The sequence below is a fragment of the Panicum virgatum genome, chromosome 7N (assembly GCF_016808335.1).
Source record: "Panicum virgatum strain AP13 chromosome 7N, P.virgatum_v5, whole genome shotgun sequence".
NCBI classification, from domain to species: domain Eukaryota; kingdom Viridiplantae; phylum Streptophyta; class Magnoliopsida; order Poales; family Poaceae; genus Panicum; species Panicum virgatum.
The window spans coordinates 37,707,574-37,846,963 of record NC_053151.1 but is presented as its reverse complement, the minus strand read 5'-3'; the positions used below and the strand labels follow the sequence as shown (position 1 = coordinate 37,846,963).

Below are 139,390 nucleotides of genomic sequence, written 5' to 3'. Positions count from 1 at the left end.
TCAGTGCTGAATTGAGTTATATCATTAAGGATTGATTCTATGACTTCAGTAATTGTTCTTATGGTTAAATCTCGATCTCAGGCCACCCCGGAAGATCATCAAGGCTACTGCTTCAAAAATTAAGAAGGCAATGACTTCCAAGAGACAAAGAGACAGTGATGACTCAGATGCAGGGGTTTCATGAGAGCTTACACTCAGATATAGTAGCCCTTGACTCACGTTTTGAGGATTTGCCCTCTTCTGAGCAGTTTGAGCAGCTTGAGCAGAGACAGGAGCAGCTAGAGCAGCGCTTTGATGCCTTCAGCACAGCCTTCACAGGGTTTACTGATCATTTCTACTCAGTGTTTCCGGCTCCAGTGCCGCCTCCAGAGTTCTACCCGCACCAGCCGTTCTACCCACCGCCACCTCCTCCACCAGCCGTTTGACATTATTGGGAATTGATGCCAAAGGGGGAGAAGGAGTTTTGGAGTGCTTGGATCTAGGGGGAGCTCATGGACTTCTAATGGAGATCATTCGTTTTTTGGCTTCCGCTGCCCACTCATGATTACTTGTGTTGAACTATTGCCCCTCCTGTTTATTTGTGTCTTCCATGAAATCTATTTGAGACTTGTGTTTGGATTTGAACCTTGGTTTGTAATTTGTGATGAACTATGCTAGTTTATGCTACTCTTATCTATTTATGTTCATCTTGTGGTTGTGAGGTTGTGCTAATCATGTTAAAGTTCATATCATATATATCTTGCATCCTGTATGCCTCGATTTCCACTTGTAGGGAAAACTCCGTCAAAAGTTTCAAATATATATATGTGTACTTGGTATTCATGCAAATTTATATGCACATATCAAGGGGGAGTTCTCTCTACTCATCGAACTTGGTGAATTTATTCATACCATATTCTGAAATTTTCAAGAAAATGAGTAAGTTCTTCTAAAGTTCAATTCCAAATCCATCTTATGCCTAGTGTATAAAGTTGACTTGAAAACTTTTATCACTCCAAAATTTAGTGTTGTCATCAATTACCAAAAAGGGGGAGATTGAAAGCATCTAGGCCCCTAATTCGAGTTTTGGTAATTAATGACAACGGTTTGTGGATTAACGAATTCATTTGAGATAATGAGTATAGGTTGATCTACGAGTGAAAGAGATTTGGTTGTGAACGTATGGAGTTTTGGAGATGATAAGCAAAGCTCGGACTCAAGACAAAGGTATAAAATAGGGCTTTTGCGTTTTACCGGTCACAAGGCGTTTAGTGGATGAAAAGTGACCGGATTTGTTGGATAGATAGCCGTACTATCAAGAGGGGTTGTGTACTCATGCTTGACGGGTCTTTAGTGCCATTTTGCTCAAAATGTCTAGTTGCATGCATGAGGGCTAACGGCGTTTTGAAAAGATTTGAAATAGACTAAGTTCGAGTGCTGACTGAGTAACGGCGGACAGTCCGCGCCTGAGGGGCGGACAGTCCGCTTCCGTTCCAGAGAGCTTGCAGAGGCTCTGGTGGGCTGGCGGACAGTCCGGCCCAAAGGGGCGGACAGTCCGCGACCATTCCAGAGAGCTTGCAGAGGCTCTGGTGGGCTGGCGGACAGTCCGGCCCAGGTGGGCGGACGGTCCGCCACTGTTTTTCAAATTTGTACCAGAAAGGGTGTCTGCCTGGTGTGAGCTTCAAAGTTGAACTGCGGACAGTCCGCCCATGGGGCGCGGACGGTCCGCCGGCTAATCTCAGGTTTGTACCAGAGAGGTTGTTTCTCTGGTTTGGGCTGAAAAGTTAAACTGCGGACGGTCCGCTCGTGATGCGAGGACGGTCCGCAGGCTAATCTCAAAATGTTCCAGAGACGATGTTAGTCTCTGGTAGTGTGGAACTCTTAACTGCGGACGGTCCGCCACTGGGGTGCGGACGGTCCGCCAGGGTTTAACGGCTAGTTCTGACACGCATTAAATGCACTCTGACTCACTGGTTTATAACGGCGGACAGTCCGGTTTTTGAACCGCGGACGGTCCGCGACTTCGCAAAAAAGAGTGTAACGGCTAGTTTTTGGAGGGATGTCTATATATACCCAATGCCCGGCCATTGGGTGACTCTCTTGGCTATTTGGATAGCATTCTTGACACATTAGAGCTAAAGCATCCCTCTCTCACACACACTTGCTTAGAGATTGCATTTTTGAGAGTGTGAGAGCTTCCTAGTGCATTGCATCAAGAGTTTGAGCTTTGTGGCATTAGGGATACTTCAAGCAAGCGTCATCAACTTGTTACTCTTGGGAGTTGCCGCTCCCTAGATGGCTTGGAGAAGTGGATTTCGTGGAGCACCTCCAAGGAGATTGTTGAGGAGCCCCGATTTCGGTTGTGAGAGGTTTTGTGCTCACCTCACCGGAGTGGTGAAGAGCAACTCTAGTGGAATCGAGGTGTGGAGCGGTTCCTTGATTCAAGCCGGCTCAAGATTAAGAGGTTCTTGATAGAGGAGCGGTTGATTCTTGGAATCCACCTCAACGTGGATTAGGGGTGACCGGCAAGTCATCGACACCACGGGATAATTTCTTGTGTCAAGCGTGGTTACTCCTCTTGCTCTCTTTAATACTTGCTTTTACTTTGAGCAATTTACTTTACTAGAGCTTGATTTGTGTCTTGTCACCTTAGGTTGCAAACCCATCTAGAGATAGTAATAGCATGATATAGGGCTTTCCTTTGTTGCTAACTAAATTTCTCTAGTGTTATTGGTTTTAGATTTCAAACCGCCTATTCACCCCCCTCTAGTCGGTGTTCTAGATCCTACAGCCTGCTTCAGCGCCGCGAACGCCTCCACTGCTTCCTCGGTCCAGGTGAAGGCCTCCTTGCACAGGAGGCGAGTCAGGGGGCGGCGATGGTCCCGAAGTTCCGGATGAACTTGCGGTAGTATCCGCCGAGTCCCAGAAAGCCGCGGATGCCCTGAGCCGAGCGGGGCTCAGGCCAGGACGCCACAGCCTCCACCTTGGCGCTGTCCATGGCAACGCCCCCGGCCGAGATGACGTGACCGAGGTAGACGACCGTGCTGGACCCGAAGGAGCACTTGGAGTGCTTGAGGTGGAGGTCGTGGGCGCGGAGGGTGTCGAAGACGAGGCGGACGTGCTGCAAGTGCTCGGACCACGAAGAGCTGTAGATCAAGATATCATCAAAGAAGACGAGCACGAACCGTCGAAGGAACGACTGCAGGACGTCGTTCATGAGCACCTGGAACGTAGACGGCGCATTGGAGAGACCAAACGGCATGATGAGGAACTCGAAGTGGCCGTGGTGGGTGTGGAACGCCGTCTTCTCCATGTCGGCCAAGTGCATGCGCACCTGGTGATAGCCGGAACGCAAGTCCAGCTTGGTGAAGAACTTGGCGCAATGCAGCTCGTCGACCACCAGGATCGGGAACTTGTCCTTGGAGGTCTTGTCGTTGAGCGCGCGGTAGTCGATCCAGAAGTGCCAAATGCCGTCCGCCTTCATGACCAGCAGCACTGGCGCCGAGAACGGCGAGGTGCTGGGCCGAATGATGCCCTGGGACAACATCGTGGCGCACTGGCGCTCGTCCTTCTGCAGCTGGGGGTAGCGGTACGGGCGGACCGCCACTGGAGCCGTGCCCGGCAGGAGGTGGATCCCGTGGTCGTACGGGCGGGACGGGGGCAGCCCTCACGGCTCGGCGAAGATGTTGTCGTACTACTGGAGGAGGACATCGAGGAGGGGGCGCTCGGGGTCGGCGGCCAAGGCCCGCAGGCTCGGCTTGAAGATGTCGTCGCGGGGAGATCCAATCCCCCGCCAGAATACGCAGCTGCCGTGCCGCGTGAACGCCATGCAGAGGTCCTCGAAGTCCCACAGGATGGGGCCCAAGGTGCGCAGGTAGTCGACGCCGAGGATGACGTCGAAGCCGCCCAGGTCAATGCCGAGGCAGCTGATGGTGAACTCCTCCTTGCCGATGTGCAAGGCGACATTGCGGGCAACCACCCCGCAAGGCACGCGGTCGCCATTGGCAACCGTCACGTGGGTCTTGGTCGTCGATGTCGCCAGGCCCATGCGGTGCATCAGGTCCACGTGGACGAAGTTGTGCGTCGAGCCGCTGTCGAGGAGGGCCGTGAGGCGGTGACCGTGGATGTAGACGAGCAGCAGCATCGTATCCTCCATGCGGATGCCGGCGATGGCGTGCAAGGAGATCACCGGGGCGGCCTCCTCGGCTGGCAGGGCGTCGGCGGCGGCGGCCGCCGCGCTGTCCTCGCCGTCGGACGTGTAGTCGCTCACCTCCAAGAAGAAGAGGCGCTGGCACTGGTGTCCGCGGACGTAGGGCTCGTCGCAGTTGTAGCAGAGGCCTTGGCGGCGGCGCTCCACCATCTCCGAGGGGGAGAGACGGCGGAACTGCCGAGGCGGTGGCGTCGGTAGGGCTGGAGCTGTTGCTGCCGGAGCGAGCAGTGCTGGAGGGGCCGCGCGTGGCGCAGCTGGCGGTGGTGGGGGCAGACGCTGAGGTAGGCGCCCGGCACGCTGCGGCGGAACGGTCGACGTGGCAGCCGTACGACGCTCGAAGGACCGCGCCAAGTGCATGGCAGTCTGAATATCCTGGGGTGCCCGGAGATCGACGTCGACACGGATGTGATCCGGAAGGCCACCCACGAACAGGTCGGCCTTCTGGAGTGGACAGAGCTCCGGCGTATGGCACACTAGGGCGTTGAAACGCTCCTGGTACTCCTGGACGGTGCCGTGCCAAGGGAGTCGTGCAAGCTCCGAGAGGCGGTTGGTGCGGACGGCTGGACCGAAGCGCTGATTGGCGAGTTCCTTGAAGCGCTCCCACGACGGCATGCCCTCGTCCTGCTCGAGGGCATAGTACCAGGTCTGCGCCACTACGACCATGTGGTACGAAGCGAGCCAGACCCGATCCGAGGCCAGTGTACGCTGTCCTCAGAAGAACTGCTCGCAGCGGTGGAGCCAGTTCAGGGGATTGTCGACGCCGTCGTAGGATGGGAAGTCGATCTTGCTGAAGCGAGGAACACCCAGGCGCTCGTTGAAGCCTCCGGCCCCTGGCGCGGACGGCACACCGAACGCGGGGACGTCGAACGTAGATGGGATCCGCGACGGCGAGTGGGGGAACGGGATACTGGTGATGGGCAGGGAGGGCGCCGTCGTCGGAGGCGCCGTCGACAAGGTCGGGGCCGTTGACGAGGCGCTCGCCAGCGTAGTCGACCCATAGCCCGGCACTCCATAGGGCATGGAGGCGCTAGGGTTTGGTTGCGCGGACCAGCGCGCCTCCGCGGTGGCGATGCGCTCCTCCATGCGCGTCTCCAGGCCCTGGAGCAGCTTTGTCATCGCGGCGGTGAGGTCATCCACCGTAATCGGCGGCGGTGATGATGATGGGGGCTCTTCCCGTCACCTGGCATTGCTGATACCAGGTTGATAGGAACTGAGTTCCTACCGCGACCGCGAAGGTTGCAGGGGTGCTTGGATGGGGGGCGAGGCCTTGGGGGTTGCCGGCGGATGGGCGCCATGGCGACCAGGGTCGCCAAGGGGAGCGGCGGCGACATGGAAGGGGACGCGCGCGTGAGAGGGAGATCGCGAGGGAGAGAGAGACGCGAGAGTAGGGGCGGCCCCGTGAGGCCAACTGGAATCAATTCCCAGCCTGATCGGTTTTCATCTAGAGGAGAGTATTTAACTTACAAATTGTCCCATACTTTAGAAAAGCGAATAAAACCCTAAGGAAATAAATCGTGGCTCTCCTAGCCACTTGAGCGGCGCCCCCGGCGTTGGTACGTGATCCACGCCGGGACCGTCAGCTGCTGCGCCGGCTGGGCCTGGGCCGGCTGCTCCTGGCCCGTAACACCAGCTTCCTCGCTTCTAATGCCGATGCCGAACATAACCCCGGGAGCCAGCTGCTGGTAGAAAGCGAAGTCTTCGCCCGCCATGATCTTCTCCCCAGGCCTCACCTTGTCCAGGCCAAGCAGGCGCCTGCCGACGTCCTCCACGTGGCAATGCAGCTTCTCGTCGTTCACGACAGCAGGGTACATCGGGTAGCCGTCAATCTCCATCTCGACAGCTCCCCTGCATCTATGCACCACAGCCTGCCCTTCTACCACCTGAAAAGGGGCGGATTTCCAGTTCCTTCTGTATATGTGAATCCCACTATGCAGAATTGTTTATCAGAAGCACCTGGTATTCTGAGAATTAGGTACACGGTGGCGCTTATTTTTGAGAGGGAAACACTAATGCAGCTTTAATTTGTCAAGACAAGCAACATTGCCATGTACCACTCAGATAAAGAAACATGACTTGCCACGTTCATGCATGTGTATGGGCCAGTTACAAGTCTATAATATTAATACCATTCATCATATATGTAGATTGAAAGCAATTATCCAAGGAAAATGCATCAGTGCAGTCAGTGCTCTGGAGGTCCTAGTGCATTCAGAAGACAGCTATATTACGATAAAATAATTCTAATAAATTAAGTCGTGCATGATGCATGATCTTACTAACCTCTTCAACTCTTTTCTGCAGACGGTAGAGGCCTTCAGTAGTGTGCTCCTCAAAGTGCCTCCAAACTCAACAATTCCAGGGGTGGCATCAAGGGCATTTCCAGATTTGACATAAGTAACCGACACCACCTGAGCAGAATAAATATACATATACCTTTCAGGTTTATGTTACAAGAAGATTTTGGCCAATTGCATTCTTGACATACAAATATCGATATTCCCTTCAGGTTGATCACACTGTTAAACCTACTATGGGGTCCACTAGTAATAAGGAAAAAAACATCCTCTCAACTAGAGTGAGTTCAAGTGTAAACATGAGTAGCATGACCGTAATTGAGGTTTTTTTTAATGTAATTCTGTATAGTCAACAAAAAGAGGTTCCATATTCCCTTAAGGTACTCTGCATGAAATCAGCAATATTGGTGCACCGCGAGTGCCCAAAATCCACATTCGAACAAATGCAGGATCAAGTGATCAGTACTAAGTGGTCCATGTTCAGTTCTAGGTTAGGTGGTACTTGCTGAGAATGATCCTTATGTCTGAAATGCAGTGTTAAGTGCTAGGTGGTAGTTGCTGAGAACGATCCATTGATACTTATGTCTTAAAAAGGGTGAACTAACAACTAGCAAGTCAATGTTATTACAATTAGTCTGCATTATATGATTCTCCATCTTTAGCAATAGGGAGCACTATTAGTCTTCTCTAAAGGTATTACCATTAGCCTCCAGTTGAAAGGACACCCACCCGGGTTCGAACCCGAGCGCTCGCAGGTCATGTGAGTACCTGCCTAGAGGGTTCGATATTCCCCTCTCTTAAGACAAAACCAGGGCCAGGCCGACATCTTCACCCTAGATTTTTCAAGGTGTAACCAAGCACCAGTTTATTTATTTATTTTTTGAGGAAGTAACCAACACCCAGTTTAACTGTGTAAGAAGAAATATTGTTCTGTCCATTCTGATCTAGGTTTATTTGTAACACCTCTCTATAGTGCTCTAAAAAATCAGATAGCAAAATAGCATTACCAAGAAAAGTATCATACTTGGCTGTGAAGTGGATCATCTTCTCTGGAAATGAGCTGCTGTAGGGACAGGATGGTGAATGATGCAGCAACGATAGGGTCCACATTTAAGTGTGGGGTATCAGCCATCCCAGTTTTACCTTCTATTTTGGCTTGAAAGAAACACACAGCGGCTTGCGTAGGTCCTGGATGAGCTGCTATTACCCCAGTTGGTATCCGATAATCGACATGCATGGCAAAAATGGCTTCGACCCCATCAAGAGTGCCTTCTTTTATTATATGAGATGCACCAGCACCGCCTTCTTCAGCAGGCTGAAAAAGGAGTCTCACTGTTCCCTTCACCACAAATGAATATCTATTAATTAATCCATGCAAGTGTACATTATGCAAACCACATAACTTAAGGGAATTTGAAATATATGTAGTCAAACAAAGTTTTTTTTTAATCTAGTTTCTTGTTATTGGAAATTTTCTGGTCTTAATACCGCGCGCTATGTAGCATTAACCTCAGTTTATGCGATATTCTGTCAGAAATATCCTATCCACTAGATTATATTTAGGACAAAATCAAATTAAAAATATATTTGCCTCCATTTATTTAGAGGTAAAGAAACTCAATACTAGGATATGGAACCAAATTCTAGTAGCTGTTCCTACAGTCAGTGATAACATTGCAACTGAAATAAGGATGTCCATTGAAAATCAGGAATTTATCTGAGAAATAAAATTCAATGCGGGCCAAAAAAATCTGAACTAGAGAGCATATGTTATACAATGACTGCAGTGCTAGTGGATCAGGTAGTTTTATTTTCTGCCTCTACTCTAAGGTACTTAGTATAAACAAAACTTAAATTCATGAATGATTGAATTCGAGCAGGACTATAAAATTGTACTTTACCTTGAGCTGATCCTTACGCTGACTGAGCAACTTTGCTGCCCCCAGGAGCATCGCGGTGTGCACATCATGCCCGCAGGCGTGCTTCACCCCGTCCACTTTGCTCTTGTGCTCCCACTCCACTAATTCCTGTCGTCCGCAACCAACAGAATGAAATCAATCCAACCAAGCATCTGCCGTAGTCGTAAAAGCCATCTTACTGCTGTTCGCACCATCTACTGCTGTTCAATGTCCACACCCGAAGCCCCAGGTGGCCAGGACCCATGAGCGGCATCAGAGAGGGGAGAGAGGGTACAGGACAAAGGACCTGGAGCGGGAGCGCGTCCATGTCGGCGCGGAGCGCGACGAAAGGGGGCGCGCCCGAGCCAACATCAGCGACGACGCCCGTCCCTGCGACGGCGCGGTTGCGGATCCCGAGGCGCTCGAGCTCCTCGCGGACGAGGGCGCTGGTGCGGTGCTCCCGGAACGCGAGCTCCGGGTGCGCGTGGATGCGGCGGCGCGCGCCCACCATCCACTCCCGCTCCCCCCACGCGCGCCGCAGCAGCTCCTCCCCGTACTCCGCCGCCGAGGCGTGAGAGAGAAACAGGAAGACGAGCAGCAGGAGAGGACCCGCCATGGTTTCGCACCGGCACCGCTCTCGCGGCCGGCCGGGGACTCCGGGCAGGTGAGAGAACTTGGACTTTGCTAAGCTCGCCGGTGAAAACGGACGCTGACAGACCAATGGATGGACCGTCGGGGTTGTTTTTTCTTAGTCTTGACACCGATCGCTATGCGAATCAGCTCCTTTTTTCACCCGACTTCAGAAAAACATGACGACGAACAAAACTTCTCAGCAATCAATTCTGTAGTGGACAACAGGATCATTGTGCAAAACCAATTGCAATGACATATCAAGTTGAGCCAGCAGCTGTCACTCCATTCAGAAGTACTACTACTGAATAAACAGTACAGGTACAACGGAACTGAGAGCAATGAGGAAAGATGACCAGGCCCTTTATTGGTCAAATCTTACTAAAAATCTAGTCTCACTATGAAAACGATTCAGCTGAAATGGCATCTCACTTTCTTCAGCCCAATCCCCAACCGTCCGCACTGTGGGATAATGTTGCCTACTGTCTGTCTGATTGGCTGCATCTCTGTGAAGAACGGAATGACCCACAAACATTGTCGAAAACCTTTGTTCCTGGCAGCAAGCAATGATTGGCAGGCGCTTGTAAACCCATTCCTGAAAATCACTAGAGTGAATTAGCAGGAGAAGCGATCCTCGGCGAAGCAATAAATGATATCCAGATGAAAAAACAACAGGAAAATATTACTAGCGCAAGGATCACTTCCCAGATTCCAGTAGCAGCAGATGAGCATAGAGCCTCAGCCAAAAAATTAGTAACACTTCAACAGATGAGCTCCCGAAGGGGAAATTAGGTTTATTCAGTGCTTAGCATTCAAAAGAATTATATCTAGTGTATGGAATGTCGATACACATGGATAGTGAAATTTAAAATCAAGAATGCTTAGTATCAAGTCGAATGAGTATTAGTTAAAACACAGCCCAATACTTGTGTGCTTGTACTCCCAATGTTTACTATGATCTTCAAGAATTTCCCTGTCAACACTCTAGATTACTGGCCTGCCAAGGAGCACCAAATAAAATACCTACTGAGGCCACTAACTCTGTGTCTCGTTATTCCAGACAAACCCCAGCCACTTTCAAAACTACTGCACATGAACTTCTGATTTTAGTTCTTTGCTGTACGAAAACTTTGGACAAAGTTGTCTAAAGTTTGTTGACATACTAATTATCCTCCTCAAGAAGGCAGAAATGCAAGCAGCCTAGCAGAGTAGCAGTTCTTAGATTTCACAGTTCAGTTTCCATTAGTGCTTCTATATTTTTAGTAGCATCACAAAACACGCTTTTTAATCAACCATCATTTTCTTTCCACAACCTACCTAGAGCTGCATCTAGAATTAGCCGTTGGCCAAATCTGAAATTCTGAATACATTTGGTTGATTTCTTGTTATAGTGCATTTCAATCTCATCATCGTATTTGAAACCAACTTGACATTGATGATTTCTGGATAAAAATACCCAGAATGGCAATTCTCACTCACAATTTTACCATCAAATCTTTAATTCAGACAATAAAGTACTGCGACGAAACACGAAAGTAACTCACCTCCTACGCACCAAGCATGGAACTGTAGCAGTAGATTCATGGCCCCGCGCCGCCGCCCCTCGACGTCCAGCACCGGAGCGGCGGCAGCCTCTGAGGCCTCGCAACCGCCGCTCTTGCGGCGTCCTAGGGGCCACGACGGCGGCACGGGCCGCTTCCGCCTCTTGCTCCCTTGCAGGACGCAGTCCCGGAGCCCCTCCTCCACTTCCCCGACCATGTGCTCCCCCTCCCCGTCTTCCTCCGGCTCCTGGCCGCCCTCCGCCATGGGCTGATCGTCGCAGGACAACGCGGCGGCCGCGTCGAGTCTGGAGAGGAAGGAGCCGATGGTGGCGTGGGCGTCGCGGAGGGCGGCCACCACGACGGCGGCGTGGGAGGACGGAGAGGGCGTGGAGAGCGCGGTAGCGGCAGCCGCTGCGCGGTGGATGGCGGCGGCGAGGTCTGTGAGCTGCGGGACCTGTTGTGGCGGGAGATCAAGCTCCATGGCGACCCTTGGAGACGGAACTGAGAAGCTACGATGGCGGCGGAGACGAGGGGCGGTAAGAATCCGCGCCGTTTTCTGCGGTGCCGGCAGCTGTAACGGCTGGAAGGTTCCAGAAGTATCAGTACGTGTATCCAAGCTGGAAGTTTGCAAATGCTACCTTGAAAATGGCATAATTTAGTTTTTTAAACACTCTCTTCCCTTTCTTTATTTTTTTGCGAAATGATACCTCTTGTACTGTACTACTTCTAAACATTTTTCTTTCATATTTATAAAGGGAAAAATATTGACTCTGTTCAGTTTTAGACGTGGAAAATAAGTGGCAACATGCACAGAATGCTATTTATTTATTTATTTATTTATTTATTTATATTAACGAATCTGATGCCTTAGGGCAAGCTCCTTCCCAAGCATGCTCAGCGTCTCCCTAATCTGAAACACCAAACCAATGGACAATTCAGCCTCACTTCTGGCGAACAAAAATGAATGAAACGAGAAAAAAATATTTATACATCAATGGAAATGTATTTATGGCCTATCTGGATGTGTTAAATTAAGTGCTAAACTTTAGCACCTATTAGCACTCGTATCTCTTCTAAAATATTTAAGTATCTCTTCTAAAATATTTAAGTCTTGGCAAATGTTTAGCTCAGCCTATTGGCACTCTTGTTTAGATGGGCTAGTGCTAAAGTTTAGCATTTAGAGTATTAGTATTTGTATCCAAACACCCCCTAAAACTTAGCTATCAAGCTGCCAGGCAGGGAACGTAAGAAAAATGGCAGATTCAGTAACTACATTAGCTTCAACAAAAATTTGTTTCACGATGACATAACACTGCACCTGTTAAATTTACATGGACATGGTATTCAACTTGGTGAAACTAGAAAATTACCCAATGATAGTGTTGAAGAACTGGCGAGTAGTGATCCAGAACTTTGTATGTCTTGCTGAGAAGTCCCAGAAGTAGATCCACCTCATCGCCAAGAAGATCCACCTAAGGTTTGTGGCAGGCAAATTTAAGTATCTTTGGCCATGGAGCAATCGGCAGCAAGATGTTTTCTTATAATTTCTAACCTCTGCTTCTGCTGTTTGGAGGTCGCAACATCTCCTGGTGAAAGCCGTCCGGTAAATGAGTTCACTTTTTTTAAGAGAACTCACTTGTTCAACCAGATTCGCCAATTGTTTATCCAAGTCTCTCAATCTGGACAAGGATCAGATATCATTCTCCGATTGCCCCATGCCATGAAAATAAGGGAATGGAGACTCACAAACCTTAGAACAGCTGTTTCTAATTTTCCACAGGTAACAGCTTCAAAATCCATGGACATTGCCTGAAATTTTGTTGATCGAATGAGCATTTCCTTGATTGTGCTTTCAGGGGTCATGCTGAAACCTATATCTATCTCCCCTGTTTGTGCCTTCCTTTGGTATTCCAATCCGTCCTTAACATTGTTCTTAACTGAATAAGAGACATCATCTCTGACTGTTGACATTTCAGCCTGCTGATCACCCCCTTTTGAATTTCGCCTGTCGTGGTTTGCACCGAAACTTAAAATCTCTTGCTTCACAGGTACTCCATGTTGATCGGAATCTGGGCCTTCATCTTCAGTGGTTACATTGTTTTGCATCATCTCTTCTTTGATGTGTCTCTCACTATGAACCATTTCAGTTGCGCTCTTCGAAGCATTTAAAGTCTTGGCAAGAAAAACCGCATGCACTTCATCTTTGATTAAGGTCTTGATAAAATGATCAGCAGAATCAACAGCCAGTTCCTTCAGCAAGTCTGTGACTAGTATGCTATATATTTCATTCTGCAGTTCACTTCTCATGTCCACCTCGTCTCTTACTTCAGTTACCTTCTGCACATCAGCAAGAACATCCAGTTTCTTCAGCGAGTCTTTGAATATAGAGCCATATATCTCGCACTGCAGTTTACTTGCGATGTCCATTTCATCCTTCTCTTCTTTTAGTTTCTGTAAATCATATGCCTGAACAGCCAATTTCCTCACCAAGTCTCTGAATACTGCTGTATATAACACACATTGTAGATCAGATCCGACATCTGAATCAATCTTTACTCCTGTTAGCCTTTCAGCTTCCTCACGGTGGATACAATGCTCTCCTAATTGATAGCACTGTCTGCTATCTGACTTTCTGCTACCATATGCCCTCCTGACTGCAGCTGCCTAGTTTCATCCTCTGAAGATTGGAATTCTTCCAGGCTATTCTCAGTAGCGTCACTGTCATGATGCAACGTAGGTGGACGAGATCCTTCACCTGGAGAAGACGTGCGATCGGATCCCACGTTGATCTCCCTGACAAAACCCTCCACAACGGCGCTGTACATCTCCCTCTCTGCATCCATGAGCCACTGCTGCTCATCCATGGCCGCCCCCAGCGCGGAGACCGACCTCTCCATGGCGTCGAACGATGACGCGACGCTGTCTCTGACGACGCCGGCGTCCAGGACCATTTCCTGAAACTCCATGAGCAGCTGCGCCATGCCGTAGAATCCCGAGAGCCCCTTGACCCCTTCGCCCTCGTGGCCGGCCTCCTGCAGCCTCGCCATGGGCGACGCCTCGCCGCTCACCTTCTCCATGAGCGCTGCCAGCGTGGAGCTCGCGTCCTCCAGCCTGGCCCTCATCCTCGACATCTTCCGGATCACCGACACCCTAAGCTCGCCGAACGCACGGCCGCACTCCTCCTCAGCGCCCTGGCGCCCGGCCGCGGGCGGCGTCTCGCGGCCGCGCGCCGGGGCGAGTTCCGCGCGCTTCCGGCGCATGTAGTCTCGGTCCGCCTCGGCGACGGCGAGCTCGGCCTCGTCGAGGCGCGCCTGGATCTGGTCCCGCGTCTCGAGGAGGTCGTCGAGCAGCTGCTCCTGGCCGTCGTCGTCCTCCATCTCGCCGCGCACGAAGCGGAGGCACCACTCGAGCTGCATGATGGCGAGCTCGGCGAAGCGGAGCTTGTGGAAGAGGCGGTCCAGGTCGCCGTCCTTCCAGAGGCTCTTCCTGTAGGCGTCCTCCATGGCGGCGTTCACTAGCCCCACCATGATGGAGTCCACCGCCTTCACCGACACCCGCAGCCGGGAGTCGAGGCCGCTGAAGAAGGCGTCCATCGCGCGCCACTGACGCAGAGCCCGGACCGCCTAGTCCAGCGACGAAGCTGCGTGCTCGGCGATGGATGGCGAGACTCTTGCGCGCGCGCTCGGGAACGCTCGGAATTCTGCGGGCACGACACGACGCCGCCATGTTGTGTTCGTGGCTTCGTGGAGAGGACGCGCGCATGCTGCTGGTCTTCCGAGACCGAGATGTTTGCTTCGCGAGCGGACATGTGTTCGCGGTGGCCTGGCCGCGCGGAACGGAGCACCAGCAAACGGCGCGAGACGCGCTCCGCACGCAGCTTCTCACCTTCTCCGATCGAGGAACGGAGCCGCCATTGTTGGCTCCCCGCGCGCTGCGAGACGACATCTGAGGATGATGACCGAGTCCCGGCCCGTGCGAGTCTCGCACGATCTGGACCGCAAGTGGCCGATCCGACGGCTGTCGGAGACCCAGGGGTGGACGGTATCTCAAATACCGTCCACCCCTGGTCGGCATTTGGAGCGCGGCGCGCCGGCGCGGTGTGGTGACCAAGTCTGCGGCGTGCACGTTGGAGTGTGTGGCTACAAGCTTCATAAAATGGACCGGACCGTGAGTCCGTACACGCTGCTTCACCAGGAATTCGGACGCCGTCCCGTGGTCCGCCTAGATGTGGACGCGGCCGCTCGCGCCATCGCGGCGGAGGTCCGGCCGCCCCCGGATGCACGTCCACCGCGCTGCTGCCTCCACCAATCGTCCGGACACAAGCGTGCGAGAAGGAAGAGCCGCATGGGCATGGCGGAGCTTTAGCGGGCAGCCAGAAAACGCCGCCCAGACCTCGGAGGCGCGGGGCAGCCGACCTCAAGACGCCGCCGCTCTCGCCGTCTCGGTGCAGCGGCGTTGCGTCGAGATCGTTGCTTGGGAAGACCGACGCCGTCTCTTCGCCATCGGCTGCGGCGGCATGACCTCAACCCGTTCCGTCAGACGACAGGCTCAAGCCCGAGTACCACCGCTGCGCCGCCATCGAGGTCGTCGTCGATTGGCGGACATTTGCCATCGAGCCTGAGCACCGCCGCCGCGCCGTTCTTCTGGCGGGTCTCCACCGTCCTCGACGTGGAGGATTAGTTCTTGCAGTGCAGGCAGCCGGAGTGCTGACCACCGGCAGGTGGTGGAACGGTGAGCACAAAAGAAAGATCCAAGATGGATGCCATGTCCGCGGTCGATCGTCGGACTTCCGTGCCAGCGGCACCGCGTCCCCACCGACGAAATCCTCTTCTGTATGCAAGGCTTCTACAAGAAGTTCAAGCACGAGTTACGTATTCATATCCTGTCTCTCCTTTTCGGCAGAAGCTACTCTCCAATGTGCTCTATAGGGATAATAAAATCCCTAAACTCTGAATTCACCAATAAATTTCTAATGAAAATGGAGTGTATTGGCTGGAATGCATAGCCAATTTGAACTCTGAACTAGAACGGACATGCAAAGCAGTGAAACACTCAAGCCTGTCACGTTCTGTATCCATCGGCGATTAGGGCCCTGCATTGCAAAATTGGAGCAGGAGGCAGCTGGGCGGCGGCGAGGCGGCGATGTGGTTCGAGCCGGCGACCGCGCGCATCTGGGGTCTACCGAGTGCCCAAGCCGGCCGGCCGGTCATCCCCTGCCCGGGCCCATGGACGCTTTGCCCAGAGGTAATCGGGAGAGGTCTCTCGCGCCGTCGACCGGTAGGCACACGCCGTCGACCGGTGGACACTCGCCACCGAGCAACGCCGCCGCGCCGTCCGGCCTGCGCTATCCAGCTCCGTTGCGCTGCCAGACGACTGAGGACGACGACCCAAATCCTTGCGTACGCGTATCTCGCCCGATCTGGAGCGAACGTGCACGATCCAACGGCTGGTAGGGTCCCAGAGGTGGACGGTATCTCAACTACTGTCCGCCCCCGGTCGCCGTTTCGGTTACCGTCCACCCCTGGTCATGGCCGCGAGCCCGCGACGCCACTTTCGCTGCACGCCGTGGCTCGCCGCCGCGCCGGCCTGCCAGTCTGGGACGACTTCCCATGTCCTGATGTACTGTCGCGCTTCGCACCGACCGCAAGTGACGAGAGCCTCCGGGGTTGCCGGGGGGCGTACTCACCACGAGCTTCCTGCTCGCCGGGCGCGAAACGTCCTGGCATCGTCGACACCGCTGACGGCTGACCCGGCTCTTCTGGAGGGTCGGCCTCGACGTGGAGGATTAGTTCGTGCGCGCATCCAGCCACGGGCCGGGATACAAAGGCGTCGTCTCCGTTCAGCTTCGACGAGCTGCGTTGCATACGCTGGGGCCACGTTCGCCTTCGTCTTCGCCACGCTCTCGCCTCCATGGCCAGCGCGTCCGCACGGGCTACTCTGCAAGGTACACACGACCGACCCCGATGCTATCGTTTCCGCTTGTCTGCTACCTCGTGAGCCAGTTGGCACGTTGACGGTGGATGCGCTTCAGGTGTTCGCTGCTTTTTCTGCGAGGGACCAATGCTCAGGAATGTGCATGAGCATGGCTGCCATCTGCCAGCCCCGATCCCCAGGGCCCAGGCAAAAGCATCTGCCTATTCCCGCGAGGAAGCTGCGTGCTCGGTAACGGATGGCGAGACGAGAACTCTTGCACGCGTGCCCAGAAACGGTTGGAATTCTGCGGACACGACGTCGCCATGTTGTGTTCGTGGAGAGAACGCGCGCGTGCTGCTGGCCTTCCAGAGATGTTTGCTTCGCTCGCGGACATGTGTTCTCTGTGGCCTGGCCGCGCAGAACGGAGCACCAGCAAACGGCGTGAGACGCGCTCCACTGCGCCAAATATTAGCCGCCATGGATGCGGGCACGCAGCTTCTTTTACCTCCGATCGAAGAAGGGTCAACGGAGCATCCGTGGCTCCTCCTGGCTGACCTCAGCTCTGGGCTTCTGGCACAAACCATTCGTTGGGTTCGCTTGGCCTGTTAGCCAACCAGCCAACAGTATTGTTCTCTCATACTAAATCAGCACCAGCCACCAGCTACCAGCCAGTCAGCAGTACTGTTCTCTCATAACAAATCAGCCTGACACAGTGTTGAGCGGTACCCGTGATCTGCCAAGTGGAGCGATGCAACCTCAGCTTCGGGTCGAGCAGCAACTGGCTGGTCGGGCGATGGAGCGTCTCGGCGCCGGCAAACGGGACACCGATGTAATAATTCAGCGACAACGTAGTTTATTATTCGATTCCAGGTAGCTAGAACATCTTTTACACGGTAATAAAGCACGCGACATGGAATGGTACACGATGCACACGCGGACGCGACAGAATAACGGCAAACAACGGGGCGGAGCGACCGATTCAAGCTAGCTGGTCCTTGCCGCCGGGCCGGATGGCGCATGCAGTGCAATGAAGTAAACAAGAAATGGACCGGGCCAGCCGGTCAACAAGCAAACGGGCCTGGGCTGGCCCGTCGAAGCTATAGCTATGCATGCATGCAAGACAAGCAAGCTGCGCGGGCCGGGCCGCCTACTCTAGCAGAGCCACTTGCAGTAGCACTTGCGCTCGATGCCGTGCCACCTGCACACGCCCCACGGGAAGCCCTCCGTCCTGCACACGCCCTCGCAGTTCCGGTAGCTCATGTAGGCGCCCACGAACCTGTGGCTCTGCGACAGGCAGTGCCGCGCCTCCGCCACCCGCGCCGGCCCCGTCTCTGCGCGAGAAAACGTCACGTGCCGTGCCATCACCGGGAAATAAACAGGTAAGTCCGTGCATGCTTATGCTTGGCTTGGCTACGCTGATGATTTCACTTAATTACCCGAGGCGACGAGGAGCAGCAGGACGACGAAGATGTGCGGACGCGACCACGCGGCGTGAGGAGGTAGTCGTCGAAGCCATCTCTTGGTCTTGGATCTCGATCAACTGCGTCCGACCACAAGGGGGTGGCTCGTCTGCGCGTGTGTAGGCGGTGATGGCTAGCTACTAAGTACTGTTCGAACTAGAGGCGTTGGCACTGAGGCGACGGAGACGGAATGGGGTTTATATAGGGGGTTTAGACGTTTAATTAGGGCGCCTGTTTAAACAAATCCAGACTCGGCAATTTGTTTGAGCTTTGCTCGTCGTGTCCCGACAGTAACGTCTCGGTGCAAGTAAAGTACTCTATACTCCTAGTTTTTTTTGGAAAACGTAGAAAGAAAGAATTATTGTTATTGTTTTTGAAAGAAAAAATATAGAAAGAATCTGTATTGTGCACCATTCTTGAGGATAGGCGTGTGGATGTGTTTGGAATGTAGTGCGCATCGAGGCAGGCAGGGCAGCAGACAGGGGGCGTGCACGTACGTGCGTGGATGGTGGCGCTGGGTAGGCTACGGTTTTCAGGATGAGGTGCGTGCAGAGCACGGTGCCGGGGTGGCTAGCTACGCTGATGCGTTCCTGTTTTTGCACCCCCCCCCCCGCATCGCTTCAGCGCTCTTCAGGATCGAGCTGCTGCCGACGGCCGACCTGACATGGTGTTGTGTGTGGAGCGAGATCGACGCCAGCTCGGGATGTAGCACAGCGCTGCAGGGTCCGCAGCGGCTAGCTTAATCAAACTGCGCGCCCGTGCACAGTACAATACGACAACTAGTCGGTGCATGCTGACTGGCTGGCTAGCTGCTGATCGAGCTATGGAGCTTTATCTCGGCGCCGGTAAACGGGACGTGGATGGTGTGGTGCTCTGTAGTCGTAGACGTCGGAGCTGCAGTCATCGGGGAGAAAAGAAAAACATGCACGGAGAGCGTGGGTCGGACCTCGGGATTCCATGGCGGCGTGAACCAGGTGGAATATGCTGCCTCGCGTGGGCTGCTGGAGGAGATCGATCACGTGCCACACCGCCTGCTTTATTTGTCACAGCCAGGTGGGCGCCCAGCTAGTGCTTCATCCTCCTCTTGCATGCTGATGCTGGCGCGGCTCTGCTGCCGCCACAGGTTAGGTTACGGATTCGGCTTGTCACCAGCGGGGCTGCCCTGTAGTCAGGATTTGGCTTAGTGCGGAACACGTTATTGCTGATGATCACCAGCAGTGCCGGAGCGTGATCCAAGAATGAGGGGGCCCACCCTTTGTTAATTAACCTACTACAGTAATGAATAGTGTTAAAATCACTGTTTAACTAATGCAAAGTTTGCATACAAGAGGGACCAGAGCCCAGTTTCGCCTTCATGAGGCTCCGCCCCTGATCACCAGTGATGGCGGCAGATTGTGGGTGAATGGCGACCTAGCGGCCGGGTTGCCGCAGGTCTCGGATGGCGATGACGGAGGACAATCCCGTGGCCAGCCAAGTTGGTGGGAGTGTTACGTTATATATGTTCCTGGTAGAGCTGGTTTAGCGTATTATATATTAGTACTGTACTGTTATGCGATGGTAGCTGATATAGAGACGTAGATGGAGGATGTGAAGGGAGTGATCCATGTACGACCATGCGGATCGAGGTCACACACGTCAGATAAGAAGATGAACAGCAACACGTAAGCAATCGAATACATTCAAACAACTTTTGTCGCTTATATTCGTGACAACGCGGAAGCTTTATTATATATGTTCAAACATGTTAATTAAACAACTCACTCAAACAAATTATGTAATTTGTTTTTAGTATTTTTAAACATGACGTGAAAATTAGCTACATCTTAGAACAAGTTTCCTAGAAAACGAATCTTAGAATAACCTGCAAATTCCTTCTAATACATTTTTTTGGAAAGTTTCTTCTACACAAATTCTAATACGCCATCCGTTCCAAATTATAAGTCATTCCAAGAATTTTGGAGAGTCAAAATTTTTCAAATTTGACCAAATTTATATTACAAAATAATAACATTTATTATGAAACCAATTAAGTATCATTAGATTCTTTGTTAGCTATATTTTCATAGTGTACCTATTTGATGTCATAAATCTTTGTGTTTCTTTCTATAATTTTGGTCAAACTTTGAGATAGTTTGACTCTCCAAGATTCTTGGAATGACTTATAATTTGAAACGGATGGAGTATAAAACTGCTGTAGATAACAATTACGAAAGGGGATGGGGATGAAGCATATATAGTAGGTGAACGTGGAGCCAAACCAAGCGGGGGCCAAATAAGTTCACTTCTATAGATTTCTGCTTGTTAACATCAGCAAACAAGCACAAAATAAGTTGACTTGCAGTGAAGCAGCGCGTGGAGGAAGAAGGGGCTGATGCCCAGTTTCGCCTCCGGCCTCCACTATGGTCCGCCCATCGGCCCATGGTAGGTTTGTTTTTTATGTGTGTGTTGTATATGCATGTAAGTCATAGGTGCTGAGTAAGGCACTGCTGGTATCATGTTGTTTTTTCCTCCTTAAGAGAACTTATTTCTTTCTTATCCTAAATGAAAGCCAGATGTTCACAAGTCATGTGAATAAATATCTTTTGAAAGGATGAACCAGTCGAACATCTCTCTTTTATCAACTTTTATGGTAACTCCTCCATAATTATATAACATTTAAAACAAACTATTTAAATAAAATCAAAATAATTTGCTTGTTATAAACATCATGTAGTTAAGAATGAAAGAAGTGCTAAATTACATAGTACACCACTCTACGTCTACCAGAAACTGATATTTTAGATTAAGGATAATTCCGACCAAAGCATCCACAAGTTGAATGCTCGGCCAACATCAACCGGAAACTGATGGTAAACAAATCCATCAGCGGGGTAGATCGAGATACTTCCTCCACAGAACCAAGATGCATTCAAGGATATTAACATGTAATGATCATACAGCTCCTTTGACACCACAAAGCCAAAGTTTTTTTATTACTATTCCAGCAGTTGAAGCTGCTAGCCAAGCACTCTCGGTTTAGCTTTTTCGAATAACTTACTACAAATGAGAAACACTAAGTCGGTACACCATAAGAGCACGGGAAACTAATTAAAGACGCAAGGGTGATTACGACGACTGAGTGGACGCTACAGCAAATCAAATGCACCAGCATGCATGGCTGCGGCGCGGGGTGCGTGCTAATAACTCCGGGACGCTACTGGATCGGACCCTGCTCGCCTCGCCTCGCCGGCTAGCAGGACTTGGTGCAGAAGCACTTGCGCAGGATGCCGCCGTGGTGCCTGCACTCGCCGGAGGGGAAGCCCTCCGTCTGGCACACGTGCTGGCAGTTGCTCTTCCTCATGCAGGCGCCCACGAACTTGTGGCTCTGCGACACGCAGTGCCGCGCCTCCGCCACCCGCGCCGGCCCCATCTCTGCACACCACTCGTCCGTCCGTCTCGTGCCATCAGAAAAAAAAAAATGCAAACTAACAATGGGCGCGGGCGCGTGAGGAAGACGAGACGAGCGAGGAGAAAGCATGCGTGCGCGCACCTGAGGCGACGAGGAGCAGCAGGAAGAAGAAGAGCACGGGCGCGGCCGCGCGGCGGGAGGCCATCGACGCCACCATTTCGCTGCCTGCTGCTCTACTACTCTCAGACCGGGTCACGGGCTCGGAACGGCGTTGTTACAAGTGGACTGGTGTCTGGTGACTCGCAGTTTGCGCGGTGCCGAACGGGACGGCAGCGGGGTTTATATAGGGGGGCATTCAGAACGCCGGGCGGCCCGCTCACAATCCAGGTCCGTTTAATTTCGTGCCCTTGAGAAAGGATTCAAATCCGCCGATTTTGTTTTAAATTCGTCCAGGACCGGAGCAGCAGCAGCAGCGCATGGAATTCTGATCCGGTAGGGTTTTTCTAATGCAACATGGACGGTGCGAGGTTTGGGCTTTGGATCCCAGTATCCCACCGGCCGTCGTCACACCTGCACCCCGACGCCCGGTGCGAAAAAAGAATCCTGTCGTGCACCCTTCTTGAGGCGTTGCTGCAGGGGTATGTCTTCGGAACGTAGCGTGAGATCGACTATCGAGCGCGGCCGGCGGTGACGCATGCGTTGATCGATGCTGGGCAGGGTGCAGTGCACCGACCTGGCAGCGGGATGGCCGACGGCGCACGTGATCAGCCGCGTGTGGGCGCGACGAGCCACCGGGCAGCGGGCCAGCAACGCTAGCTACCAATGGGGCCGTGGGTGTAATGCCGCTTGGCCGCCGGTGATCACCGACGGCACGAGTGCAAATAAACAATCGCAGGAAGATCAAACTCGATGGCATGTTTCAGTTTTCTGAACTGAACTCCAACTCAACTCTGTTTCAGTTTTCTGAATAACATGTTCGACAGTTCAATTTACAGTGCGTTTTTATACTCGCCAAACCATTTACTCACCTCAGGATCTGCCAGGGGTATGCAGGTCTCCTTGGTTGACGGCGGAGCCCTCGGCGAGATACCGTTCTGCAAGCGCCGTGTGCAGTGCAGCCCCGACGGGCATGACATCCTCGTCGACGAAGAAATGCGGGTTGTGAGCCGGGTGGACGGAGCCAGTTGAAAGGAACCGAGTTCCTACTGCGGCCGCGAAGGTTGTAGGGGTGCGTGGATGGAGGGCGAGGCCTTGGGGGTCGCCGACAGATGGGCGCCGTGGCGACCAGCAAGGGGAGCGGCGGCGCGCGTGGAAGGGGGCGCGCACGTGAGAGGGAGATCGCGAGGGAGAGAGAGACGCGAGAGTAGGGGCGGCCCCGTGAGGCCAACTGGAATCAATTCCTAGCTTGATCTGTTTTCATCTAGAGGAGAGTATTTAACTTACAAATTGTCCCACACTTTAGGAAAGCGAATAAAACCCTAAGGAAATAAATCGTGGCTCTCCTAGCCACTTGGGCGGCGCCCCCGGCGTTGGTACGTGATCCACGCCGGGGCTGTCGGCTGCTGCGCCGGCTGGGCCTGTGCCGGCTACTCCTGGCCCGTAACATCTCTCCGCTCCTCGGGAAACAGCTCATCCTCGAGCTGGAAGTCGGGGTAGCGCTCGACGAAGGACTCCCGTTGCTCCCAGGTCGCATCATCGGCAGGGAGCCCCTGCCACTCCACGAGGACCTCCCAGGTGCCCTGCTGAAAGCGTGCCCGCCGCACCCGAGCAGGAGTCAAGACCACCCGACCATCATGAATGGTCGGCAATGGCGGAGTGGACGCAGGGGGATCGCCCTGCTGAAAGCGTGCCCGCCGCACCCGAGCAGGAGTCAAGACCACCCGGCCATCATGAATGGTCGGCAATGGCGGAGTGGACGCAGGGGGATCGCCGTAGAAGGGCTTCAGCAACCCCACATGGAAGACATCATGGAGGTGAGACCCCTCCGGGAGCTGTAGACGATAGGCCACCTGGCCAATGCGCTCAATCATCTGGAACGGCCCAGCGTAGCGGGGGCCGAGCTTACCCTTGGGACGGCGCTCCAGCGAGAGGGTCGGCTAGTGCAGCAGGCGAAGCCAGACCCAGGCACCCACCGCGAACTCCAGCTCGCGGTGATGAGCGTCGTAGTAGTGCTTGGCATGCTAACAAGCCTGGAGAAGACGCTCGTGGACGTCGGCGAGGAAGGAGTCGCGGTCGCGGAGTAGCGTGTCAGCCGCGTCCGTCTGGGCCGCACCGGCGGTGTGCGGCAGGAGCGCTGGCGGGGGCGCCCGTAGACCACCTTGAACGGCGTCGCCCAAAGCGTCGTGTGGTACGAGGTGTTGTAGCAGTACTCGGCCCACGCGAGCCAGTCCGCCCAGGCTCGTGGGCGGTGGCCTGTGACGCACCGCACGTACATATCCAGCACCTTGTTGACGATCTCCGACTGGCCGTCCGTCTGGGGATGGAACGCCGTGCTGAAGCAGAGCTGGACGCCGGTCATCTTGAACAGGTCCCGCCACATGTGGCTCGTGAAGACAGGGTCCCTGTCGCTGACGATGGATGTCAGGAACCCGTGGAGTCGAACGATGCCGTCGAAGAAGGCGCGGGCGACCGACGACGCCGTGTACGGGTGGCTTAGGGCGATGAAGTGCGCATACTTCGAGAAGCGATCCACCACGGTGAGGATGACCAACTTCCCGCCGACCTTGGGCAGCCCCTCGACGAAGTCCATCGAGATGTCCACCCACACCTGGGAAGGGACCTCGAGGGGCTGGAGCAGCCCGGCTGGCCGCTGCGTCGGCGTTTTGTTGCGCTGGCACGTCGGGCAGGCGCGGACAAACTCCTACACCAGCCGCCAGTCGTGGGGGACGTAGAAGTCGGCGCGGAGACGCTGTAGGGTCTTCTGGACGCCCTCATGGCCTGCTGAATGGACCAATGAGAGCACCCGTTGGCGAAGGTCGTCTTGGGCAGGCATGAAGATGCGCTTGCCGTGGAGGAGGAGCCCGGCGTCCCAGCGCCAAGGAGCCGTGAGGCCCTCGCCCTAGTGCTGTGCGGCCTCGCTGTCGGTGGAGGTAGCCGTCCGAATGTCGTCGATGAAGCTGAAGGACGGCCCTGAGATGGCGTGGAGTGCCGCTGCGTCGTCCGTACTGGACTCGCTGTCGCGGCGGGAGAGGGCGTCGGCCGCGGAGTTGAGGTGCCCCGGGCGGTACTCCACGGTGAAGTCGAAGCCGAACAGCTTGCTAAGCCACTGGTGCTGCGGGATTGTGGACAACCGCTGGTCAAGGAGGTACTTCAGGCTGTAGTGATCGGTGCGGACCAGGAAGCGGCGCCCCCACAGGTAGGGCTGCCAGTGCCGCACCGCCTGAACCAAGCTGATGAGCTCCCGCTCGTAGGCCGCTAGCTTGACGTGGCGGGCGGTGAACGGCCTGCTGAAGAAAGCTAGGGGTCCGGACCCCTGGTGGAGAACGGCGCCGAAGCCGGTGCCGGAGGCGTCACAGTCAACCACAAACTGCCGCTCGAAGTCCAGCATCTGCAAAACCGGCCCGGTGGAGAGCGCCTGCTTTAGCGCCGCGAACGTCTCCGCTGCTTCCTCGGTCCAGGCGAAGGCCTCCTTGCGCAGGAGGCGAGTCAGGGGGGCGGCGATGGTCCCGAAGTTCCGGATGAACTTGCGGTAGTATCCGGCGAGTCCCAGAAAGCCGCGGACGCCCCGAGCCAAGCGGGGCTCAGGCCAGGACGCCACAGCCTCCATCTTGGCGCTGTCCATGGCAACGCCCCTGGCCGATATGACGTGGCCGAGGTAGGCGACCGAGCTGGACCCGAAGGAGCACTTGGAGTGCTTGAGGTGGAGGTCGTGGGCGCGGAGCGCGTCGAAGAAGAGGCGGACGTGCTGCAAGTTCTCGGACCACGAAGAGCTGTAGATCAGGATATCATCAAAGAAGATGAGCACGAACCGCCGAAGGAACGATTGCAGGATGTCATTCATGAGCACCTGGAACGTAGCCGGCGCATTGGAGAGACCAAACGACATGACGAGGATCTTGAAGTGGCCGTGGTGGGTGCGGAACGCCGTCTTCTCCACGTCGGCCAAGTGCATGCGCACCTGGTGATAGCCGGAACGCAAGTCTAGCTTGGTGAAAAACTTGGCGCCATGCAGCTCGTCGAGGAGCTCGTCGACCACCGGGATCGGGAACTTGTCCTTGGAGGTCTTGTCGTTGAGCGCGCGGTAGTCGATGCAGAAGTGCCAAGTGTCGTCCGCCTTCATGACCAGCAGCACAGGAGCCGAGAACGGCGAGGTGCTGGGCCGAATGATGCCCTGGGACAACATCATGGCGCACTGGCACTCGAGCTCGTCCTTCTGCAGCTGGGGGTAGCGGTACGGGCGGACCGCCACTGGAGCCGTGCCCGGCAGAAGGTGGATCCTGTGGTCGTACGGGCGGGACGGGGGCAGCCCTCACGGCTCGGCGAAGACGTTGTCGTACTGCTGGAGGAGGACATCGAGGAGGGGGCACTCGGGGTCAGCGGCCAAGGCCCATAGGCTCGGCTCGAAGATGTCGTCGCGGGGAGATCCAATCCCCCGCTAGAAGACGAGGCTGCCGTGCCGCGTGAATGCCATGCAGAGGTCCTCGAAGTCCCACAGGATGGGTCCCAAGGTGCGCAGGTAGTCGGCGCCGAGGATGACGTCAAAGCCGCCCAGGTCAATGCCGAGGCAGCTGATGGTGAACTCCTCCTTGCCGATGTGCAAGGCGACATTGCGGGCCACCACCCCGCAAGGCACGCGGTCGCCATTGGCAACCGTCACGTGGGTCTTGGTCGTCGATGTCGCCAGGCCCATGCGGTGCATTAGGTCCACATGGACGAAGTTGTGCGTCGAGCTGCTGTCGAGGAGGGCCGTGAGGCGGTGACCGTGGATGTAGACGGGCAGCAGCATCGTATCCTCCGTGCGGATGCCGGCGATGGCGTGCAAGGAGATCACCGGGGCGGCCTCCTCGGATTGCAGGGCGTCGTCGTCGTCGGCCGCCGCGCTGTCCTCGCCGTCGGACATGTAGTCGCTCACCTCCAGGAAGAAGAGGCGCTGGCACTGGTGTCCGCGGACGTAGGGCTCGTCGCAATTGTAGCAGAGGCCCTGGCGGCGGCGCTCCACCATCTCCGCGGGGGAGAGACGGCGGAACTGCCGAGGCGGTGGCGTCGTTAGGGCTGGCGCCGAGGCTGCCGGAGCGGGCAGCGCTGGAGGGGCCGCGCGTGGCGCAGCTGGCGGTGGTGGGGGCAGACGCTGAGGTAGGCGTCCGGCACGCTGCGGTGGAACGGTCGCCATGGCAGCCGTACGACGCTCGAAGGACCGCGCCAAGTGCATGGCGGTCTGAAGATCCTGGGGCGCCCGGAGCTCGACGTCGACATGGATGTGATCCGAGAGGCCACCCACGAACAGGTCGGCCTTCTGGAGTGGAGAGAGCTCCGGCGTATGGCACACTAGGGTGTTGAAACGCTCCTGGTACTCCTGGACGGTGCCGTGCCAAGGGAGTCGTGCAAGCTCCGAGAGGCGGTTGGTGCGGACGGCTGGACCGAAGCGCTGATTGGCGAGTTCCTTGAAGCGCTCCCACGACGGCATGCCCTCGTCCTGCTCGAGGGCATAGTACCAGGTCTGCGCCACTCCGGTCATGTGGTACGAAGCGAGCCAGACCCGATCCGAGGCTAGTGTACACTGTCCTCAGAAACTGCTCGCAGCGTGTAACACCCCAAGTGTTAATCACCTATATTTAAGTTTAATCAGGGGATTAGCATGGCGATTAGCGTTGCGTTTTAACACACGCGATGACGAAATTTTGTTTAAGGATGTTTTTAACGAGAGCTCATATCATATTTCGTTTAAGTAATAGTAGAAATCCGTAACTAGGAATGGTAATAAATTTATAGCAAAAGTTTTCAAATGGAATCCCTTAGAAATAAAATCAAATTGTATTCTTGTGTAAACATCTAAACACATGAAATGAGGTGCTTCAGGATGCTTAAAAGTTTTTGATTCGGTTTTCAATTAATAAAACTTTGAATTTGCAAAAGTTGGAACCAATATTACCAAACTGGGTTTGGTTCAACCTGGACCGGTCCGACCGGTATAATCGGCCGGTCAGATCGGTAGCACGCCGGGCAGCACGCATCACGGCGTCCGCGCGTCGGGCGTCGACACCGGCGAGCGCGCTAGTCATCCATGGCGTCGCCCGTCCTCGTCCTTATCCCGAGTCGGCCGCGTGATATTTTCCCCCCTCTCTCTCACGCTCAGCTTGCCCCTTCATCTTCTTCCTCGAGCAGAGCTCGAACGAGCTCGTGCGGCTCCCGTCCACCGGCCAAATCCCCGGCCTCTGCCCCACCATCTTCAAATCGCCGCCAACCGAAGCTCCCTCACCTCCCTCGCTCCCTCCTCAACCCCTCCAACACGAGCTCCGGCCACCGTATAGCCGGGAAACGAAGGTTCTCCGGCCGCCGGCCATCCATGGCCATCAAGCTATTTATTTATTTATATTAACGAATCTGATGCCTTAGGGCAAGCTCCTTCCCAAGCATGCTCAGCGTCTCCCTGATCTGAAACACCAAACCAATGGACAATTCAGCCTCACTTCTGGCGAACAAAAATGAATGAAACGAGAAAAAATATTTATACATCAATGGAAATGTATTTATGGCCTATCTGGATGTGTTAAATTAAGTGCTAAACTTTAGCACGTATTAGCACTCGTATCTCTTCTAAAATATTTAAGTATCTCTTCTAAAATATTTAAGTCTTGGCAAATGTTTAGCTCAGCCTATTGGCACTCTTGTTTAGATGGGCTAGTGCTAAAGTTTAGCATTTGGAGTATTAGTATTTGTATCCAAACACCCCCTAAAACTTAGCTATCAAGCTGCCAGGCAGGGAACGTAAGAAAAATGGCAGATTCAGTAACTACATTAGCTTCAACAAAAATTTGTTTCACGATGACATAACACTGCACCTGTTAAATTTACATGGACATGGTATTCAACTCGGTGAAACTAGAAAATTACCCAATGATAGTGTTGAAGAACTGGCGAGTAGTGATCCAGAACTTTGTATGTCTTGCTGAGAAGTCCCAGAAGTAGATCCACCTCATCGCCAAGAAGATCCACCTAAGGTTTGTGGCAGGCAAATTTAAGTATCTTTGGCCATGGAGCAATCGGCAGCAAGATGTTTTCTTATAATTTCTAACCTCTGCTTCTGCTGTTTGGAGGTCGCAACATCTCCTGGTGAAAGCCGTCCGGTAAATGAGTTCACTTTTTTTAAGAGAACTCACTTGTTCAACCAGATTCGCCAATTGTTTATCCAAGTCTCTCAATCTGGACAAGGATCAGATATCATTCTCCGATTGCCCCATGCCATGAAAATAAGGGAATGGAGACTCACAAACCTTAGAACAGCTGTTTCTAATTTTCCACAGGTAACAGCTTCAAAATCCATGGACATTGCCTGAAATTTTGTTGATCGAATGAGCATTTCCTTGATTGTGCTTTCAGGGGTCATGCTGAAACCTATATCTATCTCCCCTGTTTGTGCCTTCCTTTGGTATTCCAATCCGTCCTTAACATTGTTCTTAACTGAATAAGAGACATCATCTCTGACTGTTGACATTTCAGCCTGCTGATCACCCCCTTTTGAATTTCGCCTGTCGTGGTTTGCACCGAAACTTAAAATCTCTTGCTTCACAGGTACTCCATGTTGATCGGAATCTGGGCCTTCATCTTCAGTGGTTACATTGTTTTGCATCATCTCTTCTTTGATGTGTCTCTCACTATGAACCATTTCAGTTGCGCTCTTCCAAGCATTTAAAGTCTTGGCAAGAAAAACCGCATGCACTTCATCTTTGATTAAGGTCTTGATAAAATGATCAGCAGAATCAACAGCCAGTTCCTTCAGCAAGTCTGTGACTAGTATGCTATATATTTCATTCTGCAGTTCACTTCTCATGTCCACCTCGTCTCTTACTTCAGTTACCTTCTGCACATCAGCAAGAACATCCAGTTTCTTCAGCGAGTCTTTGAATATAGAGCCATATATCTCGCACTGCAGTTTACTTGCGATGTCCATTTCATCCTTCTCTTCTTTTAGTTTCTGTAAATCATATGCCTGAACAGCCAATTTCCTCACCAAGTCTCTGAATACTGCTGTATATAACACACATTGTAGATCAGATCCGACATCTGAATCAATCTTTACTCCTGTTAGCCTTTCAGCTTCCTCACGGTGGATACAATGCTCTCCTAATTGATAGCACTGTCTGCTATCTGACTTTCTGCTACCATATGCCCTCCTGACTGCAGCTGCCTAGTTTCATCCTCTGAAGATTGGAATTCTTCCAGGCTATTCTCAGTAGCGTCACTGTCATGATGCAACGTAGGTGGACGAGATCCTTCACCTGGAGAAGACGTGCGATCGGATCCCACGTTGATCTCCCTGACAAAACCCTCCACAACGGCGCTGTACATCTCCCTCTCTGCATCCATGAGCCACTGCTGCTCATCCATGGCCGCCCCCAGCGCGGAGACCGACCTCTCCATGGCGTCGAACGAAGACGCGACGCTGTCTCTGACGACGCCGGCGTCCAGGACCATTTCCTGAAACTCCATGAGCAGCTGCGCCATGCCGTAGAATCCCGAGAGCCCCTTGACCCCTTCGCCCTCGTGGCCGGCCTCCTGCAGCCTCGCCATGGGCGACGCCTCGCCGCTCACCTTCTCCATGAGCGCTGCCAGCGTGGAGCTCGCGTCCTCCAGCCTGGCCCTCATCCTCGACATCTTCCGGATCACCGACACCCTAAGCTCGCCGAACGCACGGCCGCACTCCTCCTCAGCGCCCTGGCGCCCGGCCGCGGGCGGCGTCTCGCGGCCGCGCGCCGGGGCGAGTTCCGCGCGCTTCCGGCGCATGTAGTCTCGGTCCGCCTCGGCGACGGCGAGCTCGGCCTCGTCGAGGCGCGCCTGGATCTGGTCCCGCGTCTCGAGGAGGTCGTCGAGCAGCTGCTCCTGGCCGTCGTCGTCCTCCATCTCGCCGCACACGAAGCGGAGGCACCACTCGAGCTGCATGATGGCGAGCTCGGCGAAGCGGAGCTTGTGGAAGAGGCGGTCCAGGTCGCCGTCCTTCCAGAGGCTCTTCCTGTAGGCGTCCTCCATGGCGGCGTTCACTAGCCCCACCATGATGGAGTCCACCGCCTTCACCGACACCCGCAGCCGGGAGTCGAGGCCGCTGAAGAAGGCGTCCATCGCGCGCCACTGACGCAGAGCCCGGACCGCCTAGTCCAGCGACGAAGCTGCGTGCTCGGCGATGGATGGCGAGACTCTTGCGCGCGCGCTCGGGAACGCTCGGAATTCTGCGGGCACGACACGACGCCGCCATGTTGTGTTCGTGGCTTCGTGGAGAGGACGCGCGCATGCTGCTGGTCTTCCGAGACCGAGATGTTTGCTTCGCGAGCGGACATGTGTTCGCGGTGGCCTGGCCGCGCGGAACGGAGCACCAGCAAACGGCGCGAGACGCGCTCCGCACGCAGCTTCTCACCTTCTCCGATCGAGGAACGGAGCCGCCATTGTTGGCTCCCCGCGCGCTGCGAGACGACATCTGAGGATGATGACCGAGTCCCGGCCCGTGCGAGTCTCGCACGATCTGGACCGCAAGTGGCCGATCTGACGGCTGTCGGAGACCCAGGGGTGGACGGTATCTCAAATACCGTCCACCCCTGGTCGGCATTTGGAGCGCGGCGCGCCGGCGCGGCGTGGTGACCAAGTCTGCGGCGTGCACGTTGGAGTGTGTGGCTACAAGCTTCATAAAATGGACCGGACCGTGAGTCCGTACACGCTGCTTCACCAGGAATTCGGACGCCGTCCCGTGGTCCGCCTAGATGTGGACGCGGCCGCTCGCGCCATCGCGGCGGAGGTCCGGCCGCCCCCGGATGCACGTCCACCGCGCTGCTGCCTCCACCAATCGTCCGGACACAAGCGTGCGAGAAGAAAGAGCCGCATGGGCATGGCGGAGCTTTAGCGGGCAGCCAGAAAACGCCGCCCAGACCTCGGAGGCGCGGGGCAGCCGACCTCAAGACGCCGCCGCTCTCGCCGTCTCGGTGCAGCGGCGTTGCGTCGAGATCGTTGCTTGGGAAGACCGACGCCGTCTCTTCGCCATCGGCTGCGGCGGCATGACCTCAACCCGTTCCGTCAGACGACAGGCTCAAGCCCGAGTACCACCGCTGCGCCGCCATCGAGGTCGTCGTCGATTGGCGGACATTTGCCATCGAGCCTGAGCACCGCCGCCGCGCCGTTCTTCTGGCGGGTCTCCACCGTCCTCGACGTGGAGGATTAGTTCTTGCAGTGCAGGCAGCCGGAGTGCTGACCACCGGCAGGTGGTGGAACGGTGAGCACAAAAGAAAGATCCAAGATGGATGCCATGTCCGCGGTCGATCGTCGGACTTCCGTGCCAGCGGCACCGCGTCCCCACCGACGAAATCCTCTTCTGTATGCAAGGCTTCTACAAGAAGTTCAAGCACGAGTTACGTATTCATATCCTGTCTCTCCTTTTCGGCAGAAGCTACTCTCCAATGTGCTCTATAGGGATAATAAAATCCCTAAACTCTGAATTCACCAATAAATTTCTAATGAAAATGGAGTGTATTGGCTGGAATGCATAGCCAATTTGAACTCTGAACTAGAACGGACATGCAAAGCAGTGAAACACTCAAGCCTGTCACGCTCTGTATCCATCGGCGATTAGGGCCCTGCATTGCAAAATTGGAGCAGGAGGCAGCTGGGTGGCGGCGAGGCGGCGATGTGGTTTGAGCCGGCGACCGCGCGCATCTGGGGTCTGCCGAGTGCCCAAGCCGGCCGGCCAGTCATCCCCTGCCCGGGCCCATGGACGCTTTGCCCAGAGGTAATTGGGAGAGGTCTCTCGCACCGTCGACCGGTGGGCACACGCCGTCGACCGGTGGACACTCGCCACCGAGCAACGCCGCCGCGCCATCCGGCCTGCGCTATCCAGCTCCATTGCGCTGCCAGACGACTGAGGACGACGACCCAAATCCCTGCGTATGCTTATCTCGCCCGATCTGGAGCGAACGTGCACGATCCAACGGCTGGCAGGGACCCAGAGGTGGACGGTATCTCAACTACCGTCCACCCCCGGTCGCCGTTTCGGTTACCGTCCACCCCTGGTCATAGCCGCGAGCCCGCGACGCCACTTTCGCTGCACGCCGTGGCTCGCCGCCGCGCCGGCCTGCCAGTCCTTCCCATGTCCTGATGTACTGTCGCGCTTCGCACCGACCGCAAGTGACGAGAGCCTCCGGGGTTGCCGGGGGGCGTACTCACCACGAGCTTCCTGCTCGCCGGGCGCGAAACGTCCTGGCATCGTCGACACCGCTGACGGCTGACCCGGCTCTTCTGGAGGGTCGGCCTCGACGTGGAGGATTAGTTCGTGCGCGCATCCAGCCACAGGCCGGGATACAGAGGCGTCGTCTCCGTTCAGCTTCGACGAGCTGCGTTGCATACGCTGGGGCCACGTTCGCCTTCGTCTTCGCCACGCTCTCGCCTCCATGGCCAGCGCGTCCGCACGGGCTACTCTGCAAGGTACACACGACCGACCCCGATGCTATCGTTTCCGCTTGTCTGCTACCTCGTGAGCCAGTTGGCATGTTGACGGTGGCTGCGCTTCAGGTGTTCGCTGCTTTTTCTGCGAGGGACCAATGCTCAGGAATGTGCATGGGCATGGCTGCCATCTGCCAGCCCCGATCCCCAGGGCCCAGGCAAAAGCATCTGCCTATTCCCGCGAGGAAGCTGCGTGCTCGGTAACGGATGGCGAGACGAGAACTCTTGCACGCGTGCCCAGAAACGGTTGGAATTCTGCGGACACGACGTCGCCATGTTGTGTTCGTGGAGAGAACGCGCGCGTGCTGCTGGCCTTCCAGAGATGTTTGCTTCGCTCGCGGACATGTGTTCTCTGTGGCCTGGCCGCGCAGAACGGAGCACCAGCAAACGGCGTGAGACGCGCTCCACTGCGCCAAATATTAGCCGCCATGGATGTGGGCACGCAGCTTCTTTTACCTCCGATCGAAGAAGGGTCAACGGAGCATCCGTGGCTCCTCCTGGCTGACCTCAGCTCTGGGTTTCTGGCACAAACCATTCGTTGTGTTCGCTTGGCTTGTTAGCCAACCAACCAGCAGTATTGTTCTCTCATACTAAATCAGCACCAGCCACCAGCTACCAGCCAGTCAGCAGTACTGTTCTCTCATAACAAATCAGCCTGACACAGTGTTGAGCGGTACCCGTGATCTGCCAAGTGGAGCGATGCGACCTCAGCTCCGGGTCGAGTAGTACACGGTACAGGGCGACAATCTGGCCGGTGCCTGACTGGATGGTCGGGCGATGGAGCGTCTCGGCGCCGGCAAACGGGACACCGATGTAATAATTCAGCGACAACGTAGTTTATTATTCGATTCCAGGTAGCTATAACATCTTTTACACGGTAATAAAGCACGCGACATGGAATGGTACATGACGCACACGCGGACGCGATAGAATAACGGCAAACAACGGGGCGGGGCGACCGATTCAAGCTAGCTAGTCCTTGCCGCCGGGCCGGATGGCGCATGCAGTGCAATGAAGTAAACAAGAAATGGACCGGGCCAGCCGGTCAACAAGCAAACAGGCCTGGGCTGGCCTGTCGAAGCTATAGCTATGCATGCATGCAAGACAAGCAAGCTGCGCGGGCCGGGCCGCCTACTCTAGCAGAGCCACTTGCAGTAGCACTTGCGCTCGATGCCGTGCCACCTGCACACGCCCCCACGGGAAGCCCTCCGTCCTGCACACGCCCTCGCAGTTCCGGTAGCTCATGCAGGCGCCCACGAACCTGTGGCTCTGCGATAGGCAGTGCCGCGCCTCCGCCACCCGCGCCGGCCCCGTCTCTGCGCGAGAAAACATCACGTGCCGTGCCATCACCGGGAAATAAACAGGTATGTCCGTGCATGCTTATGCTTGGCTTGGCTACGCTGATGATTTCACTTAATTACCCGAGGTGACGAGGAGCAGCAGGACGACGAAGAGGTGCGGACGCGACCACGCGGCGTGAGGAGGTAGTCGTCGAAGCCATCTCTTGGTCTTGGATCTCGATCAACTGCGTCCGACCACACGGGGGTGGCTCGTCTGCGCGTGTGTAGGCGGTGATGGCTAGCTACTAAGTACTGTTCGAACTGGAGGGGTTGGCACGGAGGCGGCGGGGACGGAATGGGGTTTATATAGGGGGTTTAGATGTTTAATTAGGGCGCATGTTTAAACAAATCCAGACTCGGCAATTTGTTCGAGCTTTGCTCGTCGTGTCCCGACAGTAACGTCTCGGTGCCAGTAAAGTACTCTATACTCCTAGTTTTTTTTTGGAAAACGTAGAAAGAAAGAATTATTGTTATTGTTTTTGAAAGAAATAATATAGAAAGAATCTGTATTGTGCACCATTCTTGAGGATAGGCGCGTGGATGTGTTTGGAATGTAGTGCGCATCGAGGCAGGCAGGGGGCGTGCACGTACGTGCGTGGATGGTGGCGCTGGGTAGGCTACGGTTTCTCAGGATGAGGTGCGTGCAGAGCACGGGGCCGGGGTGGCTAGCTACGCTCGCTACTAGAAAGCCTTAGGTCCACCCCAAAAATACCAGTATCAAGATGAACCGGTACCTATAGTAACATAGGTACCGGTTCATCTCCATATCGGTACTTTTGGGGTGGATGGAATCTTTGAATGGGCCTTAGGCACCGGTTGGTATTATCAACCGGTACCTAAGGCTCTCCATAGGTACCGGATGGTAATTTTTATATTAGTACTGGGTGGTACCACCAACCGGTACCTATAGATTAGCCTTCGGTACCGGTTGGTGTTACCAACCGGTACCTTAGGAGCCTTTGGTACCTGTTGGTAACACAAACCGGTACCTTAGGCTCATACATGGGTTACTTTAAAAGGAGTATATCTCCTTCTCAATCAGAACAACTGTGTAGCTGAGATGGTAAAGGGGCAGCGTGCGAGGCTAGAGGTCGTGGGTTCAAATCCCAGCGAAAGAATATTTTGTCTCATTTTGGAGGCCTTAGGTACCGGTTATTTTACCCGATACCAAAGGCTCGAGCCATTGGTACCACTTTCGGGGTACTGGTTCAAGAAACCGGTACCAAAGGGTAATCTCAACCGGTGCCTATGGCACTTTATCTAGTAGTGGCTGATGCGTTCCTGTTTTTGCACCCCCCCCCCCCGCATCGCTTCAGCGCTCTTCAGGATCGAGCTGCTGCCGACGGCCGACCTGACATGGTGTTGTGTGTGGAGCGAGATCGACGCCAGCTCGGGATGTAGCACAACGCTGCAGGGTCCACAGCGGCTAGCTTAATCAAACTGCGCGCCCGTGCACAGTACAGTACGACAACTAGTCGGTGCGTGCTGACTGGCTGGCTAGTTGCTGATCGAGCCATGGAGCTTTATCTCGGCGCTGGTAAAAGGGACGTGGACGGCGTGGTGCTCTGTAGTCGTAGACGTCGGAGCTGCAGTCATCGGGGAGAAAAGAAAAACATGCACGGAGAGCGTGGGTCTGACCTCGGGATTCCATGGCGGCGTGAACTAGGTGGAATATGCTGCCTCGCGTGGGCTGCTGGAGGAGATCGATCACGTGCCACACCGCCTGCTTTATTTGTCACAGCCAGGTGGGCGCCCAGCTAGCGCTTCATCCTCCTCTTGCATGCTGATGCTGGCGCGGCTCTGCTGCCGCCACCGGTTAGGTTACGGATTCGGCTTGTCACCAGCGGGGCTGCCCTGTAGTCAGGATTTGGCTTAGTGCGGAACACGTTAGTGCTGATGATCACCAGCAGTGGCGGAGCGTGATCCAAGAATGAGGGGGCCCACCCTTTGTTAATTAACCTACTACAGTAATGAACAGTGTTAAAATCACTGTTTAACTAATGCAAAGTTTGCATACAAGAGGGACCAGAGCCCAGTTTCGCCTTCATGAGGCTCCGCCCCTGATCACCAGTGATGGCGGCAGATTGTGGGTGAATGGCGACCTAGCGGCCGGGTTGCCGCAGGTCTCGGATGGCGATGACGGAGGACAATCCCGTGGCCAGCCAAGTTGGTGGGAGTCACTACTGGAAAAACGCACATTCGTCCGCGGCCGTTAGTACCGGTCACGGCTTTGGCCGGTACTAACAAGCAAATTTAGTACCGGGCCAAAGGAACAGTGGCCCGGGGAGCCTATTAGTACCGGCTGGTGGCTCCAGCCGGTACTAAAGTCCGCCACCGACAGGCTCTAACATCCGCCACCGACAGCTAGTGACAGTTTAGTACCGGCTGGAACCACTAGCCGGTACTAAACTGCCGCGAGGAAATTTAGTACCGGCTGGTGGCTCCAGCCGGTACTAAATGTGGTGCGTTAGTACCGGCTGGAGCCACCAGCCGGTACTAATGCTCCCACTATAAATTGGCACCCTTCTTCTTCCTCGAGCCCGAGTCAGTGCCATTTCACCAGAGAAGCTCGAGCTCGGGGTTGTTCTTCCCTTAGAGAGTTGCCGCCATTTGTTCTAGTTTTAGTGAGTGTTCTAGTTATCCAAGTACGCCAAAGGTTTGCAACTTCATCCTCTCTTTATTGATATTCTTTATTCTTCGTTTTATGCTCTATAGTTAGAGAAATTTGTGACTTTTAGAAATAGTGAGGATGAGTATGATTTCTTTGATTTATGCAATGATTTGAGATATATAGAACCGATGACTTGAATGTGGGAGTAGGTTTATTGGCTAGGTTGAATATGAAAAATTTATAGACATATTTTTCAATCATTTTCTATATCTTACAAATGACCGTAGCATATTTTTTATTTTTAGATTCAGACGACCATGTGGATAGTAGAAATTTTTAGAATGAGTGTAGACAAAACATGTGATTGTAGTAGATATAACCATAATGTGGATAGTTAATTTTTTTATAATGAACTAATGAAAGAATTATAATAGATTTTTTTATTATGAATTGATTATTTTGACACTCTAGTGATGTATTTATTCAGGCTCACATTGAAACTATCTGTCGTGGTGTGCTAACCCACAGCCGGGTGGCGGAAAGCACCCGCTTAAGCCCAGAGGGTGTGTACTCGGGGGTTAGCTAGTCCTAGTTCGACCTCGCTCAAGAACACGATGAATACAGCAGGATTAGAGTGGTTCGGGCCACCGGAGCGTAATACCCTACGTCCACTGTGTGTTGTATTGCCTTGCCTCGAGAGAGTCCGCGAGAGCTTGTCTGTGTGTCTCCCGAGTGCCTGTTGTGTACAGCGAGCGTCTCCCTTTTATATCTCAAGGGGACGCGTACATGGCTGTTGGGACCCCGACAGGTGGGCCCAACGATGTAGTACAACATAACGTACTGCTCATAATTATGGCGTTGCAGGCGAAGGAGATCTCTCTCCTAGATTCCATTGTGTGCTCCTGGAGTTCCCCATTCAGCGTGTCCAGGCGCTGTATTGTCGGAACGGCGCCAGGCATAGCTAGCGGCGTTGCCTGCCACATAGCTGATCAGGCCGCGTAGCTTGCGGCGTAGGTGGCATAATGGAAAAGTGCCGTGTCGTCGTATCCAATTAATGCGGCAGACGGGCTCCGCGCGGGTGCGGCACAGGCGGCTGCACTGTGCACCTTGGTAATACGTGGTGCACAGTGAGGCCTGACAAAGGCTGTCCCGCGTGCCGCGGCGACAGAGCACGCCTCAACCATCCGCATTAAATGCGGTGGGTGGGCGAGTCTTCTAGCGGAAGATTCGTGCACGAGTCCGCGCCCGTGCCTCTGGGACACATGGCGGCTCTGGACCCCCACACGGTAAGGGAGGTCCGGATGGACGCAGGAGGTCCCGGACCCCTATGGGGGATCCGAGGCCTCGGCTGTCAGCTCGGAGCTTTCATTCCTTAGGGACACGTGGCATCTTCGGACCCATCCCCAGGCGGGGAACGGGTCCGGGGCCATTGGCCTGGTGAGGAAAGAGCTTGACCCGTGGGACCTGGCTACTCCGTCCTTTGCGCGCAGTTACGGATAACTACGCGGGTCCTGCCTTGCCGCAGTAAGAGTGGGTATCCCTGTTACAAGGTACCGACAATGGCCCCCCGGGCCCACCTTGGGGGAGGTACGAACCCGCAGGTGGGGCCACTACTGCGCTTTGGCTCTGCATAGCTTGAAGCTTCTTACTGCAGGGGTCTTGACCGACGTTGACCATCCATCGGGTTATTTGCTGCCTCATCACATCGCAACGGCTTACTGACTCATGGCCCCCACGCACAGTGGTTCACCTAGTCACGCGCGCGACGCTCGGCATTGTTGCGGCCGGAGTAAACGGTACATTTACCACCGGTGCAGTTCCCAAAAAGCCCGGCCACGCCAGCGCTTAATACGCGCACGTCAGCTCAGCTTCCGCCTCGCTTCGCGCGTGAGCGACGGTTCAGATCCCGCCTTTTCACACCTTTGTTGGTTACCAGCTCTCCCTGATAGATGGGCCTGGGCCCCCTTGTCATGGGCCGGCGTTTAACACCAGGTGCGGGCGTCGCTTGGGTTCCAGCGACGGTTCCGGGGCATGCCAGTTGAGTCAGGCTTTATAATGGGGCGAACCGCATACCGCGGTTACTTTCCCGGATTCGCCTTCTTCCTTCCAACCTTTGCGCCCCTTTGCCTTTGAGCTTTTCTTGCCCCTTGCTCCCCACGCAGATTGTTCTTCCCCTCCACAGAGAGATGGCTTCCCTCGTTCATCCCCGCCGGTTCCAGACCGAGGAAGAGTTGAACACGGCGCGCCGCTTGCTAGGGTGGAGCCCACAGGAGACTGGCTGGTGGATCCGATCAAGCTCGGTTCCCCTCGGCAACCTCCGCGCCTGGGAATTTGTGCTTTTTACCTCGCACATTTCCTGTGGCGTGGGGTTGCCGATATCTTCGTTCTTGCTGCTGCTGCTGGAAGACTTCGGCCTCCAGCTTCAGCACCTCACACCGCACTCCATCCTCTTGACGGCCATCTTCGTGCACCTGTGCGAGATGTTCGTGGGGGTGCAGCCTTGCGTCATCCTTTTCCGTCATCTCTTCGTCCTGGTGAAGTCCGGAAGGAGCAAGGACGAACTGGGGGGTTACTACTTCTAGATGAGGAGTGACCTGCCGACGCCTTACATTCCCGGCCTTACTGGCGGGAAGTGGGATGAGTGGCGCAGGGATTGGGTGATCGCCACCACCGAAGCCAACGAGCGCCTCGCAATGCCGGCCGAGGGACCCGCCACCGACCGTGCATCCTGGAGGGCCAAGCTAATCCTGCATCCGGATTTCGACTCCGTGCTGGGCAAGATCAGGTCGCTTGCAGAGAGCGGCCTCACCTCGCTGCACGTGCTCGGAGATTTCATGAAGCGCCGGATTGCCCCCCTGAAGCAGAGGCCGCGTCCTACTTGGAACTTCACCGGCCTCAACGACTGCAGCAGGACCCACCGCGGAGAGGGGAGCGATCTGACCCAGGAAGCCTTGGAAGTCCTGGTGCGGGCGGTGACGGGGGATGCCTTCATCCCGGAGCAACTGATCCTTCCCCAGGGTGTCGTCCCCCTCTGCGAGGACTCATGCCTGAGGACCGCGGTGCTGGCCACCTTGCCGACTCTCGACGACGGTGGGCTGGCCGCACGCCAGACCGGAGGTGACCCGAATCGTGGGCTCCGGATTCCTAGTGCGTCCGGGAATCAAGATGCACCGGACGTCGTAGGGTCCGGCCTTACCACCAAAGGCAAGTAGGCTGTGTCTTGAAGCGCCGCCTCGAGTGGTCCCAGCCAGGCCTGGAGCAGCTCCAGTGCGTCGTCAGGGGAGACGGGCCGGCGCAGGCTACTCAGGGGCGACGGGAGCCCAGTCACGGAGCCCGCCACGAAGCGTCAGAGGTGCACCGAGGACGCGGGCCAAGGTAGTTCCCTGGCATCCGGTCTTCGCGGGACCTCCGAAGCTGTCGTGCCGCCGCCATCGCCGCCGAGAGATACCTCCCGCCGGCAGCAACAGCAGCAGCAGCAGCCACGGGAGTGGCAGCAGCAGCAACAGGAGCAGCCCCGGGTTGCGCCTGCGCTACGGCCACGGGAGCAGCAGCAGCAGGAACAGTCACGGGTTGCGCCGCAGCCGCGGGAGCAGAAGCAGCAAAAACGGACGTCGGGCCTCCGAAGATGCTGGATACCCGGCGCTTCAGGGTTAGTGTTATTCTGGTCACGCCCCTTATTCTCGGTGCTCCGCTTATGCTAAAGGCTCATTTTCTTTGTTTCACCAGGGCTCCTCGCCCAAGCATCCCTTCCACCATCGCCGGCTCGTCGGCTGATGCCCAGGCGACCGCGGCATCGGCGGCGATGGCGGGTGCGGGCCCAATGTTGCAGTGGCGGGTGCGCCTGTGGCGGGCGCGGCAGACACAGCAGTGGTGGAGGCGCCGGTGCTGGGCACAGCTGCACCCGACGAGGCGGCGGCGGAGGCGACGGTGCTGGGCGCAGCCGCACAAGACGCGACGGCGGTGGAGGCGCCGATGATGGGCGCTGCCGCACCCGACGCAGCGGCGACGGAGGCGCCGGTGCTGGGCGCAGCCGCACCCGACGCAGCGGCGGCAGAGGAGGCTCCAGAGACAAGTGCTGCAGCGGAAGCTCCCACCTCCAGCTCCGGTCCTATTGCAGAGGAGGAGTTGGAGGTGGTCTTTGGCAGGCAGCTCCTGCAGCTCCAACTCCCGGAGGAGGAAGCGACTCCCCTTCCCCAGGTGCTGATCCAGGTCCGGCGGTAGATAGAGGAGGCAACCTCCTCCGCCGAGGCAGCCTTGCGGCAGGAGTGGGCTGCTCTGGAGAGCGAGTGCCAGCGCCTCTCGGACTGGCACACCCGCCTGGAAGCGCACACGAAGGCTGAAGCCTCCCGTGCTGCCGAAGCCCGGTCAAAGCTCAAGGCCGACCAAGAGGCCTATCGAGCCAACCTTCTAATGGTTTTCAACCAGGAGCTTGCAGTATCGAGCCGGGAGAAGGCCCTAGCCCAGCAGGAGGAGACTTTTGCCTTGGAGGTGGTCAGCTTCGCTGCCCAGCGGTCCGAACTGGAGACCGGGCTCGCTGCCCAGCGGTCCGAGCTTGAGACCCATAGCTAGGGTCTTGAGATCCGCAAGCAAGAGCTGGACGAGCTCTCTGGGACCCTAGCCGGATGGTGGAAGCAGCTGGAAGAGAGGGCCAGCAAGCTAGCTGTTGCCGAGGCGGAGCTGGAGGAGGACCGGAAGTCCCTCTCCAAGCGGGAGTCCCACGCCACCGGCATAGAGAAGCAGCTTGGGATTCAGCGCGAGTCCCTCAAAAAGCAGAAGGAGTCGGTGGCGAAGAAGAAGGCTGAGCTCGAGGAGAGGTCCCGCGAGATGGACGTAGCCAAAGCGGCTCTGGACGCCCGGGTACAGGAGGCGGTCCAGGAGGCGGTCCGGAAGCACCAGGAGGACCAGCGCGTGGGGGCCCAGCGGATCGCTGACTGGGCGACCGAAGCGAGCCTAGCACTGGTGCCCTTTGGAATGAGCCCAATCCAAGTGGCAGAGGCGCCAGCATCGATTGCTGATGCCCTTCCAGTGCTGAGCTCCGCTTCGGACAGGCTCCGACGTCTGGAGCCGGTCCTTGCCGGCCGGCTTGAAGCCGAGGGCCGAGAGCTGATCCGGATGGTGGCGGAGCACATCCTGACCTGCCTCCGGAGCCACGACCCGGCCATCTCGCTGACGCCCGTGGTCGATGGCCCTGTAGTGGAGATGGAGGCCGCTGCTCGGGACAGCGTGCGGGAGGTCGTCGACTTCGTCGCCGCCTACTTCAAGCGGGAGCCTGCAGACCTTTGAGCTGGGCATTGTATCTTTTTTGTTTTTGCTTTATGTAACAAATATTGTACTAGTTGAAAATTTTGAAATAGAAGAAAACTTCAACTTAGCTGTTTGTCAGTTGCTGGTTTGCGGTATGCAGCACCCCGGCGCCCTGGCCCCTTGGCGGATAGGTTCAGTTGTTTGGACCTGTCTGCCACCTGAGCCGTAGAAGATACTCTGGACCTCCTTGGGCATAGGTGCCACATAGTTTGCAAGCCGAGCGAGCGTCTTATTCCTTCCCCTGCGTAGCAGAAAGAACTACAGAGAGAAGAATCAACTTGTTCGCATGGTAGTAACGATACTGCGACTTAGCTATTTGATGTATGCAGGATCGATCGTTGGTGTCTGGCTCAAAGCAAACGCCCCGCCCCCCTGGGAGATAGAATCAGCTGTTTTGAGTCTGTCTACCATCAAGACTGGACTTCGATCTGCTTGAAACCTTTAAAGCGGATGCCGGGACCCCCTGGTAGGTAGGCTCAATGATTTGAGGCTGGCTACCACCAGTCAGGGCTTAACCTGTGTACCACTACAAAGTTACAGCTTAGTAGCAGGCCCGCAGGACTTACTCTGGACGGGTCCCAGGCTAGTACCAGGTCTGGGGCTCTAGATGCACAGGTCCAGGTAGCTCAGTGGTTATTACAGAGTGGTGGAGTGTGTAGGCTTAGGGTACGGAACTGAGCTAAGGCGCTACACAGGGCTCCGGACCACTCCAGGAAACAACACGATTTCTCCGGACCCGGCTTCGACGCCCCAGACCCTTCCCAGCAGTGGGTGAGGTCACTTTGTCGTATTCGATCCTTTGAGAAATAGAGCTGGACATGCCGTGTAGGACTTAGGAAGCCAACTTTTGAGCTGGAACGAGGTCCGGGCCCCTAAATACCCGTCTCCAGGTACTAGAGCACTCGTTACAGGGTGGTGGAGTGTGTAGGCTTTGGGTACGGAACCGGCTAAGCGGCTACATAGGGCTCCGGACCACCCCAGGAAACGAGCACCCCTTCTTCAGAGCAGGTCCCTAGGGGTCCGGACCCCTCTCCAGCAGCAAGAGGGTCCGGACCTGTATGGCAGTCCAGCAGCTCAATACAGATCTTAGTTGTAGCAACAAGAGTAGAGGTCCGCGCGGGGGTTAGAAAAGTAAAATCTCAAGAATTGAACTGCGAAATTAAATTTTGACACAAAGACAGAATTGGGCAAATCTTTCATTTGCAACCTGATATACATGGCTTGCGCGGTGGATGCCAGAGGCCGGGTTTACGAGGGCGGACCTCTACCGCTCTGGTCCGCGCGTTAATGCTAGCCGACGGTGCGATGGATGCCAGAGGTCGGGTTTACGGGGGCGGACCTCAACCGCTCCGGTCCGCACGCTGATTCTATCTTATTATAAAGGAAAAATTCATTTTGCCGCTCTGCCTAAGTGTAAAACTTACGCAGATGTTCTATGTTCCATGGGTTGGGCAGCGGCACTCCATCTTCTGTGGCGAGGCGAACGCACTCGGGCCGGCACACCTCTGTAACCTTGAATTGCCCCTCCCAGCTGGGGGAGAGTTTGTGGAGCCCTACTCGGTTCAGGATCCGTCTGAGGACGAGGTCACCAGCCCGGAGCTCCCTACTGTGCACGAACCGTTGGTGATAGAGCCTGAGTGCCTGGTTGTAGCGTGCATTTCGGATTGCTGCTCGCCACCTTCGTTCGTCAACGAAGTCCACGTCATCACGCCGCAGCTGCTCCTGCTTGGATTCGTCAAAAGCCTGGACCCGAGGTGAGCCCAGGTGGATTTCTGGGGGAAGGCATGCTTCAGCCCCGTAGACCAGGAAGAATGGAGTCTCCCCGGTAGCTCGGCTAGGTGTGGTCCGGTTGCCCCATAGCACGCACGGAAGCTCATCAACCCATTTGGCACCATGCTTTTTCAAGCAGTTGTAGGTGCGGGTCTTGAGTCCTCTGAGGATCTCTGCATTCGCTCTCTCAACCTGTCCATTGCTGCGGGGATGTGCCACGGAGTACTCTTGGAAGAGTCTGCTTTTGAATTGGGTCCCGTTGTCCGCGATGATACGGTTTGGGATGCCAAATCTGCACACAATGGACTTGAGGAATGCGACTGCTGACTTTTTGGTGATGTTCACCACAGGGGTAACCTCCGGCCTCTTTGTGAACTTGTCGATGGCGACGTAGAGGAACCGGTACCCGCCGACGGCCCGGGGGAATGGCCCCAGGATATCCACGCCCCACACGGCGAATGGCCATGAGGGCAGAATCATCTGCAGAGCTTGAGCCGGTGTGTGTATTTGTTTTGTATGGAACTGGCATGCTTTGCAGGACCTTACCAGCTCAGCCACATCCTGGAGTGCTGTTGGCCAGTAGAAGCCATGCCGGAAGGCTTTGCCAACAAGCCTGCGAGATGAGGAATGATTCCCACACTCGCCTCCATGGATCTCCGCGAGCAACTCGCGGCCCTCTCCCTGGGAAATGCACCGCATGAGGACCCCATTGGCGCCACGGCGGTAGAGATCCCCTTCTACCACCGCGTAGCGTTTAGCCAATCGTACTATGCGCTCAGCGGACACATCGTCATCAGGGAGGATATTGTCTTTCAGGTAGTCCCGGATCTCGGAGATCCTTTCATCGGGAGCTTCCTGAGCAGGTGGGAGTGGCTCTATGGGGTCTCCAGGATCCTCAACAGAGCTCACAACCCAGAGCGGGCACCAGAGGTGGTACGCTGCCGGGACAGCTAGCTTCGAGGTGCTAGCTTGATCCCCTTCACCCAGTTTGGCAGGCTGGGCGGTAGGTCTCAGCAACCGTCTTTCGAAGACGCCCTCGGGCACGGGTGCCCAGGTAGATGCTCTCGCGGAGAGAACATCCGCTGTTGAGTTAAGTTCGCGGGGAACGTGTTGCAGTTCCAAGGCATCGAAGTCCTTCTCGAGCTTCCTCACGTGGATGAGGTATGCCGCGAGCTGGGGATTGTTGCAGCTGCAATCCCCTCGGACCTGCTTGATGATTAGCTGTGAGTCCCCCTTCACCAGAAGCTGCCAGAGCCCCAGAGACAGGGCTTGCGTCGCCAGCTTCTCGAGCATCTTCTCGTCACGTACCCCCTGACGGAATGCAGTGATAATAGATGCATCGGAGATATGAGGAATGGTACCCCGTACCTTGGTGAAGCGCGAGATGAATGCCCGGAGCGTCTCTCCGGGTTTCTGCCTCACGGCGTGGAGGTGTGCCTCCACACCATGCTGCTGGTATGCGCTGGCGAAGTTCGTTGTGAACCTCGCACAGAGCTCCTCCGAGGACTGGATCGTCCCAGGTGTGAGGTTCATGAGCCAAGTCCGGGCTGGCCCAGACAAGGCTACATGAAAGTAGCTTGCCATGACGGCGTCGTTACCACCAGCTGCTGTGATGGCGGTAACGTACACCTGTAGGAATTTCGACGGGTTAGTGGTACCGTCGTACTTCTCTGGCAGGTACGGGTGGAACTTGGACGTCCATGCCACTGCGAGAAGGTGCTCCGCTAGCGCAGCGCAGCCCACCCCAGCCACCGGGGCGCACGCCTGTATCCGGGCATTCACTGGAGGCTTGGGTGCTGCCACGTCCAAGTCGGCGTTGAGGTTGCGACCCTCAATGTTGAGACGGCGCTCTCGCGCCCTCTCGACGGAGATGCGGGCATCCTCTCCCGCGCGCCGGCGGTTGAGCTCCGCCCGTAGATCTTCTGTTCGTGCGCCCCTCACGGTGGGGGAGCGCACGGATGCCGACGCACCGCCCTGGCGCTGGTGGTAAGGTACCACCACATTGCCGGGCGGAGGTCGTTGCCCAGTCCTTGCAGAACTGGGGAGGCCTGAGCCAGATGGAGGAGACGGTCAACGTCGTCCCGCCACTGCCTCAGGGCGTCTGGCGAGGCAGCAGCAGCCGGAGGGTTGCAAAACAACTCCCTAGCCACCGCCAGCGCTCCGCCGCTCGCAGCCTGTGAGGGGGCCCGTGACGGCCGCCTTGACCCTTGCCGGCGAGCAGCGCGCGCCGCCGCCGACGGTGGTTGCTCCACGGGCACAGTTGCCCTTGGAGCAGGAACGCGAGAGGCGTGTGGCGTGGAGGACGCCTCACCCTCAGTCATCTCCACGTCGTCCACACAAACCATGGAGACGAGGAAGAGATGAACTGCGACCAGCTAAAGCACCCTACCTGGCGCGCCAAATGTCGTGGTGTGCTAACCCACAGCCGGGTGGCGGAAAGCAGCCGCCTAAGCCCAGAGGGTGTGTACTCGGGGGTTAGCTAGTCCTAGTTCGACCTCGCTTAAGAACACGATGAACACAGCTGGATTAGAGTGGTTCGGGCCGCCGGAGCGTAATACCCTACGTTCACTGTGTGTTGTATTGCCTTGCCTCGAGAGAGTCCGCGAGAGCTTGTCTGTGTGTCTCCCAAGAGCCTGTTGTGTATAGCGAGCGTCTCCCTTTTATATCTCAAGGGGACGCGTACATGGCTGTTGGGACCCCGACAGGTGGGCCCAACGATGCAGTACAAGATAATGTACTACTCATAATTATGGCGTTGCAGGCGAAGGAAATCTCTCTCCTGGATTCCATTGTGTGCTCCTGGAGTTCCCCATTCAGCGTGTCCAGGCGCTGTATTGTCGGAACGGCGCCAGGCATAGCTAGTGGCGTTGCCTGCCACGTAGCTGATCAGGCCGCGTAGCTTGCGGCGTAGGCGGCATGATGGAAAAGTGCCGTGCCGTCGTATCCAATTAATGCGGCAGACGAGCTCCGCGCGGGTGCGGCGCAGGCGGCTGCACTGTGTACCTTGGTAATACGCGGAGCACAGTGAGGCCTGACAAAGGCTGTCCCGCGTGCCGCGGCGACAGAGCACGCCTCAACCATCCGCATTAAATGCGGTGGGTGGGCGAGTCTTCCAACGGAAGATTCACGCACGAGTCCGCGCCCGTGCCTCCGGGACACATGGCGGCTCCGGACCCCCACACGGTAAGGGAGGTCCGGATGGACGCAGGAGGTCCCGGACCCCTATGGGGGGGTCCGAGGCCTCAGCTGTCAGCTCGGAGCTTTCCTTCCTTAGGGACACGTGGCGTCTCCGGACCCATCCCTAGGCGGGAAATGGGTCCGGGGCCATTGGCCTGGTGAGGAAAGAGCCTGACCCGTGGGACCTGGCTACTCCGTCCTTTGCGCGCAGTTACGGATAACTACGCGGGTCCTATCTTGCCGCAGTAAGAGTGGGTATCCCTATTACAGGGTACCGACACTATCTATAAGCGTTAATGTCCATCCAATAGTGACGACACTACCTTTCGGGGAAACACTATGCGCTACATGGACGTCGCGAATCGGCTGGTCGCATCACCAGCACTTCCGATTGATACGAAGACAACATTTGACGCAGTCAGCGTGGCCGTTGTTGCACTGAGAGCATATCAACGAGCACGCTGTCTGTGCCAAGTGCTGTGTTCATATTAACCGGAAATGTTGGTGCTGCGACTGGCCGATTGGTGACATCCTTGTACCGCACCGTGTCCCCCCGAAAGGCATTGTTCATCACCGCAGGGTCGAGGTTACCGACATATACATTTTCCGAAATAAAGTTTTTTTTTCTTCTAGATGGTTTCTGGATATTGAAAAGAGTGTTCTCCGGGAACTGAAGGGTGTCAAAATAATTAGGAGTTACAGAGATTTATTTCAATTAATTAGAGATTTCTCTCAATTAATTTATTCAGGTTTTTTTGATTGAGAATTAATGTGATTTTGCATTGTAGTTCAATGACACTTACCAGCAAGTGTGAAATGTAAACAAAGTAGTGTTGCTATTGGGGCATTAGTCACATTGTGCCTGCTCTGTCATAGCTCTTTCTAGACTCTTCATTATGTAGATAGGGTGAGGTCAAGACCGACGAAGAATAAGGGCTTAGAGAGAGTTGTGACATAGCACGGCACACAATGATGATTAATACCTCAATAGCAACTCTAATTTCATTACATTTCAGACTTCATTGTAAGTGCCTGTGCAATTCGAATATGAGGATATAATGATGTACATATTTACATTGTAATTGTAAGAGTTTTTTCAATCAATTTGCAAATTAATGTGATTTATTTTAATTAATTTATTCAGATTTTATTGTAATTGTAAGAATTTATAATGTTGTAAAAAATAATAGTGTTTTCCAGTAAAATATGGCTTCAGCAGCTGGAGGGAGTGGCACCGGTGGGGGTGATCGTTGTGGAATGTATGTGTCGTGGAATAAAATGTGTATGTGTTATGGAATCTATGTATGTGTTGTGGAATGCATCGTTTGGTATTTGTTATGCATTTAGTTGCATTATTTTGGCACTCTAATGATGTATTTATTGGGGCTCATATGGAAACCATCGAGAAGTTTAAAAAATGTATGTTTCGGATCATGAATATGTCGTTAACCTTGATCCTTCGGAGAAAACTCTGATATTTGGGGCTAGAATCGATATCCACGATGCGGTGCGGTATATATGAGGACGCAATGAAGGAGTACGATTTTGGTCCCAATAATGAAATCCTCGATGGTTTTAGAGGAAGTGACCCTAAAACAAAGCCTTTGCAACATGTATTTATTAATTTGGACTTCTATTAATTTTGTATTTCAATGTTAAATTCGCAAAAATGGCTTTTGTATTTCATTATGTTGTGTGCCAATTTAAATGATATGAATACAAGTAAAATAATGTTGTTACTTAATTCAAAATTGTAGATCGGTGGACCGACAATGGATGTACGGCGACCGGTGCACCATGGCGTGGATTAATGGTCTAAAGTCTTTTCTCGATGCGGCGGAGGCTCACAAGTCATCGAAAGGGTTTATGTGTTGTCCATGCCGCGTTTGCTAAAATAAAAAGGAATACTCTAAGAGGAGCACTCTACACGCCCACATTTATGAAAAGGGTTTCATGGATAACTATACTCTTTGGACCAAGCACGGTGAACCTGGAGTTGTGATGCAAGATGGTGAAGAAGATGATGATCATAATATTGCAGACTGGGCTCATCTATATGAAGCGGGAGCCTTTGAAGATGAACCCATGGACGATGCTGAAGAAATGGACGAGGCTGGAGAAAATGCAGCAGAAGACCAACCACCTGATGAATTAGGTCAGGTTCTAGTGGATTCACAAAGAGACTGTGAAACTTTAAAGGAGTCAAAGAAGTTTAAGAAGATGTTGGAGGATCACAAAAACTTATTGTATCCAGATTGCAAACAGGGGCTTAAAAAGTTGGGTACCACACTTGAAATGCTGCAGTGGAAGGCAGCTAATGGTGTCACCGATAAGGGATTTGATGAGCTACTTGGAATCGTAAAGAACATGCTTCCAGAGGGAAATGAACTGCCCTCTACAACATACGAAGCAAATAAGGTACAAGATCAGGCAAAATGATCCTGGTGAGGTCGACGGGGAGCCCGTCAAGAAAAAAGTTTCCGCTAAGGTGATGTGGTATTTCCCAGTAATACCACGTTTGAAGCGCTTTTTCAGAAATAAATCCAATGCTAAATTGATGCGGTGGCACAAAGAAGAGCGTAAGCAAGATCAGATGCTGAGACACCATGCGGATGGGTCCCAGTGGAGAAACGTGAATAGAGATTTCCCAGATTTTGATAACGACCCAAGGAACATAAGGTTCGGTTTAAGTACGGACGGAATGAATCCATTCGGCGAGTGGGGCAGCAGTCATAGTACATGGCATGTGACCCTCTGTATGTTCAATCTTCCTTCTTGGCTATGCATGAAGTGGGAAGTACATGATGATGCCGGTGCTTATCCAAGGCCAAAAATAACCGGGCAATGATATTGACGTGTACCTAAGACTGTTGGTTGATGAACTTTTGCTGCTGTGGAAGGAGGAAGGTGTACGTGTTTGGGACGAGTACAAACAGGAGAATTTTGACATGCGAGCATTGCTTTTTGTTACCATCAACGATTGTGCGTGCACTTAGTACCGGAGGAGCGGTACCGGTCGGGAAACCGGTACAACCCAGGGGTTCCGGACCGGTACTAATGAGAGATTTTCTAGCAGTGAGTGTTACGTTATATATGTTCCTGGTAGAGCTGGTTTAGCGTATCATATATTAGTACTGTACTGTTATGCGATGGTAGCTGATATAGAGACATAGATGGAGGATGTGAAGGGAGACATAGATGGAGGATGTGAAGGGAGTCATCCATGTACGACCATGCGGATCGAGGTCACACACGTCAGATAAGAAGATGAACAGCAACACGTAAGCAATCGAATACATTCAAACAACTTTTGTCGCTTATATTCGTGACAACGCGGAAGCTTTATTATATATGTTCAAACATGTTAATTAAACAACTCACTCAAACAAATTTTGTAATTTGTTTTTAGTATTTTTAAACATGACGTGAAAATTAGCTACATCTTAGAACAAGTTTCCTAGAAAAAGAATCTTAGAATAACCTGTAAATTCCTTCTAATACATTTTTTTTGGAAAGTTTCTTCTACACAAATTCTAATACGCCCTCCGTTCCAAATTATAAGTCATTCCAAGAATTTTGGAGAGTCAAAAATTTTCAAATTTGACCAAATTTATATTACAAAATAATAACATTTATTATGAAACCAATTAAGTATCAATAGATTCTTTGTTAGCTATATTTTCATAGTGTACCTATTTGATGTCATAAATCTTTATGTTTCTTTCTATAATTTTGGTCAAACTTTGAGATAGTTTGACTCTCCAAGATTTTTGGAATGACTTATAATTTGAAACGGAGGGAGTATAAAACTGCTGTAGATAACAATTACCAAAGGGGATGGGGATGAAGCATATATAGTAGGTGAACGTGGAGCCAAACCAAGCGGGGGCCAAATAAGTTCACTTCTGTAAATTTCTGCTTGTTAACATCAGCAAACAAGCACAAAATAAGTTGACTTGCAGTGAAGCAGCGCGTGGAGGAAGAAGGGGCTGATGCCCAGTTTCGCCTCCGGCCTCCACCATGGTCCGCCCATCGGCCCATGGTAGGTTTGTTTTTTATGTGTGTTGTATATGCATGTAAGTCATAAGTGCTGAGTAAGGCACTGCTGGTATCATGTTGTTTTTTCCTCCTTAAGAGAACTTATTTCTTTCTTATCCTAAATGAAAGCCAGATGTTCACAAGTCATGTGAATAAATATCTTTTGAAAGGATGAGCCAGTCAAACATCTCTCTTTTATCAACTTTTATGGTAACTCCTCCATAATTATATAACATTTAAAACAAATTATTTAAATAAAATTGAAATAATTTGCTTGTTATAAACATCATGTAGTTAAGAATGAAAGAAGTGCTAAATTACATAGTACACCACTCTACGTCTACCAGAAACTGATATTTTAGATTAAGGATAATTCCGACCTCAGCATCCACAAGTTGAATGCTCGGCCAACATCTACGGGAAACTGATGGTAAACAAATCCATCAGCGGGGTAGATCGAGATACTTCCTCCACAGAACCAAGATGCATTCAAGGATATTAACATGTAATGATCATACAGCTGCTTTGACACCACAAAGCCAAAGTTTTTTTTATTATTATTCCAGCAGTTGAAGCTGCTAGCCAAGCACTCTCGGTTTAGCATTTTCGAATAACTTACTACAAATGAGAAACACTAAGTCGGTACACGATAAGAGCACGGGAAACTAATTAAAGACGCAAGGGTGATTACGACGACTGAGTGGACGCTACAGCAAATCAAATGCACCAGCATGCATGGCTGTGGCGCGGGGTGCGTGCTAATAACTCCGGGATTCGCAATCAACGAAAAACAACCAAAAAAACTGATTATCGAATAATTACCGTTTCCGACCGTTTTCATCCCGGCCCACGAACTCGTGGCTCTGCGACATGCAGTGCCGCGACTCCGCCACCCGCGCCGGCCCCATCTCTGCACACCACGCGTCCATCCGTCTCGTGCCATCAGAAAAAAAAAGCAAACTAACAATGGGCGCGGGCGCGTGAGGAAGACGAGACGAGCGAGGAGAAATCATGCGTGCGCGCACCTGAGGCGACGAGGAGCAGCAGGAAGAAGAAGAGCACGGGCGCGGCCGCGCGGCGGGAGGCCATCGACGCCACCATTTCGCTGCCTGCTGCTCTACTACTCTCAGACCGGGTCACGGGCTCGGAACGGCGTTGTTACAAGTGGACTGGTGTCTGGTGGCTTGCAGTTTGCGCGGTGCCGAACGGGGGCTCCTATACATCTTGAGAAAGGTAGATAAGCCTTTCATCTTTAAAGCTCATTTAGTCCAATTAGTTGCTGCAAATAAGTTCAACATTTCAACAAAATCACATCAATATTTTTCATAAACATGTTCAATATTTAATTTCGAATTGTTGAAACTATAGATACGGAATGTTGAAACTGGAGTCACGGAATGTTGAAAAATACTAAAATTGAAAGTTGAACAGGCACCTCTTCTCCGGCGATCGGAGCGCCATCTTCTCCGGCGCCGGCGCGGGCGGTGCGCGGAGCAGGGCAGCGCGCAGCTACGGGACAGCGGGCAGCGCGCAGCGTGCGGCGGCGGGACAGCTCCCGGGGGCGCGGGCGACGGCGGCGCACGGCGGCGGGGCAGCTCCCGGGGGCGCGGCGACGGCGGCGCGCGGCGGCGGGGCAGCTCCCGGGGGCGCGAGCGACGGCGGCGCGCGGCGGCGGGGCAGCGCGCTGGGGCGCGAGCGGCGGTGGCGCACGGGGTGCGGGCGGCGGCCGTGCGGTGTGAGGAGAGGGCGCGACGCGAGGCACGGGCGGGCGCAATGCAGCACGAGCAGATGGCGGCGGGTGGGGGAGAGAGAAGGTTAGGAGAGAGATGAGTTAGGGTTTGAGATGGATCCAAGGGTTATGATTGTTTGCACGAATCTTAAACAGTGGAAGATGAGGAAGAAAAAATCTTCCGGAAGATACATGGGATTCACGGTGCCGAACGGGACGGCAGCGGGGTTTATATAGGGGGGCATTCTGAACGCCTGGCGGCCCGGCCCGGCCCGCTGACAATCCAGGTCCGTTTAATTTCGTGCCCTTGAGAAAGGATTCAAATCCGCCGATTTTGTTTTAAATTCGTCCAGGACCGGAGCAGCAGCAGCAGCGCATGGAATTCTGACCCGGTAGGGTTTTTCTATTGCAACATGGACAGTGCGAGGTTTGGGCTTTGGATCCCACCGGCCGTCGTCACACCTGCACCCCGACGCCCGGTGCGAAAAAAAGAATCCTGTCGTGCACCCTTCTTGAGGCGTTGCTGCAGGGGTATGTCTTCGGAACGTAGCGTGAGATCGACTATCGAGCGCGGCCGGCGGTGACGCATGCGTTGATCGATGCTGGGCAGGGTGCAGTGCAACGACCTGGCAGCGGGATGGCCAACGGCGCACGTGATCAGCCGCGTGTGGGCGCGACGAGCCACCGGGCAGCGGGCCAGCAACGCTAGCTACCAATGGGGCCGTGGGTGTAATGCCGCTTGGCCGCCGGTGATCACCGACGGCACGAGTGCAAATAAACAATCGCAGGAAGATCAAACTCGATGGCATGTTTCAGTTTTCTGAACTGAACTCCAACTCAACTCTGTTTCAGTTTTCTGAATAACATGTTCGACAGTTCAATTTACAGTGCGTTTTTATACTCGCCAAACCATTTACTCACCTCAGGATCTGCCAGGGGTATGCAGGTCTCCTTGGTTGACGGCGGAGTCCCTCGGCGAGATACCGTTCTGCAAGCGCCGTGTGCAGTGCAGCCCCGACGGGCATGACATCCTCGTCGACGAAGAAATGCGGGTTGTGAGCCGGGTGGACGGAGCCAGTTGAAAGGAACCGAGTTCCTACTGCGGCCGCGAAGGTTGTAGGGGTGCGTGGATGGAGGGCGAGGCCTTGGGGGTCGCCGGCAGATGGGCGCCGTGGCGACCAGCAAGGGGAGCGGCGGCGGCGTGGAAGGGGGCGCGCACGTGAGAGGGAGATCGCGAGGGAGAGAGAGACGCGAGAGTAGGGGCGGCCCCGTGAGGCCAACTGGAATCAATTCCTAGCTTGATCTGTTTTCGTCTAGAGGAGAGTATTTAACTTACAAATTGTCCCACACTTTAGGAAAGCGAATAAAACCCTAAGGAAATAAATCGTGGCTCTCCTAGCCACTTGGGCGGCGCCCCCGGCGTTGGTACGTGATCCACGCCGGGGCTGTCGGCTGCTGCGCCGGCTGGGCCTGTGCCGGCTACTCCTGGCCCGTAACATCTCTCCGCTCCTCGAGAGACAGCTCATCCTCGAGCTGGAAGTCGGGGTAGCGCTCGACGAAGGACTCCCGTGGCTCCCAGGTCGCATCATCGGCAGGGAGCCCCTGCCACTCCACGAGGACCTCCCAGGTGCCCTGCTGAAAGCGTGCCCGCCGCACCCGAGCAGGAGTCAAGACCACCCGACCATCATGAATGGTCGGCAATGGCGGAGTGGACGCAGGGGGATCGCCCTGCTGAAAGCGTGTCCGCCGCACCCGAGCAGGAGTCAAGACCACCCGGCCATCATGAATGGTCAGCAATGGCAGAGTGGACGCAGGGGGATCGCCGTAGAAGGGCTTCAGCAACCCCGCATGGAAGACATCGTGGAGGCGAGACCCCTCCGGGAGCTGTAGACGATAGGCCACCTGGCCAATGCGCTCAATCATCTGGAACGGCCTAGTGTAGCGGGGGCCGAGCTTTCCCTTGGGACGGCGCTCCAGCGAGAGGGTCGGCCGGTGCAGCAGGCGAAGCCAGACCCAGGCACCCACCGCGAACTCCAGCTCGCGGTGATGAGCGTCGTAGTAGTGCTTGGCATGCTGACGAGCCTGGAGAAGACGCTCGTGGACGTCGGCGAGGAAGGAGTCGCGGTCGCGGAGTAGCATGTCAGCCGCATCCGTCTGGGCCGCACCGGCAGTGTGCGGCAGGAGCGCTGGCGGGGGGCGCCCGTAGACCACGTCGAACGGCGTCGCCCAAAGCATCGTGTGGTACGAGGTGTTGTAGCAGTACTCGGCCCACGCGAGCCAGTCCACCCAGGCTCGTGGGCGGTCGCCCGTGACGCACCGCACGTACATGGCCAGCACCTTGTTGATGATCTCCGACTGGCCGTCCGTCTGGGGGTGGAACGCCGTGCTGAAGCAGAGCTGGACGCCGGTCATCTTGAACAGGTCCCGCCACTTGTGGCTCGTGAAGACAGGGTCCCTGTCGCTGACGATGGACGCCGGGAACCCGTGGAGTCGAACGATGTCGTCGAAGAAGGCGCGGGCGACCGACGACGCCGTGTACGGGTGGCTTAGGTTGATGAAGTGCGCATACTTCGAGAAGCGATCCACCACGGTGAGGATGACCAACTTCCCGCCGACCTTGGGCAGCCCCTCGACGAAGTCCATCGAGATGTCTGCCCACACCTGGGAAGGGACCTCGAGGGGCTGGAGCAGCCCGGCTGGCCGCTGCGTCGGTGTTTTGTTGCGCTGGCACGTCGGGCAGGCGCGGACAAACTCCTACACCAGCCGCCTGTCGTGGGGGACGTAGAATTCGGCGCGGAGACGCTGTAGGGTCTTCTGGACGCCCTCATGGCCTGCTGAATGGACCAATGAGAGCACCCGCTAGCGAAGGTCATCCTGGGCAGGCACGAAGATGCGCTTGCCGTGGAGGAGGAGCCCGGCGTCCCAGCGCCAAGGAGCCGTGAGGCCCTCGCCCTAGTGCTGTGCGGCCTCGCTGTCGGTGGAGGTAGCCGTCCGAATGTCGTCGATGAAGCTGAAGGACGGCCCGGAGATGGCGTGGAGTGCCGCTGCGTCGTCCGTACTGGACTCGCTGTCGCGGCGGGAGAGGGCGTCGGCCGCGGAGTTGAGGTGCCACGGGCGGTACTCCACGGTGAAGTCGAAGCCGAACAGCTTGCTAAGCCACTGGTGCTGCGGGATTGTGGACAGCCGCTGGTCAAGGAGGTACTTCAGGCTGTAGTGATCGGTGTGGACCAGGAAGCGGCGCCCCCACAGGTAGGGCTGCCAGTGCCGCACCGCCTGAACCAAGCTGATGAGCTCCCGCTCGTAGGCCGCTAGCTTGATGTGGCGGGCGGTGAACGGCCTGCTGAAGAAAGCTAGGGGTCCGGACCCCTGGTGGAGAACGGCGCCAAAGCCGGTGCCGGAGGCGTCACAGTCAACCACAAACTGCCGCTCGAAGTCCAGCATCTGCAAAACCGGCCCGGTGGAGAGCGCCTGCTTTAGCGCCGCGAACGCCTCCGCTGCTTCCTCGGTCCAGGCGAAGGCCTCCTTGCGCAGGAGGCGAGTCTGGGGGCGGCGATGGTCCCGAAGTTCCGGATGAACTTGCGGTAGTATCCGACGAGTCCCAGAAAGCCGCGGACGCCCCGAGCTGAGCGGGGCTCAGGCCAGGACGCCACAGCCTCCACCTTGGCGCTGTCCATGGCAACGCCCCCGGCCGAGATGACGTGGCCGAGGTAGGCGACCGAGCTGGACCCGAAGGAGCACTTGGTGTGCTTGAGGTGGAGGTCATGGGCGCGGAGCGCGTCGAAGAAGTGGCGGACGTGCTGCAAGTGCTCGAACCACGAAGAGCTGTAGTTCAGGATATCATCAAAGAAGATGAGCACGAACCGCCAAAGGAACGATTGCAGGACGTCATTCATGAGCACCTGGAACGTAGCCGGCGCATTGGAGAGACCAAACGACATGACGAGGAACTCGAAGTGGTCGTGGTGGGTGCGGAACGCCGTCTTCTCCACGTCGGCCAAGTGCATGCGCACCTGGTGATAGCCGGAACGCAAGTCCAGCTTGGTGAAGAACTTGGCGCCATGCAGCTCGTCGAGGAACTTGTCGACCACCGGGATCGGGAACTTGTCCTTGGAGGTCTTGTCGTTGAGCGCGCGGTAGTCGATGCAGAAATGCCAAGTGTCATCCGCCTTGATGACCAGCAGCACAGGAGCCGAGAACGGTGAGGTGCTGGGCCGAATGATGCCCTGGGACAACATCGTGGCGCACTGGCACTCGAGCTCGTCCTTCTGCAGCTGGGGGGTAGCGGTACGGGCGGACCGCCACTGGAGCCGTGCCCGGCAGAAGGTGGATCCTGTGGTCGTACGGGCGGGACCGGGGCAGCCCTCACGGCTCGGCGAAGACGTTGTCGTACTGCTGGAGGAGGACATCGAGGAGGGGGCGCTCGGGTCAGCGGCCAAGGCCCATAGGCTCGGCTCGAAGATGTCGTCGCGGGGAGATCCAATCCCCCGCTAGAAGACGCGGCTGCCGTGCCGCGTGAATGCCATGCAGAGGTCCTCGAAGTCCCACAGGATGGGGCCCAAGGTGCGCAGGTAGTCGGCACCGAGGATGACGTCAAAGCCGCCCAGGTCAATGCCGAGGCAGCTGATGGTGAACTCCTCCTTGCCGATGTGCAAGGCGACATTGCGGGCCACCACCCCGCAAGGCACGCGGTCGCCATTGGCAACCATCACGTGGGTCTTGGTCGTCGATGTCGCCAGGCCCATGCGGTGCATTAGGTCCACATGGACGAAGTTGTGCGTCGAGCTGCTGTCGAGGAGTGCCATGAGGCGGTGACCGTGGATGTAGACGGGCAGCAGCATCGTATCCTCCGTGCGGATGCCGGCGATGGCGTGCAAGGAGATCACCGGGGCGGCCTCCTCGGCTTGCAGGGCGTCGTCGTCGTCGGCCGCCGCGCTGTCCTCACCGTCGGACGTGTAGTCGCTCACCTCCAGGAAGAAGAGGTGCTGGCACTGGTGTCCGCGGACGTAGGGCTCGTCGCAGTTGTAGCAGAGGCCCTGGCGGCGGCGCTCCACCATCTCCGCGGGGCAGAGACGGCGGAACTGCCGAGGCGGTGGCGTCGATAGGGCTGGCGCCGAGGCTGCCGGAGCGGGCAGCGCTGGAGGGGCCGCGCGTGGCGCAGCTGGCGGTGGTGGGGGCAGACGCTGAGGTAGGCGTCCGGCACGCTGCGGCGGAACGGTCGCCATGGCAGCCGTACGACGCTCGAAGGACCGCGCCAAGTGCATGGCGGTCTGAAGATCCTGGGGCGCCCGGAGCTCGACGTCGACATGGATGTGATCCGAGAGGCCACCCACGAACAGGTCGGCCTTCTGGAGTGGAGAGAGCTCCGGCGTATGGCACACTAGGGTGCTGAAACGCTCCTGGTACTCCTGGACGGTGCCGTGCCAAGGGAGTCGTGCAAGCTCCGAGAGGCGGTTGGTGCGGACGGCTGGACCGAAGCGCTGATTGGCGAGTTCCTTGAAGCGCTCCCACGACGGCATGCCCTCGTCCTGCTCGAGGGCATAGTACCAGGTCTGCGCCACTCCGGTCATGTGGTACGAAGCGAGCCAGACCCGATCCGAGGCTAGTGTACACTGTCCTCAGAAGAACTGCTCGCAGCGTGTAACACCCCAAGTGTTAATCACCTATATTTAAGTTTAATCAGGGGATTAGCATGGCGATTAGCGTTGCGTTTTAACACACGCGATGACGAAATTTTGTTTAAGGATGTTTTTAACGAGAGCTCATATCATATTTCGTTTAAGTAATAGTAGAAATCCGTAACTAGGAATGGTAATAAATTTATAGCAAAAGTTTTCAAATGGAATCCCTTAGAAATAAAATCAAATTGTATTCTTGTGTAAACATCTAAACACATGAAATGAGGTGCTTCAGGATGCTTAAAAGTTTTTGATTCGGTTTTCAATTAATAAAACTTTGAATTTGCAAAAGTTGGAACCAATATTACCAAACTGGGTTTGGCTCAACCTGGACCGGTCCGACCGGTATAATCGGCCGGTCAGATCGGTAGCACGCCGGGCAGCACGCATCACGGCGTCCGCGCGTCGGGCGTCGACACCGGCGAGCGCGCTAGTCATCCATGGCGTCGCCCGTCCTCGTACTTATCCCGAGTCGGCCGCGTGATATTTTCCCCCCTCTCTCTCACGCTCAGCTTGCCCCTTCTTCTTCTTCCTCGAGCAGAGCTCGAACGAGCTCGTGCGGCTCCCGTCCACCGGCCAAATCCCCGGCCTCTGCCCCACCATCTTCAAATCGCCGCCAACCGAAGCTCCCTCACCTCCCTAGCTCCCTCCTCAACCCCTCCGACACGAGCTCCGGCCACCGTATAGCCGGGAAACGAAGGTTCTCCGGCCGCCGGCCATCCATGGCCATCAAGCTATTTATTTATTTATATTAACGAATCTGATGCCTTAGGGCAAGCTCCTTCCCAAGCATGCTCAGCGTCTCCCTGATCTGAAACACCAAACCAATGGACAATTCAGCCTCACTTCTGGCGAACAAAAATGAATGAAACGAGAAAAAATATTTATACATCAATGGAAATGTATTTATGGCCTATCTGGATGTGTTAAATTAAGTGCTAAACTTTAGCACGTATTAGCACTCGTATCTCTTCTAAAATATTTAAGTATCTCTTCTAAAATATTTAAGTCTTGGCAAATGTTTAGCTCAGCCTATTGGCACTTGTTTAGATGGGCTAGTGCTAAAGTTTAGCATTTGGAGTATTAGTATTTGTATCCAAACACCCCCTAAAACTTAGCTATCAAGCTGCCAGGCAGGGAACGTAAGAAAAATGGCAGATTCAGTAACTACATTAGCTTCAACAAAAATTTGTTTCACGATGACATAACACTGCACCTGTTAAATTTACATGGACATGGTATTCAACTTGGTGAAACTAGAAAATTACCCAATGATAGTGTTGAAGAACTGGCGAGTAGTGATCCAGAACTTTGTATGTCTTGCTGAGAAGTCCCAGAAGTAGATCCACCTCATCGCCAAGAAGATCCACCTAAGGTTTGTGGCAGGCAAATTTAAGTATCTTTGGCCATGGAGCAATCGGCAGCAAGATGTTTTCTTATAATTTCTAACCTCTGCTTCTGCTGTTTGGAGGTCGCAACATCTCCTGGTGAAAGCCGTCCGGTAAATGAGTTCACTTTTTTAAGAGAACTCACTTGTTCAACCAGATTCGCCAATTGTTTATCCAAGTCTCTCAATCTGGACAAGGATCAGATATCATTCTCCGATTGCCCCATGCCATGAAAATAAGGGAATGGAGACTCACAAACCTTAGAACAGCTGTTTCTAATTTTCCACAGGTAACAGCTTCAAAATCCATGGACATTGCCTGAAATTTTGTTGATCGAATGAGCATTTCCTTGATTGTGCTTTCAGGGGTCATGCTGAAACCTATATCTATCTCCCCTCTTTGTGCCTTCCTTTGGTATTCCAATCCGTCCTTAACATTGTTCTTAACTGAATAAGAGACATCATCTCTGACTGTTGACATTTCAGCCTGCTGATCACCCCCTTTTGAATTTCGCCTGTCGTGGTTTGCACCGAAACTTAAAATCTCTTGCTTCACAGGTACTCCATGTTGATCGGAATCTGGGCCTTCATCTTCAGTGGTTACATTGTTTTGAATCATCTCTTCTTTGATGTGTCTCTCACTATGAACCATTTCAGTTGCGCTCTACCAAGCATTTAAAGTCTTGGCAAGAAAAACCGCATGCACTTCATCTTTGATTAAGGTCTTGATAAAATGATCAGCAGAATCAACAGCCAGTTCCTTCAGCAAGTCTGTGACTAGTATGCTATATATTTCATTCTGCAGTTCACTTCTCATGTCCACCTCGTCTCTTACTTCAGTTACCTTCTGCACATCAGCAAGAACATCCAGTTTCTTCAGCGAGTCTTTGAATATAGAGCCATATATCTCGCACTGCAGTTTACTTGCGATGTCCATTTCATCCTTCTCTTCTTTTAGTTTCTGTAAATCATATGCCTGAACAGCCAATTTCCTCACCAAGTCTCTGAATACTGCTGTATATAACACACATTGTAGATCAGATCTGACATCTGAATCAATCTTTACTCCTGTTAGCCTTTCAGCTTCCTCACGGTGGATACAATGCTCTCCTAATTGATAGCACTGTCTGCTATCTGACTTTCTGCTACCATATGCCCTCCTGACTGCAGCTGCCTAGTTTCATCCTCTGAAGATTGGAATTCTTCCAGGCTATTCTCAGTAGCGTCACGGTCATGATGCAACGTAGGTGGACGAGATCCTTCACCTGGAGAAGACGTGCGATCGGATCCCACGTTGATCTCCCTGACAAAACCCTCCACAACGGCGCTGTACATCTCCCTCTCTGCATCCATGAGCCACTGCTGCTCATCCATGGCCGCCCCCAGCGCGGAGACCGACCTCTCCATGGCGTCGAACGAAGACGCGACGCTGTCTCTGACGACGCCGGCGTCCAGGACCATTTCCTGAAACTCCATGAGCAGCTGCGCCATGCCGTAGAATCCCGAGAGCCCCTTGACCCCTTCGCCCTCGTGGCCGGCCTCCTGCAGCCTCGCCATGGGCGACGCCTCGCCGCTCACCTTCTCCATGAGCGCTGCCAGCGTGGAGCTCGCGTCCTCCAGCCTGGCCCTCATCCTCGACATCTTCCGGATCACCGACACCCTAAGCTCGCCGAACGCACGGCCGCACTCCTCCTCAGCGCCCTGGCGCCCGGCCGCGGGCGGCGTCTCGCGGCCGCGCGCCGGGGCGAGTTCCGCGCGCTTCCGGCGCATGTAGTCTCGGTCCGCCTCGGCGACGGCGAGCTCGGCCTCGTCGAGGCGCGCCTGGATCTGGTCCCGCGTCTCGAGGAGGTCGTCGAGCAGCTGCTCCTGGCCGTCGTCGTCCTCCATCTCGCCGCGCACGAAGCGGAGGCACCACTCGAGCTGCATGATGGCGAGCTCGGCGAAGCGGAGCTTGTGGAAGAGGCGGTCCAGGTCGCCGTCCTTCCAGAGGCTCTTCCTGTAGGCGTCCTCCATGGCGGCGTTCACTAGCCCCACCATGATGGAGTCCACCGCCTTCACCGACACCCGCAGCCGGGAGTCGAGGCCGCTGAAGAAGGCGTCCATCGCGCGCCACTGACGCAGAGCCCGGACCGCCTAGTCCAGCGACGAAGCTGCGTGCTCGGCGATGGATGGCGAGACTCTTGAGCGCGCGCTCGGGAACGCTCGGAATTCTGCGGGCACGACACGAACGCGCGCATGCTGCTGGTCTTCCGAGACCGAGATGTTTGCTTCGCGAGCGGACATGTGTTCGCGGTGGCCTGGCCGCACGGAACGGAGCACCAGCAAACGGCGCGAGACGCGCTCCGCACGCAGCTTCTCACCTTCTCCGATCGAGGAACGGAGCCGCCATTGTTGGCTCCCCGCGCGCTGCGAGACGACATCTGAGGATGATGACCGAGTCCCGGCCCGTGCGAGTCTCGCACGATCTGGACCGCAAGTGGCCGATCCGACGGCTGTCGGAGACCCAGGGGTGGACGGTATCTCAAATACCGTCCACCCCCGGTCGGCATTTGGAGCGCGGCGCGCCGGCGCGGCGTGGTGACCAAGTCTGCGGCGTGCACGTTGGAGTGTGTGGCTACAAGCTTCATAAAATGGACCGGACCGTGAGTCCGTACACGCTGCTTCACCAGGAATTCGGACGCCGTCCCGTCGTGCCGCTCGTGCCGTCGCGGCGGAGGTCCGGCCGCCCCCGGATGCACGTCCACCGCGCTGCTGCCTCCACCAATCGTCCGGACACAAGCGTGCGAGAAGGAAGAGCCGCATGGGCATGGCGGAGCTTCAGCGGGCAGCCAGAAAACGCCGCCCAGACCTCGGAGGCGCGGGGCAGCCGACCTCAAGACGCCGCCGCTCGCGCCATCTCGGTGCAGCGGCGTTGCATCGAGATCATTGCTTGGGAAGACCGACGCCGTCTCTTCGCCATCGGCTGCGGCGGCATGACCTCAACCCGTTCCGTCAGACGACAGGCTCAAGCCCGAGTACCACCGCTGCGCCGCCATCGAGGTCGTCGATTGGCGGACATTTGCCATCGAACCTGAGCACCGCCGCCGCGCCGTTCGGCCCTACCTGCGTGGCACCTCCCAGCTCCCGCGCCTGCCGAATGACCGAGGACGACGACCGATTCCATGGGCGTGCGAACCTTGCCCCTTATCTGGACCGTACGCGCTCAATCCAACGGCTGACTCGGACCCAAGGGTGGACGGTATTTTAAATACCGTCCACCCCCGGATGCCGTTTCGTTTACCTTCCACCCCTGGTCGTGGCCGCGACGCCGCGCTCCGCTGCATGTCGTGGCTCGCCGGAGCGCCGCTGCGCTGGTTAGCCAATCTGGGACGGATTCCTGTGTCCTGTTCGCTCTTCGCCGCGACCGCGAGCGACGAGAGCCTCCTGGGGGCGTGGTCACCGCGAGCTTCGTACTCGACGGCTCGACACGACGTCGTCGACGCTGACCGTTCTTCTGGCGGGTCTCCACCGTCCTCGACGTGGAGGATTAGTTCTTCAGTGCAGGCAGCCGGAGTGCTGACCACTGGCAGGTGGTGGAACGGTGAGCACAAAAGAAAGATCCAAGATGGATGCCATGTCCGCGGTCGATCGTCGGACTTCCGTGCCAGCGGCACCGCGTCCCCCACCGACGACATCCTCTTCTGTATGCAAGGCTTCTACAAGAAGTTCAAGCACGAGTTACGTATTCATATCCTGTCTCTCCTTTTCGGCAGAAGCTACTCTCCAATGTGCTCTATAGGGATAATAAAATCCCTAAACTCTGAATTCACCAATAAATTTCTAATGAAAATGGAGTGTATTGGCTGGAATGCATAGCCAATTTGAACTCTGAACTAGAACGGACATGCAAAGCAGTGAAACACTCAAGCCTGTCACGCTCTGTATCCATCGGCGATTAGGGCCCTGCATTGCAAAATTGGAGCAGGAGGCAGCTGGGCGGCAGCGTGGCGGGATGTGGTTCGAGCCGGCGACCGCGCCCATCTGGGGTCTGCCGAGTGCCCAAGCCGGCCGGCCGGTCATCCCCTGCCCGGGCCCACAGACGCTTTGCCCAGAGGTAATCGGGAGAGGTCTCTCGCGCTGTCAACCGGTGGGCACACGCCGTCGACCGGTGGACACTCAGCCACCGAGCAACGCCGCCGCGCCGTCCGGCCTGCGCCATCCAGCTCCGTTGCGCTGCCAGACGACTGAGGACGACGACCCAAATCCCAGCGTACGCGTATCTCGCCCGATCTGGAGCGAACGTGCACGATCCAACGGCTGGCAGGGACCCAGAGGTGGACGGTATCTCAACTACCGTCCACCCCCGGTCGCCGTTTCGGTTACCGTCCACCCCTGGTCATGGCCGCGAGCCCGCGACGCCACTTTCGCTGTACGCCGCCGCGCCGGCCTGCCAGTCTGGGACGACGTCGCGCTTCGCACCGACCACAAGTGACGAGAGCCACCGGGGTTGCCGGGGGGCGTACTCACCACGAGCTTCCTGCTCGCCGGGCGCGAAATGTCCTGGCATCGTCGACACCGCTGACGGCTGAACCGGCTCTTCTGGAGGGTCGGCCTCGACGTGGAGGATTAGTTCGTGCGCGCATCCAGCCACGGGCCGGGATACAGAGGCGTCGTCTCCGTTCAGCTTCGACGAGCTGCGTTGCATACGCTGGGGCCACGTTCGCCTTCGTCTTCGCCACGCTCTCGCCTCCATGGCCAGCGCGTCCGCACGGGCTACTCTGCAAGGTACACACGACCGACCCCGATGCTATCGTTTCCGCTTGTCTGCTACCTCGTGAGCCAGTTGGCATGTTGACGGTGGCTGCGCTTCAGGTGTTCGCTGCTTTGTTTGCGAGGGACCAATGCTCAGGAATGTGCATGAGGATGGCTGCCATCTGCCAGCCCCGATCCCCAGGGCCCAGGCAAAAGCGTGCCCGGAAACGGTTGGAATTCTGCGGACACGACGTCGCCATGTTGTGTTCGTGGAGAGAACGCGCGCGTGCTGCTGGCCTTCCAGAGATGTTTGCTTCGCTCGCGGACATGTGTTCGCTGTGGCCTGGCCGCGCAGAATGGAGCACCAGCAAACGGCGTGAGACGCGCTCCACTGCGCCAAATATTAGCCGCCATGGATGCGGGCACGCAGCTTCTTTTACCTCCGATCGAAGAAGGGTCAACGGAGCATCCGTGGTTCCTCCTGGCTGACCTCAGCTCTGGGCTTCTGGCACAAACCATTCGTTGTGTTCGCTTGGCTTGTTAGCCAACCAGCCAGCAGTATTGTTCTCTCATAATAAATCAGCACCAGCCACCAGCTACCAGCCAGTCAGCGAAAGAATATTTTGTCTCATTTTGGAGGCCTTAGGTACCGGTTATTTTACCCGGTACCAAAGGCTCGATCCATTGGTACCACTTTCGGGGTACCGGTTCAAGAAACCGGTACCAAAGGGTAATCTCAACCGGTGCCTATGGCACTTTTTCTAGTAGTGGCTGATGCGTTCCTGTTTTTGCACGCCCCCCCCCCCCCCCGCATCGCTTCAGCGCTCTTCAGGATCGAGCTGCTGCTGACGGCCGACCTGACATGGTGTTGTGTGTGGAGAGAGATCGACGCCAGCTCGGGATGTAGCACAGCGCTGCAGGGTCCGCAGCGGCTAGCTTAATCAAACTGCGCGCCCGTGCACAGTACAGTACGACAACTAGTCGGTGCGTGCTGACTGGCTGGCTAGCTGCTGATCGAGCCATGGAGCTTTATCTCGGCGCCGGTAAACGGGACGTGGACGGCGTGGTGCTCTGTAGTCGTAGATGTCGGAGCTGCAGTCATCGGGGAGAAAAGAAAAACATGCACGGAGAGCGTGGGTCGGACCTCGGGATTCCATGGCGGCGTGAACCAGGTGGAATATGCTGCCTCGCGTGGGCTGCTGGAGGAGATCGATCACGTGCCACACCGCCTGCTTTATTTGTCACAGCCAGGTGGGCGCCCAGCTAGCGCTTCATCCTCCTCTTGCATGCTGATGCTGGCGCGGCTCTGTTGCCGCCACCGGTTAGGTTACGGATTCGGCTTGTCACCAGCGGGGCTGCCCTGTAGTCAGGATTTGGCTTAGTGCGGAACACATTAGTGCTGATGATCACCAGCAGTGGCAGAGCGTGATCCAAGAATGAGGGGGCCCACCCTTTGTTAATTAACCTATTACAGTAATGAACAGTGTTAAAATCACTGTTTAACTAATGCAAAGTTTGCATACAAGAGGGACCAGAGCCCAGTTTCGCCTTCATGAGGCTCCGCCCCTGATCACCAGTGATGGCGGCAGATTGTGGGTGAATGGCGACCTAGCGGCCGGGTTGCCGCAGGTCTCGGATGGCGATGACGGAGGACAATCCCGTGGCCAGCCAAGTTGGTGGGAGTCACTACTGGAAAAACGCACATTCGTCCGCGGCCGTTAGTACCGGTCACGGCTTTGGCCGGTACTAACGTGCAAATTTAGTACCGGGCCAAAGGAACAGTGGCCCTGGGAGCCTATTAGTACCGGCTGGTGGCTCCAGCCGGTACTAAAGTCCGCCACCGACAGGCTCTGACATCCACCACCGACAGCTAGTGACAGTTTAGTACCGGCTGGAACCACCAGCCGGTACTAAACTGCCGCGAGGAAATTTAGTACCGGCTGGTGGCTCCAGCTGGTACTAAATGTGGCGCGTTAGTACCTGCTGGAGCCACCAGCCGGTACTAATGCTCCCACTATAAATTGGCACGCTTCTTCTTCCCCGAGCCCGAGCCAGTGCCATTTCACCAGAGAAGCTCGAGCTCGGGGTTGTTCTTCCCTTAGAGAGTTGCCGCCATTTGTTCTAGTTTTAATGAGTGTTCTAGTTATCCAAGTACGCCAAAGGTTTGCAACTTCATCCTCTCTTTATTGATATTCTTTATTCTTCGTTTTATGCTCTATAGTTAGAGAAATTTGTGACTTTTAGAAATAGTGAGGATGAGTATGATTTCTTTGATTTATGCAATGATTTGAGATATATAGAACCGATGACTTGAATGTGGGAGTAGGTTTATTGGCTAGGTTGAATATGAAAAATTTGTAGACATATTTTTCAATCATTTTCTATATATTACAAATGACCGTAGCATATTTTTTATTTTTAGATTCAGATGACCATGTGGATAGTAGAAAATTTTAGAATGAGTGTAGACAAAACATGTGATTGTAGTAGATATAACCATAATGTGGATAGTTAATTTTTTTTATAATGAACTAATGAAAGAATTATAATAGATTTTTTTATTATGAATTGATTATTTTGACACTCTAGTGATGTATTTATTCAGGCTCACATTGAAACTATCTGTCGTGGTGTGCTAACCCACAGCCGGGTGGCGGAAAGCACCCGCCTAAGCCCAGAGGGTGTGTACTCGGGGGTTAGCTAGTCCTAGTTCAACCTCGCTCAAGAACACGATGAACACAGCAGGATTAGAGTGGTTCGGGCCACCGGAGCGTAATACCCTACGTCCACTGTGTGTTGTATTGCCTTGCCTCGAGAGAGTCTGCGAGAGCTTGTCTGTGTGTCTCCCGAGTGCCTGTTGTGTACAGCGAGCGTCTCCCTTTTATATCTCAATGGGACGCGTACATGGCTGTTGGGACCCCGACAGGTGGGCCCAATGATATAGTACAAGATAACGTACTATTCATAATTATGGCGTTGCAGGCGAAGGAGATCTCTCTCCTGGATTCCATTGTGTGCTCCTGGAGTTCCCCATTCAGCGTGTCCAGGCGCTGTATTGTTGGAACGGCGCCAGGCATAGCTAGCGGCGTTGCCTGCCACGTAGCTGATCAGGCCGCGTAGCTTGCGGCGTAGGCGGCATGATGGAAAAATGCAGTGTCGTCGTATCCAATTAATGCGGCAGACGGGCTCCGCGCGGGTGCGGCACAGCCGGCTGCACTGTGTACCTTGGTAATACGCGGTGCACAGTGAGGCCTGACAAAGGCTGTCTCGCGTGCCGCAGCGACAGAGCACGCCTCAACCATCCGCATTAAATGCGGCGGGTGGGCGAGTCTTCTAGCGGAAGATTCACGCACGAGTCCGCGCCCGTGCATCCGGGACACATTGCGGCTCCGGACCCCCACACGGTAAGGGAGGTCCGGATGGACGCAGGAGGTCCCGGACCCCTATGGGGGGTCCGAGGCCTAGGCTGTCAGCTCGGAGCTTTCCTTCCTTAGGGACACGTGGCGTCTCCGGACCCATCCCCAGGCGGGGAACGGGTCCAGGGCCATTGGCCTGGTGAGGAAAGAGCCTGACCCATGGGACCTGACTACTCCGTCCTTAGCGCGCAGTTACGGATAACTACGCGGGTCCTGCCTTGCCGCAGTAAGAGTGGGTATCCCTATTACAGTGTACCGACACTATCTATAAGCTTAAAAAATCTTTGACGACACTACCTTTCGGGAAACACTATGCACTATATGGACATCGCGAATCGGCTGGTCGCATCACCAGCACTTCCGATTGATACGAAGACAGCATTTGACGTAGTCAGCGTGGCTGTTGTTGCACTGAGAGCATATCATCGAGCACGCTGGCTGTGCCAAGTGCTGTGTTCATATTAACCGGAAATGTTGGTGCTGCGACTGGCCGATTGGTGACATCCTTGTACCGCACCGTGTCCCCCCGAAAGGCATTGTTCATCACCGCAGGGTCGAGGTTACCGACATATACATTTTCCGAAATAAAGTTTTTTTTCTTCTAGATGGTTTCAGGATATTGAAAAGAGTGTTCTCCGGAACTGAAGGTTGTCAAAATAATTAGGAGTTATAGAGATTTATTTCAATTAATTAGAGATTTCTCTCAATTAATTTATTCAGGTTTTTTTGATTGAGAATTAATGTGATTTTGCATTGTAGTTCAAAGACACTTACCAGCAAGTGTGAAATGTAAACGAAGTAGTGTTGCTATTGGGGCATTAGTCACATTGTGCCTGCTCTGTCATAGCTCTTTCTAGACCCTTCATTATGTAGATAGGGTGAGGTCAAGACCGACGAAGAATAAGGGCTTAGAGAGAGCTGTGACATAGCACGGCACACAATGATGATTAATACCTCAATAGCAACTCTAATTTCATTACATTTCAGACTTCATTGTAAGTGCCTGTGCAATTCGAATATGAGGATATAATGATGTACATATTTACATTGTAATTGTAAGAGTTTTTTCAATCAATTTGCAAATTAATGTGATTTATTTTAATTAATTTATTCAGATTTTATTGTAATTGTAAGAATTTATAATGTTGTAAAAAATAATAGTGTTTTCCAGTAAAATATGGCTTCAGCAGCTGGAGGGAGTGGCACCGGTGGGGGTGATCGTTGTGGAATATATGTGTCGTGGAATAAAATGTGTATGTGTTGTGGAATCTATGTATGTGTTGTGGAATGCATCGTTTGGTATTTGTTATGCATTTAGTTGCATTATTTTGGCACTCTAATGATGTATTTATTGGGGCTCATATGGAAACCATCGAGAAGTTTAAAAAATGTATGTTTCGGATCATGAATATGTCGTTAACCTTGATCCTTCGGTGAAAACTCTGATATTTGGGGCTAGAATCGATATCCACGATGCGGTGCAGTATATATGAGGACGCGATGAAGGAGTACGATCTTGGTCCCAATAATAAAATCCTCGATGGTTTTAGAGGAAGTGACCCTGAAACAAAGCCTTTGCAACATGTATTTATTAATTTGGACTTCTATTAATTTTGTATTTCAATGTTAAATTCGCAAAAATGGCTTTTGTATTTCATTATGTTATGTGCCAATTTAAATGATATGAATACAAGTAAAATAATGTTGTTACTTAATTCAAAATTGTAGATCGATGGACCGACAATGGATGTACGGCGACCGGTGCACCATGGCGTGGATTAATGGTCTAAAGTCTTTTATCGATGCGGCGGAGGCTCACAAGTCATCAAAAGGGTTTATGTGTTGTCCGTGCCGCGTTTGCCAAAATAAAAAGGAATACTCTAAGAGGAGCACTCTACACGCCCACATTTATGAAAAGGGTTTCATGGATAACTATACTCTTTGGACCAAGCACGGTGAACCTGGAGTTGTGATGCAAGATGGTGAAGAAGATGATGATCATAATATTGCAGACTGGGCTCATCTATATGAAGCGGGAGCCTTTGAAGATGAACCCATGGACGATGCTGAAGAAATGGACGAGGCTGGAGAAAATGCAGCAGAAGACCAACCACCTGATGAATTAGGTCAGGTTCTAGTGGATTCACAAAGAGACTGTGAAACTTTAAAGGAGTCAAAGAAGTTTGAGAAGATGTTGGAGGATCACAAAAACTTATTGTATCCAGATTGCAAGCAGGGGCTTAAAAAGTTGGGTACCACACTTGAAATGCTGCAGTGGAAGGCAGCTAATGGTGTCACTGATAAGGGATTTGATGAGCTACTTGGAATCGTAAAGAACATGCTTCCAGAGGGAAATGAACTGCCCTCTACAACATACGAAGTAAAGAAGGTTGTTTGCCCTCTTGGATTGGAGGTACAGAAAATTCACGCATGTCCTAACGATTATATTCTCTATCGAGGCGAAGAATATGAGAAACTGGATGCTTGTCCTGTCTGTGATGCAAAACGGTACAAGATCAGGCAAAATGATCCTGGTGAGGTCGACGGGGAGCCCGTCAAGAAAAAAGTTTCCGCTAAGGTGATGTGGTATTTCCCAGTAATACCATGTTTGAAGCACTTTTTCAGAAATAAATCCAATGCTAAATTGATGCGGTGGCACAAAGAAGAGCGTAAGCAAGATCAGATGCTGAGACACCATGCGGATGGGTCCCAGTGGAGAAACGTGGATAGAGATTTCCCAGATTTTGATAACAACCCAAGGAACATAAGGTTCGGTTTAAGTACGGACGGAATGAATCCATTCGGCGAGTGGGGCAGCAGTCATAGTACATGGCATGTGACCCTCTGTATGTTCAATCTTCCTTCTTGGCTATGCATGAAGCGGAAGTACATGATGATGCCGGTGCTTATCCAAGGTCCAAAACAACCGGGCAATGATATTGACGTTTACCTAAGACTGTTGGTTGATGAACTTTTGCTGCTGTGGAAGGAGGAAGGTGTACGTGTTTGGGACGAGTACAAACAGGAGAATTTTGACCTGCGAGCATTGCTTTTTGTTACCATCAACGATTGTGCGTGCACTTAGTACCGGAGGAGCGGTACCGGTCGGGAAACCGGTACAAACCGGGGGTTCCCGACCGGTACTAATGAGAGATTTTCTAGCAGTGAGTGTTACGTTATATATGTTCCTGGTAGAGCTGGTTTAGCGTATCATATATTAGTACTGTACTGTTATGCGATGGTAGCTGATATAGAGACGTAGATGGAGGATGTGAAGGGAGTGATCCATGTACGACCATGCGGATCGAGGTCACACACATCAGATAAGAAGATGAACAGCAACACGTAAGCAATCGAATACATTCAAACAACTTTTATCGTGGAAGCTTTATTATATATGTTCAAACATGTTAATTAAACAACTCACTCAAACAAATTTTGTAATTTGTTTTTAGTATTTTTAAACATGACGTGAAAATTAGCTACATCTTAGAACAAGTTTCCTAGAAAAAGAATCTTAGAATAACCTGTAAATTCCTTCTAATACATTTTTTTGGAAAGTTTCTTCTACACAAATTCTAATACGCCCTCCGTTCCAAATTATAAGTCATTCCAAGAATTTTGGAGAGTCAAAAATTTTCAAATTTGACCAAATTTATATTACAAAATAATAACATTTATTATGAAACCAATTAAGTATCATTAGATTCTTTGTTAGCTATATTTTCATAGTGTACCTATTTGATGTCATAAATCTGTGTGTTTCTTTCTATAATTTTGGTCAAATTTTGAGATAGTTTGACTCTCCAAGATTTTTGGAATGACTTATAATTTGAAACGGAGGGAGTATAAAACTGCTGTAGATAACAATTACGAAAGGGGATGGGGATGAAGCATATATAGTAGGTGAACGTGGAGCCAAACCAAGCGGGGGCCAAATAAGTTCACTTCTGTAAATTTCTGCTTGTTAACATCAGCAAACAAGCACAAAATAAGTTGACTTGCAGTGAAGCAGCGCGTGGAGGAAGAAGGGGCTGATGCCCAGTTTCGCCTCCGGCCTCCACTATGGTCCGCCCATCGGCCCATGGTAGGTTTGTTTTTTACGTGTGTTGTATATGCATGTAAGTCATAGGTGCTGAGTAAGGCACTGCTGGTATCATGTTGTTTTGTCCTCCTTAAGAGAACTTATTTCTTTCTTATCCTAAATGAAAGCCAGATGTTCACAAGTCATGTGAATAAATATCTTTTGAAAGGATGAGCCAGTCGAACATCTCTCTTTTATCAACTTTTATGGTAACTCCTCCATAATTATATAACATTTAAAACAAACTATTTAAATAAAATTGAAATAATTTGCTTGTTATAAACATCATGTAGTTAAGAATGAAAGAAGTGCTAAATTACATAGTACACCACTCTACGTCTACCAGAAACTGATATTTTAGATTAAGGATAATTCCGACCTCAGCATCCACAAGTTGAATGCTCGGCCAACATCTACGGGAAACTGATGGTAAACAAATCCATCAGCGGGGTAGATCGAGATACTTCCTCCACAGAACAAGATGCATTCAAGGATATTAACATGTAATGATCATACAGCTCCTTCGACACCTCAAAGCCAAAGTATTTTTTATTATTATTCCAGCAGTTGAAGCTGCTAGCCAAGCACTCTCGGTTTAGCATTTTCGAATAACTTACTACAAATGAGAAACACTAAGTCGGTACACGATAAGAGCACGGGAAACTAATTAAAGACGCAAGGGTGATTACGACGACTGAGTGGACGCTACAGCAAATCAAATGCACCAGCATGCATGGCTGCGGCGCGGGGTGCGTGCTAATAACTCCGGGACGCTACTGGATCGGACCCTGCTCGCCTCGCCTCGCCGGCTAGCAGGACTTGGTGCAGAAGCACTTGCGCAGGATGCCGCCGTGGTGCCTGCACTCGCCGGAGGGGAAGCCCTCCGTCTGGCACACGTGCTGGCAGTTGCTCTTCCTCATGCAGGCGCCCACGAACTTGTGGCTCTGCGACACGCAGTGCCGCGCCTCCGCCACCCGCGCCGGCCCCATCTCTGCACACCACGCGTCCATCCGTCTCGTGCCATCAGAAAAAAAAAAGCAAACTAACAATGGGCGCGGGCGCGTGAGGAAGACGAGACGAGCGAGGAGAAATCATGCGTGCGCGCACCTGAGGCGACGAGGAGCAGCAGGAAGAAGAAGAGCACGGGCGCGGCCGCGCGGCGGGAGGCCATCGACGCCACCATTTCGCTGCCTGCTGCTCTACTACTCTCAGACCGGGTCACGGGCTCGGAACGGCGTTGTTACAAGTGGACTGGTGTCTGGTGGCTTGCAGTTTGCGCGGTGCCGAACGGGGGCTCCTATACATCTTGTGGAAGGTAGATAAGCCTTTCATCTTTAAAGCTCATTTAGCCCAATTAGTTGCTGCAAATAAGTTCAACATTTCAACAAAATCACCTCAACATTTTTCATAAATATGTTCAACATTTAACTTCGAATTGTTGAAACTATAGATACGGAATGTTGAAACTGGAGTCACGGAATGTTGAAAAATACTAAAATTGAAAGTTCAACAGGCACCTCTTCTCCGGCGATCGGAGCGCCATCTTCTCCGGCGCCGGCGCGGGCGGTGCGCGGAGCAGGGCAGCGCGCAGCTGCGGGACAGCGGGCAGCACGCAGCGTGCGGCGGCGGGACAGCTCCCGGGGGCGCGGGCGACGGCGGCGCACGGCGGCGGGGCAGCTCCCGGGGGCGCGGGCGACGGCGGGGCAGCTCCCGGGGGCGCGAGCGACAGCGGCGCGCGGCGGCGGGGTAGCGCGCTGGGGCGCGAGCGGCGGTGGCGCATGGGGTGCGGGCGGCGGCCGTGCGGCGTGAGGAGAGGGCGCGACGCGAGGCACGGGCGGGCACAGTGCAGCACGAGCAGATGGCGGCGGGTGGGGGAGAGAGAAGGTTAGGAGAGAGAGGAGTTAGGGTTTGAGATGGATCCCAGGGTTATGATTGTTTGCATGAATCTTAAACTGTGGAAGATGAGGAAGAAAAAATATTCCGGAAGATACATAGGATTCACGGATTCACGGTGCCGAAAGGGACGGCAGCGGGGTTTATATAGGGGGCATTTAGAACGCCGGGCGGCCCGGCCCGGTCCGCTCACAATCCAGGTCCGTTTAATTTCGTGCCCTTGAGAAAGGTTTCAAATCCGCCGATTTTGTTTTAAATTCGTCCAGGACCGGAGCAGCAGCAGCAGCGCATGGAATTCTGATCCGGTAGGGTTTTTCTAATGCAACATGGACGGTGCGAGGTTTGGGCTTTGGATCCCAGCGGCCGTCGTCACACCTGCACCCCGACGCCCGGTGCGAAAAAAAGAATCCTGTCGTGCACCCTTCATGAGGCGTTGCTGCAGGGGTATGTCTTCGGAACGTAGCGTGAGATCGACTATCACCGCTTGGCCGCCGGTGATCACCGACGGCACGAGTGCAAATAAACAATCGCAGGAAGATCAAACTCGATGGCATGTTTCAGTTTTCTGAACTGAACTCCAACTCAACTCTGTTTCAGTTTTCTGAATAACATGTTCGACAGTTCAATTTACAGTGCGTTTTTATACTCGCCAAACCATTTACTCACCTCAGGATCAGCCAGGGGTATGCAGGTCTCCTTGGTTGACGGCGGAGCCCTCGGCGAGATACCGTTCTGCAAGCGCCGTGTGCAGTGCAGCCCCGACGGGCACGACATCCTCGTCGACGAAGAAATGCGGGTTGTGAGCCGGGTGGACGGAGCCAGCTTCCTCGCTTCTAATGCCGACGCCGAACATAACCCCGGGAGCCAGCTGCTGGTAGAACGCGAAGTCTTCGCCCGCCATGATCTTCTCCCCCAGGCCTCACCTTGTCCAGGCCAAGCAGGCGCCTGCCGACGCCCTCCACGTGGCGATGCAGCTTCTCGTCGTTCACGACAGCAGGGTGCATCGGGTAGCCGTCAATCTCCATCTCGACAGCTCCCTTGCATCTATGCACCACAGCCTGCCCTTCTACCACCTGAAAAGGGGTGAATTTCCATTTCCTTCTGTATATGGGAATCCCACTATGCAGAATTGTTTATCAGAAGCACCTGGTATTCTGAGAATTAGGTACACGGTGGCGCTTATTTTTGAGAGGGAAACACTAATGCAGCTTTAATTTGTCAAGACAAGCAACATTGCCATGTACCACTCAGATAAAGAAACATGACTTGCCACGTTCATGCATGTGTATGGGCCAGTTACAAGTCTATAATATTAATACCATTCATCATATATGTAGTTTGAAAGCAATTATCCAAGGAAAATGCATCAGTGCAATCAGTGCTCTGGAGGTCCTAGTGCATTCAGAAGACAGCTATATTACGATAAAATAATTCTAATAAATTAAGTCGTGCATGATGCATGATCTTACTAACCTCTTTAACTCTTTTCTGCAGACGGTAGAGGCCTTCAGTAGTGATGCTCCTCAAAGTACCTCCAAACTCAACAATTCCAGGGGTGGCATCAAGGGCATTTCCAGCTTTGACATAAGTAACCGACACCACCTGAGCAGAATAAATATACAAATTCCTTTCAGGTTTATGTTACAAGAAGATTTTGGCCAATTGCATTCTTGACATACAAATATCGATATTCCCTTCAGGTTGATCACACTGTTAAACCTACTATGGGGTCCATTGGTAATTAAGGAAAAAACATCCTCTCAACTAGAGTGAGTTCAAGTGTAAACATGAGTAGCATGACCGTAATTGAGGGTTTTTTTAATGTAATTCTGTATAGTCAACAAAAAGAGGTTCCATATTCCCTTAAGGTACTCTGCGTGAAATCAGCAATATTGGTGCACCGCGAGTGCCCAAAATCCACATTCGAACAAATGCAGGATCAAGTGATCAGTACTAAGTGGTCCATGTTCAGTTCTAGGTTAGGTGGTACTTGCTGAGAATGATCCTTATGTCTGAAATGCAGTGTTAAGTGCTAGGTGGTAGTTGCTGAGAACGATCCATTGATACTTATGTCTTAAAAAGGGTGAACTAACAACTAGCAAGTCAATGTTATTACAATTAGTCTGCATTATATGATTCTCCATCTTTAGCAATAGGGAGCACTATTAGTCTTCTCTAAAGGTATTACCATTAGCCTCCAGTTGAAAGGACACCCACCCGGGTTCGAACCCGAGCGCTCGCAGGTCATGTGAGTACCTGCCTAGAGGGTTCGATATTCCCCTCTCTTAAGACAAAACCAGGGCCAGGACGACATCTTCACCCTAGATTTTTCAAGGTGTAACCAAGCACCAGTTTATTTATTTATTTTTTGAGGAAGTAACCAACACCCAGTTTAACTGTGTAAGAAGAAATATTGTTCTGTCCATTCTGATCTAGGTTTATTTGTAACACCTCTCTATAGTGCTCTAAAAAATCAGATAGCAAAATAGCATTACCAAGAAAAGTATCATACTTGGCTGTGAAGTGGATCATCTTCTCTGGAAATGAGCTGCTGTAGGGACAGGATGGTGAATGATGCAGCAACGATAGGGTCCACATTTAAGTGTGGGGTATCAGCCATCCCAGTTTTACCTTCTATTTTGGCTTGAAAGAAACACACGGGTCCTGGATGAGCTGCTATTACCCCAGTTGGTATCCGATAATCGACATGCATGGCAAAAATGGCTTCGACCCCATCAAGAGCGCCTTCTTTTATTATATGAGATGCACCAGCACCGCCTTCTTCAGCAGGCTGAAAAAGGAGTCTCACTGTTCCCTTCACCACAAATGAATATCTATTAATTAATCCATGCAAGTGTACATTATGCAAACCACATAACTTAAGGGAATTTGAAATATATGTAGTCAAACAAAGTTTTTTTTAATCTAGTTTCTTGTTATTGGAAATTTTCTGGTCTTAATACCCCGCGCTCTGTAGCATTAACCTCAGTTTATGCGATATTCTGTCAGAAATATCCTATCCACTAGATTATATTTAGGATGAAATCAATTTTTTTTTAAAAAAACATTTTCTTCCATTTATTTAGAGGTAAAGAAACTCAATACTAGGATATGGAACCAAATTCTAGTAGCTGTTCCTACAGTCAGTGATAACATTGCAACTGAAATAAGGATGTCCATTGAAAATCAGGAATTTATCTGAGAAATAAAATTCAATGCGGGCCAAAAAAATCTGAACTAGAGAGCATATGTTATACAATGACTGCAGTGCTAGTGGATCAGGTAGTTTCATTTTCTGCCTCTACTCTAAGGTACTTAGTATAAACAAAACTTAAATTCATGAATGATTGAATTCGAGCAGGACTATAAAATTGTACTTTACCTTGAGCTGATCCTTACGCTGACTGAGCAACTTTGCTGCCCCCAGGAGCATCGCGGTGTGCACATCATGCCCGCAGGCGTGCATCACCCCGTCCACTTTGCTCTTGTGCTCCCACTCCACTAATTCCTGTCGTCCGCAACCAACAGAATGAAATCAATCCAACCAAGCATCTGCCGTAGTCGTAAAACCCATCTTACTTCTGTTCGCACCATCTACTGCTGTTCAATGTCCACACCCGAAGCCCCAGGTGGCCAGGACCCATGAGCGGCATCAGAGAGGGGAGAGAGGGTACAGGACAAAGGACCTGGAGCGGGAGCGCGTCCATGTCGGCGCGGAGCACGACGAAAGGGGGCGCGCCCGAGCCAACATCAGCGACGACGCCCGTCCCTGCGACGGCGCGGTTGCGGATCCCGAGGCGCTCGAGCTCCTCGCGGACGAGGGCGCTGGTGCGGTGCTCCCGGAACGCGAGCTCCGGGTGCGCGTGGATGCGGCGGCGCGCGCCCACCATCCACTCCCGCTCCCCCCACGCGCGCCGCAGCAGCTCCTCCCCGTACTCCGCCGCCGAGGCGTGAGAGAGAAACAGGAAGACGAGCAGCAGGAGAGGACCCGCCATGGTTTCCTGTTGGGGATTGGACCTTCGGGTCAAGCCCTCACCTTCGGAAATGCTCCCTAATCTGTTTGTAGGGCCACAACGAAATGGAGCTAAGCGCACCCGAGAGTATCGGATGAACGCTGAGAAGCGCAAGCTCGAAGACCATGACCTTCGGTCCGAAGGATGTCACTTTCCGAAGGTCGAAGGTAACGGATAGCTGACCTGAAGCGCAAGCGCAAACTCCAAGACCTTCGGTCCGAAGGATTTCGCCTCCACCACACCGAAGGTGACGAACGGCTACTCGAAAACGTAGACTCGAAGATCAAGACCTTCGGGAGAAGAGCCTGCGACCGGGAACGGTGGCGTCCGGCTGATCGTTGATGGAACCTTCATGACCCAAACTCCCGGAGGCACCCGAAGGTTATGGTGACCTTCGTCGACTGAAGACACGTGAGTAAAACATGAGTATGTAAGAAGGTCGGAGTTGTACACCCTTTAAATGCGTGAGAAGGTCGGATTTGTAAACCTCTCACCTTGTAATTTTACCCCGGAGCCGGCCGAGAGTGAGCTGTAAATGAGTTGGGAGGGGGCAATTTAGGAAAACCTGGCCGAGGCCTAGGGATATAAATAACCCCCTCTCTCCACAATGTAGAGGGTTGAATTTTCTGACTATTATTGGAGAGCTCGACATTTACTTTCATTGCCACATTTCCTACTGTTCATGCTCCCTGTTTGGGCATCTACAAAGCAAAGATCCCAACAGCGGCGCCCACCGTGCCAGCACGTAAAACAACCCTCGATGGCCCCAGTGAAGAAGAAAGCCACCGCCGGCACCACAAGCACCTCCACTGAGCCTGGCCGCAACCTCGATGGCCCCCAACCGCAGCACGAAGGAGTCAACCCACAAATGGAAGACATCAACAACGAAGCTCCCCCTCACGGAGACCAGTTTGATAACACTGAAAACTCCGAAGCTCATCAACTCACAGAAACTGAACTCAAGCTCAAAGCCCTCGAAATGAAGAAAAAGAATATAGAAGCCCAACTTGCAACCAAAAAGAGGGCAATGGACCAAGCCAACAAGTTAGCCGAGGCAAGGCGCAGGCTAGCAGAGATGGAGGCAGAAGTTGAGAGCTTACAGAGGGCATACCAAGAAATGCCCGAAGGCTCCTCCCAGCAAGAAAACCGCGTCATCCAACAGACAGCCTTCGCTCATAATGAGAACCAAAGGCCACCGCCGGTCAACCTCCCATTTGACTCGACCTCGCCACTCTCAGTCGCTCTGCAGCGAACTTCATGGCCGCTCGGCTACAAGCCAACTCAACTCCCCAAGTACAACGCCACAACAGATCCAACTCAGTTCCTCATGGCCTACGAAGCAACCATCGCTTCGGCCGGAGGTGACGACTCCACCATGGCCAAGTCCTTCATCATGGCTTGCGAAGGTTCTGTGGCCAACTGGTATTCGTACCTGCCTCCGCAATCAATCAACAACTGGTATCAGCTAAAAGGAAGACTCCTCCAGGACTTCCAGGGCTTCAGAAGGCTGACTACAAACACTGTCAAAGATTTCAAGTGCCCCCAGCGTGACCGCGAGGTTCGTCCAAAAGAAGGCTCAAATTCCAAACTTCCCGGAGAAAGATGCGATAGAAAAATGCATCGAGGGACTACTGCCTGGTCAGCTTGCTTCCCACCTCATAAGAGAGCCTCCGAGGACTCTAGAGGAGCTTTATTCAGAAGCAGAAAAGTACGCGAAGTCAGACGCCGACCACCGTAGAAGGGTCGAGCAAAGAAGAATCATGCGCCAGGCTGAAAAGTACAACCAGCAAACATGGCAGCAAGAGAAGCAGCCAGTTCACCAGCTCATCTTACCTCTGGAAACTTCGCACGAAGATGAGGATCAGATAACCTTCGATCCCTTCATGACACCACCAGAGTCAGAGCCTCAACGCTCAAACGACAAGCAACCTTCGTCCGGGGCACGAGGTAGAGGTCGCGGCAGAGGAAGGGGCCGAGGTCGTGGACCTTCGCGTGACCCCAAAAAATTCTTCTGTCACTTCCATGGATCTGACTCCAACCACAGAACAAACCAATGCCCGGAGAAAAAGAAAACCCTCGACAGAATGGAGGCTGAGAAAAAGGCCAAGCTAGTTGGCCACACTACATGGCCACAGACCCAACAACCTCAACAAATACAGTACACACAGCATTCGTTCGTTCCACCTCAACCATTTACACAAGCATACCGCCCACCAATGTTTAGCTACAACTACAATCAAAGCTGGCAGCCGCAGCCAAACCCTACAACGCAAAACATTCAACCCACAGCCCAAGCTCAACCCACTCAGGAACAGCTACCGCCACCCCCAGCTCTGCCACCAAAACAAGAAAGCAAAACCACAAATAGCCAACCCGCGGCACTACCATCCTTCGGCATGATCATGCCAATCTCCGGAGGTTCTACCCTGGACTTCGAGAACAAAAGGCAACGCAGGGACTACTTCAGGCAAGTCCATTGCATCGTCTCCGAAGGCCCAACAAAGAGAACCCAGTGGTCACACTCTCCGATCACATTCTCTGAAGAAGATGTCAACCTCATCAGCTACCCACACACAGATGCTCTTGTTATCGAGGCAAACATTCAGGGCTGGAGGATTGGCAAGATACTAGTTGACACCGGCAGTTCTGCAGACATCATCTTCTCCGACACCTTCGATAAGATGGGGATTGACCGAAGCCTGCTTCAACCTTCGGAAATCCCTTTAATGGGATTCGGAGGAAAGAGAGTGAACGCAATCGGCAAACTGTCACTCCCCGTGTCCTTCGGAAACACTGCCAACGCAAGAACAGAGCACATCACCTTCGATGTGGTAGAAATGCCGTATCCATACCGCGCAATCTTAGGAAGAGGAACAATCAACAAGTTCGAAGCTATCGTCCATCAACTATACTTGTGCATGAAAATGCCAGCTCCCGCAGGGGTCATCACCGTTCGCGGAGACCAGCAACTTGCACGGGACATTGAATGGGGATACACCCCAGGACAGAAAAATGTGCACAACCTTCGGACTGAATCCAAGCCAGTTACAGTTGAAAAGCACCAAGGGGACAATGAGAAAACAACCTTCGAAGAAGACTGTGAAATCAAGAAGGTCCCCCTCGATGAACACCTCCCAGACAAAATGGTTACTATCAATGCAACACTAGAGCCTCAAGAGGAGAAAGAATTACTAGAGTTTCTACGAAAGAACCAAGATGTTTTTGCATGGTCCGCCAACGACCTCCGGGGAGTCAGCAGAGACATCATAGAGCATCGCCTGGACACCAACCCAAACATCAAGCCGAAGAAGCAAAAACTTCGCAAAATGGCAAATGAAAAAGTCGCAGCAGTCAAGGCCGAAGTCCAGAGACTGCTAGATGCAAATGTCATTAGAGAAGTCAAGTACCCAACATGGCTGGCAAATACTGTGCCAGTCAAAAAGAAGAATGGCAAATGGCGCATGTGCATTGACTTCACAGACCTCAATAAAGCCTATCCGAAGGATGATTTCCCATTGCCAAGAATCGACAGAGTCGTCGATGATGCGGCAAACAGTCAACTCATGTCCCTACTGGACTGTTTCTCCGGATACCATCAGATCTGGATGAGGAAAGAGGACGAAGAAAAAACAAGTTTCATAACCCCATTCGGCACCTACTGCTTCGTAAGAATGCCCGAAGGACTAAAGAATGCAGGACAGTCTTTTTCAAGGATGTCTTCTGTAGTCTTGGAGCATCAACTCAGAAGGAATGTCTTGGCTTACGTTGATGACATTGTTGTAACTAGTTCAGTAAGAAGCAACCACGTGGCAGACCTGGCTGAAACCTTCGCAAGCTTAAGAAAAGCAAGACTGTCCTTGAACCCCAACAAGTGCATTTTTGGAGTGCACAAAGGAAAGGTGCTAGGATGCCTTGTGTCCACCAAAGGCATTGAAGCAAACCCTGACAAAGTAAAAGCTCTTTGGAACATGGAGGAGCCAAGGTCCATCAGGGACGTACAGAAACTTACAGGGCGGATTGCAGCCCTAAACAGATTCATCCCACGCTCTGCAGACCGAAGCCTACCTTTCTTCAAGGTCCTTCGCAACGCAAACAAATTTGAGTGGGGCCCTGAGCAAAGCGAAGCCCTCAAGGCGCTCAAAAACCACCTGCAGAACATGGTCAAAATGACCTCACCTGATCCGAAGGATGTGTTGCTCCTATACATCGCATCATCCTACTCTGCCGTCAGCGCAGTGCTCGTACTCGAGAGAGAGAGCGAAGGAAAAAAGAAGCAACTGCCTGTTTATTTCGTATCCGAAGCTCTCGCGGGCTCGAAGCTCCTGTACTCAGAGCTAGAAAAAATCGCATATGCAGTAGTCATGTCTGCCCGGAAGCTTCGACACTATTTCGAAGCTCATAAGATAATCGTGGTAACAGATCAACCCTTGCATGACTTGTTCAGCAAAAGAGAGGCCTCAGTCAGAATTGCAAAATGGGCTTCGGAGCTATCAGAGTTCTATATAGACTTCGAAAGAAGAACAGCCATTAAATCTCAAGTATTAGCAGATTTCATTGCCGATTGGACATCCCCAACATTCAAGGAGGAACCTTCGACTGAAACGTGGATCGTGCACTGCGATGGGGCCTGGTGTAACGACGGAGCGGGCATTGCCGCAATCATCGAGTCTCCTTCGGGAACAAAAACAAGATACGCAGCACGACTCAACTTTGGCAAATTAGAATCATCAACCAACAACACAACCGAGTACGAAGCCTTGCTCCTGGGACTTCGAAAAATGAAAGCCCTTGGCCACCAAAACTTCATAGTCAAAACAGACTCGAAGGTTGTCAGAGATCACATCGAAAAGGACTCGGAGGCAAGAAAACCAGAACTTATTGAGTACCTTGATGCAGTTAGATCCATGGAGAAATATTTCAAAGGCTTCGACATCGTTCATATCCCGAGGCACATGAACGACGAAGCAGACAAACTGGCAAAGGCAGCATCAAGAAAAGAACAGTTACCACCAGATGTATTTTTCGAAGAAATCAAAGAACCTTCAGTCAAACCAAAGAAAGAAAAACAAATCTCAGCCATCTCAGCCGAAGATTGGAGAGCACCCATAATGGAGTACCTTCGGGGAAACATTGAGTTGCCAAACGAGAAAGAGGAAAAGAAAATGTTCCAAAGAGCAAGGGGCTACGTCATATCCGAAGGAGAATTATTCAAGTCAGGTGTAACCAGCCCATGGTTAAAGTGCATCTCAACGACCGAAGGAATCGAGCTCCTCAAGGAAATACACTCCGGGTCTTGCGGATCTCATATTGGCTTCAGACAACTTGTATCCAAAGCCTTCAGGCAAGGATTCTTTTGGCCAACAGCCCTGAAGGATGCTCAGCACATAGTGAAAACATGCCAAGCATGCCAAATGATGGGCCCGAAGTCCACAAAACCTTCGGAGCCAATTCAGCTTATACCCCCTCCTGGCCTCTTCAAAGATGGGGAATTGATCTAGTGGGACCCCTACCCACAGCTCAGGGAAATTACAGGTACGCAGCAGTTGCTGTCGAGTACTTTACAAAGTGGATCGAAGCCAAGCCACTCATCAACATCACGTCGGAAACAATCAGAAAATTCTTTTGGCAGAACATCGTCTGCAGATTCGGGGTCCCAAGGGAGATCACCGTCGATAACGGAAAACAGTTTGATTCGCAGCTCTTCAGAGAATTCTGTTACAGTCTGGGCACGAAGGTAATCTTTGCTTCGGTGTACCACCCATAATCAAACGGGGCTGTCGAAAGGGCCAATGGCATCATCTTCGGCATCATCAAGAAGTGCCTGTTTGATCAGAAAAAGGGTAAATGGGCAAATGAACTCCCGAAGGTCATCTGGTCCCACAACACCTCAGAAACAAGAACCACCAAGTTCACCCCATTCAGACTACTATATGGTGCCGAAACAATGACACCAGAAGAGCTTAAGAATCGAAGCCTAAGGGTGACTCATCAAATCGAGGGCACACCCTCGGAGGAGAAAGACCTCATAGAGCTAGACATTCTGCAAGCTTCGGAAAATCTAGAAAAATATCAACAAGAAACAACGAAGTGGAGAGACAAGAAAATAGTGAAAAAGGACATCACAGTCGGAGACTGGGTCCTAAAAAGGAAGCCAAATGCCGAAACCTCCGGCAAACTACAACCCAAGTGGAAAGGACCATTCCTTGTAATAAAAAGCAACAGGCCAGGATCATTTCACTTGTCCGACGCCGAAGGAAATGAGCTGCAGCATCCGTGGAATGCCGACAACCTCAAAAAATACTACATTTAAGTTTGTAAAAAGGACGCATCGCGAAGCTATAAGCGATTGCAGACCTTCGCATTTATTTTCAGTTATTTCATACAATGTAAACGGGCCGTACTCTTTTCCTCACAAGGGGAAACTCCGCACAGGAGATGAGGTTTTTGATGAGGCGGACCCAGTGTAAACTATCTAAATACAATGAATTTTCCCCAAACAGTGTCACTCTCGCCTAAGCAGCCAAAATGGCAAGCTTCGGCAAGCATCTGCATGGTAAACAAAAAAGTAAGTTAGCAAAGTATGCAGAACCCGCAAACTTTGCATACTTATCAACACAAACGCACAATAAGTGCAAAAACGCCAAGGGGCTTCGACCTTTCAAAAGGTCCGAACCAAAAAACCTTCGGCAAAAACGCACCATAAGTGCAAAAACGCCAATGGGCTTCGACCTTTCAAAAGGTCCGAACCAAAAAACATTCGGCAAAAACGCACAATAAGTGCAAAAACGCCAAGGGGCTTCGACCTTTCAAAAGGTCCGAACCAAAAAACCATCGGCAAAAACGCATAATAAGTGCAAAAACGCCAAGGGGCTTCGACCTTTCAAAAGGTCCGAACCAAAAAACCTTCAGCAAAAACGCACCATAAGTGCAAAAACGCCAAGGGGCTTCGACCTTTCAAAAGGTACGAACCAAAAAACATTCGGCAAAAACGCACAATAAGTGCAAAAACGCCAAGGGGCTTCGACCTTTCAAAAGGTCCGAACCAAAAAACCATCGGCAAAAACGCACAATAAGTGCAAAAACGCCAAGGGGCTTCGACCTTTCAAAAGGTCCGAACCAAAAAACCTTCGGCAAAAACACACAATAAGTGCAAAAACGCCAAGGGGCTTCGACCTTTCAAAAGGTCCGAACCAGAAAAACCTTCGGCAAAAACGCACAATAAGTGCAAAAACGCCAAGGGGCTTCGACCTTTCAAAAGGTCCGAACCAAAAAACCTTCGGCAAAAACGCACAATAAGTGCAAAAACGCCAAGAGGCTTCGACCTTTCAAAAGGTCCGAACCAAAAAACCTTCGGCAAAAACGCATAATAAGTACAAAAACGCAAAAGGGTTTCGACCTTACAAATGATTCGAAACAAAAAACCTTCGGCAAAAAAGCGACTTGAAAGCATCGAAAGACGGATGCCAGAAAGGGGGGAGACGTTTTTTCTTTCCGAACCCTCGGCATCCTTCATTCGACAAACCAATGAGACAACGCCGCGTAGGTAAGGGGGGAGACGTTTTTCAAAGAGCAAATATGCGCGCATTGTCTCTTATGGCAGCAACTTGTTACCCGAACGAATCATGACCACCTAAGCACTAACGCACCAAAAGCACAAACCCCAAACCTACGAAATGGGGACACCAACGAACAAAGTGCGAGAAAGGGGGAGGCATTTTTATTAAAATTCCTCGCACTTAACTCCTCGGGTCCCAACATCACTAACGAAGCCAAAGAATACAGGAAGCATTTTAACAAAGTGTCACAAAGCACCTCGAAGGATGCACACATTAAAGCACCGCGAAGGTTGCACACATCAAAGCATCCCAAAGGATGCACGAATCAAGGCAGGCCTTTGTTGTGGTACACCCAAATAATTGTGGACCGTTGATCTGATGCCATATTACCTCTTAGAAGGTAATAGTTTTAATATTTATTCTATATATTTTAAATTAGAAAATAGAGGATTAGATCTAACATGCATGCATGATTAGTTGAGATCTCATATTTCTATTTTTTTCACATGATATGCCGGCCATTAAATTGAGACAAGAATTATTTTTTATCCTCCGTGCACGTGACATATATACCCAGCAGATTGTATGTAACGTTTTTTTTGCCATCACGAGTTTTAACATAAATACATGATGTATATGCACAATTTAGATCTAACATGATTGATACGTCGATGGAGCATGTGTACATGTGTGAGTGTAACTTCTTTGTTTTTCTTGGGGAATGACACGAACATGATTGGAGCCTTTGCATACTTGAGTTTGCATCATTTTTTGTGACATATAAAGGAACCACCGTGAGTTTATAATGTTATTTTGTAATGATATGAGATGCATACCTTCAAGATCTAACTTGAGATGTGTATGACAAACTTGAAAAAAAATATTTTTCCAAACAAGAGAGATCGACATGTAACAAATGTGTCTAGCTACCAACATGTAATTAAGAAACGTGCACACAATTGAATCCTAACAAAATAAGGGAGGATATCGAGATTTTCATGCATGCGTACATGCAAATTTGCAAGCCTCTGCTAGATCCACGGAAGCAGCATGCAGGTAGTTAGGATAGCCGGCAGATTTTTCCTTAATTAATTAGTTATTTAGTTTTCCTCCTAATATTCAAGGGCTAAGATTTATTTGAACTCTTACCTCCTAAAAGGTAATTGGAGTACCGTAGCAAAGCCCATCAAGGCACCTCAAAGGATGCACGCATCAAGGCACCTCGAAGGATGCACACATCAAAGCATCTCGAAGGATGCACTCATCAAAGCATCTCGAAGGATGCACAGATCAAAGCATCTCGAAGGATGAGAAGAAGTAATCTCGAAGGTTGCATCCAGAAGGAAAAAACGAAGGAAACGCACAGAAAGGCAACCCGAAAGGCGCAATAATAAGCCTAGAAAGAATATTATACACTTTGAAAATCTTTGCGAAGGTAGCGTTCAGACAGCAAAACGAAAATTACAACGAATCACGACCGAACCAGCATAAGTACTCCGCAACGCTGCATCCAGGATGAGCAAGGCTGAAGGCCACCCAGCTCATCATTACCCTAGCATTGTTCGCGTCCTGTAGTACGGGAATATTTACAAAAAATTCCAAGTCCTAGAAACAAATCCCCACAAGCTAATCTTTAGACCTGTGCCCTGGAAGAACCAGCAGCACCAATCCCCGAAGGAGATCTCCGATCCTTGGACATTCGATTATCCTCCGAAGGACAATCAGGAGACGCCTCCTGCACCAAATAGACAAAACCAATCAAAAAACAAACAAAAGACAGAAAAATTTCTAGAAAAAAAACCCTACCTCAGCAGCTGCGGCAGCTAGAGTCCGAACAGCAACCTTGCCAGAAGTTTCCCAGAAACGCTCAAAAAAAGAAGCCTTCAACTCTTGAATTTTTGCCACCTCCACCGCCAAACCTTCGTACGGTACATATTGAAAACCATCCAGTCGGGCAAGATCAACTGCGCCGACACGAAGAAGATTTCCAACAAGCCCCTCGAAGGAAACAGAAGCCGCGTTGTCATTTGCCATGCTCATCACCTCGCCAAGGCCCTCGAATTCCGACTTCAACAAGTCCAAAAGCAAAAAGAAAACTTGAAGACCTTCGACCGGCTTAGGCAAGGGCAAAGGCTCAGCTCCAAGGGCACCAAGAGCCTTCTTGTACTCCTGGTACACTCCTTCGGCCCGTCTGGCAACCTCGGGTATGACCCGCTCGAGTTCTGCCATTCTAGTCTAAACCCATTCCAACTCCGTGATCCTACTCTTAAGGGCAGATTTCTCGTTTGCGTCCACCTCAACGCCCCTCCGAAGGCTCTCTAGAACCCTCTCGTTATCCGAAGCGGTTGACTCCAACTTTGAGCACTTAAACTTCAGTTGCTGGTTCTCCTCTCTCAGAGCGAGAACCTCCGCCTCAGCCCGCCGCAGTTTATCAGCCAGGCTCAATCTCTCGGTGGCGCTTTTCTCCCGAAGATCAGCATCTGCCTTAGCCTTTTGCATTAACATCTGACTAGCATGGGTAAGCTTCTTACTTAGTTCACCAACGATGAAAGCAACGTCGGAGGTGGACGCTTCAGCCACCGCAGCATCAAACCCTGAATCAAAAACAAAATCACCTTCGGGAACTCTAGAAATTATTCAAGATACAAAAATAAAACAAGTCCACAAACCTTTCTCGGGAGAGAGAATCCCAGTCGCGCCAGGCCCGTGCATCACGGCCAACAGCTGCTGCATCGACGCCAATACAGCTGCAGAAAGCAAAAGTAAAAACCCCTTCGAACGCGGCGAACAAGTTAGGAAGTCAGGAAAGGTAAAAATTACCAGACTCGTCGAAGGTCATCCCCTCCAAAGCCTCCACCTCCTTGTCCGAAGGTGGAGCAGCGGAAACTCCACGAGCCTCCCCACCTCTGAGCGCCATCAGTGTCTCACCCACCAAGACCTCCCCCTCCTCGATGTTCAATGCAAACACAGGCTGCGCGACCTTCGAGGCCGGAGCCGAGTCCTTTAGGACATCGGCCGTCGAGGCAGCGCCCTTCGGCACGGGCGGCTTCGGAAGATCCGCGGGCTTGGTCCCAGTCTTGATGAGGCTCTGAATCCTCCGGCGTTTCGTCGTACCTTCGGATGAACAATGAAGATTAATCAACGCTTTCGCCACCTCAACCCGACGGCCGGAACCGAAAAGCATGGTCCCGTACTCATCGCTAAGATCATAACGGGATCTAAAAAGCCTCCCTTTGGGAACTACAATCTCCCCGCCCACTGTCCCCATGAGCTCTTCCATAAATGAGGGCGTACCGCTGTCGCCCGAAGAAACCTCCTCATCTTGCGCCTTTCTCTTGGCGCTCTCTGCCCGCGCAACCGAAACCTTCGAGCTCGAAGGTTTCCGACCGTGACCGCGCCCCCGCGTACCGGCAGACCCGGAGCTCCCCGCCACCTCCACCTTAGCCTTTCCTTTGGACTTCGCCTCAGGAACCTCCGAACCTACGTTCCCCGGCGGCGTCATCCTTGGAATGGCGTTAGCCGGGACCGGCCGAAGCTTGTAAGCGACGCCCATCTCAGCTAAGCAACGGTTCAACCGAAGGTTCCCTCCGCACACCTCAACCAAAGAACAGTACTCCTTTTTGTTCCATGGCCCCAAAATCTCCGCAGCCTGACGCTCTAGCTCATCAACAATAACTTCATCGCTGGCACCTTCGGGTCTCCGAAGCCCAAAAACTGGAGAAGTCACTTCGTACTTCAAACCAACAAAGCGCTTGCGCTCGAACCTCACCGGAGACCAACCAGCAGCCATTGGCCAAACCTTCGCAGCCAGAAACTCCTCGACAACATCCCGGCCACCACAAACTTGGCAAGCTGTCATGAAAGCTTCCAGACACGACTTGAAACCTGGCCCTCGTTTGTTGAAGGCAGGCTGATAAACGTGATCGAACATCTCAATGTCCGAAGCAAGAAGATACTTCTCCTCGCTAGAACCTTCGGGATCGGGAAAGCCAATCTTCGCGTAAAACCAGTATTCCAACCAGTTCCCTTCCCACTTGTTCTTGTAAGCTGTCGAGAGCATAACCTTCAACAGGCCAGTCCTTTTGTTCGGTTTACGAGGAACGAAGGTGCAGCAGCCGTTCTGAACCTCGCTAAGCTCATCATCGTCATCTACATAGACCTTCCGAGGCTGGCAGTGTAGCTGAAAGAACCTGCAAAACGCATCCACAGACACCTCCCCTCTGAAGCTCCGCACTACCCACAGAAACTTGGACAGTGTAACAATCCCGTTCGGAGTGAAGTGGTGTAGCTTCGCGTTGAATGACTCCAAAAGCTTCGACACAATCGGATCCATCGGAAGTCTAAGTCCCGCTGTAAAAAAATCCTTAAAGACTACAACCTCGCCAGTCTCCGATACAGGAATCAATTCTGCCCCCGGAGGGCGGCAAACCCCCTCGGCGAAGTAACCCTTCGTAACGTAGAAGTCTATCATGCTTTGAGATACGACAGATGGCTCGAAAAGCAGAGTCTTACATTTCTCCGGAGCCATCAGATCTGCTGAGAAGGCTGCGAACCACCCTCTCCTTCGGAAGCTGCACCAGAGTCTGTACGGAGAACCGCCCTCTTAATAAATGCCATAACTACAAAAGTAAACAAAAAAGCAAAGTCAAATTACATACAAATACTCAAACGAACCTTCGATCAGCCTTGCTGTCTGTTTAGTGCGAGCCATGAGCCGCAAAGTTACTTACACCGAGGAAACACAAGCAACGTCACCGCGCACAAGAACCTTCGGACAAAACGCTTTATAGCAAAAAGCGACAAAGGATAGCAAAGCTCGAAAGGGCACAGATTTTACCCCCCCCCCTCCTCCGCTTATATAGGCGGTGAAAAGGAACAGTTCCAGCGGTAAAACCGAGGAGACGTCAGCCCAAGCGGCGCAATAAGGCAACGACACGTACACAACAAAAACCGACCGTTGCAGCCGACGGTTCGGGAGACGTTTTTCCTCGGGAGATTCCCGAAGGTTATGCGCAATCTTCTTCATTAACAAGGGTTCGGACCATCGGCTTCGGACCTCGCCCTCGAGGGGCTACTGTTGGGGATTGGACCTTCGGGTCAAGCCCTCACCCTCGGAAATGCTCCCTAACCTGTTTGCAGGGCCACAACGAAATGGAGCTAAGCGCACCCGAGAGTATCGGATGAACGCTGAGAAGTGCAAGCTCGAAGACCATGACCTTCGGTCCGAAGGATGTCACCTTCCGAAGGTCGAAGGTAACGGATAGCTGCCCTAAAGCGCAAGCGCAAACTCCAAGACCTTCGGTCCGAAGGATTTCGCCTCCACCACGCCGAAGGTGACGAACAGCTACTCGGAAACGTAGACTCGAAGATCAAGACCTTCGGGAGAAGAGCCTGCGACCGGGAACGGTGGCGTCCGGCTGATCGTTGATGGAACCTTCATGACCCAAACTCCCGGAGGCACCCGAAGGTTATGGTGACCTTCGGTGACTGAAGACACGTGAGTAAAACATGAGTATGTAAGAAGGTCGGAGTTGTACACCCTTCAAATGCGTGAGAAGGTCGGATTTGTAAACCTCTCACCTTGTAATTTTACCCCGGAGCCGGCCGAGAGTGAGCTGTAAATGAGTTGGGAGGGGGCAATTTAGAAAAACCAGGCCGAGGGCTAGGGGTATAAATAGCCCCCTCTCTCCACAGTGTAGAGGGTTGAATTTTCTGACTATTATTGGAGAGCACGACATTTACTTTCATTGCCACCTTTCCTACTGTTCATGCTCCCTGTTTGGGCATCTACAAAGCAAAGATCCCAACATTTCGCACCGGGACCGCTCTCGCGGCCGGCCGGGGACTACGGGCAGGTGAGAGAACTTGGACTTTGCTAAGCTCGCCGGTGAAAACGGACGCTGACAGACCAATGGATGGACCGTCGGGGTTGTTTTTTCTTAGTCTTGACACCGATCGCTATGCGAATCAGCACCTTTTTTTCACCCGACTTCAGAAAAACATGACGACGAACAAAACTTCTCAGCAATCAATTCTGTAGTGGACAACAGGATCATTGTGCAAAACCAATTGCAATGACATATCAAGTTGAGCCAGCAGCTGTCACTCCATTCAGAAGTACTACTACTGAATAAACAGTACAGGTACAGCGGAACTGAGAGCAATGAGGAAAGATGATCAGGCCCTTTATTGGTCAAATCTTACTAAAAATCTAGTCTCACTATGAAAACGATTCAGCTGAAATTGCATCTCACTTTCTTCAGCCCAATCCCCAACCGTCCGCACTGTGGGATAATGTTGCCTACTGTCTGTCTGATTGGCTGCATCTCTGTGAAGAACGGAATGAGCCACAAACATTGTCGAAAACCTTTGTTCCTGGCAGCAAGCAATGATTGGCAGGCCCTTGTAAACCCATTCCTGAAAATCACTAGAGTGAATTAGCAGGAGAAGCGATCCTCGGCGAAGCAATAAATGATATCCAGATGAAAAAACAACAGGAAAATATTACTAGCGCAAGGATCACTTCCCAGATTCCAGTAGCAGCAGATGAGCATAGAGCCTCGGCCAAAAAATTAGTAACACTTCAACAGATGAGCTCCCGAAGGGGAAATTAGGTTTATTCAGTGCTTAGCATTCAAAAGAATTATATCTAGTGTATGGAATGTCGATACACATGGATAGTGAAATTTAAAATCAAGAATGCTTAGTATCAAGTCGAATGAGTATTAGTTAAAACACAGCCCAATACTTGTGTGCTTGTACTCCCAATGTTTACTATGATCTTCAAGAATTTCCCTGTCAACACTCTAGATTACTGGCCTGCCAAGGAGCACCAAATAAAATACCTACTGAGGCCACTAACTCTGTGTCTCGTTATTCCAGACAAACCCCAGCCACTTTCAAAACAACTGCACATGAACTTCTGATTTTAGTTCTTTGCTGTACGAAAACTTTGGACAAAGTTGTCTAAAGTTTGTTGACATACTAATTATCCTCCTCAAGAAGGCAGAAATGCAAGCAGCCTAGCAGAGTAGCAGTTCTTAGATTTCACAGTTCAGTTTCTATTAGTGCTTCTATATTTTTAGTAGCATCACAAAACACGCTTTTTAATCAACCATCATTTTCTTTCCACAACCTACCTAGAGCTGTATCTAGAATTAGCCGTTGGCCAAATCTGAAATTCTGAATACATTTGGTTGATTTCTTGTTATAGTGCATTTCAATCTCATCATCGTATTTGAAACCAACTTAACATTGATGATTTCTGGATAAAAATACCCAGAATGGCAATTCTCACTCACAATTTTACCATCAAATCTTTAATTCAGACAATAAAGTACTGCGACGAAACACGAAAGTAACTCACCTCCTACGCACCAAGCATGGAACTGTAGCAGTAGATTCATGGCCGCGCGCCGCCGCCCCTCGACGTCCAGCACCGGCGCGGCGGCAGCCTCTGCCGCCTCGCAACCGCCGCTCTTGCGGCGTCCTAGGGGCCACGACGGCGGCACGGGCCGCTTCCGCCTCTTGCTCCCCTGCAGGACGCAGTCCCGGAGCCCCTCCTCCACTTCCCCGACCATGTGCTCCCCCTCCCCATCTTCCTCCGGCTCCTGGCCGCCCTCCGCCATGGGCTGATCGTCGCAGGACAACGCGGCGGCCGCGTCGAGTCTGGAGAGGAAGGAGCCGATGGCGGCGGCGTGGGAGGACGGAGAGGGCGTGTAGAGCGCGGTAGCGGCAGCCGCTGCGTGGTGGATGGCGGCGGCGAGGTCTGTGAGCTGGGCGACCTGTTGTGGCGGGAGATCAAGCTCCATGGCGACCCTTGGAGACGGAACTGAGAAGCTACGATGGCGGCGGAGACGAGGGGCGGTAAGAATCTGCGCCATTTTCTGCGGTGCCGGCAGCTGTAACGGCTGGAAGGTTCCAGAAGTATCAGTACGTGTATCCAAGCTGGAAGTTTGCAAATGCTACCTTGAAAATGGCATAATTTAGTTTTTTATACCCTCTCTTCCCTTTCTTTAATTTTTTTTTTGCGAAATGATACCTCTTGTACTGTACTACTTCTAAACATTTTTCTTTCATATTTATAAAGGGAAAAATATTGACTCTGTTCAGTTTTAGACGTGGAAAATAAGTGGCAACATGCACCGAATGCTATTTATTTGTTTATTTATATTAACGAATCTGATGCCTTAGGGCAAGCTCCTTCCCAAGCATGCTCAGCGTCTCCCTGATCTGAAACACCAAACCAATGGACAATTCAGCCTCACTTCTGGCGAACAAAAATGAATGAAACGAGAAAAAATATTTATACATCAATGGAAATGTATTTATGGCCTATCTGGATGTGTTAAATTAAGTGCTAAACTTTAGCACCTATTAGCACTCGTATCTCTTCTAAAATATTTAAGTATCTCTTCTAAAATATTTAAGTCTTGGCAAATGTTTAGCTCAGCCTATTGGCACTCTTGTTTAGATGGGCTAGTGCTAAAGTTTAGCATTTAGAGTATTAGTATTTGAATCCAAACACCCCCTAAAACTTAGCTATCAAGCTGCCAGGCAGGGAACGTAAGAAAAATGGCAGATTCAGTAACTACATTAGCTTCAACAAAAATTTGTTTCACGATGACATAACACTGCACCTGTTAAATTTACATGGACATGGTATTCAACTTGGTGAAACTAGAAAATTACCCAATGATAGTGTTGAAGAACTGGCGAGTAGTGATCCAGAACTTTGTATGTCTTGCTGAGAAGTCCCAGAAGTAGATCCACCTCATCGCCAAGAAGATCCACCTAAGGTTCGTGGCAGGCAAATTTAAGTGTCTTTGGCCATGGAGCAATCGGCAGCAAGATGTTTTCTTATAATTTCTAACCTCTGCTTCTGCTGTTTGGAGGTCGCAACATCTCCTGGTGAAAGCCGTCCGGTAAATGAGTTCACTTTTTTTAAGAGAACTCACTTGTTCAACCAGATTCGCCAATTATTTATCCAAGTCTCTCAATCTGGACAAGGATCAGATATCATTCTCCGATTGCCCCATGCCATGAAAATAAGGGAATGGAGACTCACAAACCTTAGAACAGCTGTTTCTAATTTTCCACAGGTAACAGCTTCAAAATCCATGGACATTGCCTGAAATTTTGTTGATCGAATGAGCATTTCCTTGATTGTGCTTTCAGGGGTCATGCTGAAACCTATATCTATCTCCCCTCTTTGTGCCTTCCTTTGGTATTCCAATCCGTCCTTAACATTGTTCTTAACTGAATAAGAGACATCATCTCTGACTGTTGACATTTCAGCCTGCTGATCACCCCCTTTTGAATTTCGCCTGTCGTGGTTTGCACCGAAACTTAAAATCTCTTGCTTCACAGGTACTCCATGTTGATCGGAATCTGGGCCTTCATCTTCAGTGGTTACATTGTTTTGCATCATCTCTTCTGTGATGTGTCTCTCACTATGAACCATTTCAGTTGCGCTCTTCCAAGCATTTAAAGTCTTGGCAAGAAAAACCGCATGCACTTCATCTTTGATTAAGGTCTTGATAAAATGATCAGCAGAATCAACAGCCAGTTCCTTCAGCAAGTCTGTGACTAGTATGCTATATATTTCATTCTGCAGTTCACTTCTCATGTCCACCTCGTCTCTTACTTCAGTTACCTTCTGCACATCAGCAAGAACATCCAGTTTCTTCAGCGAGTCTTTGAATATAGAGCCATATATCTCGCACTGCAGTTTACTTGCGATGTCCATTTCATCCTTCTCTTCTTTTAGTTTCTGTAAATCATATGCCTGAAAAGCCAATTTCCTCACCAAGTCTCTGAATACTGCTGTATATAACACACATTGTAGATCAGATCTGACATCTGAATCAATCTTTACTCCTGTTAGCCTTTCAGCTTCCTCACGGTGGATACAATGCTCTCCTAATTGATAGCACTGTCTGCTATCTGACTTTCTGCTACCATATGCCCTCCTGACTGCAGCTGCCTAGTTTCATCCTCTGAAGATTGGAATTCTTCCAGGCTATTCTCAGTAGCGTCACTGTCATGATGCAACGTAGGTGGACGAGATGCTTCACCTGGAGAAGACGTGCGATCGGATCCCACGTTGATCTCCCTGACAAAACCCTCCACAACGGCGCTGTACATCTCCCTCTCTGCATCCATAAGCCACTGCTGCTCATCCATGGCCGCCCCCAGCGCGGAGACCGACCTCTCCATGGCGTCGAACGAAGACGCGACGCTGTCTCTGACGACGCCGGCGTCCAGGACCATTTCCTGAAACTCCATGAGCAGCTGCGCCATGCCGTAGAATCCCGAGAGCCCCTTGACCCCTTCGCCCTCGTGGCCGGCCTCCTGCAGCCTCGCCATGGGCGACGCCTCGCCGCTCACCTTCTCCATGAGCGCCGCCAGCGTGGAGCTCGCGTCCTCCAGCCTGGCCCTCATCCTCGACATCTTCCGGATCACCGACACCCTAAGCTCGCCGAACGCACGGCCGCACTCCTCCTCAGCGCCCTGGCGCCCGGCCGCAGGCGGCGTCTCGCGGCCGCGCGCCGGGGCGAGTTCCGCGCGCTTCCGGCGCATGTAGTCTCGGTCCGCCTCGGCGACGGCGAGCTCGGCCTCGTCGAGGCGCGCCTGGATCTGGTCCCGCGTCTCGAGGAGGTCGTCGAGCAGCTGCTCCTGGCCGTCGTCGTCCTCCATCTCGCCGCGCACGAAGCGGAGGCACCACTCGAGCTGCATGATGGCGAGCTCGGCGAAGCGGAGCTTGTGGAAGAGGCGGTCCAGGTCACCGTCCTTCCAGAGGCTCTTCCTGTAGGCGTCCTCCATGGCGGCGTTCACTAGCCCCACCATGATGGAGTCCACCGCCTTCACCGACACCCGCAGCCGGGAGTCGAGGCCGCTGAAGAAGGCGTCCATCGCGCGCCACTGACGCAGAGCCCGGACCGCCTAGTCCAGCGACGAAGCTGCGTGCTCGGCGATGGATGGCGAGACTCTTGTGCGCGCGCTCGGGAACGCTCGGAATTCTGCGGGCACGACACGACGCCGCCATGTTGTGTTCGTGGCTTCGTGGAGAGGACGCGCGCATGCTGCTGGTCTTCCGAGACCGAGATGTTTGCTCCGCGCGGAACGGAGCACCAGCAAACGGCGCGAGACGCGCTCCGCACGCAGCTTCTCACCTTCTCCGATCGAGGAACGGCTGTCGGAGACCCAGGGGTGGACGGTATCTCAAAAACCGTCCACCCCTGGTCGGCATTTGGAGCGCGGCGCGCCGGCGCGGCGTGGTGACCAAGTCTGCGGCGTGCACGTTGGAGTGTGTGGCTACAAGCTTCATAAAATGGACCGGACCGTGAGTCCGTACACGCTGCTTCACCAGGAATTCGGACGCCGTCCCGTGGTCCGCCTAGATGTGGACGCGGCCGCTCGCGCCGTCGCGGCGGAGGTCCGGCCGCCCCCGGATGCACGTCCACCGCGCTGCTGCCTCCACCAATCGTCCGGACACAAGCGTGCGAGAAGGAAGAGCCGCATGGGCATGGCGGAGCTTCAGTGGGCAGCCAGAAAACGCCGCCCAGACCTCGGAGGCGCGGGGCAGCCGACCTCAAGACGCCGCCGCTCGCGCCGTCTCGGTGCAGCGGCGTTGCGTCGAGATCGTTGCTTGGGAAGACCGACGCCGTTTCTTCGCCATCGGCTGCGGCGGCATGACCTCAACCCGTTCCGTCAGACGACAGGCTCAAGCCCGAGTACCACCGCTGCGCCGCCATCGAGGTCGTCGTCGATTGGCGGACATTTGCCATCGAGCCTGAGCACCGCCGCTGCGCCGTTCGGCCCTACCCGCGTGGCACCTCCCAGCTCCAGCGCCTGCCGAATGACCGAGGACGACGACCGATTCCATGGGCGTGCGAACCTTGCCCCCTATCTGGACCGCACACGCTCAATCCAACGGCTGACTCGGACCCAATGGTGGACGGTATTTCAAATACCGTCCACCCCCGGATGCCGTTTCGTTTACCTTCCACCCCTGGTCGTGGCCGCGACGCCGCGCTCCGCTGCATGCCGTGGCTTGCCGGAGCGCTGCTGCGCTGGTTAGCCAATCTGGGACGGATTCCTGTGTCCTGTTCGCTCTTCGCCACGACCGCGAGCGACGAGAGCCTCCTGGGGGCGTGGTCACCGCGAGCTTCGTACTCGACGGCTCGACACGACGTCGTCGACGCTGACCGGTTCTTCTGGCGGGTCTCCACCGTCCTCGACGTGGAGGATTAGTTCTTGCAGTGCAGGCAGCCGGAGTGCTGACCACCGGCAGGTGGTGGAACGGTGAGCACAAAAGAAAGATCCAAGATGGATGCCATGTCCGCGGTCGATCGTCGGACTTCCGTGCCAGCGGCACCGCGTCCCCCACCGACGACATCCTCTTCTGTATGCAAGGCTTCTACAAGAAGTTCAAGCACGAGTTACGTATTCATATCCTGTCTCTCCTTTTCGGCAGAAGCTACTCTCCAATGTGCTCTATAGGGATAATAAAATCCCTAAACTCTGAATTCACCAATAAATTTCTAATGAAAATGGAGTGTATTGGCTGGAATGCATAGCCAATTTGAACTCTGAACTAGAACGGACATGCAAAGCAGTGAAACACTCAAGCCTGTCACGCTCTGTATCCATCGGCGATTAGGGCCCTGCATTGCAAAATTGGAGCAGGAGGCAGCTGGGCGGCAGCGAGGCGGCGATGTGGTTCGAGCCGGCGACCGCGCGCATCTGGGGTCTGCCGAGTGCCCAAGCCGGCCGGCCGGTCATCCCCTGCCCGGGCCCACGGACACTTTGCCCAGAGGTAATCGGGAGAGGTCTCTCGCGCCGTCGACTGGTGGGCACACGCCGTCGACCGGTGGACACTCGCCACCGAGCAACGCCGCCGCGCCGCCCGGCCTGCGCCATCCAGCTCCGTTGCGCTGCCAGACGACTGAGGACGACGACCCAAATCCCTGCGTACGCATATCTCGCCGATCTGGAGCGAACGTGCACGATCCAACGGCTGGCAGGGACCAGAGGTGGACGGTATCTCAACTACCGTCCACCCCCGGTCGCTGTTTCGGTTACCGTCCACCCCTGGTCATGGCCGCGAGCCCGCGACGCCACTTTCGCTGCACGCCGTGGCTCGCCGCCGCGCCGGCCTGCCAGTCTGGGACGACTTCCCATGTCCTGATGTACTGTCGCGCTTCGCACCGACCGCAAGTGACAAGAGCCTCCGGGGTTGCCGGGGGGCGTACTCACCACGAGCTTCCTGCTCGCCGGGCGCGAAACGTCCTGGCATCGTCGACACCGCTGACGGCTGACCCGGCTCTTCTGGAGGGTCGGCCTCGACGTGGAGGATTAGTTCGTGCGCGCATCTAGCCACGGGCCGGGATACAGAGGCGTCGTCTCCGTTCAGCTTCGACGAGCTGCGTTGCATACGCTGGGGCCACGTTCGCCTTCGTCTTCGCCACGCTCTTGCCTCCATGGCCAGCGCGTCCGCACGGGCTACTCTGCAAGGTACACACGACCGACCCCGATGCTATCGTTTCCGCTTGTCTGCTACCTCGTGAGCCAGTTGGCATGTTGACGGTGGCTGCGCTTCAGGTGTTCGCTGCTTTGTCTGCGAGGGACCAATGCTCAGGAATGTGCATGAGCATGGCTGCCATCTGCCAGCCCCGATCCCCAGGGCCCAGGCAAAAACATCTGCCTATTCCCGTGAGGAAGCTGCGTGCTCGGTAACGGATGGCGAGACGAGAACTCTTGCACGCGTGCCCAGAAACGGTTGGAATTCTGCGGACACGACGTCGCCATGTTGTGTTCGTGGAGAGAACGCGCGCGTGCTGCTGGCCTTCCAGAGATGTTTGCTTCGCTTGCGGACATGTGTTCGCTGTGGCCTGGCCGCGCAGAACGGAGCACCAGCAAACGGCGTGAGACGCGATCCACTGCGCCAAATATTAGCCGCCATGGATGCGGGCATGCAGCTTCTTTTACCTCCGATCGAAGAAGGGTCAACGGAGCATCCGTGGCTCCTCCTGGCTGACCTCAGCTCTGGGCTTCTGGCACAAACCATTCGTTGTGTTCGCTTGGCTTGTTAGCCAACCAGCCAGCAGTATTATTCTCTCATAATAAATCAGCACCAGCCACCAGCTACCAGCCAGTCAGCGAAAGAATATTTTGTCTCATTTTGGAGGCCTTAGGTACCGGTTATTTTACCCGGTACCAAAGGCTCGAGCCATTGGTACCACTTTCGGGGTACCGGTTCAAGAAACCGGTACCAAAGGGTAATCTCAACCGGTGCCTATGGCACTTTTTCTAGTAGTGGCTGATGCGTTCCTGTTTTTGCACCCCCCCCCCCGCGCATCGCTTCAGCGCTCTTCAGGATCGAGCTGCTGCCGCCGACGGCCGACCTGACATGGTGTTGTGTGTGGAGCGAGATCGACGCCAGCTCGGGATGTAGCACAGCGCTGCAGGGTCCGCAGCGGCTAGCTTAATCAAGCTGCGCGCCCGTGCACAGTACAGTACGACAACTAGTCGGTGCGTGCTGACTGGCTGGCTAGCTGCTGATCGAGCCATGGATCTTTATCTCGGCGCTGGTAAACGGGACGTGGACGGCGTGGTGCTCTGTAGTCGTAGATGTCGGAGCTGCAGTCATCGGGGAGAAAAGAAAAACATGCACGGAGAGCGTGGGTCGGACCTCGGGATTCCATGGCGGCGTGAACCAGTTGGAATATGCTGCCTCGCGTGGGCTGCTGGAGGAGATCGATCACGTGCCACACCGCCTGCTTTATTTGTCACAGCCAGGTGGGCGCCCAGCTAGCGCTTCATCCTCCTCTTGCATGCTGATGCTGGCGCGGCTCTGTTGCCGCCGCCGGTTAGGTTACGGATTCGGCTTGTCACCAGCGGGGCTGCCCTGTAGTCAGGATTTGGCTTAGTGCGGAACACATTAGTGCTGATGATCACCAGCAGTGGCGGAGCGTGATCCAAGAATGAGGGGGCCCACCCTTTGTTAATTAACCTATTACAGTAATGAACAGTGTTAAAATCACTGTTTAACTAATGCAAAGTTTGCATACAAGAGGGACCAGAGCCTAGTTTCGCCTTCATGAGGCTCCGCCCCTGATCACCAGTGATGGCGGCAGATTGTGGGTGAATGGCGACCTAGCGGCCGGGTTGCCGCAGGTCTCGGATGGCGATGACGGAGGACAATCCCGTGGCCAGCCAAGTTGGTGGGAGTCACTACTGGAAAAACGCACATTCGTCCACGGCCGTTAGTACCGGTCACGGCTTTGGCCGGTACTAACGTGCAAATTTAGTACCGGGCCAAAGGAACAGTGGCCCTGGGAGCCTATTAGTACCGGCTGGTGGCTCTAGCCGGTACTAAAGTCCGCCACCGACAGGCTCTGACATCCGCCACCGACAGCTAGTGACAGTTTAGTACCGGCTGGAACCACCAGCCGGTACTAAACTGCCGCGAGGAAATTTAGTACCGGCTGGTGGCTCCAGCTGGTACTAAATGTGGCGCGTTAGTACCTGCTGGAGCCACCAGCCGGTACTAATGCTCCCACTATAAATTGGCACGCTTCTTCTTCCCCGAGCCCGAGCCAGTGCCATTTCACCAGAGAAGCTCGAGCTCGGGGTTGTTCTTCCCTTAGAGAGTTGCCGCCATTTGTTCTAGTTTTAATGAGTGTTCTAGTTATCCAAGTACGCCAAAGGTTTGCAACTTCATCCTCTCTTTATTGATATTCTTTATTCTTCGTTTTATGCTCTATAGTTAGAGAAATTTGTGACTTTTAGAAATAGTGAGGATGAGTATGATTTCTTTGATTTATGCAATGATTTGAGATATATAGAACCGATGACTTGAATGTGGGAGTAGGTTTATTGGCTAGGTTGAATATGAAAAATTTGTAGACATATTTTTCAATCATTTTCTATATATTACAAATGACCGTAGCATATTTTTTATTTTTAGATTCAGATGACCATGTGGATAGTAGAAATTTTTAGAATGAGTGTAGACAAAACATGTGATTGTAGTAGATATAACCATAATGTGGATAGTTAATTTTTTATAATGAACTAATGAAAGAATTATAATAGATTTTTTTTATTATGAATTGATTATTTTGACACTCTAGTGATGTATTTATTCAGGCTCACATTGAAACTATCTGTCGTGGTGTGCTAACCCACAGCCGGGTGGCGGAAAGCACCCGCCTAAGCCCAGAGGGTGTGTACTCGGGGGTTAGCTAGTCCTTGTTCGACCTCGCTCAAGAACACGATGAACACAGCAGGATTGGAGTGGTTTGGGCCACCGGAGCGTAAAACCCTACGTCCACTGTGTGTTGTATTGCCTTGCCTCGAGAGAGTCCGCGAGAGCTTGTCTGTGTGTCTCCCGAGTGCCTGTTGTGTACAGCGAGCGTCTCCCTTTTATATCTCAAGGGGACGCGTACATGGCTGTTGGGACCCCGACAGGTGGGCCCAATGATGTAGTACAAGATAACATACTGCTCATAATTATGGCGTTGCAGGCGAAGGAGATCTCTCTCCTGGATTCCATTGTGTGCTCCTGGAGTTCCCCATTCAGCATGTCCAGGCGCTGTCTTGTCGGAACGGCGCCAGGCATAGCTAGCGGTGTTGCCTGCCATGTAGCTGATCAGGCCGCGTAGCTTGCGGCGTAGGCGGCATGATGGAAAAGTGTCGTGTCGTCGTATCCAATTAATGCGGCAGACGGGCTCCGCGCGGGTGCGGCACAGGCGGCTGCACTGTATACCTTGGTAATACGTGGTGCACAGTGAGGCCTGACAAAGGCTGTCCCGCGTGCCGCGGTGACAGAGCACGCCTCAACCATCCGCATTAAATGCGGTGGGTGGGCGAGTCTTCTAGCGGAAGATTCGCGCACGAGTCCGCGCCCGTGCCTCCGGGACACATGGCGGCTCCGGACCCCCACACGGTAAGGGAGGTCCGGATGGACGCAGGAGGTCCCGGACCCCTATGGGGGGTCCGAGGCCTCGGCTGTCAGCTCGGAGCTTTCTTTCCTTAGGGACACGTGGCATCTCCGGACCCATCCCCAGGCGGGGAATAGGTCCGGGGCCATTGGCCTGGTGAGAAAAGAGCCTGACCCGTGGGACCTGGCTACTCCGTCCTTTGCACGCAGTTACGGATAACTACGCGGGTCCTGCCTTGCCGCAGTAAGAGTGGGTATCCCTGTTACAGGGTACCGACAATGGCCCCCGGGCCCACCTTGGGGGAGGTACGAACCCGCAAGTGGGGCCACTATTGCGATTTGGCTCTGCATAGCTTGAAGCTTCTTACTGTAGGGGTCTTGACCGGCTTTGACCATCCATCGGGTTGTTTGCTGCCTCATCACATCGCAACGGCTTACTGACTCATGGCCCCCACACACAGTGGTTCACCTAGTCACGCGCGCGACGCTCGGCATTGTTGCGGCCGGAGTAAACGGTACATTTACCACCGGCGCAGCTCCCAAAAAGCCCGGCCACGCTAGCGCTTAATACGCGCACGTCAGAACAGCTTCCGCCTCGCTTCGTGCGTGAGCGACGGTTCAGATCCCGCCTTTTCACACCTTTGTTGGTTACCCGCTCTCCCTGACAGATGGGCCTGGGCCCCCTTGTCATGGACCGGCGGTTAACACCAGGTGCGGGCGTCGCTTGGGTTCCAGTGACGGTTCCGGGGCACGCCGGTTGAGTCAGGCTTTATAATGGGGCGAACCGCATACCGCGGTTACTTTCCCGCATTCGCCATCTTCCTTCCAACCTTTGCGCCCCTTTGCCTACGAGCTTTTCTTGCCCCTTGCTCTCCACGCAAATTGTTCTTCCTCTCCACAGAGAGATGGCTTCCCTCGTTCATCCCCGCCGGTTCCAGACCGAGGAAGAGTTGAACACGGAGCGCCGCCTGCTAGGGTGGAGCCCACATGAGACTGGCTGGGGGATCCGATCAGGCTCGGTTCCCCTCGGCAACCTCCGCGCCGGGGAATTTGTGCTTTTTACCTCGCACATTTCCTGTGGCGTGGGGTTGCCGATCTCTTCGTTCTTGCTGCTGCTGCTGGAAGACTTCGGCCTCTAGTTTCAGCACCTCACGCCGCACTCCATCCTCTTGACGGCCATCTTCGTGCACCTGTGCGAGATGTTCGTGGGGGTGCAGCCTTGCGTCATCCTTTTCCGCCATCTCTTCGTCCTGGTGAAGTCCGGAAGGAGCAAGGACGAAGTGGGGGGTTACTACTTCTAGATGAGGAGTGACCTGCCGACGCCTTACATTCCTGGCCTTACTGGCGGGAAGTGGGAGGAGTGGCGCAGGGATTGGGTGATCGCCACCACCGAAGCCAACGAGCACCTCGCCCTGCCGGCCGAGGGACCCGCCATCGACCGTGCATCTTGGAGGGCCAAGCCAATCCTGCAGCCAGATTTTGACTCCATGCTGGGCAAGATCAGGTCGCTTGCAGAGAGCGGCCTCACCTCGATGCACGTGCTCGGAGATTTCATGAAGCGCCGGATTGCCCCCCTGAAGCAGAGGCCGCGTCCTGCTTGGAACTTCACCGGCCTCAACGACTGCAGCAGGACCCACCGCGGAGAGGGGAGCGATCTGACCCAGGAAGCCTTGGAAGTCCTGGTGCGGGCAGTGATGGGGGATGCCTTCATCCCGGAGCAGCTGATCCTTCCCCAGGGTGTCATCCCCCTCTGCGAGGACTCATGCCTGAGGACTGCGGTGCTGGCCACCCTGCCGACTCTCGACGACGGTGGGCTGGCCGCACGCCAGACCAGAGGTGACCCGAACCGTGGGCTCCGGATTCTTGGTGCGTCCGGGAATCAAGATGCGCCGGACGTCGCGGGGTCCGGCCTTACCGCCAAGGGCAAGCAGGCCGTGGCTGGAAGCGCCGCCTCGAGTGGTCCCAGCCAGGCCCAGAGCAGCTCCAGTGCGTCATCGGGGGAGATGGGCCGGCGCAGGCTACTCAGGGGCGACGGGACCCCAGTCACGGAGCTCGCCGCGAAGCGTCAGAGGTGCGCCGAGGACGCGGGCCAGGGTAGTTCCCGGGCATCCGGTCTTCGCGAGACCTCCGGAGCTGTCGTGCCGCCGCCATCGCTGCCGAGAGATACCTCCCGCCGGCAGCAACAGCAGCAGCATCCATGGGAGCGGCAGCAGCAGCAACAGGAGCAGCCCCGGGTTGCGCCTGCGCCGCGGCCACGGGAGCAGCAGTAGCAGCAGGAACAGTCACGGGTTGCGCCGCAGCCGCGGGAGCAGCAGCAGCAAAAACGGACGTCGGGCCTCCGAGGACGCTGGATACCCGGCGCTTCAGGGTTAGTGGTATTCTGGTCACGCCCCTTATTCTCGGTGCTCCGCTTATGCTAAAGGCTCATTTTCTTTGTTTCGCTAGGGCTCCTCGCCCAAGCATCCCTTCCACCATCGCCGGCTCGTCGGCTGATGCCCAGGCGACCGCGGCCTCGGCGGCGACAGCGGCGGCGACGGCGGGTGCGGGATCCTCGGGTGCAACGACTTCTGCCAGCCCGGTGGTCCCCAACACTATAGTGGTAGGTGCGCCTGTGGCGGGCGCGGCAGACGCAGCGGCGGCGGAGGCGCCGGTGCTGGGCGCAGCCGCACCCGACGAGGCGGAGGCGCCGGTGCTGGGCGCCGCCGCACCCGACACTGCGGCGGTGGAGGCAACGGTGCTGGGCGCAGCCGCACCCGATGCGACGGCGGCGGAGGCGCCGGTGCTGGGCGCTGCCGCACTTGACGCAGCGGCAACGGAGGCGCCGGTGCTGGGCGCAGCCGCACCCGACGCAGCGGCGGCGGAGGAGGCGCCGGAGACAAGTGCTGCAGCGGAAGCTCCCACCTCCAGCTCCGGTCTTGTTGCAGAGGAGGAGTTGGAGGTGGTCTTTGGCAGGCAGCTCCTGCAGCTCCAACTCCCGGAGGAGGAAGCGACTCCCCTTCCCCAGGTGCTGATCCAGGTCCGGTGGTAGATAGAGGAGGCAACCTCCTCCGCCGAGGCAGCCTTCCGGCGGGAGTGGGCTGCTCTGGAAAGCGAGCGCCAGCGCCTCTCGGACTGGCACACCCGCCTGGAAGCGCACACGAAGGCTGAAGCCTCCCGTGCTGCCGAAGCCCGGTCAAAGCTCAAGGCCGACCAAGAGGCCTATCGAGCCAACCTTCTGAAGGTTTTCAACCGGGAGCTTGCAGTATTGAGCCGGGAGAAGGCCCTGGCTCAGCGGGAGGAGACTTTTGCCTTGGAGGTGGTCAGCTTCGCTGCCCAGCAGTCCGAACTGGAGACCGGGCTCGCTGCCCAGCGGTCCGAGCTTGAGACCCACAGCCAGGGTCTTGAGATCCGCAAGCAAGAGCTGGACGAGCTCTCTGGGACCCTAGCCGGATGGCGAAAGCAGCTGGAGGAGATGGCCAGCAAGCTAGCTGTTGCCGAGGCGGAGCTGGAGGAGGACCGGAAGTCCCTCTCCAAGCGGGAGTCCCACGCCACCGGCATAGAGAAGCAGCTTGGGATTCAGCGCGAGTCCCTCAAAAAGCAGAAGGAGTCGGTGGCGAAGAAGAAGGCTGAGCTCGAGGAGAGGTCCCGCGAGATGGACGTAGCCAAAGCGGCTCTGGACGCCCGAGTGCAGGAGGCGGTCCAGGAGGCAGTCCGGAAGCACCAGGAGGACCAGCACGTGGGGGCCCAGCGGATCGCTAACTGGGCGACCGAAGCGAGCCTAGCACTGGTGCCCTTTGGAATGAGCCCAATCCATGTGGCAGAGGCGCCAGCATCGATTGCTGATGCCCTTCCAGTGCTGAGCTCCGCTTCGGACAGGCTCCGGCATCTGAGCCGGTCCTTGCCGGCCAGCTCGAATCTGAGGGCCGAGAGCTGATCCGGATGGTGGCGGAGCACATCCTGACCTGCCTCCGGAGCCACGACCCGGCCATCTCGCTGACGCCCGTGGTCGATGGCCCTGTAGCGGAGATAGAGGCCGCTGCTCGGGACAGCGTGCGGGAGGTCGTCGACTTCGTCGCCGCCTACTTCAAGCGGGAGCCTGCAGACCCTTGAGCTGGGCATTGTATCTTTTTTCTTTTTGCTTTATGTAACAAACATTGTACTAGTTGAAAATTTTGAAATAGAAGAAAACTTCAACTTAGCTGTTTGTCAGTTGCTGGTTTGCGGTACGCAGCACCCCGGCACCCTGGCCCCCTGGCGGATAGGTTCAGTTGTTTGGACCTGTATGCCACCTGAGCCATAGAAGATACTCTGGACCTCCTTGGGCATAGGTGCCACATAGTTTGCAAGCCGAGCGAGCGTCTTATTCCTTCCCCTGCGTAGCAGAAAGAACTACAGAGAGAAGAATCAACTTGTTCGCATGGTAGTAACGATACTGCGACTTAGCTGTTTGATGTATGCAGGATCGATCGTTGGTGTCTGGCTCAAAGCAAACGCCCCGGCCCCCTAGGAGATAGACTCAGCTGTTTTGAGTCTGTCTACCATCAAGACTGGACTTCGATCTGCATGAAACCTTTAAAGCGGATGCCAGGACCCCCTGGTAAGTAGGCTCAATGATTTGAGGCTAGCTACCACCAGTCAGGGCTTAACCAATGTACCACTTCAAAGTTACAGCTTAGTAGCAGGCCCGCGGGACTTACTCTGGACGGGTCCCAGGCTAGTACCAGGTCCGGGGCTCTAGATGCACAGGTCCAGGTAGCTCAGTGCTTATTACAGAGTGGTGGAGTGTGTAGGCTTAGGGTACGGAACTGAGCTAAGGCGCTACACAGGGCTCCAGACCACTCCAGAAAACAACACGATTTCTCCGGACCCGGCTTCGACGCCCCAGACCCTTCCCAGCAGTGGGTGAGGTCACTTTGTCATACTCGATCCTTTGAGAAATAGAGCTGGACATGCCGTGTAGGACTTAGGAAGCCAACTCTTGAGCTGGAACGAGGTACGGGCCCCTAAATACCCGGCTCCAGGTACTAGAGCACTCGTTACAGGGTGGTGGAGTTTGTAGGCTTTGGGTACGGAACCAGCTAAGCGGCTACACAGGGCTCCGGACCACCCCAGGAAACGAGCACCCCTTCTTCAGAGCAGGTCCCTAGGGGTCCGGACCCCTCTCCAGCAGCAAGAGGGTCCGGACCTGTACGACAGTCCAGCAGCTCAATACAGATCTTAGTTGTAGCAACAAGAGTAGAGGTCCGCGCGGGGGTTAGAAAAGTAAAATCTCAAGAATTGAACTGCGAAATTAAATTTTGACACAAAGACAGAATTAGGCAAATCTTTCCTTTGCAACCTGATATAGATGGCTTGCAGGGTGGATGCCAGAGGCCGGGTTTACGAGAGCGGACCTCTACCGCTCTGGGCCGCGCGTTAATGCTAGCCGACGGTGCGATGGATGCCAGAGGTCGGGTTTACGGGGGCGGACCCCAACCGCTCCGGGCCGCACGCTGATTTTATCTTATTACAAAGGAAAAATTAATTTCGCCGCTCTGCCTAAGTGTAAAACTTACGCAGATGTTCTATGTTCCATGGGTTGGGCAGCGGCACTCCATCTTCTGTGGCGAGGCGAACGCACCCGGGCCGGCACACCTCTGTAACCTTGAAGGGCCCCTCCCAGCTGGGGGAGAGTTTGTGGAGCCTTGCTCGGTTCAGGATCCGTCTGAGGACGAGGTCGCCAGCCCAGACCTCCCTACTGTGCACGAACCGTTGGTGATAGCGCCTGAGCGCCTGGTTGTAGCGTGCATTTCGGATTGCTGCTCGCCACCTTCGTTCGTCAATGAAGTCCACGTCGTCACGCCGCAGCTGCTCCTGCATGGATTCGTCAAAAGCCTGGACCCGAGGTGAGCCCAGGTGGATTTCTGGGGGAAGGCATGCTTCAGCCCCGTAGACCAGGAAGAATGGTGTCTCCCCGGTGGCTCGGCTGGGTGTGGTCCGGTTGCCCCATAGCACGCACGGAAGCTCATCAACCCATTTGGCACCATGCTTTTTCAAGCAGTTGTAGGTGCGGGTCTTGAGTCCTCTGAGGATCTCTGCATTCGCTCTGTCAACCTATCCATTGCTGCGGGGATGTGCCACGGACGCAAAGCATAGCTGGATGCCGATGTCCTCGCAGTACTCTTGGAAGAGTCTGCTTTTGAATTGGATCCCGTTGTCCGCGATGATGCGGTTTGGGACGCCAAATCTGCACACAATGGACTTGAGGAATGCGACTGCTGACTTTTTGGTGATGTTCACCACAGGGGTAACCTCCGGCCTCTTTGTGAACTTGTCGATGGCGACGTAGAGGAACCGGTACCCGCCGACGGCCCGGGGGAATGGCCCCAGGATATCCACGCCGCACACGGCGAATGGCCATGAGGGCGGAATCATCTGTAGAGCTTGAGCCGGTGTGTGTATTTGCTTTGCATGGAACTAGCATGCTTTGCAGGAACTTACCAGCTCTGCCGCATCCTGGAGTGCTGTTGGCCAGTAGAAGCCATGCCGGAAGGCTTTGCCAACAAGCGTGCGAGATGAGGAATGATTCCCACACTCGCCTCCATGGATCTCCGCGAGCAACTCGCGACCCTCTCCTTGGGAAATGCACTGCATGAGGACCCCATTGGCGTCACGGCGGTAGAGATCCCCTTCTACCACCGCGTAGCATTTAGCCAATCGTACTATGCGCTCAGCGGACACATCGTCATCAGGGAGGATATTGTCTTTCAGGTAGTCCCAGATCTCGGAGATCCATGCATCGGGAGCTTCCTGAGCAGGTGGGAGTGGCTCTATGAGGTCTCCATGATCCTCAACAGAGCTCACAATCCAAAGCGGGCACCAGAGGTGGTACGCTGCCGGGACAGCTAGCTTCGAGGTGCTAGCTTGATCCCCTTCACCCAGTTCGGCAGGCTGGGCGGTAGGTCTCAGCAACCATCTTTCGAAGACGCCCTCGGGCACGGGTGCCCAGGTAGATGCTCTCGCGGAGAGATCATCCGCTGCTGAGTTAAGTTCGCGGGGAACGTGTTGCAGTTCCAAGGCGTCGAAGTCCTTCTCGAGCTTCCTCACGTGGATGAGGTATGCTGCGAGCTGGGGATTGTTGCAGCTGCAATCCCCTCGGACCTGCTTGACGATTAGATGTGAGTCCCCCTTCACCAGAAGCGGCCGGACCCCCAGAGACAGGGCTTGCGTCGCCAGCTTCTCGAGCATCTTCTCGTCACGTACCCCCTGGCGGAATGCAGTGATAATAGATGCATCGGAGATACGAGGAATGGTACCCCGTACCTTGGTGAAGCGCGAGATGAATACCCGAAGCGTCTCTCCGGGTTTCTGCCTCACGGCGTGGAGGTGTGCCTCCACACCATGCTGCTGGTATGCGCTGGCGAAGTTCGCTGTGAACCTCACACAGAGCTCCTCCGAGGACTGGATCGTCCCAGGTGTGAGGTTCATGAGCCAAGTCTGGGCTGGCCCAGACAAGGCTACATGAAAGTAGCTTGCCATGACGGCGTCGTTACCACCAGCTGCTGTGATGGCGGTAACGTACACCTGTAGGAATTCCGACGGGTTAGTGGTACCGTCGTACTTCTCCGGCAGGTGCGGGCGGAACTTGGACGGCCATGCCACTGCGCGGAGGTGCTCCGCCAGCACAGCGCAGCCCACCCCAGCCACCGGGGCGCACACCTGTATCCGGGCATTCACTGGAGTCTTGGGTGCTGCCACGTCCAAGTCGGCGTTGAGGTTGCGACCCTCAATGTTGAGACGGCGCTCTCGCGCCCTCTCGACGGAGATGCGGGCATCCTCTCCCGCGTGCCGGCGGTTGAGCTCCGCCCGCAGATCTTCTGTTCGTGTGCCCCTCATGGTGGGGGAGCGCACGGATGCCGACGCACCACCCTGGCGCTGGTGGTAAGGTACCACCGCATTGCTGGGCGGAGGTCGTTGCCCAGTCCTTGCAGAACTGGGGGAGGCTTGAGCCAGATGGAGGAGACGGTCAACGTCGTCCCGCCACTGCCTCAGGGCATCTGGCGAGGCTGCAGCAGCTGGAGGGTTGCGAAACAACTCCCTAGCCGCCGCCAGCGCTCCGCCGCTCGCAGCCTGTGAGGGGGCCCATGACGGCCGCACTGACCCTTGCCGGCGAGCAGCGCGCGCCGCCGCCGACGGTGGCTGCTCCACGGGCATAGTTGCCCCTGGAGCAGGAACGCGAGAGGCGTGTGGCATGGAGGATGCCTCACCCTCAGTCATCTCCACGTCGTCCACACGAACCATGGAGATGAGGAAGAAATGAACTGCGACCAGCTAAAGCCCCCTACCTGGCGCGCCAAATGTCGTGGTGTGCTAACCCACAGCCGGGTGGTGGAAAGCACCCGCCTAAGCCCAGAGGGTGTGTACTCGGGGGTTAGCTAGTCCTAGTTCGACCTCGCTCAAGAACACGATGAACACAGCAAGATTAGAGTGGTTCGGGCCGCCGGAGCGTAATACCCTACGTCCACTGTGTGTTGTATTGCCTTGCCTCGAGAGAGTCCGCGAGAGCTTGTCTGTGTGTCTCCCGAGAGCCTGTTGTGTACAGCGAGCGTCTCCCTTTTATATCTCAAGGGGACGCGTACATGGCTGTTGGGACCCCGACAGGTGGGCCCAACGATGTAGTACAAGATAACGTACTGCTCATAATTATTGTGTTGCAGGCGAAGGAGATCTCTCTCCTGGATTCCATTTTGTGCTCCTGGAGTTCCCCATTCAGCGTGTCCAGGCGCTGTCTTGTCGGAACGGCGCCAGGCATAGCTAGCGGCGTTGCTTGCCACGTAGCTGATCAGGCCGCATAGCTTGCGGCGTAGGCGGCATGATGGAAAAGTGCCATGCCGTCTATCCAATTAATGCGGCAGACGGGCTCCGCGCGGGTGCGGCACAGGCGGCTGCACTGTGTACCTTGGTAATACACGGTGCACAGTGAGGCCTGACAAAGGCTGTCCCGCGTGCCGCGGCGACAGAGCACGCCTCAACCATCCGCATTAAATGCGGTGGGTGGGCGAGTCTTCCAGCGGAAGATTCACGCACGAGTCCGTGCCCGTGCCTCCGGGACACATGGCGGCTCCGGACCCCCACACGGTAAGGGAGGTCCGGATGGACGCAGGAGGTCCCGGACCCCTATGGGGGGTCCGAGGCCTCGCCTATCAGCTCGGAGCTTTCCTTCCTTAGGGACACGTGGCGTCTCCGGACCCATCCCTAGGCGGGGAATGGGTCCGGGGCCATTGGCCTGGTGAGGAAAGAGCCTGACCCGTGGGACCTGGCTACTCCGTCCTTTGCGCGTAGTTACGGATAACTACGCGGGTCCTGCCTTGCCGCAGTAAGAGTGGGTATCCCTATTACAGGGTACCGACACTATCTATAAGCTAAAAAAATCTTTATTTCGAAACAAGTATATGTCGTTAATCTCCATCCAATAGTGACGACACTACCTTTCGGGGAAACACTATGCGCTATATAGACGTCGCGAATCGGCTAGTCGCATCACCAGCACTTCCGATTGATACGAAGACAGCATTTGACGCAATCAGCGTGGCCGTTGTTGCACTGAGAGCATATCAACGAGCACGCTGCCTGTGCCAAGTGCTGTGTTCATATTAACCGGAAATGTTGGTGCTGCGACTGGCCGATTGGTGACATCCTTGTACCGCACCGTGTCCCCCCGAAAGGCATTGTTCATCACCGCAGGGTCGAGGTTACCGACATATACATTTTATGAAATAAAGTTTTTTTTCTTCTAGATGGTTTCTGGATATTAAAAAGAGTGTTCTCCGGGAACTGAAGGGTGTCAAAATAATTAGGAGTTATAGAGATTTATTTCAATTAATTAGAGATTTCTCACAATTAATTTATTCAGGTTTTTTTTGATTGAGAATTAATGTGATTTTGCATTGTAGTTCAAAGACACTTACCAGCAAGTGTGAAATGTAAACGAAGTAGTGTTGCTATTGGGGCATTAGTCACATTGTGCCTGCTCTGTCATAGCTCTTTCTAGACCCTTCATTATGTAGATAGGGTGAGGTCAAGACCGACGAAGAATAAGGGCTTAGAGAGAGCTGTGACATAGCACGGCACACAATGATGATTAATACCTCAATAGCAACTCTAATTTCATTACATTTCAGACTTCATTGTAAGTGCCTGTGCAATTCGAATATGAGGATATAATGATGTACATATTTACATTGTAATTGTAAGAGTTTTTTCAATCAATTTGCAAATTAATGTGATTTATTTTAATTAATTTATTTAGATTTTATTGTAATTGTAAGAATTTATAATGTTGTAAAAAATAATAGTGTTTTCCAGTAAAATATGGCTTCAGCAGCTGGAGGGAGTGGCACCGGTGGGGGTGATCGTTGTGGAATGTATGTGTCGTGGAATAAAATGTGTATGTGTTGTGGAATCTATGTATGTGTTGTGGAATGCATCGTTTGGTATTTGTTATGCATTAAGTTGCATTATTTTGGCACTCTAATGATGTATTTATTGGGGCTCATATGAAAACCATCGAGACGTTTAAAAAATGTATGTTTCGGATCATGAATATGTCGTTAACCTTGATCCTTCGGTGAAAAATCTGATATTTGGGGGTAGAATCGATATCCACGATGCGGTGCGGTATATATGAGGACGCGATGAAGGAGTACGGTCTTGGTCCCAATAATGAAATCCTCGATGGTTTTAGAGGAAGTGACCCTGAAACAAAGCCTTTGCAACATGTATTTATTAATTTGGACTTCTATTAATTTTGTATTTCAATGTTAAATTCGCAAAAATGGCTTTTGTATTTCATTATGTTATGTGCCAATTTAAATGATATGAATACAAGTAAAATAATGTTGTTACTTAATTCAAAATTGTAGATCGAGGGACCGACAATGGATGTACGGCGACCGGTGCACCATGGCGTGGATTAATGGTCTAAAGTCTCTTCTCGATGCGGCGGAGGCTCACAAGTCATCGAAAGGATTTATGTGTTGTCCGTGCCGCGTTTGCCAAAAGAAAAAGGAATACTCTAAGAGGAGCACTCTACACGCCCACATTTATGAAAAGGGTTTCATGGATAACTATACTCTTTGGACCAAGCACGGTGAACCTGGAGTTGTGATGCAAGATGGTGAAGAAGATGATGATCATAATATTGCAGACTGGGCTCATCTATATGAAGCGGGAGCCTTTGAAGATGAACCCATGGACGATGCTAAAGAAGGTTGTTTGCCCTCTTGGATTGGAGGTACAGAAAATTCACGCATGTCCTAACGATTGTATTCTCTATCGAGGCGAAGAATATGAGAAACTGGATGCTTGTCCTGTCTGTGATGCAAAACAGTACAAGATCAGGCAAAATGATCCTGGTGAGGTCGACGGGGAGCCCGTCAAGAAAAAAGTTTCTGCTAAGGTGATGTGGTATTTCCCAGTAATACCACGTTTGAAGCGCTTTTTCAGAAATAAATCCAATGCTAAATTGCTGCGGTGGCACAAAGAAGAGCGTAAGCAAGATCAGATGCTGAGACACCATGCGGATGGGTCCCAGTGGAGAAACATGGATAGAGATTTCCCAGATTTTGATAACGACCCAAGGAACATAAGGTTCGGTTTAAGTACGGACGGAATGAATCCATTCGGCGAGTGGGGCAGCAGTCATAGTACATGGCATGTGACCCTCTGTATGTTCAATCTTCCTTCTTGGCTATGCATGAAGCGGAAGTACATGATGATGCCGGTGCTTATCCAAGGCCCAAAACAACCGGGCAATGATATTGACGTGTACCTAAGACTGTTTGGGACGAGTACAAACAGGAGAATTTTGACCTGCGAGCATTGCTTTTTGTTACCATCAACGATTGCGCGTGCACTTAGTACCGGAGGAGCGGTACTGGTCGGGAAACCGGTACAAACCGGGGGTTCCTGACCGGTACTAATGAGAGATTTTCTAGTAGTGAGTGTTACGTTATATATGTTCCTGATAGAGCTGGTTTAGCGTATCATATATTAGTACTGTACTGTTATGCGATGGTAGCTGATATAGAGACGTAGATGGAGGATGTGAAGGGAGTGATCCATGTACGACCATGCGGATCGAGGTCACACACGTCAGATAAGAAGATGAACAACAACACGTAAGCAATCGAATACATTCAAACAACTTTTGTCGCTTATATTTGTGACAACGCGGAAGCTTTATTATATATGTTCAAACATGTTAATTAAACAACTCACTCAAACAAATTTTATAATTTGTTTTTAGTATTTTTAAACATGACGTGAAAATTAGCTACATCTTAGAACAAGTTTCCTAGAAAAAGAATCTTAGAATAACCTGTAAATTCCTTCTAATACATTTTTTTGGAAAGTTTCTTCTACACAAATTCTAATACGCCCTCCGTTCCAAATTATAAGTCATTCCAAGAATTTTGGAGAGTCAAAAATTTTCAAATTTGACCAAATTTATATTACAAAATAATAACATTTATTATGAAACCAATTAAGTATCATTAGATTCTTTGTTAGCTATATTTTCATAGTGTACCTATTTGATGTCATAAATCTTTGTGTTTCTTTCTATAATTTTGGTCAAACTTTGAGATAGTTTGACTCTCCAAGATTCTTGGAATGACTTATAATTTGAAACGGAGAGAGTATAAAACTGCTGTAGATAACAATTACGAAAGGGGATGGGGATGAAGCATATATAGTAGGTGAACGTGGAGCCAAACCAAGCGGGGGCCAAATAAGTTCACTTCTGTAAATTTCTGCTTGTTAACATCAGCAAACAAGCACAAAATAAGTTGACTTGCAGTGAAGCAGCGCGTGGAGGAAGAAGGGGCTGATGCCCAGTTTCGCCTCCGGCCTCCACTATGGTCCGCCCATCGGCCCATGGTAGGTTTGTTTTTTATGTGTGTTGTATATGCATGTAAGTCATAGGTGCTGAGTAAGGCACTGCTGGTATCATGTTGTTTTTTTCCTCCTTAAGAGAACTTATTTCTTTCTTATCCTAAATGAAAGCCAGATGTTCACAAGTCATGTGAATAAATATCTTTTGAAAGGATGAGCCAGTCGAACATCTCTCTTTTATCAACTTTTATGGTAACTCCTCCATAATTATATAACATTTAAAACAAACTATTTAAATAAAATTGAAATAATTTGCTTGTTATAAACGTCATGTAGTTAAGAATGAAAGAAGTGCTAAATTACATAGTACACCACTCTACGTCTACCAGAAACTGATATTTTAGATTAAGGATAATTCCGACCTCAGCATCCACAAGTTGAATGCTCGGCCAACATCTACGGGAAACTGATGGTAAACAAATCCATCAGCGGGGTAGATCGAGATACTTCCTCCACAGAACCAAGATGCATTCAAGGATATTAACATGTAATGATCATACAGCTCCTTTGACACCACAAAGCCAAAGTTTTTTTTATTATTATTCCAGCAGTTGAAGCTGCTAGCCAAGCACTCTCGGTTTAGCATTTTCGAATAACTTACTACAAATGAGAAACACTAAGTCGGTACACGATAAGAGCACGGGAAACTAATTAAAGACGCAAGGGTGATTACGACGACTGAGTGGACGCTACAGCAAATCAAATGCACCAGCATGCATGGCTGCGGCGCGGGGTGCGTGCTAATAACTCTGGGACGCTACTGGATCGGACCCTGCTCGCCTCGCCTCGCCGGCTAGCAGGACTTGGTGCAGAAGCACTTGCGCAGGATGCCGCCGTGGTGCCTGCACTCGCCGGAGGGGAAGCCCTCCGTCTGGCACACGTGCTGGCAGTTGCTCTTCCTCATGCAGGCGCCCACGAACTTGTGGCTCTGCGACACGCAGTGCCGCGCCTCCGCCACCCGCGCCGGCCCCATCTCTGCACACCACGCGTCCATCCGTCTCGTGCCATCAGAAAAAAAAAAAGCAAACTAACAATGGGCGCGGGCGCGTGAGGAAGACGAGACGAGCGAGGAGAAATCATGCGTGCGCGCACCTGAGGCGACGAGGAGCAGCAGGAAGAAGAAGAGCACGGGCGCGGCCGCGCGGCGGGAGGCCATCGACGCCACCATTTCGCTGCCTGCTGCTCTACTACTCTCAGACCGGGTCACGGGCTCGGAACGGCGTTGTTACAAGTGGACTGGTGTCTGGTGGCTTGCAGTTTGCGCGGTGCCGAACGGGGGCTCCTATACATCTTGTGGAAGGTAGATAAGCCTTTCATCTTTAAAGCCCATTTAACCCAATTAGTTGCTGCAAACAAGTTCAACATTTCAACAAAATCACCTCAACATTTTTTATAAACATGTTCAACATTTAACTTCGAATTGTTGAAACTATAGATACGGAATGTTGAAACTGGAGTCACGGAATGTTGAAAAATACTAAAATTGAAAGTTGAACAGGCACCTCTTCTCCGGCGATCGGAGCGCCATCTTCTCCGGCGCCGGCGCGGGCGGTGCGCGGAGCAGGGCAGAGCGCAGCTGCGGGACAGCGGGCAGCGTGCGGCGGCGGGACAGCTCCCGGGGGCGCGGGCGACGGCGGCGCGCGGCAGCGGGGCAGCTCCCGAGGGCGCGGGTGACGGCGGCGCGCGGCGGCGGTGCAGCGCGCTGGGGCGCGAGCGGCGGTGGCGCACGGGGTGCGGGCGGCGGCCATGCGGCGTGAGGAGAGGGCGCGACGCGAGGCACGGGCGGGCGCAGTGCAGCACGAGCAGATGGCGGCGGGTGGGGGAGAGAGAAGGTTAGGAGAGAGAGGAGTTAGGGTTTGAGATGGATCCAAGGGTTATGATTGTTTGCACGAATCTTAAACAGTGGAAGATGAGGAAGAAAAAATCTTCCGGAAGATACATAGGATTCACGGTGCCGAACGAGACGGCAGCGGGGTTTATATAGGGGGGCATTCAGAACGCCGGGCGGCCCGGCCCGGCCCGGTCCGCTCACAATCCAGGTCCGTTTAATTTCGTGCCCTTGAGAAAGGATTCAAATCCGCCGATTTTGTTTTAAATTCGTCCAGGACCGGAGCAGCAGCAGCAGCGCATGGAATTCTGATCCGGTAGGGTTTTTCTAATGCAACATGGACGGTGCGAGGTTTGGGCTTTGGATCCCACCGGCCGTCGTCACACCCGTGCACCTTTCTTGAGGCGTTGCCGCAGGGGTATGTCTTCGGAACGTAGCGTGAGATCGACAATCGAGCGCGGCCGGCGGTGACGCATGCGTTGATCGATGCTGGGCAGGGTGCAGTGCACCGACCTGGCAGCGGGATGGCCGACGGCGCACGTGATCAGCCGCGTTTGGGCGCGACGAGCCACCGGGCAGCGGGCCAGCAACGCTAGCTACCAATGGGGCCGTGGGTGTAATGCCGCTTGGCCGCCGGTGATCACCGACGGCACGAGTGCAAATAAACAATCGCAGGAAGATCAAACTCGATGGCATGTTTCAGTTTTCTGAACTGAACTCCAACTCAACTCTGTTTCAGTTTTCTGAATAACATGTTCGACAGTTCAATTTACAGTGCGTTTTTATACTCGCCAAACCATTTACTCACCTCAGGATCAGCCAGGGGTATGCAGGTCTCCTTGGTTGACGGCGGAGCCCTCGGCGAGATACCGTTCTGCAAGCGCCGTGTGCAGTGCAGCCCCGACGGGCACGACATCCTCGTCGACGAAGAAATGGGGTTGTGAGCCGGGTGGACGGAGCCAGCTTCCTCGCTTCTAATGCCGACGCCGAACATAACCCCGGGAGCCAGCTGCTGGTAGAACGCGAAGTCTTCGCCCGCCATGATCTTCTCCCCCAGGCCTCACCTTGTCCAGGCCAAGCAGGCGCCTGCCGACGCCCTCCACGTGGCGATGCAGCTTCTCGTCGTTCACGACAGCAGGGTGCATCGGGTAGCCGTCAATCTCCATCTCGACAGCTCCCTTGCATCTATGCACCACAGCCTGCCCTTCTACCACCTGAAAAGGGGTGAATTTCCATTTCCTTCTGTATATGGGAATCCCACTATGCAGAATTGTTTATCAGAAGCACCTGGTATTCTGAGAATTAGGTACACGGTGGCGCTTATTTTTGAGAGGGAAACACTAATGCAGCTTTAATTTGTCAAGACAAGCAACATTGCCATGTACCACTCAGATAAAGAAACATGACTTGCCACGTTCATGCATGTGTATGGGCCAGTTACAAGTCTATAATATTAATACCATTCATCATATATGTAGATTGAAAGCAATTATCCAAGGAAAATGCATCAGTGCAGTCAGTGCTCTGGAGGTCCTAGTGCATTCAGAAGACAGCTATATTACGATAAAATAATTCTAATAAATTAAGTCGTGCATGATGCATGATCTTACTAACCTCTTTAACTCTTTTCTGCAGACGGTAGAGGCCTTCAGTAGTGTGCTCCTCAAAGTACCTCCAAACTCAACAATTCCAGGGGTGGCATCAAGGGCATTTCCAGCTTTGACATAAGTAACCGACACCACCTGAGCAGAATAAATATACACATTCCTTTCAGGTTTATGTTACAAGAAGATTTTGGCCAATTGCATTCTTGACATACAAATATCGATATTCCCTTCAGGTTGATCACACTGTTAAACCTACTATGGGGTCCATTGGTAATTAAGGAAAAAAACATCCTCTCAACTAGAGTGAGTTCAAGTGTAAACATGAGTAGCATGACCGTAATTGAGGTTTTTTTTAATGTAATTCTGTATAGTCAACAAAAAGAGGTTCCATATTCCCTTAAGGTACTCTGCGTGAAATCAGCAATATTGGTGCACCGCGAGTGCCCAAAATCCACATTCGAACAAATGCAGGATCAAGTGATCAGTACTAAGTGGTCCATGTTCAGTTCTAGGTTAGGTGGTACTTGCTGAGAATGATCCTTATGTCTGAAATGCAGTGTTAAGTGCTAGGTGGTAGTTGCTGAGAACGATCCATTGATACTTATGTCTTAAAAAGGGTGAACTAACAACTAGCAAGTCAATGTTATTACAATTAGTCTGCATTATATGATTCTCCATCTTTAGCAATAGGGAGCACTATTAGTCTTCTCTAAAGGTATTACCATTAGCCTCCAGTTGAAAGGACACCCACCCGGGTTCGAACCCGAGCGCTCGCAGGTCATGTGAGTACCTGCCTAGAGGGTTCGATATTCCCCTCTCTTAAGACAAAACCAGGGCCAGGACGACATCTTCACCCTAGATTTTTCAAGGTGTAACCAAGCACCAGTTTATTTAATTATTTTTTTGAGGAAGTAACCAACACCCAGTTTAACTGTGTAAGAAGAAATATTGTTCTGTCCATTCTGATCTAGGTTTATTTGTAACACCTCTCTATTGTGCTCTAAAAAATCAGATAGCAAAATAGCATTACCAAGAAAAGTATCATACTTGGCTGTGAAGTGGGTCATCTTCTCTGGAAATGAGCTGCTGTAGGGACAGGATGGTGAATGATGCAGCAACGATAGGGTCCACATTTAAGTGTGGGGTATCAGCCATCCCAGTTTTACCTTCTATTTTGGCTTGAAAGAAACACACAGCGGCTTGCGTAGGTCCTGGATGAGCTGCTATTACCCCAGTTGGTATCCGATAATCGACATGCATGGCAAAAATGGCTTCGCCCCCATCAAGAGCGCCTTCTTTTATTATATGAGATGCACCAGCACCGCCTTCTTCAGCAGGCTGAAAAAGGAGTCTCACTGTTCCCTTCACCACAAATGAATATCTATTAATTAATCTATGCAAGTGTACATTCTGCAAACCACATAACTTAAGGGAATTTGAAATATATGTAGTCAAACAAAGTTTTTTTAATCTAGTTTCTTGTTATTGGAAATTTTCTGGTCTTAATACCGCGCGCTCTGTAGCATTAACCTCAGTTTATGCGATATTCTGTCAGAAATATCCTATCCACTAGATTATATTTAGGATGAAATCAAATTTTTTTAAAAAAAACATTTGCTTCCATTTATTTAGAGGTAAAGAAACTCAATACTAGGATATGGAACCAAATTCTAGTAGCTGTTCCTACAGTCAGTGATAACATTGCAACTGAAATAAGGATGTCCATTGAAAATCAGGAATTTATCTGAGAAATAAAATTCAATGTGGGCCAAAAAAATCTGAACTAGAGAGCATATGTTATACAATGACTGCAGTGCTAGTGGATCAGGTAGTTTCATTTTCTGCCTCTACTCTAAGGTACTTAGTATAAACAAAACTTAAATTCACGAATGATTGAATTCGAGCAGGACTATAAAATTGTACTTTACCTTGAGCTGATCCTAACGCTGACTGAGCAACTTTGCTGCCCCCAGGAGCATCGCGGTGTGCACATCATGCCCGCAGGCGTGCATCACCCCGTCCACTTTGCTCTTGTGCTCCCACTCCACTAGTTCCTGTCGTCCGCAACCAACAGAATGAAATCAATCCAACCAAGCATCTGCCGTAGTCGTAAAAGCCATCTTACTGCTGTTCGCACCATCTACTGCTGTTCAATGTCCACACCCGAAGCCCCAGGTGGCCAGGACCCATGAGCGGCATCAGAGAGGGGAGAGAGGGTACAGGACAAAGGACCTGGAGCGGGAGCGCGTCCATGTCGGCGCGGAGCGCGACGAAAGGGGGCGCGCCCGAGCCAACATCAGCGACGACGCCCGTCCCTGCGACGGCGCGGTTGCGGATCCCGAGGCGCTCGAGCTCCTCGCGGACGAGGGCGCTGGTGCGGTGCTCCCGGAACGCGAGCTCCGGGTGCGCGTGGATGCGGCGGCGCGCGCCCACCATCCACTCCCGCTCCCCCCACGCGCGCCGCAGCAGCTCCTCCCCGTACTCCGCCGCCGAGGCGTGAGAGAGAAACAGGAAGACGAGCAGCAGGAGAGGACCCGCCATGGTTTCGCACCGGCACCGCTCTCGCGGCCGGCCGGGGACTCCGGGCAGGTGAGAGAACTTGGACTTTGCTAAGCTCGCCGGTGAAAACGGACGCTGACAGACCAATGGATGGACCGTCGGGGTTGTTTTTTCTTAGTCTTGACACCGATCGCTATGCGAATCAGCACCTTTTTTTCACCCGACTTCAGAAAAACATGACGACGAACAAAACTTCTCAGCAATCAATTCTGTAGTGGACAAAAGGATCATTGTGCAAAACCAATTGCAATGACATATCAAGTTGAGCCAGCAGCTGTCACTCCATTCAGAAGTACTACTATTGAATAAACAGTACAGGTACAGCGGAACTGAGAGCAATGAGGAAAGATGATCAGGCCCTTTATTGGTCAAATCTTACTAAAAATCTAGTCTCACTATGAAAACGATTCAGCTGAAATGGCATCTCATTTTCTTCAGCCCAATCCCCAACCGTCCGCACTGTGGGATAATGTTGCCTACTGTCTGTCTGATTGGCTGCATCTCTGTGAAGAACGGAATGACCCACAAACATTGTCGAAAACCTTTGTTCCTGGCAGCAAGCAATGATTGGCAGGCCCTTGTAAACCCATTCCTGAAAATCACTAGAGTGAATTAGCAGGAGAAGCGATCCTCGGCGAAGCAATAAATGATATCCAGATGAAAAAACAACAGGAAAATATTACTAGCGCAAGGATCACTTCCCAGATTCCAGTAGCAGCAGATGAGCATAGAGCCTCAGCCAAAAAATTAGTAACACTTCAACAGATGAGCTCCCGAAGGGGAAATTAGGTTTATTCAGTGCTTAGCATTCAAAAGAATTATATCTAGTGTATGGAATGTCGATACACATGGATAGTGAAATTTAAAATCAAGAATGCTTAGTATCAAGTCGAATGAGTATTAGTTAAAACACAGCCCAATACTTGTGTGCTTGTACTCCCAATGTTTACTATGATCTTCAAGAATTTCCCTGTCAACACTCTAGATTACTGGCCTGCCAAGGAGCACCAAATAAAATACCTACTGAGGCCACTAACTCTGTGTCTCGTTATTCCAGACAAACCCCAGCCACTTTCAAAACTACTGCACATGAACTTCTGATTTTAGTTCTTTGCTGTACGAAAACTTTGGACAAAGTTGTCTAAAGTTTGTTGACATACTAATTATCCTCCTCAAGAAGGCAGAAATGCAAGCAGCCTAGCAGAGTAGCAGTTCTTAGATTTCACAGTTCAGTTTCCATTAGTGCTTCTATATTTTTAGTAGCATCACAAAACACGCTTTTTAATCAACCATCATTTTCTTTCCACAACCTACCTAGAGCTGCATCTAGAATTAGCCGTTGGCCAAATCTGAAATTCTGAATACATTTGGTTGATTTCTTGTTATAGTGCATTTCAATCTCATCATCGTATTTGAAACCAACTTGACATTGATGATTTCTGGATAAAAATACCCAGAATGGCAATTCTCACTCACAATTTTACCATCAAATCTTTAATTCAGACAATAAAGTACTGCGACGAAACACGAAAGTAACTCACCTCCTACGCACCAAGCATGGAACTGTAGCAGTAGATTCATGGCCGCGCGCCGCCGCCCCTCGACGTCCAGCACCGGAGCGGCGGCAGCCTCTGCGGCCTCGCAACCGCCGCTCTTGCGGCGTCCTAGGGGCCACGACGGCGGCACGGGCCGCTTCCGCCTCTTGCTCCCCTGCAGGACGCAGTCCCGGAGCCCCTCCTCCACTTCCCCGACCATGTGCTCCCCCTCCCCATCTTCCTCCGGCTCCTGGCCGCCCTCCGCCATGGGCTGATCGTCGCAGGACAACGTGGCGGCCGTGTCGAGTCTGGAGAGGAAGGAGCCGATGGCGGCGTGGGCGTCGCGGAGGGCGGCCACCGCGGCGGCGGCGTGGGAGGACGGAGAGGGCGTGGATAGCGCGGTAGCGGCAGCCGCTGCGCGGTGGATGGCGGCGGCGAGGTCTGTGAGCTGCGGGACCTGTTGTGGCGGGAGATCAAGCTCCATGGCGACCCTTGGAGACGGAACTGAGAAGCTACGATGGCGGCAGAGACGAGGGGCGGTAAGAATCCGCGCCGTTTTCTGCGGTGCCGGCAGCTGTAACGGCTGGAAGGTTCCAGAAGTATCAGTACGTGTATCCAAGCTGGAAGTTTGCAAATGCTACCTTGAAAGTGGCATAATTTAGTTTTTTATACCCTCTCTTCCCTTTCTTTAAATTTTTTTTTGCGAAATGATACCTCTTGTACTGTACTACTTCTAAACATTTTTCTTTCATATTTATAAAGGGAAAAATATTGACTCTGTTCAGTTTTAGACGGGGAAAATAAGTGGCAACATGCACCGAATGCTATTTATTTATTTATTTATATTAACGAATCTGATGCCTTAGGGCAAGCTCCTTCCCAAGCATGTTCAGCGTCTCCCTGATCTGAAACACCAAACCAATGGACAATTCAGCCTCACTTCTGGCGAACAAAAATGAATGAAACGAGAAAAAAATATTTATACATCAATGGAAATGTATTTATGGCCTATCTGGATGTGTTAAATTAAGTGCTAAACTTTAGCACCTATTAGCACTCGTATCTCTTCTAAAATATTTAAGTATCTCTTCTAAAATATTTAAGTCTTGGCAAATGTTTAGCTCAGCCTATTGGCACTCTTGTTTAGATGGGCTAGTGCTAAAGTTTAGCATTTAGAGTATTAGTATTTGAATCCAAACACCCCCTAAAACTTAGCTATCAAGCTGCCAGGCAGGGAACGTAAGAAAAATGGCAGATTCAGTAACTACATTAGCTTCAACAAAAATTTGTTTCACGATGACATAACACTGCACCTGTTAAATTTACATGGACATGGTATTCAACTTGGTGAAAATAGAAAATTACCCAATGATAGTGTTGAAGAACTGGCGAGTAGTGATCCAGAACTTTGTATGTCTTTCTGAGAAGTCCCAGAAGTAGATCCACCTCATCGCCAAGAAGATCCACCTAAGGTTCGTGGCAGGCAAATTTAAGTATCTTTGGCCATGGAGCAATCGGCAGCAAGATGTTTTCTTATAATTTCTAACCTCTGCTTCTGCTGTTTGGAGGTCGCAACATCTCCTGGTGAAAGGCGTCCGGTAAATGAGTTCACTTTTTTTAAGAGAACTCACTTGTTCAACCAGATTCGCCAATTGTTTATCCAAGTCTCTCAATCTGGACAAGGATCAGATATCATTCTCCGATTGCCCCATGCCATGAAAATAAGGGAATGGAGACTCACAAACCTTAGAACAGCTGTTTCTAATTTTCCACAGGTAACAGCTTCAAAATCCATGGACATTGCCTGAAATTTTGTTGATCGAATGAGCATTTCCTTGATTGTGCTTTCAGGGGTCATGCTGAAACCTATATCTATCTCCCCTCTTTGTGCCTTCCTTTGGTATTCCAATCCGTCCTTAACATTGTTCTTAACTGAATAAGAGACATCATCTCTGACTGTTGACATTTCAGCCTGCTGATCACCCCCTTTTGAATTTCGCCTGTCGTGGTTTGCACCGAAACTTAAAATCTCTTGCTTCACAGGTACTCCATGTTGATCGGAATCTGGGCCTTCATCTTCAGTGGTTACATTGTTTTGCATCATCTCTTCTTTGATGTGTCTCTCACTATGAACCATTTCAGTTGCGCTCTTCCAAGCATTTAAAGTCTTGGCAAGAAAAACCGCATGCACTTCATCTTTGATTAAGGTCTTGATAAAATGATCAGCAGAATCAACAGCCAGTTCCTTCAGCAAGTCTGTGACTAGTATGCTATATATTTCATTCTGCAGTTCACTTCTCATGTCCACCTCGTCTCTTACTTCAGTTACCTTCTGCACATCAGCAAGAACATCCAGTTTCTTCAGCGAGTCTTTGAATATAGAGCCATATATCTCGCACTGCAGTTTACTTGCGATGTCCATTTCATCCTTCTCTTCTTTTAGTTTCTGTAAATCATATGCCTGAACAGCCAATTTCCTCACCAAGTCTCTGAATACTGCTGTATATAACACACATTGTAGATCAGATCTGACATCTGAATCAATCTTTACTCCTGTTAGCCTTTCAGCTTCCTCACGGTGGATACAATGCTCTCCTAATTGATAGCACTGTCTGCTATCTGACTTTCTGCTACCATATGCCCTCCTGACTGCAGCTGCCTAGTTTCATCCTCTGAAGATTGGAATTCTTCCAGGCTATTCTCAGTAGCGTCACTGTCATGATGCAACGTAGGTGGACGAGATGCTTCACCTGGAGAAGACGTGCGATCGGATCCCACGTTGATCTCCCTGACAAAACCCTCCACAACGGCGCTGTACATCTCCCTCTCTGCATCCATGAGCCACTGCTGCTCATCCATGGCCGCCCCCAGCGCGGAGACCGACCTCTCCATGGCGTCGAACGAAGACGCGACGCTGTCTCTGACGACGCCGGCGTCCAGGACCATTTCCTGAAACTCCATGAGCAGCTGCGCCATGCCGTAGAATCCCGAGAGCCCCTTGACCCCTTCGCCCTCGTGGCCGGCCTCCTGCAGCCTCGCCATGGGCGACGCCTCGCCGCTCACCTTCTCCATGAGCGCCGCCAGCGTGGAGCTCGCGTCCTCCAGCCTGGCCCTCATCCTCGACATCTTCCGGATCACCGACACCCTAAGCTCGCCGAACGCACGGCCGCACTCCTCCTCAGCGCCCTGGCGCCCGGCCGCAGGCGGCGTCTCGCGGCCGCGCGCCGGGGCGAGTTCCGCGCGCTTCCGGCGCATGTAGTCTCGGTCCGCCTCGGCGACGGCGAGCTCGGCCTCGTCGAGGCGCGCCTGGATCTGGTCCCGCATCTCGAGGAGGTCGTCGAGCAGCTGCTCCAGGCCGTCGTCGTCCTCCATCTCGCCGCGCACGAAGCGGAGGCACCACTCGAGCTGCATGATGGCGAGCTCGGCGAAGCGGAGCTTGTGGAAGAGGCGGTCCAGGTCGCCGTCCTTCCAGAGGCTCTTCCTGTAGGCATCCTCCATGGCGGCGTTCACTAGCCCCACCATGATGGAGTCCACCGCCTTCACCGACACCCGCAGCCGGGAGTCGAGGCCGCTGAAGAAGGCGTCCATCGCGCGCCACTGACGCAGAGCCCGGACCGCCTAGTCCAGCGACGAAGCTGCGTGCTCGGCGATGGATGGCGAGACTCTTGCGCGCGCGCTCGGGAACGCTCGGAATTCTGCGGGCACGACACGACGCCGCCATGTTGTGTTCGTGGCTTCGTGGAGAGGACGCGCGCATGCTGCTGGTCTTCCGAGACCGAGATGTTTGCTTCGCGAGCGGACATGTGTTCGCGGTGGCCTGGCCGCGCGGAACGGAGCACCAGCAAACGGCGCGAGACGCGCTCCGCACGCAGCTTCTCACCTTCTCCGATCGAGGAACGGAGCCGCCATTGTTGGCTCACCGCGCGCTGCGAGACGACATCTGAGGATGATGACCGAGTCCCGGCCCGAGCGAGTCTCGCACGATCTGGACCGCAAGTGGCCGATCCGACGGCTGTCGGAGACCCAGGGGTGGACGGTATCTTAAATACCGTCCCCCCCCCCCCCCCCCCCGGTCGGCATTTGGAGCGCGGCGCGCCGGCGCGGCGTGGTGACCAAGTCTGCGGCGTGCACGTTGGAGTGTGTGGCTACAAGCTTCATAAAATGGACCGGACCGTGAGTCCGTACACGCTGCTTCACCAGGAATTCGGACGCCGTCCCGTGGTCCGCCTAGATGTGGACGCGGCCGCTCGCGCCGTCGCGGCGGAGGTCCGGCCGCCCCCGGATGCACGTCCACCGCGCTGCTGCCTCCACCAATCGTCCGGACACAAGCGTGCGAGAAGGAAGAGCCGCATGGGCATGGCGGAGCTTCAGCGGGCAGCCAGAAAACGCCGCCCAGACCTCGGAGGCGCGGGGCAGCCGACCTCAAGACGCCGCCGCTCGCGCCGTCTCGGTGCAGCGGCGTTGCGTCGAGATCGTTGCTTGGGAAGACCGACGCCGTCTCTTCGCCATCGGCTGCGGCGGCATGACCTCAACCCGTTCCGTCAGACGACAGGCTCAAGCCCGAGTACCACCGCTGCGCCGCCATCGAGGTCGTCGTCGATTGGCGAACATTTGCCATCGAGCCTGAGCACCGCCGCCGCGCCGTTCGGCCCTACCCGCGTGGCACCTTGCAGCTCCCGCGCCTGCCGAATGACCGAGGACGACGACCGATTCCATGGGCGTGCGAACCTTGCCCCCTATCTGGACCGCACGCGCTCAATCCAACGGCTGACTCGGACCCAAGGGTGGACGGTATGTCAAATACCGTCCACCCCCGGATGCCGTTTCGTTTACCTTCCACCCCTGGTCGTGGCCGCGACGCCGCGCTCCGCTGCATGCCGTGGCTCGCGCGGAGCGCCGCTGTGCTCGTTAGCCAATCTGGGACGGATTCCTGTGTCCTGTTTGCTCTTCGCCGCGACTGCGAGCGACGAGAGCCTCCTGGGGGCGTGGTCACCGCGAGCTTCGTACTCGACGGCTCGACACGACGTCGTCGACGCTGACCGGTTCTTCTGGCGGGTCTCCACCGTCCTCGACGTGGAGGATTAGTTCTTGCAGTGCAGGCAGTCGGAGTGCTGACCACCGGCAGGTGGTGGAACGGTGAGCACAAAAGAAAGATCCAAGATGGATGCCATGTCCGCGGTCGATCGTCGGACTTCCGTGCCAGCGGCACCGCGTCCCCCACCGACGACATCCTCTTCTGTATGCAAGGCTTCTACAAGAAGTTCAAGCACGAGTTACGTATTCATATCCTGTCTCTCCTTTTCGGCAGAAGCTACTCTCCAATGTGCTCTATAGGGATAATAAAATCCCTAAACTCTGAATTCACCAATAAATTTCTAATGAAAATGGAGTGTATTGGCTGGAATGCATAGCCAATTTGAACTCTGAACTAGAACGGACATGCAAAGCAGTGAAACACTCAAGCCTGTCACGCTCTGTATCCATCGGCGATTAGGGCCCTGCATTGCAAAATTGGAGCAGGAGGCAGCTGGGCGGCGGCGAGGCGGCGATGTGGTTCGAGCCGGCGACCGCGCGCATCTGGGGTCTGCCGAGTGCCCAAGCCGGCCGGCCGGTCATCCCCTGCCCGGGCCCACGGACGCTTTGTCTAGAGGTAATCGGGAGAGGTCTCTCGCGCCGTCGACCAGTGGGCACACGCCGTCGACCGGTGGACACTCGCCACCGAGCAACGCCGCCGCGCCGTCCGGCCTGCGCCATCCAGCTCCGTTGCGCTGCCAGATGACTGAGGACGACGACCCAAATCCCTGCGTACGCGTATCTCGCCCGATCTGGAGCGAACGTGCACGATCCAACGGCTGGCAGGGACCCAGAGGTGGACGGTATCTCAACTACCGTCCACCCCTAGTCGCTGTTTCGGTTACCGTCCACCCCTGGTCATGGCCGCGAGCCCACGACGCCACTTTCGCTGCACGCCGTGGCTCGCCGCCGCGCCGGCCTGCCAGTCTGGGACGACTTCCCATGTCCTGATGTACTGTCACGCTTCGCACCGACCGCAAGTGACGAGAGCCTCCGGGGTTGCCGGGGGGCGTACTCACCACGAGCTTCCTGCTCGCCGGGCGCGAAACGTCCTGGCATCGTCGACACCGCTGACGGCTGACCCGGCTCTTCTGGAGGGTCGGCCTCGACGCGGAGGATTAGTTCGTGCGCGCATCCAGCCACGGGCCGGGATACAGAGGCGTCGTCTCCGTTCAGCTTCGACGAGCTGCGTTGCATACACTGGGGCCACGTTCGCCTTCATCTTCGCCACGCTCTCGCCTCCATGGCCAGCGCGTCCGCACGGGCTACTCTTCAAGGTACACACGACCGCCCCCGATGCTATCGTTTCCGCTTGTCTGCTACCTCGTGAGCCAGTTGGCATGTTGATGGTGGCTGCGCTTCAAGTGTTCGCTGCTTTGTCTGCGAGGGACCAATGCTCAGGAATGTGCATGAGCATGGCTGCCATCTGCCAGCCCCGATCCCCAGGGCCCAGGCAAAAGCATCTGCCTATTCCCGCGAGGAAGCTGCGTGCTCGGTAACGGATGGCGAGACGAGAACTCTTGCACGCGTGCCCGGAAACGGTTGGAATTCTGCGGACACGACGTCGCCATGTTGTGTTCGTGGAGAGAACGCGCGCGTGCTGCTGGCCTTCCAGAGATGTTTGCTTCGCTCGCGGACATGTGTTCGCTGTGGCCTGTCCGCGCAGAATGAAGCACCAGCAAACGGCGTGAGACGCGCTCCACTGCGCCAAATATTAGCCGCCATGGATGCGGGCACGCAGCTTCTTTTACCTCCGATCGAAGAAGGGTCAACGGAGCATCCGTGGCTCCTCCTGGCTGACCTCAGCTCTGGGCTTCTGGCACAAACCATTCGTTGTGTTCGCTTGGCTTGTTAGCCAACCAGCCAGCAGTATTGTTCTCTCATACTAAATCAGCACCAGCCACCAGCTACCAGCCAGTCAATAGTACTGTTCTCTCATAACAAATCAGCCTGACACAGTGTTGAGCGGTACCCGTGATCTGCCAAGTGGAGCGATGCGACCTCAGCTTCGGGTCGAGCAGTACACGGTACAGGGCGACAATCTGGCCGGTGCCTGACTGGGTGGTCGGGCGATGGAGCGTTTCGGCGCCGGCAAACGGGACACCGATGTAATAATTCAGCGACAACGTAGTTTATTATTCGATTCCAGGTAGCTAGAACATCTTTTACACGGTAATAAAGCATGCGACATGGAATAGTACACGACGCACACGCGGACGCGACAGAATAACGGCAAACAACGGGGCGGGGCGACCGATTCAAGCTAGCTGGTCCTTGCCGCCGGGCCGGATGGCGCATGCAGTGCAATGAAGTAAACAAAAAATGGACCGGGCCAGCCGGTCAACAAGCAAACGGGCCTGGGCTGGCCCGTCGAAGCTATAGCTATGCATGCATGCAAGACAAGCAAGCTGCGTGGGCCGGGCCGCCTACTCTAGCAGAGCCACTTGCAGTAGCACTTGCGCTCGATGCCGTGCCACCTGCACACGCCCCCACGGGATGCCCTCCATCCTGCACACGCCCTCGCAGTTCCGGTAGCTCATGCTGGCGCCCACGAACCTGTGGCTCTGCGACAGGCAGTGCCGCGCCTCCGCCACCTGCGCCGGCCCCGTCTCTGCGCGAGAAAACGTCACGTGCCGTGCCATCACCGGGAAATAAACAGGTCAGTCAGTGCATGCTTATGCTTGGCTTGGCTACGCTGATGATTTCACTTAATTACCCGAGGCGACGAGGAGCAGCGGGACGACGAAGAGGTGTGGACGCGACCACGCGGTGTGAGGAGGTAGTCGTCGAAGCCACCTCTTGGTCTTGGATCTCGATCAACTGCGTCCGACCACACGGGGGTGGCTCGTCTGCGCATGTGTAGGCGGTGATGGCTAGCTACTAAGTACTGTTCGAACTGGAGGGGTTGGCACGGAGGCGACGGGACGGAATGGGGTTTATATAGGGGGTTTAGACGTTTAATTAGGAAGCCTGTTTAAACAAATCCAGACTCGGCAATTTGTTCGAGCTTTGCTCGTCGTGTCCCGACAGTAACGTCTCGGTGCAAGTAAAGTACTCTATACTCCTAGTTTTTTTTTGGAAAACGTAGAAAGAAAGAAGTATTGTTATTGTTTTTGAAAGAAAAAATATAGAAAGAATCTGTATTGTGCACCATTCTTGAGGATAGGCGCGTGGATGTGTTTGGAATGTAGTGCGCATCGAGGCAGGCAGGGCAGCAGACGGGGCGTGCACGTACGTGCATGGATGGTGGCGCTGGGTAGGCTACGGTTTCTCAGGATGAGGTGCGTGCAGAGCACGGGGCCCGGGTGGCTAGCTACGCTCGCTACTAGAAAACAAGCCTTAGATCCACCCTAAAAGTACCAGTATCAAGATGAACCGGTACCTATAGTAGCATAGGTACCGGTTCATCTCCATACCGGTACTTTTGGGGTGGATGGAATCTTTAAATGGGCCTTAGGCACCGGTTGGTATTATCAACCGGTACCTAAGGCTCTCCATAGGTACCGGGTGATAATTTTTATATTAGTACCGGGTGTTACCACCAACCGGTACCTATAGATGAGCCTTCGGTACCGGTTGGTGTTACCAACCGGTACCTTAGGAGCCTTTGGTACCGGTTGGTAACACAAACCGGTACCTTAGGCTCATACATGGGTTACTTTAAAAGGAATATATCTCCTTCTCAATCAGAACAACTGTGTAGCTGAGATGGTAAAGGGGCAGCGTGCGAGGCTAGAGGTCGTGGGTTCAAATCCCAGCGAAAGAATATTTTGTCTCATTTTGGAGGCCTTAGGTACCGATTATTTTACCCGGTACCAAAGGCTCGAGCCATTGGTACCACTTTCGGGGTACCGGTTCAAGAAACCGGTACCAAAGGGTAATCTCAACCGGTGCCTATGGCACTTTTTCTAGTAGTGGCTGATGCGTTCCTGTTTTTGCACCCCCCCCACATCGCTTCAGCGCTCTTCAGGATCGAGCTGCTGCCGACGGCCGACCTGACATGGTGTTGTGTGTGGAGCGAGATCGACGCCAGCTCGGGATGTAGCACAGCGCTGCAGGGTCCGCAGCGGCTAGCTTAATCAAGCTGCGCCCCGTGCACAGTACAGTACGACAACTAGTCGGTGCGTGCTGACTGGCTGGCTAGCTGCTGATCGAGCCATGGAGCTTTATCTCGGCGCCGGTAAACGGGACGTGGACGGCATGGTGCTCTGTAGTCGTAGACGTCGGAGCTGCAGTCATCGGGGAGAAAAGAAAAACATGCACGGAGAGCGTGGGTCGGACCTCGGGATTCCATGGCGGCGTGAACCAGGTGGAATATGCTGCCGCGCGTGGGCTGCTGGAGGAGATCGATCACGTGCCACACCGCCTGCTTTATTTGTCACAGCCAGGTGGGCGCCCAGCTAGCGCTTCATCCTCCTCTTGCATGCTGATGCTGGCGCGGCTCTGCTGCCGCCACCGGTTAGGTTACGGATTCGGCTTGTCACCAGCGGGGCTGCCCTGTAGTCAGGATTTGGCTTAGTGCGGAACACGTTAGTGCTGATGATCACCAGCAGTGGCGGAGCGTGATCCAAGAATGAGGGGGCCCACCCTTTGTTAATTAACCTACTACAGTAATGAACAGTATTAAAATCACTGTTTAACTAATGCAAAGTTTGCATACAAAAGGGGCCAGAGCCCAGTTTCGCCTTCATGAGGCTCCGCCCCTGATCACTAGTGATGGCGGCAGATTGTGGGTGAATGGCGACCTAGCGGCCGGGTTGCCGCAGGTCTCGGATGGCGATGACGGAGGACAATACCGTGGCCAGCCAAGTTGGTGGGAGTCACTACTGGAAAAACGCACATTCGTCCGCGGCCGTTAGTACCGGTCACGGCTTTGGCCGGTACTAACGTGCAAATTTAGTACCGGGCCAAAGGAACAGTGGCCCTGGGAGCCTATTAGTACCGGCTGGTGGCTCCAGCCGGTACTAAAGTCCGCCACCGACAGGCTCTGACATCCGCCACCGACAGCTAGTGACAGTTTAGTACCGGCTGGAACCACCAGCCGGTACTAAACTGCCGCGAGGAAATTTAGTACCGGCTAGTGGCTCCAGCCGGTACTAAATGTGGCGCGTTAGTACCGGCTGGAGCCACCAGCCGATACTAATGCTCCCACTATAAATTGGCACCCTTCTTCTTCCCCGAGCCCGAGCCAGTGCCATTTCACCAGAGAAGCTCGAGCTCGGGGTTGTTCTTCCCTTAGAGAGTTGCCGCCATTTGTTCTAGTTTTAGTGAGTGTTCTAGTTATCCAAGTACGCCAAAGATTTGCAACTTCATCCTCTCTTTATTGATATTCTTTATTCTTCGTTTTATGCTCTATAGTTAGAGAAATTTGTGACTTTTAGAAATAGTGAGGATGAGTATGATTTCTTTGATTTATGCAATGATTTGAGATATATATAACCGATGACTTGAATGTGGGAGTAGGTTTATTGGCAAGGTTGAATATGAAAAATTTATAGACATATTTTTCAATCATTTTCTATATATTACAAATGACCGTAGCATATTTTTTATTTTTAGATTCAGATGACCATGTGGATAGTAGAAATTTTTAGAATGAGTGTAGACAAAACATGTGATTGTAGTAGATATAAGCATAATGTGGATAGTTAATTTTTTTTATAATGAACTAATGAAAGAATTATAATAGGTTTTTTTATTATGAATTGATTATTTTGACACTCTAGTGATGTATTTATTCAGGCTCACATTGAAACTATCTGTCGTGGTGTGCTAACCCACAGTCGGGTGGTGGAAAGCACCCGCCTAAGCCCAGAGGGTGTGTACTCGGGGGTTAGCTAGTCCTAGTTCGACCTCGCTCAAGAACACGATGAACACAGCAGGATTAGAGTGGTTCGGGCCACCGGAGCGTAATACCCTACGTCCACTGTGTGTTGTATTGCCTTGCCTCGAGAGAGTCCGCGAGAGCTTGTCTGTGTGTCTCCCGAGTGCCTGTTGTGTACAGCGAGCGTCTCCCTTTTATATCTCAAGGGGACGCGTACATGGCTATTGGGACCCCGACAGGTGGATCCAACGATGTAGTACAAGATAACGTACTGCTCATAATTATGGCATTGCAGGCGAAGGAGATCTCTCTCCTAGATTCCATTGTGTGCTCCTGGAGTTCCCCATTCAGCGTGTCTAGGCGCTGTATTGTCGGAACGGCGCCAGGCATAGCTAGCGGCGTTGCCTGCGACGTAGCTGATCAGGCCGCGTAGCTTGCAGCGTAGGCGGCATGATGGAAAAGTACCGTGCCGTCGTATCCAATTAATGCGGCAGACGGGCTCCGCGCGGGTGCGGCTGCACTGTGTACCTTGGTAATACGCGGTGCACAGTGAGGCCTGACAAAGGCTGTCCCGCGTGCCGCGGCGACAGAGCACGCCTCAACCATCCGCATTAAATGTGGTGGGTGGGCGAGTCTTCCAGCGGAAGATTCGCGCACGAGTCCGCCCCCGTGCCTCCGGGACACATGGCGGCTCCGGACCCCCACACGGTAAGGGAGGTCCGGATGGACGCAGGAGGTCCTGGACCCCTATGGGGGGTCCGAGGCCTCGGCTGTCAGCTCGGAGCTTTTCTTCCTTAGGGACATGTGGCATCTCCGGACCCATCCCCAGGTGGGGAACGGGTCCGGGGCCATTGGCCTGGTGAGGAAAGAGCCTGACCCGTGGGACTTGGCTACTCCATCCTTTGCGCGCAGTTACGGATAACTACACGGGTCCTGCCTTGCCGCAGTAAGAGTGGGTATCCCTGTTACAGGGTACCGACAATGGCCCCCGGGCCCACCTTGGGGGAGGTACGAACCCGCAAGTGGGGCCACTACTGCGATTTGGCTCTGCATAGCTTGAAGCTTCTTACTGCAGGGGTCTTGACCGGCTTTGACCATCCACCGGCGCAGTTCCCAAAAAGCCCGGCCACGCCAGCGCTTAATACGCGCACGTCAGCTCAGCTTCCACCTCGCTTCGCGCGTGAGCGACGGTTCAGATCCCGCCTTTTCACACCTTTGTTGGTTACCCGCTCTCCCTAACAGATGGGCCTGGGCTCCCTTGTCATGGGCCGGCGGTTAACACCAAGTGCGGGCGTCGCTTGGGTTCCAGCGACGGTTCCGGGGCACGCCGGTTGAGTCAGGCTTTATAATGGGGCGAACCGCATACCGCGGTTACTTTCCCGCATTCGCCTTCTTCTTTCCAACCTTTGCGCTCCTTTTCCTTTGAGCTTTTCTTGCCCCTTGCTCCCCACGCAGATTGTTCTTCCCCTCCACAGAGAGATGGCTTCCCTCGTTCATCCCCGCCGGTTCCAGACCGAGGAAGAGTTGAACATGGTGCGCCGCCTGCTAGGGTGGAGCCCACAGGAGACTGGCTAGGGGATCCGATCAGGCTCGGTTCCCCTCGGCAACCTCCGCGCGGGGGAATTTGTGCTTTTTACCTCGCACATTTCCTGTGGCGTGGGGTTGCCGATCTCTTCGTTCTTGCTGCTGCTGCTGGAAGACTTCAGCCTCTAGCTTCAGCACCTCACGCCGCACTCCATCCTCTTGACGGTCATCTTCGTGCACCTGTGCGAGATGTTCGTGGGGGTGCAGCCTTGTGTCATCCTTTTCCGCCATCTCTTCGTCCTGGTGAAGTCCGGAAGGAGCAAGGACGAAGTGGGGGGTTACTACTTCTAGATGAGGAGTGACCTGCCGATGCCTTACATTCCTGGCCTTACTGGCGGGAAGTGGGAGGAGTGGCGCAGGGATTGGGTGATCACCACCACCGAAGCCAACGAGCGCCTCGCCCTGCCGGCCGAGGGACCCGCCATCGACCGTGCATCCTGGAGGGCCAAGCCAATCCTGCAGCCGGATTTCGACTCCGTGCTGGGCAAGATCAGGTCGCTTGCAGAGAGCGGCCTCACCTCGCTGCACGTGCTCGGAGATTTCATGAAGCGCCGGATTGCCCCCCTGAAGCAGAGGCCGCATCCTGCTTGGAACTTCACCGACCTCAACGACTGCAGCAGGACCCACCACGGAGAGGGGAGCGATCTGACCCAGGAAGCCTTGGAAGTCCTGGTGCGGGCAGTGACGGGGGATGCCTTCATCCCGGAGCAGCTGATCCTTCCCCAGGGTGTCGTCCCCCTCTGCGAGGACTCATGCCTGAGGACCGCAGTGCTGGCCACCCTACCGACTCTCGACGACGGTGGGCTGGCCGCACGCCAGACCGGAGGTGACCCGAACCGTGGGCTCCGGATTCCTGGTGCGTCCGGGAATCAAGATGCGCCGGACATCGCGGGGTCCGGCCTTACCGCCAAGGGCAAGCAGGCCGTGGTTGGAAGCGCCGCCTCGAGTGGTCCCAGCCAGGCCCGGAGCAGCTCCAGTGCGTCGTCGGGGGAGACGGGCCGGCGCAGGCTACTCAGGGGCGACGGGACCCCAGTCACGGAGCCCGCCGCGAAGCGTCAGAGGTGCGCCGAGGACGCGGGCCAGGGTAGTTCCCGGGAATCCGGTCTTCGCGGGACCTCCGGAGCTGTCGTGCACCGCCATCGCCGCCGAGAGATACCTCCCGCTGGCAGCAACAGCAGCAGCAGCAGCCACGGGAGCGGCAGCAGCAGCAACAGGAGTAGCCCCGGGTTGCGCCTGCGCCGCGGCCACGGGAGCAGCAGCAGCAGCAGGAATAGTCACGGGTTGCGCCGCAGCCGCGGGAGCAGCAGCAGCAAAAACGGACGTCGGGCCTCCGAGGACGCTGGATACTCGGCGCTTCAGGGTTAGTGTTATTCTGGTCACGCCCCTTATTCTCGGTGCTCCGCTTATGCTAAAGGCTCATTTTCTTTGTTTCGCCAGGGCTCCTCGCCCAAGCATCCCTTCCACCATCGCCGGCTCATCGGCTGATGCCCAGGCGACCGCGGCCTCGGCGGCGACGGCAGGTGCGGGATCCTCGGGTGCAGCGACTTCTGCCAGCCCGGTGGTCCCCAACGCTGCAGTGGCGGGTGCGCTTGTGGTGGGCGCGGCAGACGCAGCGGCGGCGGAGGCGCCGGTGCTGGGCGCAGCCCCACCCGACGCAGCGGCGGCGGAGGCGACGGTGCTGGGCGGAGCCGCACCCAACGCGACGGCGGCGGAGGCGCCGGCGCTGGGCGCTGCCGCACCGGACGCAGCGGCGAGGGAGGCGCCGGTGCTGGGCGCTGCCGCACCGGACGCAGCGGCGACGGAGGCGCCGGTGCTGGGCGCAGCCGCACCCGACGCAGCGGCGGCGGAGGAGGCGCCGGAGACAAGTGCTGCAGTGGAAGCTCCCACGTCCAGCTCCGATCCTGTTGCAGAGGAGGAGTTAGAGGTGGTCTTTGGCAGGCAGCTCCTGCAGCTCCAACTCCCGGAGGAGGAAGCGACTCCCCTTCCCCAGGTGCTGATCCAGGTCCGGCGGTAGATAGAGGAGGCAACCTCCTCCGCCGAGGCAGCCTTCCGACAGGAGTGGGCTACTCTGGAGAGCGAGCGCCAGCGCCTCTCGGACTGGCACACCCGCCTGGAAGCGCACACGAAGGCTGAAGCCTCCCGTGCTGCTGAAGCCCGGTCAAAGCTCAAGGCCGACCAAGAGGCCTATCGAGCCAACCGTATGAAGGTTTTCAACCGGGAGCTTGTAGTATCGAGCCGGGAGAAGGCCCTGGCCCAGCGGGAGGAGACTTTTGCCTTTGACGTGGTCAGCTTCGCTGCCCAGCGGTCCGAACTGGAGACCGGGCTCGCTACCCAGCGGTCCGAGCTTGAGACCCGCAGCCAGGGTCTTGAGATCCGCAAGCAAGAGCTGGACGAGCTCTCTGGGACCCTAGCCGGATGGCGGAAGCAGCTGGAGGAGAGGGCCAGCAAGCTAGCTGTTGCCGAGGCGGAGCTGGAGGAGGACCGGAAGTCCCTCTCCAAGCGGGAGTCCCACGCCACCGGCATAGAGAAGCAGCTTGGGATTCAGCGCGAGTCCCTCAAAAAGCAAAAGGAGTCAGTGGCGAAGAAGAAGGCTGAGCTCGAGGAGAGGTCCCGCGAGATGGACGTAGCCAAAGCGGCTCTGGACACCCGGGTGCAGGAGGCTGTCCAGGAGGCAGTCCGGAAGCACCAGGAGAACCAGCGCGTGGGGGCCCAGCGAATCGCTGACTGGGCGACCGAAGCGAGCCTAGCACTGGTGCCCTTTGGAATGAGCCCAATCCAAGTGGCAGAGGCGCCAGCATCGATTGCTGATGCCCTTCCAGTGCTGAGCTCCGCTTCGGACAGGCTCCGGCGTCTGGAGCCGGTCCTTGCCGGCCAGCTCGAAGCCGAGGGCCGAGAGCTGATCCGGATGGTGGCGGAGCACATCCTGACCTGCCTCCGGAGCCACGACCCGGCCATCTCGCTGACTCCCGTGGTCGATGGCCCTGTAGCGGAGATGGAGGCCGCTGCTCGGGACAGTGTGCGGGAGGTCGTCGACTTCGTCGCCGCCTACTTCAAGCGGGAGCCTGCAGACCCTTGAGCTAGGCATTGTATCTTTTTTCTTTTTGCTTTATGTAACAAACATTGTACTAGTTGAAAATTTTGAAATAGAAGAAAACTTCAACTTAGCTGTTTGTCAGTTGCTGGTTTGCGGTATGCAGCACCCCGGCGCCCTGGCCCCCAGGCGGATAGGTTCAGTTGTTTGGACCTGTCTGCCACCTGAGCCGTAGAAGATACTCTGGACCTCCTTGGGCATAGGTGCCACATAGTTTGCAAGCCGAGCGAGCGTCTTATTCCTTCCCCTGCGTAGCAGAAAGAACTACAGAGAGAAGAATCAGCTTGTTCGCATGGTAGTAACGATACTGCGACTTAGCTGTTTGATGTATGCAGGATTGATCGTTGGTGTCTGGCTCAAAGCAAACGCCCCGGCCCCCTGGGAGATAGACTCAGCTGTTTTGAGTCTGTCTACCATCAAGACTGGACTTCGATCTGCATGAAACCTTTAAAGCGGATGCCGGGACCCCCTGGTAGGTAGCCTCAATGATTTGAGGCTGGCTACCACCAGTCAGGACTTAACCTGTGTACCACTTCAAAGTTACAGCTTAGTAGCAGGCCCGCGGGACTTACTCTGGACGGGTCCCAGGCTAGTACCAGGTCCGGGGCTCTAGATGCACAGGTCCAGGTAGCTCAGTGCTTATTACAGAGTGGTGGAGTGTGTAGGCTTAGGGTACGGAACTGAGCTAAGGCGCTACACAGGGCTCCGGACCACTCCAGGAAACAACACAATTTCTCCGGACCCAGCTTCGACGGCCC

The 139,390-nt window shown here is 53.5% G+C and overlaps 8 protein-coding genes and 8 pseudogenes across 9 annotated transcripts; all 16 read right to left on the bottom strand.

The window, feature by feature from the left end:
• Positions 1–5,574: 5,574 nt before the first annotated feature.
• LOC120682127 lies at positions 5,575–9,141 on the bottom strand (annotated as a pseudogene).
• A 100-nt stretch (positions 9,142–9,241) lies between these two features.
• LOC120682128 lies at positions 9,242–11,143 on the bottom strand. The gene is made up of 2 exons (XM_039963883.1): positions 10,556–11,143; positions 9,242–9,606 (listed from the first exon to the last, which is right to left on the bottom strand). Exons 1-2 carry the CDS (start codon positions 11,031–11,033, stop codon positions 9,491–9,493), a joined length of 594 nt encoding a protein of 197 aa, XP_039819817.1. The 5' UTR covers positions 11,034–11,143; the 3' UTR covers positions 9,242–9,490.
• A 701-nt stretch (positions 11,144–11,844) lies between these two features.
• Positions 11,845–14,554, bottom strand: LOC120682124 (annotated as a pseudogene).
• A 2,747-nt stretch (positions 14,555–17,301) lies between these two features.
• On the bottom strand, positions 17,302–17,981 carry LOC120682131 (annotated as a pseudogene).
• A 2,828-nt stretch (positions 17,982–20,809) lies between these two features.
• On the bottom strand, positions 20,810–21,626 carry LOC120682130 (defensin-like protein CAL1). Its single transcript, XM_039963885.1, has 2 exons — positions 21,455–21,626; positions 20,810–21,336 (listed from the first exon to the last, which is right to left on the bottom strand). The coding sequence occupies exons 1-2, from the start codon at positions 21,528–21,530 to the stop codon at positions 21,155–21,157; spliced, it is 258 nt and encodes an 85-aa protein (XP_039819819.1). The 5' UTR covers positions 21,531–21,626; the 3' UTR covers positions 20,810–21,154.
• Positions 21,627–27,844: 6,218 nt separating this feature from the next.
• LOC120681222 (WPP domain-associated protein-like) lies at positions 27,845–30,952 on the bottom strand. The gene is made up of 6 exons (XM_039962740.1): positions 29,658–30,952; positions 29,349–29,625; positions 28,744–29,243; positions 28,546–28,672; positions 28,364–28,465; positions 27,845–27,904 (listed from the first exon to the last, which is right to left on the bottom strand). The coding sequence occupies exons 1-6, from the start codon at positions 30,584–30,586 to the stop codon at positions 27,845–27,847; spliced, it is 1,995 nt and encodes a 664-aa protein (XP_039818674.1). The 5' UTR covers positions 30,587–30,952.
• A 3,075-nt stretch (positions 30,953–34,027) lies between these two features.
• Positions 34,028–52,392, bottom strand: LOC120682132 (annotated as a pseudogene).
• A 7,389-nt stretch (positions 52,393–59,781) lies between these two features.
• LOC120682125 lies at positions 59,782–62,115 on the bottom strand (annotated as a pseudogene).
• A 10,661-nt stretch (positions 62,116–72,776) lies between these two features.
• Positions 72,777–73,572, bottom strand: LOC120682129 (defensin-like protein CAL1). The gene is made up of 2 exons (XM_039963884.1): positions 73,317–73,572; positions 72,777–73,200 (listed from the first exon to the last, which is right to left on the bottom strand). Exons 1-2 carry the CDS (start codon positions 73,390–73,392, stop codon positions 73,019–73,021), a joined length of 258 nt encoding a protein of 85 aa, XP_039819818.1. The 5' UTR covers positions 73,393–73,572; the 3' UTR covers positions 72,777–73,018.
• A 1,080-nt stretch (positions 73,573–74,652) lies between these two features.
• Positions 74,653–78,112, bottom strand: LOC120682126 (annotated as a pseudogene).
• Positions 78,113–91,723: 13,611 nt separating this feature from the next.
• Positions 91,724–93,596, bottom strand: LOC120680618. Its single transcript, XM_039962118.1, has 2 exons — positions 93,038–93,596; positions 91,724–92,088 (listed from the first exon to the last, which is right to left on the bottom strand). The coding sequence occupies exons 1-2, from the start codon at positions 93,552–93,554 to the stop codon at positions 91,973–91,975; spliced, it is 633 nt and encodes a 210-aa protein (XP_039818052.1). The 5' UTR covers positions 93,555–93,596; the 3' UTR covers positions 91,724–91,972.
• A 688-nt stretch (positions 93,597–94,284) lies between these two features.
• On the bottom strand, positions 94,285–96,619 carry LOC120683684 (annotated as a pseudogene).
• A 19,670-nt stretch (positions 96,620–116,289) lies between these two features.
• On the bottom strand, positions 116,290–116,824 carry LOC120683050 (defensin-like protein CAL1). The gene is made up of 2 exons (XM_039965062.1): positions 116,624–116,824; positions 116,290–116,506 (listed from the first exon to the last, which is right to left on the bottom strand). Exons 1-2 carry the CDS (start codon positions 116,697–116,699, stop codon positions 116,325–116,327), a joined length of 258 nt encoding a protein of 85 aa, XP_039820996.1. The 5' UTR covers positions 116,700–116,824; the 3' UTR covers positions 116,290–116,324.
• A 1,227-nt stretch (positions 116,825–118,051) lies between these two features.
• LOC120683462 lies at positions 118,052–121,786 on the bottom strand (annotated as a pseudogene).
• On the bottom strand, positions 121,756–123,603 carry LOC120683461. Of its 2 annotated transcripts, none has more exons than XM_039965537.1 (2): positions 123,078–123,603; positions 121,756–122,117 (listed from the first exon to the last, which is right to left on the bottom strand). In XM_039965537.1, exons 1-2 carry the CDS (start codon positions 123,542–123,544, stop codon positions 121,934–121,936), a joined length of 651 nt encoding a protein of 216 aa, XP_039821471.1. In that variant the 5' UTR covers positions 123,545–123,603; the 3' UTR covers positions 121,756–121,933. The 2 variants fall into 2 exon arrangements, with proteins under 2 accessions (XP_039821471.1, XP_039821472.1); XM_039965538.1 differs by having other exon boundaries at positions 123,067–123,602.
• Positions 123,604–123,905: 302 nt separating this feature from the next.
• On the bottom strand, positions 123,906–126,961 carry LOC120681221 (WPP domain-associated protein-like). Its single transcript, XM_039962739.1, has 6 exons — positions 125,720–126,961; positions 125,411–125,687; positions 124,806–125,305; positions 124,608–124,734; positions 124,426–124,527; positions 123,906–123,965 (listed from the first exon to the last, which is right to left on the bottom strand). The coding sequence occupies exons 1-6, from the start codon at positions 126,646–126,648 to the stop codon at positions 123,906–123,908; spliced, it is 1,995 nt and encodes a 664-aa protein (XP_039818673.1). The 5' UTR covers positions 126,649–126,961.
• Between the last annotated feature and the right edge of the window lie 12,429 nt (positions 126,962–139,390).

What these genes read in the sequence shown, in the direction of transcription:
- LOC120682130 (XM_039963885.1), bottom strand. Translation starts at nt 21,530, where the DNA reads ATGGTGGCGTCGATGGCCTCCCGCCGCGCGGCCGCGCCCGTGCTCTTC. An exon ending in GCTGCTCCTCGTCGCCTCAG is followed by an intron (nt 21,337 to 21,454) that starts GTGCGCGCACGC and finishes AGTGGTGTGCAG; the next exon opens with AGATGGGGCCGGCGCGGGTG.
- LOC120683461 (XM_039965537.1), bottom strand. Translation starts at nt 123,544, where the DNA reads ATGGAGCTTGATCTCCCGCCACAACAGGTCCCGCAGCTCACAGACCTC. An exon ending in CTGCTACAGTTCCATGCTTG is followed by an intron (nt 122,118 to 123,077) that starts GTGCGTAGGAGG and finishes AGTGATTTTCAG; the next exon opens with GAATGGGTTTACAAGGGCCT.
- LOC120682129 (XM_039963884.1), bottom strand. Translation starts at nt 73,392, where the DNA reads ATGGTGGCGTCGATGGCCTCCCGCCGCGCGGCCGCGCCCGTGCTCTTC. An exon ending in GCTGCTCCTCGTCGCCTCAG is followed by an intron (nt 73,201 to 73,316) that starts GTGCGCGCACGC and finishes CGTGGTGTGCAG; the next exon opens with AGATGGGGCCGGCGCGGGTG.
- LOC120681221 (XM_039962739.1), bottom strand. Translation starts at nt 126,648, where the DNA reads ATGGACGCCTTCTTCAGCGGCCTCGACTCCCGGCTGCGGGTGTCGGTG. An exon ending in ACTCGCTGAAGAAACTGGAT is followed by an intron (nt 125,306 to 125,410) that starts GTTCTTGCTGAT and finishes GACTTGCTGAAG; the next exon opens with GAACTGGCTGTTGATTCTGC. An exon ending in TTCTTCAACACTATCATTGG is followed by an intron (nt 123,966 to 124,425) that starts GTAATTTTCTAT and finishes TTGGTGTTTCAG; the next exon opens with ATCAGGGAGACGCTGAACAT.
- LOC120680618 (XM_039962118.1), bottom strand. Translation starts at nt 93,554, where the DNA reads ATGGCGCAGATTCTTACCGCCCCTCGTCTCCGCCGCCATCGTAGCTTC. An exon ending in CCATGCTTGGTGCGTAGGAG is followed by an intron (nt 92,089 to 93,037) that starts GTGAGTTACTTT and finishes AGTGATTTTCAG; the next exon opens with GAATGGGTTTACAAGGGCCT.
- LOC120682128 (XM_039963883.1), bottom strand. Translation starts at nt 11,033, where the DNA reads ATGGAGCTTGATCTCCCGCCACAACAGGTCCCGCAGCTCACAGACCTC. An exon ending in CCATGCTTGGTGCGTAGGAG is followed by an intron (nt 9,607 to 10,555) that starts GTGAGTTACTTT and finishes AGTGATTTTCAG; the next exon opens with GAATGGGTTTACAAGCGCCT.
- LOC120681222 (XM_039962740.1), bottom strand. Translation starts at nt 30,586, where the DNA reads ATGGACGCCTTCTTCAGCGGCCTCGACTCCCGGCTGCGGGTGTCGGTG. An exon ending in TCTTCAGAGGATGAAACTAG is followed by an intron (nt 29,626 to 29,657) that starts GCAGCTGCAGTC and finishes ATATGGTAGCAG; the next exon opens with AAAGTCAGATAGCAGACAGT. An exon ending in TCCAAACAGCAGAAGCAGAG is followed by an intron (nt 28,466 to 28,545) that starts GTTAGAAATTAT and finishes CACAAACCTTAG; the next exon opens with GTGGATCTTCTTGGCGATGA.
- LOC120683050 (XM_039965062.1), bottom strand. Translation starts at nt 116,699, where the DNA reads ATGGTGGCGTCGATGGCCTCCCGCCGCGCGGCCGCGCCCGTGCTCTTC. An exon ending in GCTGCTCCTCGTCGCCTCAG is followed by an intron (nt 116,507 to 116,623) that starts GTGCGCGCACGC and finishes CGTGGTGTGCAG; the next exon opens with AGATGGGGCCGGCGCGGGTG.